The sequence below is a fragment of the Sorex araneus genome, chromosome 2 (assembly GCF_027595985.1).
Source record: "Sorex araneus isolate mSorAra2 chromosome 2, mSorAra2.pri, whole genome shotgun sequence".
Lineage (NCBI taxonomy): Eukaryota > Metazoa > Chordata > Mammalia > Eulipotyphla > Soricidae > Sorex > Sorex araneus.
Genome location: NC_073303.1, coordinates 284540329 through 284680809, shown reverse-complemented (window position 1 = coordinate 284680809; position 140481 = coordinate 284540329). Strand labels below are relative to the sequence as shown.

Genomic DNA, 140481 nt, shown 5'->3' with positions numbered 1-140481 from the left:
AGCAACATCTACATGGTGCAGTGCCTTAGGTTCATTCTCTACAGCACATGGCACCCTGAGCACCTGTCAGTACTCCACCACCGCCTCCCCAAAATAAAAGAAAAATAATTGATAATAGAAAGGATAATCTACATAATAGCACTGTCCCACTGTCATCCCGTTGTTCATTGATTTGCTCAAGCGGGCACCAGTAACATCTCCATTGTGAGACTTGTTACTGTTTTGGGCATGTCGAGTATGCCACGGGTAGCTTGCCAGGCTCTGCAGTGCGGGCAGGATATTCTTGGTAACTTGCCAGGCTCTCCGAGAGGGGCAGAGGAATCTAACCCGGTTGGGCCATGTGTTTGCCAAACGCCCTATCCGCTATGCTATTGCTCCAGCCCCAATCTACATAATAATAAATGGAAATAAGAATTCTGTGGGTAACTGTCTTGCATACAGATGTTGATTTTAACAGCTAAGGAGGAACCAAGAGATAGTACAAAGGCTAAAGTGTTTGTCTTACACGCGACTGACCAGGGTTCAAATCCCTGACACCATATACGGTGCCACAACCACTGCCAGAGTATTCCCCAGGGGTCACTGCTGAGCACCAGAAATAGTAGAACACCATGCACAAGAGAAAAATGAGAATGAATTAAAGACCTTGACATCAGACAAAAATTATAAATTACACTGAGGAAAGAATACTTCATGACATTGAATCTAGAGGCATCTTCAATGAATCAATGTCTCTGACCAAGCAAATGGAAACAAAGACAAACATGGAACTATATCAAACTAAGAAGCTCCTGCACTGCAGAAGTGATGATCATAGTAAAAAGAAACCCCACAGCTGTGAGAAACTATTTACCCACAACTCCACTGATAAAGGATTAACATCCAAGATATATAAAGCACTTGTAGAACTTTTTGAGAGGGGAAAAAAATGCCATCAAAATTGGAAGAGATGAACAGAAACTACCTCAAAGAGGAAATACAAATGTCCAAAAGGTATATGAGAATAATGTTCTAGCATCACTCATCAGCAAGGAAATGCAAATCAAAACAACAGTGAAGTATCATCTCACACAAGTGAGATTGTCACACAATACAGAGATTATAAGCAATCAGCATTGGTGGGAATGGTGGGGATGTTTGGCAAAAGGAACCCTCACCAACTGCGGGCAGGAATGTCTACTAGTTCAACCTTTGTGGAAACCAATAAGAACACTTCCCAAAGAAACTACAAATTGATCTTCCATATGACCCAGCAAGGACCCCAAATACTTTATTCTGAAAAGCCACCTGCTCTCCTATGCTCATTGCTGCACTATGCACAGTAGCCCAAATCTGGGTACAATCCAAGTGTCCAAGAACAGATGACTGGATAGAGAAACTGTGGTGCTTGTAAAACCCAATGGAATACAACTCAACTCTATGGAAAAAGAAATCATGCAATTTGCTGCTATGTGGATGAACCCGGAGAGTATCATGCTGAGAGAAGTTTGTCAAAAGGAGATGGGAAAATACAAAATGATCTCCCTCTCATGTGGGATATAAAGAAATATAGTAAGGAAAAAAATAAATACCCGAAGGCAGTAGAAACTGAAAACTGGTCTTTAATAGGAAGCATATCACTGTCGGGGAAAGCGGGAACTCTGACACAGCAGTGGAGGGAAACTGAGACTGGGCAAGAGTCCTATTGGAGTGTGTATAAAACCCTGGTGGGACCATTATTGTAAATCACAGAGCCTAAAATAGTTTTTTTTTAATTCTAGACAATAATTTTGCATCTTTAAATAAAAACTTGATGTCAAAGACATATGTGCAGATGACAGTAAAGATAAGTAAAGGAGGGGCCGGAGCGATAGCACAGCGGGTAGGGCGTTTGCCTTGCACGCGGCCAACCCGGGTTCGATCCCCGGCATCCCATATGGTCCCCCAAGCACCGCCAGGAGTAATTCCTGAGTGCAAAGCCAGGAGTAATCCCTGAACATCGCTGGGTGTGACCCAAAAAAAAGATAAGTAAAGGAAATGCATTAATATTTCAATATTTTAAAAAACCAATATTTCTTGCACTGCAAAAATAAAATTTTAAACAACTTACAAGGCAGGAAAAAGGCAAAAGTATCACTGAAAATAAAATCTGTAGCATGGAATACTAACTTGATATCTCTTCTTAAATTTTTGGAGAAAAAGATGAAAGTACAAAGAACAATAAAATATAAGTAATATACATGAAGGAAGGTGATAGAGATGTGATTTTAAAACTGTAGTTTTAAAATTGTATTTTAAATCACACATGTGGCAGAGCTAGATACTACATGCATATAAACACACACACACACACACACACACACACACTCAGTGAAAGATCCTAAAAGTCAAAATGTTTACAAGGGTCTATGTAGTAAACTTAGCAACTGTGACCCTATGCTGCTTTCTTACCTGCCACAAAATAAGGTTATCATTTTCATACCTACAATTTATTCTAACCAATGGAGAATTAGATGGAATTGTTTACTAATCAATTGATTTTATCATATGAATACTGTCCTGGATAATCTGGATGCAACCATAAGTGTCTCCAAATGTGGAAAAGAGAGACATTAGACCATTAGACATAGCACCAGAGTGATGTGATCTTAGAAGGATTCTACCCTTCATTATTGCTTTGGAACACAAAGTGAGCCACAAGCTAGGGAATGTAGGTTGCTTCTACAAGTTGGGAGTGGCTACATTTATCTAAAAGTTATATACATTGACTGGAGCGGGTAGGGCATTTGCCTTTCATGCGACCGACCTGGGTTCGATTCCTCCATCCCTCTTGAAGTGCCTGGCAAGCTACTGAGAGTATCCCACCTGCAAGGCAGAGCCTGGCAAGCTACCTGCAGCGTATTCGATATGCCAAAAACAGTAACAACAAGTCTCACAGTGGAGATTGAGCAAATTGATCAACAACGGGATTGGACGACAGTGCTACAGTGCAGTGCTACTAATACACTGACATGGCTTTTTCTCCCAGACGGGAGCAACACGATGCCCGCCATAGCCATGCCACCGGACTCCTCACCAGGCTGCTTCACTTGGGGCACCCCAGAAGGGGGCGGGTGAGAGCCCTCCCTGTCCCAAGGGACCCAGCCCCAAGCAGAAACCCTCAAGAAACCAACCGCTGCCCCACTCAAGGCTGCTCTCACATGTTCTGGCTGAGCCTCACATATGAGTGAACATATTCCTGGACAACATTTGCGGCATTGGTGGACTCACGACACATCATAAGACGCTCCCTACCCATTCTCCATAAGTACCACACCATATTTGATGGCGTTCAAATAGTAGGCAACAAATCTGTCACTGTAGCGCTGTCCTCCCATTGTTCATCGATTTGCTTGAGCGGGCACCAGTAACGTCTCCATTGTGAGACTTGTTACTGTTTTGGGCATATCGAATACGCCACAGGTCCGATTGCCAGGCTCTGCCTGCAGGTGGAATACTCTCATAGTTTGGCGGGCTCTCCAAAAGGTACGGAGGAATCGAACCTGGGTTGGCCGCGTGCAAGGCAAACACCCTACCCGATGTGCTATCGCTCCAGCCCACACTGCAAACTGATTAAATTAAATAAAAGCAAACTGATTAAATTAAAAACAGTAGCTTAAGAATTGTCCTATTAGGTCCTTCACTTCCTCTTATTACTTAGGGTATGAAAGCTTTCAAAAGCCTGAACTTATTTATTTTAATGAATCTATATAATTATTATATGGTCAATAACAGTATGTTAAGGTAAAATTAGCTAGTATTTCTCCTTTTCCTCCTAAGAAATAAAAAGCAACTTCGTTGACTTCTGAAAAAGATAATTTCTAATAACAAATAAGAATATTTTACAAGAGGTAAAATCAGATGAGTAATTGAATTCCTCAGTTATTAGTATATGTACTTAAAATTAGGATTTAATAAATTAAATTCAAAATAACATTTAATCTATTTGAATAACATGAGTAAACAATGTGTTTTCTTAAATTAGAATGTAAAAAATTTAACTTACAGCCAAATTTCAGGATTTAGATTCATTATTCAGGATTTAGATGTACATTATTAAGAATGAGGCTCAACAGTTCTTATACTCATGCTAATAATAAAATGATGTAATTTAGTAAAATGCCTATTATCATATTCTGAAAATGAGACTTTTCCTAAACATCAGTTGGTATTATTTACTGTGGTCAGTCATCCAAATAGTGGGGTCTCTCACCTCAGGGACCCAGGGTATAAATTAGAATGGCAACAAATCATAGAGGGAAATATATATATATATATATATGCATATATACATAGTTTCAGGTATATATACACAAGCTCACATCACTCAACCTTAAACATGTTAGTGATATTCTAAAGAATGTCTTAATGACCCTGCCAAAATAGAACAATCATTACGCTGTCTCCTCTATGGATACTTTTTGGTAGCATTTTTAGCAGTTTTCTATAACAGACAATACAAAATATATTATTTAGGTTGTGCTTTGGGGCATGAACTGGGGCTTGGGATGGAAACATCCCAAATTTGGTGGTGGGAGGGTGTAATAGTGGTGTAATAATTCGTGTTTGAATATTAGCTGTAATCAAATATTCAAACCACCTTATAAAATTTAAAAAATTAAAAATTTTATGTACATTATGATGTAATATATGTAATGTATAAATATATTATATACGTTTTCCTTTCCTAGAGTCCAGAGTAAAGAAGTTGCTTTATGGAGACTTTCCCACATGAGATTCATTTCTTACTTCTGGCTTCTAAAACAGAAGAGAATGAATTTGTTCTGTTTGATGCCATTACATTTGGGATCGTTTATTACAGCGGCAATAGACGTCTATGACAGCTGCAATGAATTCTACACAGCACCCAAGACTATTTGCCTTTTATGCTCATCTGCTCCTCCCTCTGACTCAGACTGCCTTCTGACAGATGCATTTTATTTTCCTTCTTGTATTTTTCACAAGAAACATATGAGACATTTAAAATTTTTATAATAAAAACACATATAAAAAGCAAATAGAAAAGTATAATGAATCTCAAGTGCCTAGTATCCAGCTTCCACAATTGTCAGCATTGTGTCACTTTTGTTTCTTCCTATTTCCACCCACTCCAACCTTCCCTTCAACGCAATTATTTTTATAGATTTATGGGAAATGTGCATACATACATCTGGAATTTTTTTTTGCTTTTGGGGGTCACACCTGGCGATGCACAGGGGTTACTCCTGGCTCATGCACTCAGGAATTACTCCTGGCGGTGCTCAGGGAACCACATGGGATGCTGGGAATTGAACCCGGATAGGCCGCGTGTAAGGCAAATGCCCTACCCGCTGTGCTATCACTCCAATCCACATCTGGAATTTTAAGCGCACAACTTTTGCCGTGCATTTTGGCAAATGGATCTATCCATATAACCCGGATTTCCTAATATGACATTATTATTTCCATCTTCTTAAGAAGTTCCCCAATATTCTATCCCCTCTCGCAACACCCAGATTCTCGGTTCTGGAATACCACAGTGGGTTGAAATCATATAGAACAGTCTCTTCTGAGTTCAGATGTCTGTTAGACTCATTCGTGCTGATTCATTTCTGTTTGCTGCTGCGTCCTGTTTTCTTAGGGAAATTTGCTTATCTCTTTCCTTGTTAATGCACACTTGGTTTGGTTCCAGTGTTTGGCTCTTGTGAACAAAGTCTGTCAATATTTTGTATAGTCTTTTGGCACACATATGTGTTTGTTTCTCTTAAATAAATCTTGTGAGTAGAATTGTTGAACCAAATGGCCAGGTGTGTAAGAAGTTGCCCAATATTTTCCAGACGTCGTTGTAACACTTTACACTCCCCTAAGGAGTGTCTGAGAATTTGAGGCAACCATTTCCTGTAGTACTTGAATATTCGAAGCCTGCACCAATCTATTGAGCAATCTCTCTGACCCTCTTTCTCTCTGACGGGGGCGGGGGGTACACTCAGAAGTGCTCAGGGGTTACAAGGTTCAACCCTTAACAACATATTAGTAATCACTTATAGGAAGGGCTTAATGGCCCCTGGGTGAAATACAACAGTCTTTACACACTCTCCTCTAAGTAAAGTTTTTTTGAGCATTTTCAGTGGTTTGTTCGTAACAAAGAATACAAAATAAGTTATTTTGGTTTTGCTTTGGGACAGGGGTTGGGGTTAGGGATGGAAACATCCAAAATATAGTGGTGAGAAGGTATAATGATGGTAGAAATGGTGTTCGAATATTAAATGTAATCAAATATTGTGAACTATTTAATAAAAATAAAACAAAATTTAAAATTGAAGCTAAAAAAAAAGGTGCTCAGGGGTTACTATTCCTGGTACTGCACTCAGGCATTACCCCTGCAAGGGCACATGAGACCCCAGTGGATGCCAGAGATTGATCCAGGTTGGCCGAATACAATACCAACACTTATCCACAGTGCTATTGCTCTGGCCCTACCCTCTTTTCATTAAAAACCTGAGTTTTCTCTTAATCTCTTCAGACACTTATTTTTTTAATATTTTAAGCAATGATAGAGCTGAATATTCAAAACACAGAGTCAGCTACACTGAAATCATAAGACCCAAACTTTAAAAGCCAAACTTTAAAAGGTACCTGTCAAGGTGGCGGGCTGGGGAGGAAGTTGCTGAGGGAACCTGGGAACACTAGTGGGGGGAAGCTGACACTGGCGGTGGGATCCCTGATGGGCCCTTGGATGTCTAAACCCAGCTATGAATAACTTTGTAAGTCGAAGTGAGCTGATAAAATTAATTTTGGGAAATAATATTATAAACTGGTTCTCTTTTATTTTTTCAATTTTCATACATTCTATTTTCATAAAGGGCTAGAGCGATAGCAGGTAGGGAGTTTGCCTTGCACACAGCTGACCCAGGTTCGATTCCTCCGTCACTCTCAGAGAGCCCAACAAGCTACTGAGAGTATCCCACCGGCACAGCAGATCCTGGCAAACTACCCGTGGCATATTCAATATACCAAAAACCGTAACAAGTCTCACAATGGAGATGTTACCGGTGCCCGCTCAAGCAAATTGATGAGCAACAGGATGACAGTGATACAGTGATACAGTGATTTTCATAAAGTAGTTCACAGTAGTTCATCACAGATAATATTCAAACACCCATCCAACCAGCGAGCATTTTCCCACTACAATGAGAGGGAAGTGTGTGAAGGTTGTTGTATTTCATTCTGGGACCATTTAAGCCCATATATAAGAGAGTACAAGCAAGTCTGTTAAAACCAAACATGCCACTTTAGGTACATCAGTGGGCTAGAGTATAAGAGGTTCAGGAAATACTGCGGTCGCTCCGGAAGCTTTATTTTATAGTCTCTGGATCTTGGCTGTTGATGGGATTACATGGCCCTGGGGGCAGTTTGTGAGTGTGACTGTCAGTCTACTGGAAAACTGGGGAGCTGGGTGGAGGCCCAGTCCTGACTCGAGCAGGACAAACTGGTGCTCTTATATGATCACACTTCCACTTTCCCCCTCCTTCTTCTTGCTTTATTGGTGTTTTTCCACTTGGAAAGTATGGGAGGCACTGGGGGTGGAAATAAGTCACCTTCCACACTGAGCCAGGCCTGAGTCCTTTTCTCAGAGCTTTACAGACACTTGGAAATCTAAGATGAAGGTGCCAACATGGACAGGTTCTAGTTGACGAGAGCCTGCTTCCTGGTTCTCTCCCGGGAACCCCACATGGTGGGCTGGGTAGGGAGCATCAGTGCTGTTTCTTTTACAGCACTGATCTCATTCACGAGGAGGCCTCCCGCATTCATGACAAAAGCATCTCCCAAAGGCCATGCTTTTAAATATCATAACCTCCCAAGGCCACACTTCCTCATATCATAACCTTCAGTATTGCATGGGAAGAGCAGCTCTTTAACGGGGACGAAGGTTCACAGTCACTCAAAACACAGGGTGATGGATGATGGATGAGTTTATCACTGAGTTACGAGTTTCTTAAATATCCCGAATGTGAATCCTTTGTCAGTGACATATTCTAAAAGGCATTTCTCCCTTTGTGTTTTGTCAATAACTGATGTTATTTGATGAACAGAAGTATTTTAGTCTAATGATGTACAACATAACAAATGTTAAAATTTTTATAGCAGTATTTACATGACCTAAGAAAACTTAACCTACTGCTAGACAGGAGAGTGAAGATGAGTGAGAGAGAGAGAGAGAGAAAGAGAGAGAGAGAGAGAAAGAGAGAGAGAGAGATCCAGCTGCCATTCCCACCAATACTCAGTCAACAGTAAACTGGCAACTCAGTGCCAGTTCTCAGTGCTCATGCCCGAGGATGCGATGCAGTTGAGGCCCTGTGTGGCAGGAGGGCACCCAGGTCAATCCAACATGCTTCTTCCTGGTAGCCTCCAGGATTACACTTTCTGGGCTGCACCCAAAATGCTGGGAGGCTGTGTGGGTGCTGTGTATTGAACCTGGACCATCACGTGCCTTCTTTGACCCTTCTTCTATTCATTTTTAGTGATCTTTAGAATTTTACATTTAAGGATATGTCTTAGCATATGCAATTTTTGTTACTGTGTACTAATATTTATATATTATATGCATATTGTATATATATATATCTATATACTAAGTTTCATACACAGTGTGTGTGTTGTGTATCTTCTTCATCTGTACATCCAATCCTACTAGCACCCGTCTTTATAAAGACTTCATTCTCTCCTGGGTTTATTTGGTGCTTTGTCAAAACGCAATTGACTGCTCAAATGGAGATTTAACTCTGAAAGCACTATGCTGGCATATCGATCTATTTGTCCTTTTTCAGTGCTACAGTGTCTAACTATTATGGTTCACTGTCTTGAATATAATATTGTTTTAAGATCAAAAAGAATAAATTGTTCTGCTTTGCTCTTTTTTGTTGGCAGTGAAGCCTCCTCGAATTTATGAATACACTTTCAAATATTAATTTCTGTAATAAATTCCTACTAAGATTATGTTGAGAATGGCTTGGATATCTCCATAGAAAAACTTTAAAAAACTTCATAATCTTGACATTATTTAGTCTTCCCATCTGTGAACACAGTATTAAGTTTGCCTCAATGTCTCTAAATAATGTTTCATAGATTTCACAAGTAGATCCAATAAACATTTACATATACATATGCATGCATATAGACATATTTAAGTGTCTGTGTATTTTATGTATGTATAGTGGAATATGAAGATTGATTCACTCACAATTATGGAGGTTAGATGCTCAGTACGCTGAAGCTAAAGTGGAAGTGCAAACCAGGATGTGCTCCCTATGGAGACCCAGGTTGGAATTTGTGGTACTTCAATCTTGGAGCTGTGGCCAGAGCTCCTTAACTGCTTCGCTCAAGCGGGCACCAGTAACATCTCCATTGTGAGACTTGTTGCTACTATTTTTGGCATATTGAATACACCACAGGTAGCTTGCCAGGATCTGCCGTGCGGGTGTGATACTCTCGGTAGCTTGCTGGGCTCTCTGAGAGGGATGGAGGAATCGAACCCGGGTCAGCCACGTGCAAAGCAGATGCCCTCCTGCTGTGCTATCACTCAAGCCCAGACAGAAACAGAGAAACAGAGAGAGGGGAAATATCCCTTTTATAATTTATAGATAATTAACACATGGGATAATTATCTACATAATCTAGAAAGTTTATTCTAGGTAATCTAGAATCATCTCTTCATCTCAAGATCCTTAACTTAATGAACCCTGAAAACATACTATTTTCAAATAAAATACTATTTATGAATTTCCACTGTACTTTAATTCAGACTTCTTACACTTCACCTTTTCAGCAGGCTTTCATCTGATTTTCCTAACCTTAGTCTCTTTGCTTACAAATTCATCCTTTTCCAGTTTACCAGAATTCTTTTTTTAGTCCTTTTATGTATTTTGTTTTGACCATACCCAGCTGGGCTCAGAGCTTACCTCTGCCTCTGAACTCAGAGGGTCAGTCCTGGTGGACTTAAGGGACCATGTGGGGTGCTCGGGTTGGCATGTAGGGCAAGCATTATCTCTCCAGCTTCTCTTTAGCCCTTTTAATGATGTTGTAGTTCTGCACTATAGTGAAATTACTGCTCCTTACATGGCCCAAAATTTGTATTCCCTCACATTCTCAATGTTCTTACACTGTGTTTCTCATCTGAACTGGACCATGGTCCTTTAGAATAGAAACTGGGGTTCTCTCTCTCTCTCTCTCTCTCTCTCTCTCTCTCTCTCTCTCTCTCTCTCTCTCTCTCTCTCTCTCCCTCTCTCTCTTTCTCTACACACAAGACACACACACACACATACACACACACCAATCTTCCTCTGCAGTTTTCTGGAAAGAAAAATTAGCTAAGTCACATATATCTCCAGACCAGAATGCCCAGGAAATGATATATATGTTTGTATAGAAGCATGACATGCTTTTCTGAGAGGCGAAGCAAATTTGAGAATGGATATTTCACCTAGCTAGTTCTATTTCCCAGGAAACCAAAGGGGAGATGGTGATATCAGGAACACTGGCATATCCTATCTCTTAGATGAACCTTTGCAAGAAAAAAAAAATTTAATTTAAATACAAACTTTAGAAAACAAATGCAAATGTTACCATTTCTGAGATCACCTCTCATTTTCTTTCTTTCTGGAAATTCTGGATTAATTAAAGGCTCTGAAAAGTGTCTCTTTTTACAGATAGATAAGGGAGGTGGATTCCATAATACCCAGCTGAATCTAAGGATTCAGTTTAAAATTGTTTTACATTGTTCTTGGAGCTGGAGTGATAGTACAGTGAGTGCGGTGCTCGTCTTACATGTGGCCAACTCAGGTTCAATCCCTGTTATCCCATATGATCCCTGAGCACTGCCGGGAGTGATCCTTAAAGGCAGAGCCAGGAGTAAGCTGTGTGTGGCACAAAAAAAAATGCCAAACTTGGGGACTAGAGAGACAGTAAAAAAAAAATAAAAAAGAAAAATGCCTTTCACAGAAACAATTCTACCTCAATCCCTGGCACCATATACAGTCCCTCAAGCACCATCGGGAGTGATCCCCGAGCACAGAGCCAAGAACAGGTCCTGAGAACCACAGGGGACGGTCGCCAAATAGCAGATAGATAGACAGATAGATTATGATTGCAAAACTGGGTCTGGGAAGTAGCCTGGGAACCTCTCCACAAGCATATGGTTCATACGTTTAAATCCCATGTCCCGTACTGGCAGCTCTGCAGTTAGAATCTGGTGGTCGTGCTGTCTGTTCCCCAAAGAAGGAAGGGAGGTGGTCATGCTGTCTGTTCCCCAAAGAAGGAAGGGATTCCCAGCTGCACCACAGCAAGCTGTGTACGAGCACCACAGAGTCGGGTGCACCCCCCCCCCCAGCAAGGGCTGAAACTGGAAAGATCACTGACTGGCTAGGGAAGTCTGCTGGGCCTTAGAGAACTGTCTCGCTCCAGGTCTGAGGCCCTGGGTTCAATCTTGAGCATCAGCCAAACCAAACAAACCCAAAGGATGTATCAGTCTGGAAGTTTCCAGAAGTTGTGTGGGAAGCTCTGATGAGCCTGTGCGAGCACCACAGTGAGCCCCGAGGAGCCCCAAACCCATAATATATGTGCCTCAACTAAGAGTACGAGCTGCAGCGAGCACACGCGCATGCAGCAGAACTGCAAGAGTGCAAGCCTTGGTGAGCACCAGGGCCACGTATAAGAACCACGACAGGATGTTCGACCCTGGAGACTTTGGACCCCAGCTAGCACTGTGCCGTGTGCCACAGCCAGGCATGTGCGCGACCCCAGGTCATCCCAGGAACAGCAGCAACGACAAAAACAAGTAAGTAAAGGGACACTGGCAAGAAAATTAAGTCAATAAAGAAACCAATGAGCCATAAATAAATAAATAAATAGATAGATAAATAAATAAATAAATAAATAAAAAGTGACAGTACAATAGGTAAGGTGCTTGTCTTGCACGTAGTCAACCCAGGTTCAACCCCCAGCATCCCATATGGTCACTTGAGCACAGTGAGGAGTGATTCCTGAGTGCAGAGCCAGGAGAAACTCCTGAGCATTGCTGGGTGTGGGCCCCCAAACCCAAAAATAGAAATAAAATTAAATCACAGAAACTTCTCATGACCTTATAAACGTAAAAACTTTTAAAGCATCTATTTCTCTATGTCAATACATGTTTACAAACTGAGAATATGAAAGGGTTTACAATAGTAAACCAAATGGTTTGCCTGTCACCTGTCACCAAAACAGGCCATTCCTCAAATGTGTGTCTTTGAATGCAGATTATTTTTGAGCTGAAGATTGGTAGATCCTGCAGACTCAGGAAAGTTTTTTTTTACATATTTTCCTCTCCTCTAATTGCGCAAAGTAATCAAAAGAAAAGGCTTGTGGCAGGAAGTGAACTATCACCATAGTTCATCATCATCATCATCCCATTGATTGTCGAATTACTCGAGCGGTCTCAGTAACCTCTCCATTCATCCTATCCCTGAGATTTTAGAAGCCTCTCTCTACTCAGCCTTCCCATGGATGCTGCATTGGAGGCTTTTTCAGGATCAGGGGAGTGAGACCCAGCTTGTTACTGGCTTTAGCATATGACTACATCATGGGAAGCTTACGAGGCTCTCCCATGTGGGCAGGAAACTCTCAGTAGCTTGCCAGTTTCTCCCAGACGGAGAAGTAGGTTATAAGATATCATGCGGCCACAAAGCGGCCACCCACTTCTGGAAGCTTGCTCTTAAGTCTCTGGATGTTGGCCGTTGATGGGATTACACACACCTGGGTTCCTCTGCCGGTACCTTCATGCATGAGGCTTGTCCGAATGTGTGAAGAGGGGCCTTGAGAATGGCTGTGGCTAGGTTCCGGAAGTCTTCGGCCGCCGGGAGCTCTCGTGTAGTATCACCATAGTTAAAGACCAAAATATAAGCAAAATGTGTGCACTGGGCAGTGGGGGGGGGTGGTGTGAGAAATTATTAGCAAGGCTGTCAGTTCAAATCCTTCTTCATGTCCCTTCCTCACAGCACAGAATGGCTTGGAAAATCTTTGTTTAATCAAACAATTGCTTTTCCCATCTTTCGGTAAGTTGCTTCTTTCCCTTTGAAGTCTGCTGAGCCCTACCACTTCCTCCCCACCCCAAGACAGCATCTGTGCAAATTCTAAGCGCTTGGCTATCAAGAAATGATGGCTTTTGAGAAATTCCTGTTGACAAATTAAAGTTATGTCATTTTAAGTGTGAGATAAGTCAAAGAACCTAGCGGGGTAGAAGAAAAAATTCTCCCAACATTATAAAATCTCTTTCACTTACGACCCATCAGGCCTCACTCCCTTCCTCTAAGGGAAAAATCACTTCTCTTGTGTTTCACGCACACTACTCTGAACCCTCTATTCCATGATTCAAAGAACCTAGAGGGGTAGAAGAAAAAATTCTCCCAACACTATAAAATCTCTTTCACTTATGACCCATCAGGCCTCACTCCCTTCCTCTAAGGGAAAATCACTTCTCTTGTGTTTCACGCACACTACTCTGAACCCTCTATTCCATTTGTGATACTTTCAATGAAAAATAAAATGTGTTGGGTGGGAGGTCTCTCACACTAAGCAACTCTGAAGACACCAGCTGGGAGTCCAGTGAATTCAATTCTGAAGCCATCTCCATGGAGATGACATCAGACATCACAGGTTAATGGGTCAGTGTCATAAGAATGAAACCTCTCTCCGCTTCTGATGAGTTCAGCTTCCTCCCTCCGCTCAACTGGTTCTGAAATTGGAATTTTCCCTAGGCCCTTCTTTAGCTTTGATTAATTCACTCCAGTGGCTCACAGAACTCAAGAAAAGAATTTACTTAATAGATGACCCGTTTATTACAAGAGTATTAAAGGAGACTACGAATGAACACTGGGAATCGAACCTGCTCAGCCGTGGGCAAGGAAAATGCCCTACCTGCTACTGTACCATCTCTCTAGCCCCATTACGTTCTTTGTTTTTAAAAAGAAAGAAAAAGCAAAAAATGTTCTTTGTTGTTGTTCTGGAAAGACCTGACCTTCTCCGCCTTTCCTGTTCTTAATTTGATATAAGTAGTGGCTGTCTTTCCTCCTGATTTTACTAAGAAAAATTAAAATTAGTTTTCATAAGAAACAGCTTTTGGCGTGCGCTTCATTCTTTGGCAGACTTCAGGAAAGAATGTGAAGTGCTGGGCTCCTCGCTCCACTTGAGTTTTGAAAATAATAATGTTTTCATGTTGGCAATACTTTTGATTTTATTTCAAGAGATACCAGAACTTCTTTTTCACTTAATGTCGAAGTACTCCTATTTATTCAGCCATTGATTAAGCTGATTGAATTGGGCATGAACTCCACGACACCAGAATTTCTTAATGTATAATTGTTTGGTTTTTAGATGTTGCTTTCCATGACCTCATATTAGTATTAAAATATTGAGTATGGGCATAGGAGTTAGGACAGCAGTTAGGCTACAGCTGGGTTTGCCCCTGGGCACCACATGGTCCTAGAGCTTCACCAGGTGCAGTCCTGGTGGTCCCTGGGCACTGTCAAGGTGCAGGTGACTGGATAGGGCCTGAGCAGCACCACTTCCTTGCACTGAACCTCAGACTGGTTGTTCATGAATCACTGGTGGTGCCTCCAGGCCTCCTGAGCATTCTTTGGGAGTCCCATACCCAAAATAAATTTTAAAAAACCTGGGTAGATCAACATAAGTCAGTGATACAAGTCTGTGTGAACTTGGACATTCGTGGCAGTTCAGTTGCACAACATTTTCTTCACTCCTTTTTATTCTAATATGAATATTCTGTTTATTTTATATATTGGGGATTGTACTGAAACAAATCTACAAGGCTTTCGTGGCTAGCTTTTATAATGCAGCTCTCATCAGTGGAGATTTAGCTTCATTATAATTGAAATTACATAATTCCAATACCTTGTACCCAACTAAACAAACAAAAACCTAAATTGAAAAATATCACAAGATTAAGAAATCAAAACCAAAAAAAAACAAACCCCCCCCCAAAAAAATAAAATAAATCAACTAATTTGTCTAAAAAAAAAAAAGAAATCAAAACCCTGGGGCTAGGGAGGTAGTTCAGAGGTAGGGCATTTGCTGGGGACCAACCCTGGGTTTGATCCCCAGCATCCTATATGGTCCCTTGAATACACCAAAAGTCATTCCTGAATGCAGAGCCAGGAGTAAACCCTGACCACTGCTGGATGTAGCCAACGCCCCCAGCCCCCAAAAAGAAAGGAAGTATAGAAGAAAGTATGGAAGGAAAAAGGGAGGGAGAAGGGATGGAGGGGGGAGGGAGAGAGGAAGGAAGGGAGGAAGGGAGGAAGAGAGGAAGGATACATCAAGCATACATTTTTGCACACAAGGAGTGATTTTGCACACAAGAAGAATAACTAGAATTTCAAAACAAGGGCATTATAAATTGCAAAATAATGCATATCTAAGAGGGTCACTATAATTGCTCTTCATCACAATGAGGAATTAACAGTAACAAAAACATGTACAACTCTTTACTCCTGGAAGGAACTATAGTTTGCACAGCTATGGTGAGAGCTAGTTCCATCTGGAGCTGCCATTAAAAACGTTTCATGGACAGAGATAGTGCCCATGTCTGCCCTTCCAGTGGTACTGGATTTGGCGTGGACCCTAGTCTTCCCTAGCACAGAAGGGTTTAACTCAATAATATGATTCCTACCAAAAGGAAAAATATAGTTACAGAAGGACAGAACTTGAGGTGTGCCACCAGATCAAGGATGGGAGGGACCCCAGTGGGTTGAGGGATGCAGGCACTTTGATAATGCACAGTGTGAAAACTTGTGAAAATGGTGTAAAAAAACCCTCATGAAACATGCATAACAGTATAAAACAACATCAACTCAATGATAATAATTATAAAGAAAAAAGTCACCTCAATGGATTCAATAAATTCTTAGTGTTCTGCATTTGGGGCATTCACTCCCACTGACTTGTCTATTTGGGATAAAACAAACAGAAGTTGACTTATGATTCCTGTGACTAAAGAGAAAGCTGACTTATGATTCCTGTGACTAAGGAGAAAATGACTAAGCAGAGAGTCTCTTGCCCACATGCCTGGCTGTCTTCCCTGGGGCCCCTCAGAAGGGATGAGCTCCAGCTTCCCTTCCCACCCTGAGCAGAGCTCCCGGCGGCCAAAGACCAGCAGAACCTAGCTACAGCCATGCTTGAGGCCCCTCTCCACACGTTCGGACAGGCCTCATGCATGTAGGTACCAGCAGAGGAACCCAGGTGTGTGTAATCCCATGAATGCCAACATCCAGAGACTTAAAAGCAAGCTCCCAGAAGCACGAAGCCACTTGTAACCTACTTCTCCCTCTGGGAGTAACTGGCAAGCTTCTGAGAGTTCCCTGCCCACATGGGACAGCCTTGCAAGCTTCCCATGGTGTATTCATATGCTAAAGCCAGTAACCAGCTGGATCTCATTCCCCTGACCCTGAAAGAGCCTCCAGTGCGGCATCGTTGGGAAGGCCGAGTCGAGAGAGACTTCTAAGATCTCAGAGAAAGGACGAATGGAGAGGTTCCTGAGCCGGCTCGAGAAATCGACGATCAATGGGATTTTGTGATTGTGATCGTGAAGAAGAAAGATTTCTCTCTGCTTTGCCTGTGGGAGGGGCATGCCTATGAAACACAGAGAGGGCAGAGGGAGCTTGTGATTTTGCTCCTGGATATGCCACTAATGGACTTCACTAGCTTCACAGGCCACTTCCCTTTAACGAGGCCCAGTGACAGAGACCTGATGGAACCTTGGTATGGGCACTTCAACAAAACTGATAAGATTTACAGTCTGATCAACGTCATCAGGGAACAAAAATAATAGCTGGTGCCTTTATAAACTACAGGAGCTTATTCCATAACCAGCCTCACTGACCTGTCTCCTTTCAGGTCTGGTTCTAAGACACCCTCCCAGACTCCCGCCTAAGACTGCCCTTCGGTCACCCTGTTCTGCGTAAACACAGAGCCAGAAACAAGAGTGGGGCAAAAGGGCAACTCTCTTTCATTATTTTATTAGTCATCACTTCATACTGCCTCTGCACAGTCCTTAAATACTGAAATTTTATTTTATTATTATTTTATATATTTTTATTGGATGGGAAGGAATGAGTAGGGGTGGCGGGAGGGATACTGGGATCATTGGTGGTGGAGAATGGGCACTGGTGGAGGGAATGGGTGTTCAACCATTGTAAGACTGAAACATAATCACAAAAGTTTGTAAATCTATAACTGTAACTCACATTCCTCCCTCTCTCTCCTTTGGGTGTTATGGTTTGCAATACAGGTACTAAGTGGCCATCATGTTTGGTCCATAGTCTACTTTCAGCACGCACCTCCCATCCTGAGTGAGCCCTCCAACCATCATTTACTTAGTGGTCCCTTCTCTATCCCAGCTGCCCTTTCCCCCAGCATGTGAGACCGGCTTCCAAGTCGTGGAGTGATCCTCCTGGCCCTTATTTCTATTATTCTTCGGTAGTAGTCTCGCCCCCATGCCTGGCTGTCTTCACCGGGGCCCCTGGGGGCGTGGGGTGGATTGAGTTTCCCTCCCCGCCCCATGCAGAGCCCTCGCAGCCAAAGACCTCCAGAACCCAGCCACAACCATGCTCAAGGCCCCTCTCCACATGTTCGGACGAGCCTCATGCATGAAGGAACTGGCAGAGGAACCCAGATGTGTGGGACCCGGGGCTGAGATCTCCAAGCCTGCTCAGATTAGGAGTTGGCCTCTTCTGCTCAGATCTTCCATTTTCCAGTAGCAAGGCGGTGACACCCAGAAACTGCCCCCAGCACCACGTAATTGTCACTCAGAGACAATAAAACCAAGCTCCCGGAAGCAACATCTTATAGACTAGTTCTCCCTCTCAGAGAACCTGGCAAGCTACTGAGAGTTTCCTGCCTGCTCCCCGTGGCGTATTCATATGCCAAAACCAGTAACAATGGTGGGTCTCATTCCCCTGACCCTAAAAGAGCCTCCAATGTGGCACCATTGGGAAGGACAGTAAAGAGAGGCTTCTAAAATCTCAGGGCTAGGATGAATGGTATTCGATATGTCAAAAATAGTAACGATATGTCAAAAATAGTAACATCTCACAATGGAGATGTTTCTGGTGCCCACTCCAGCAAATCAATGAGCAATGGGATGACAGTGACATGACAGGAAGAATGGAGATGTTACTGAGACCACTTGAGAAAATCCACGATCAACAGGATGATGATGATGATGATGATGATGATGATGATGATTTTTATTGGATCTCTGAGATAGACCCTTACAAAGCAGTTGATGATCAGGTTTCAGTCATACCGTTTTCCAACACCAATGTCTTCATCAGTATACCTGGCTGTGCTCAGGGCTTACTCCTTGGCTCTGCACCTAGGGATCACCTGTGGCTGGCTCGGGGAACCATACATGGTACCAGGGCCCAAAACCGGGTTGGCCACATGCAAGGTCACTAGCATGCCCTACCCTTCTGCGCTATCTCCCAGGCAGGCCCCTGAAATTTCCTTGAATCAGGCAGCCACCTTAGGAGAATTTATCAATCTGGATTTATCAATCAGGGCGTGAGGAAACTTCCCCCACCACTTCCCAGAAGCGCGCAGCCCCAATAAGAAAAGCGCCAAGGTGCTGCGGAAGCAAAGAATCCGGACACCAGCGGGCAGGCGTGAGAAGATGCCATAGCCCCACTAGCACCCGTCGGCGCATGCGCCGGCGCCGCCCGGAACCTTTGTGCCACCCGCCTAGGAGGGGCGGGGCGGCCGTGCGCCTGCCGGACCATCTACGGGTGCCCGGCGGGCTCTCGCGGAAGTCCCGGCGCCATTGGGAGGGCCGCGGCGGCTGCTCGGTGCCCTTGTTGCCGAGGGCCTCTTCCTAGGTCATTCGCGGCTCTGGCGCCTGGCTGGGGCTGACTTCGGGGCTCGGGCGTGGGCCTCTGGGCGCCGGGGTGGCCTCCTCGCCGGCGGGATGTGGCGATTTCGCCGGGCCGCCGTGGCCTGGTAAGTGCGCGCCGTGACCCGGCCCCGTTAGCCGGGGGCCCGCGGAGAAACGGGCTGGTGGGCACCGGGACGCCCAGGGCGCGCAGGTCCCGCTCTCGGCCAGGTGCCGGGCTGCCGGACACCCCCCGCCCCCGCCCCGAGCGCGCTCACCCCACGTGCCGGCCCCGGTTCTGGCCCCGGTCCCGGTTCTTGTGTCACTCGACGGTCGCTGGGCCTGCCCCTATTGTCCTTTCGTCCCTGCCCCTGTCACCCTTCTGCCCTCGCCGCTTCCCCTCCCGGGCTGCCCCGGGTTCCTGCTTTCTCCTTCCCCCCCGCCCCAGACGGGCCTCGCGGACCCCCGCCCCCAGGCCGCGGTCCTGTCCCCGCCGCCGCCTGGCCCCGTGTGCATTGCCCCCGCCCTGTGCCCGTCGCGCGCGCTCCTGCTCCCGGGCCCGAGGGCTTGGCCCTTTCTGCCTGTCCTCGGGGCGGACGTGATTGGCAGCCGGAATTCTGCACGTCACTCGGGGTGCCTGCCCGCTGCCAGCCTTCCCCCCCCCCCACCCCACCCAGGGCGGAGGGAAGAAGCCTTGCTGGTTTGGGTGGGGGGTGAGAAGTGGTCAGTGGGGCCCCCCACCTGCGCGGGCTGCACCTCTCCTGTTGCCCTGGGCTTCCTCCTGCGTCTTCAGCCTGTCACTAGTTCCTGTGTGCACTTGGGGGAGCTTAAGGAGCGCTCTAACCCCTGCAGGCAGTTACCTGCCACTTTCCTTAGGTGCTTTCCCACGTTAAGGAGTTGGTTGCAGGCGTTCGGTTAAAAAAAAAATTAAAAAAGTAAAAAAGTAAAGTGAATTTCCAGCAAAGTTGGGCAAATCTGGTTTTCCTGGATAGCTAACTTAAGCACTAAATAATACCTGTCTGAGTTTTTCTCCAAAGATATGGTCTAGGATGGGGGTGATTTGTGGTCACGCTAAAGAATGGAATTCATGTGTTGCATGAAGGTTAATTAAGGTCCATCCTTCAGCTCAGAAGTGAATGACATACAATGGTGACCGCTTTTTTGCAATGAGAATAATTGAATTATAGCAGGCTTTGTGAAATTTTGCTCTCTGGGTAAATCCACAGTTCGTGGGATGGAAGTTAAGTCATTTGTGACCTTTTAGTTTATACACTGAAGCTTTTACTAGGAGGCTTAATTTTTTTGTAAAGCAAGATTTTTATTAGAATGATATAAGGAAAATTTTAAAATTATGTTTAAAGGTAAACACTAGTAACTGGTGCTTGTTTAGGCAGTTAAATACCATTGGACTAAATTATTTTTTAAGTTACTGTGGAGAGAGTAGAGACTTCATAGTGGCTTGATAGCGTAGGGTGGCCACCTGCAATATTGCAAATATGGAAATGGCAGAAGCTCCGGGCTCTAGAATTAAACCTTTGCTGTAATTCCTCCATGTGTTATGAAAGAATACATTTAACTCTAATGCACAGAAACGCAAACATTTGGGTCATGCCTATTTTAAGTCCATACAGACAATGACCAACATACAAACAATGACCACCACATACAGTGACCAACATTAGAGTGCAGCAAATGTTTGTGTAAATTGTTAAGAAACGAATTATGTAATAGGACGCCACTAAAAGATGTGAGGTGACAGAATAGCGGATTTGTGGGAGAACTTTTTTTAACATAACATTTGATTTTCAGTTCAGAAGAATATAGAATCTATACTAATGATCCTCTTTCTCCTGAATATAAGGACATTGATACATTTTTATTCCAGCATCTTTTACAATACAAACTCTTAGTACATCCTGATTTTGCGTAATTACGTAGAATTTCTAATCTCCCCTGTATTCTCGGAAAGTTTTAGGATCTTTGCCTGATGTTATATTTTTCAAGGTTTGACTTTATATTTTGTCCAGGTATGGCTTGGCGCTGGGTCAACCTTTCTGCTAAAAATGATTCTTCAACACTGAGGAACTTTTGTCTATTTCTTGTGTCGTTCCTTTCACTTTTCCTCTTTTTGTCCTTTTACATGCCCGTTAATTGAGTTTTGATCATTCTAGATTGATTCATCATGTTCATGATTTCAGAAATATCTGTATCATCTTTTTAAAAAATATATATATTGTATACTTGTGTATATAAATTTAAATTATGTACATATATGCGTACAAATCTATAAATCTTACAAATCTATAATCACTGTCACTGTCATCCCGTTGCTCATTGATTTGTTCGAGCGGGCACCAATAACGTCTCTCATTGAGAGACTTATTGTTACTGTTTTTGGCATATCCAATACGCCACGGGTAGCTTGCCAGGCTGCCGCGCAAGCTCAATACTCTCGGTAGCTTGCCAGGCTCTCCGAGAGGGGTGGAGGAATCGAACTCGGGTTGGCCGCATAAAAGGCGAAAGCCCAACCACTGTGCTATCGCACCAGCCCATCTCTATAATAGATGGAATTATTTATATTGCAAATCTAGAAATATCAGTTCTTCCTGAATCCCAGAGGAACATTTTTGTACATCCCATGGGGCTGCATTTCACAAATACTCCCATTTTGGATACCACGTCTGTGAGTTAGTTTTCTCTCATGGTTTGTACTTTTTTTGGGGTCTAAGTTCTGGAGAATTTCTTCAGTTTTCTGTTATTGCTGTTTATTTTTGTTTCACTGGCCATTACATCTTTCTTTCCATAAACGACTTCCTAATGTTTGTTAAGGCTCATAGGGCGTTCACTTCTCTAAACTCTGAGAGATTGTTGAAGGTTCTAGCAGGAAGGAGCACAGCTACCCATATACCCTCACAGACGAAACGCCCGTCATTGTTGGGGAAGGCTACCCTCTTCAACTTGGTGTGCAGCTTTGGGAAGGATGCACGTGGAGGCGAACAGACCGACAACCCTGGCAGACAGTGGGGTGACGACTTCAAAGCCAGCTGGGGCTCACATTCACATTCTAGACTTTTTTCTTTTCTTTACTTTTCTTTTTTTGTTTTGGAGCGACACCAGCAGTACTCAGGGTTTATTCCTGGCTCTGCACTCAGAGATCAGTCCTGGCAGGGCTCAGGGAACCGTATGGGATGCTGGAGACGGAACCTGGTTCAGCTGTGTGTGAGGCAAGCTCCCTACCTGCGGTGCTATCTCCCCAGCTCCCTTGTTTTGTTTTTAAGTCACACTCTGGTGCTCAGGGGGCTTCTCCTGGCACCATGTTTGGGTGTCACTCCTGGCAGTGATCAGCAGGCCATGCAGCGCTGGGGATTGCACTCTGTGTATTGAGCTATCTCCCTCGGGTCCCCAGAGTCTATGAATTTTGTATTGCTCTTTAATAGCTATTTTCCTATTCCCTCTTTTGCTCTTTCTCTCCCCCCCCACTCCCAATTTAGTTTAGGAAACATGGTTATAATAGAGTTAGCCTTCATGGTTAGCGTTTATGGTCTTGCTGTATAAAGTTCACCTTCACCATCACCAAAGTGCCCACGGTCTTTACCAGTGTCTTTATGTTGCTTCTAGTCCCCTTAAGCTCCACACCTCACCCTGTCCTCTCATGGTCACTTTGGCTAATCCTTTGTAATACAAGGCCAAGTGCTTCTCATCAGTAGGTACGTCTGTCCCCTTGATGTCTGACAGTAGACCACAAGTGAGATCATTCCGCGTTTGTCCTCCCTCTGATTTATTTCACTTAACGTGATACCTTCTGTTCAGTTCCATCCAAGTTGCAGCAAATTGCAAGATTTCATCTTTTCTTATAGCTGCACAGAATTCCCACAGTTTCATTGTCCGTCTATCTTTGGATATTTTTATATCTTGAGTATTGTACTCAGCGCACATTAAACAAAGTTGTGCATATGTATTTTTCTCATTACAGCTTTTGTACTTTGGGGGTAGCCTTGGGGAATTACTGGATCATATGAGAGTTCAATTGCTCTTTGAAGAATCTGTTTTTAATTTATAATTGCAGTATCTTTAGGAATCCTCGTGAGAATACTAATTTGAATTTATTATTATCTGCTTTTTCCAGTATTAATAATGTTCATCTTGACTCTCTTTTTTTTTTTTTTTTGCTTTTTGGGTCACACCTGGCAATGCACAGGGGTTACTCCTGGCTCTGCACTCAGGAATCACCCCTGGCGGTGCTCAGAGGACCATATGGGATGCTGGGAATCGAACCCGGGTTGGCCGCCTGCAAGGCAAACGTCCTACCTGCTGTGCTATTACTCCAGCCCCTTGACCCTCATCTTAAGAGTTGCTGGTGTTCTGCAAGAAGCTGGCTCTCTAATCATATTGACTTAAGAGCCTGGTAACATAGATGCCTCATGTGGGCTACCTGTGAGAGAAGTTTAGTCTAGGTGTTTTGGTATAGGATGCATAGAAGTTTTCAAACTTATTTGACCTACCACCCCCTCTTTAGGGAAAAATATATTATTTGCTTCCCCCCCTGCAAATTTAGTTTCTTTAAGCAAGCAAACTGTCCCCCCTTGGAACATTCCCGTGACCCCACAGAAAATTTTGGGCTCAGTCTCGTGACAACCAGCTAGCCTGTTTTGGGAAACACTGATCTGACGATTTGCATCTTGGGACTTTTAGACACTGCCAGTCTAACTGGTCTCCGGGGAACTGCCTGTATTCCTCCATGCACTTGTGCACACAAACTTGAACACACACAGGACCCTTCTCTCTCCCCTGCCTGATTGCTCAGCCCTGGCCCTGGGTCCCTGTGAGTGCTCAGCTACATCGGAGCAGGGCAGAGGGGCACCCACACAGCTTCTCTCCAGATGGTGTGTCCCTTTGCATGCTCACGGCTGCCATCTCAAGGGTCTTCTCTCTTAACTTGCCTACTCAAATAATGTCACCTTTGGGCCCCTCTGATCTCCTTGTACCTAGCACGGCGTCTTCAGCAGATCAGAGCCCAGCAGACCTTTGTGTCTGGAGCCTGAGGGGCCCCAGCTGAAGGCGCTAGGGGAGCTGGCGCCCGCAAGGGCCTACTTGTGACTTTTCCCTGGGGGCCTTCTCGCCGTCCTCACGTGGCAGACGGGATTTTCTCTGCTTTGGTGCTATGTAGGGGCTCATGACTGTACAGGCCTCGTGACTCCCGAGAGCCGCACCCCCAGACTAGTACAGTGGAGACTGGGCTGCGACGGAGCAACCTGAGGGGAGAGACGTTCATAAGCTTGTCGTCTATGCAGTTCCCGTTTATGTTTTCTTTAACTGCCATGTTCTGCTCAGGAGCTCTCGGTGGCTTTCTGTTGTCATCAAAATAAGAGTCCCAGTGTGACATTTAGTTAGTGGCGCTGGAGTTTGTTGTGGGAAATTGGCCATCTCTTCAGTTCCACCTCCTGCAGTAAACCTTTGCAGGCCCACCGAGTATCTTGCCCTTCCGCTGTCCCCCTGTTCTACCATTCTCTCTAGGTGGAATTTATACACACACACACACATACACACACACTTCCCTGCCCCCCGCCCCTATTTATTTATTTATTTATTTATTTTTAGCCCACACCTGGCACTGCTCAGGCTTACTCCTGGCTCTGCATTCAGGGATCGATCACTCCTGGCAGGCCCAGAGGACCAGATGAGGTGCCAGGGTTTAAGTCTGGGTTGGCGCATCAAGGCAAGCACCCTGCCCTCTGCACTGTCACTCCAGCCCCTCTCCTCAGTTTTTATCTTGTTCTATTTCTACTTAAGGTTTACTTTTTCTGGGACGTTTTCACTGACCAGCTCTTATCAACTACTATCTCTATCACTTTTTTAACACGGCTATTATTAGTGTTCTTGGGTATATGATTACGGGGATTACATCTCTTCTAAAGCTTCTAAAGACAAAGACTTGGCTTTATTTAACCTGTTGGAGATGAGAGAAATTAGTTATTGGTTAATGAAGGGAAAAACTTACTTTTTTACATGATTAGGCAAGTTATGGTAGATCTCAGAGGCAGAACTGTAAAAAGAATGAGTAGAACATTTGCCACCTTCTAAAAGGAAAAATAAATGATTTTGTGACTAGAAGTAACCTTTACATGTAGGGTCTCAAATGATCAGTGTCTACACTTGAGATGTATGTTTTCTTCAACATGCAAATCCCTGTTCCCTCAGGTTTCCTAAGTCCGGGAGGTTCCCACACATAATGTTGATTCACCAAGATCCCTTTTCATTCCAGGGGTTCCCTGACAGGTGGCAGGTGCTATAAAATGTCTAAGACCACCCTGGTCTATGCATCCATTGCTTCCCATCCTCTTACATACTAGTATCTCTTGTAGAAAAAAAATTTGAACTTTTTGAAAAGTCAAACTCAGATTAACATGTTTCAACTCCTCTTCCACCCTTTAACATTATTATTGTTGCTATTAATAGCATTTGGGCTGGATCCATAGCACAGCGGGTAGGGTGTTTACCTTGTATGCAGTCGACCTGGGTTCAATTCCTTCTTCCCTCTCGGAGAGCCCGTCAAACTACCGAGAGTATCCCGCCCACATGGCAGAGCCTGGCAAGCTCCCCGTGGCATATTCAATATGCCAAAAACAGTAACAAGTCTCACAATGGCGACATTACTGGTGTCCACTTGAGCAAATCGATAAACAGTGCTATTAATAGCATTTGTGAAAGCACCCAGGTTAGTGATAGCCACGTAAGCACCCCTTCTCCGCTTTTTCTTGCACCACCATTTCTGTGCTCCTTGAATCCATACTGTGTTACTAAATGAGTTAATGTTTTCAAACTGAACCACGCGTGGTCCTTGGTAAGCCCTGTGAGAGTGTCTTATAGGAGATACTTCATCCGTTTTGGTGTTGGATGATCTCTGTCAGGAAGGACAAAAAGGAAAAGGCCAAAGAGTGGTGTGTACATGTGGGTTCTCTTCCTTTTCATGTTTGTTTATTTACTCCTTTTTTTCCCTTTTGGATACTGCCCTCATTGCTGTTTTTCATTTTACTGGGAGCTTGATGCTTCAAGTATTAATAATTTTTCCTTAATTTCCGCCCTTGGGCTAGCGCAGGGTCATGAGAGAGTAAAGAAGCACTCTTATGAGCTGCTGAAATCCGTGTGCTTGGAATCACAAGTTTGCTTATGTTTTGTTTCTATCTTTAACTGTCAGTGAAGAGCAGAAAATAGGAGCCATTCCTGTGGTTTTCTTTGTGGTTTCAGTTCCTTGAGTGAGGATTGTTACCCACGTGTGGTAAATAAGAGGATAGGGTCTGCCCCTCGCTGCTGGCTTTGGACCCCACCTTTGCTCCTTTTACTGATAAGACCTTAGGCCGGCTGTCTATTCACTTATTTATTTTGGGGTCTCAGCTCATGGTGCTCAGGGCTTGCTCTTGGTTCTGCACTCAGGACTCACTCCTGGTGGGCTTTGGGAACATACAGGGTGCCAGGGATTGAACCTGGGTCAGCCGCATGCAAGGCAGACGTCTTCCCTGCATACTGTCTCCAGCCTCCTGTTCCTATTCTGTCAACTGAGGATTGTCTTCAGAGTTTCATTTCGGGAAATTTAATACCAGTTCCTTTGCATTGATGACCTCTCTGACCTTTCTCCCATACCTGATTTTCTTTCAGTGAGGTCTGCCAGTCCCTAGTGAAACTCAGCTCCGAAGTGAAAGGAAGCTTGCCACTACAAAAACTGCACCTGGGTTCCCGGAGTAATTACCATTCTTGTCATCCTACCTTAAAGCTGCAAAGGCCCCAATTAAGGACATCGTTTCAGCAGTTCTCCTCTCTGACTAACCCTCCTTTACGTAAATTGAAACTTTCTCCAAAGAAATATGGCTACCAGCCCCGCCGAAATTTTTGGCCTGCAAGATTAGCAGCAAGACTCTTAAGACTTCGCTATCTCATCCTGGGATCTGCTGTCGGGGGCGGCTATACAGCCAAAAAGGTGCGTTCATTATTCCCACTGCTTTTCCGATTATTCCAGCATAGTAACTTTAAGATTTGATAGTAGAAACGTTTTTTTCTTTAGTGTGGTAACTGTAACTGGGTGTTTAGACGTTTAATATGGATCGCTACGGTGTGCTCAATTGTTTTAATGGTTCTAGTAGTAAGCTGCCCTTGAACCTTGGTTATAGTGAAAGATGTAAAGGGCCAAGTGGAGAGAACAAGGGCCTTGAGAAAACCGAGGTTTGATTCTCAGCTTTGCCACTTATAGACTAGACGGGAAAGTTCCGTGGTATGTGCACGTGACCACTTCCGGGCAGTGCAGTGTACCCTAACTGGATTTTTCTTCCTTCTCTCCCAGTGCCAGTTAGAACCAAATTAGGCTAGAATTCTGAATTTTTGTGTTTTTCACATTTAGTAAAGGAATATTTATGTATTTTATGTGCTTGCCCATTTGTTTTTAGAAGAGTTGAGTCCACTTTTGTTTCTGAACATCTTGAACATAGCATATTGCCCTTAGTAGCCTAAGAGCTTTCGTTAAGGTGGTTTTTCTTTATATTTTCTTATGATATCCAGAGCATTTGACTGGCATACTTTTTATCTTTTAGACTTTTGACCAGTGGAAAGATATGGTACCTGACCTTAGTGACTATAAATGGATTGTGCCCGACATTGTGTGGGAGATTGATGAATATATCGATTTAGGTTGGTATCTCTTTGTATGCTTTTCACGGTTATATCTCTAGAAAAGAGAAATGATAGTATTGACATTCTAATGTGGGGAGTTTGATTTGAATGACCAAAGTAATGGAATATTAAGCCAGACTGTGGTGAGAGGAGGAAGATCCATTGTTCCACGTGGGACATTGTCCTTTCCTTGCTCCCGGGGGCGGAGGAGTGGCCCACACATGCCGAGCTGCCTCTCCAGCCCGGGTGCTTCATCTTCTCTTCACCGCACCTGTTCTGTAGGTGGGGTTAGTGTTTTAATTTCTTTAAAAAATGGCGTAAGAACCAGGGATGTGGTTCCAGTGGGAAGCACACGTGGCCGTGGGTTTGATCCCTGACGCCTCCCACCCTCCTCACCTCAGCGTGACTGAGTGTTGCCTGGTGGACTTGGGCCCCTGAGTCGTGGCCCTGCCCCCACTCGGCACTGTGGAATAAAGTCGGAATAACTGTCACTGTCACTGTCATCCCGTTGCTCATCGATTTGTTCGAGCGAGCACCAGTAACGTCTCTCATTGAGAGACTTATTGTTACTGTTTTTGGCATATCCAATACGCACGGGTAGCTTGCCAGGCTCTGCCGTGCGGGCTCAATACTCTCAGTAGCTTGCCGGGCTCTCCGAGAGGGGCGGAGGAATCGAACTCGGGTTGGCCGGGTGAAAGGCGAAAGCCCAACCGCTGAATAACTAAAGAAAAAATCGAATGAACTAATGAAATTATGGAGTCCTAATGAACTTACACTTTGGTATCTTATCTTTGGCAGACTCACTTTGTTAACATTTTCCATAGAGCCCACAGTCTTCCCAAAATAATTTCCAGCGTTGTTCATTATTACCCAGGACAGAGGCACCATGACCCACCTAGTTAGCTCTTTGTGATGGAATACTTTAATTCCCTCTATTTTATGTAACAGATTTTGTTAAATGTCTACTACAGTCTGGAGTAATTTCTTTTCATGGTCAGCTGTTGTTCTTCTTTCTAGTAATAATTAGGTGTGTTGTGGGGAGGGGGGAGGTATATTTGATAGCTATGATTGCCAATTTGCCTTGTGCGCGACCAACCCAGGTTCGATCCCTGGCATCCCATGTGGTCCCCCAAGCAGTGCCAGGGGTAGTTCCCGAGTGCAGAGCCAGGAGTAACCCCTGAGTATTCCCAGGTATGACCCAAAACAAGGAAAAACAATTATTCTCTCTAGGCTTTGTCTCGTCCTTTTTGCTTAGGTATATGGGGATAGAATTACTCTCTAAATGCTTATGTTCACAGCACTTTAAAAAGAAAAAGGACCACAGCCAGCAGTGCTCAAGGCTCTGTGCTCGGAAATCCCTTCTGGTGGTGTTCAGGGTGCTGAGCATCGAGCCAGGGTCAAGCTGTGCAAAGCAAGCCCCTCCCCATTGTACTATTTCTCTGTGCCCTCACATCACTTTCTTAAAGATAAAGCTGTGCTGCATTAACAAAAATATTTGCAAGGCAAGCTCTATTTAGAGTGCTTTTCTAATATGAGGAAAGCTTTTGTTTATTTATTCATATAGGGGCCGCACCCAGCAGTGCTTGGGACTTACTCCTGGCTCTGTGCTCAGGTGTCAGTCTTGATGGGCTCAGGGTGCCTGGGACCAGACCCAGGTTGGCTGTGTGCAAGGCAAGCACCTTACTTGCTGTTATTGCTCTGGTGCGGAGGAGAGCCTTAAGCCTTGATGCATTTGCCAGCATTTGCTCTAAGTGGCTGAGAGCTTAGTTCGCAGAGAGGCACCTGGGCTTGCATCTGCCTCTCTGCTTGTTTGCTGTGGCCTCAGGCCTTGCCACCTCTGGGCTCCAGTTTCTCTTAGAAAAAGGGGGTTCATAATAGCAGTCCGATGCAGCTACTATGGTAGTGTTTAGAGTAACATCTGACACTGAAATTTTCATGTCATAGGGTCTTCATGGGAGAAAAATGGGAAATCCTTTATAACTGAAACAACCTGTGAAAGTTGTACCAGACTTAGACAAAAATCATTTTGTTAAACAAGCACTTTGACCCTTCTATGAAGCTAGCAAAAATAAAATAAGAAATTACCTTGTGATATCAATTATTTTCAATTGGTATAAATCATAGTGACTATGAAAAGAGAGAGAAATGTTATAAATTGTGTTTTTGAACTGATACTGGGATTTGGTCCCTTTTTCTTTATTTCTGCTGAAAGAGATGCTTTTCTCTTTGACTCTTTGCTGAGACTTCCTCACAAAAAGTAATTTAATTCCAGTCCATTGTGAACATTGTTAATACAGTGCTTCTGTCTTAAAGCATTTTGTTTATAAATTAAACATGACTAAGCTTTGCATTTGTTCTTTTAAAAAAAAATATTTATGGGGGCTGGAGAGATAGTACAATCAGGTAGAGTGCTTGCCTGGCATGCTGCCAACCTGGGTGCAGTTTCCAGGATCCTACATTGGTCCCCCAAGGAGTGAGGCTTGAGCACAGAGTCAGGTGATATTAATGACTTAAATTTAATGAATGCGTGCGCTGTCAAATTTAATAATACAAATATGTCTTTTTCTTCAGAGAAAATTAGAAAAGCTCTTCCTGACTCAGAAGACCTTGCAAAGCTGGCCCCTGACCTTGACAAGATCGCGGAAAGTCTCAGCTTACTGAAGAGCTTTTTCACCACAGGTCAGGAAAGACCTTTGACCTCAGTTTAAACATTGGCAGCTCCTGGGAATAATGCAGGGGCCTTGGTGGAGGGTCCTAGGCATTGTGGTGGTGGAAAGGCTAGGTAACGCTCTGCACCAAAACCAAAGATGTCAGTTCTGATGCAAACATATCCTAAACTAATGTCACTCAATTTTTAGAAGTTTGTTTAAAAATAAGCTTTGGGGGGGTGAGAGAGGGTACAGCGGTTGAGGCACTTGCACACAACTAGCCCTGCTTCGATCCCCAGCACCACATATGGTCTCCTGAGCACCACCAGGAGTCAGCCCCGAGCACCACTCGGTGTGGCTCAACCTACCAATGAATGCTTTATATTTATTATCAGCAGTAAATAAGTAATTAGAACAGCTGAAACTAAAGAAAACTACAGATTCTTGACTTAAGATGTATTGAAGTAATCTGGTATAAAAGTGAGTGAAACGCTTTCAGGAGAAACAGAACTTCTAAGTTTGATCTTTTCTAGGCCGGCAGCATGTGGTATGACACTTCTCTCGTCATGCTGGACAGTGGTGTGAGCCACCCCATCATGAGGGTAACCAAATAGGAATGCTGGGGGCCGGAGCGATAGCACAGCGGGTAGGGCGTTTGCCTTGCACGCGGCCGACCTGGGTTCGATCCCCGGCATCCCATATGGTCCCCCAAGCACTGCCAGGAGTAATTCCTAAGTGCAAAGCCAGGAGTAACCCCTGAGCATCGCTGGGTGTGACCCAAAAAGCAAAAAAAAAAAAAAAATAGTAATGCTGGACGATGGTGTGAGCCACTCCCTCGTGAGGGTAACCAAATAGTACTCTGCAGTATACTGCGTTGCCGCTGTTTTTGACTTAAGATCTTTCAGCTTGTGATGGGTCGCCCATTTATAACCCCATTTTAAGACAAGGAGGATTGTACTTAGCCAGAGTCAATTATATATTCCCATCTTCTCAATGGAAATATTTAGTACAAATGAAAGCAGGTTTTTGAAAAGAGAGAAATGTAAAGCTATACACAGCATTTCAAATTTTTGTTTAGCTCACCAAAATAAAAATTTGTGAGAAATTCAACAGACTTGGCTGTAGTTGGGAAGAACAATAAATTATTCTCGACAAATAGATGAGACTTCCTATGCATTTGCTTTTCATGATTTGGAGAGAGCTGATCTGTTGATTGTAAAACAAGTTTAAACCTGGTAGACCATCGTGAAAGTACAATTTACAAAAGTTAATCCTGCCATATCTGCCCAGTTACTGCCCTAACCTAACGTGATAGAAACCAGAGATCTCAGACATCTTTGTTTGCACATTCCTGTTAAATTTTACATTTCTATTTCCCTTTTTGCTGGTTTTTCACAGGTCACAAATTGGTTAGTGAAGTCATAGGAGCTTCTGACCTACTTCTCTTATTAGGTGTGTAAACAGACATTTTTGCTGACCTTAACATGCCTCTTAAATGCTTCTAATAAACTAGCTGCAAATAAAATTGTGAACCAAATTTATAATGCTGCTTTTGCTGAGTCTTAAAATCCCCAAACTATATTGGGCAGATTCATTATCCTCCAGATAGAAATGATGAAATAATTACTTTGTGGTAAGACTGGAGTTTTAAAGTATCTGTCAGTATGAAAAGATTAAAATTGTTAAAAAGGAAGTCTGCTTGACGCAAATATTTTCTTGAAGTTGACCTGACCGTGTTTGGTAACTCAAATGAAAAGTAATTGTAGTTTGTCTCATCTGTCCTGTCATGGTGACACATTAAATTCTTTATTCTACTGTATATGGCCTTTCATGACTGAGGTAGTTAGTTGAACTGTAAGTATTCTTAAAGAATCTTTATCAAATATTATTTTTATTGTAATTTTCAGTGGTATTTTAAAATAGATTAAATTTGCTGTAATATATTTTTAGTTTTCACTGTAATTTTTTTTTTATATTTTAAGATTTTCTTTAAAAAAAATTCCCCCCACACTTTATTTAAACACTGTGGTTTACAGGGTTGTTCCTGATGGTTTGTTACAGCACTCAGTATTCCAGCACCATTCCCACCACCACTGCACCGTCCCTCCACCATGGCTCCGTTTTCCCAACCACCCCTCAAGCCTGCCCCCTGTGTCAGGCCCACAGTAATTTACTTCATATTGCTTGTTACCCATAAATGGCTAACAGAATGATCAAAAAATATTTTCTTAGAAGAAATTTAGTGAAAATTATTGTATCTCGCCATGCAGATATTAAGTCCTGTCTGAGAGATTACTAAACTGTTACAAGTTAAGCTTCTGTATTCATGTTTTTGTTACCTGAGATTTGTTGGCTTCCACTCTACATCTCGTCCAGTCTGATGTGCCTCCACTGGCTCGGCGACTACGAATGCTCCAGAAAATCCAGAGTTTTTAACTGGTCAGCCTAGCTGGAGTTGAATTTTTTATTGCTGAGCTAACATGGTGGCAGAGGTGGCTTGTGGGTATGATTGCCAGGGCTTCCAGAAGTACAGGGAAGTGGGGGCAGTAGCCCATCCCAGTTCTGAGCAGGCCCAGAGCATTCAGCCTGAGGTTTCAGCTGGGTTAGGCTGACTGAGGTTCAGTTCCTGAGGCTGTGGCGTCCTGCTGGAGGCACAGGCAACTGTGGGCTGGGGCTCCGTGTGGGTGGACGCTGGCCTTCCCTGGTGTCTCGGCCAGTTATGGGTGTCCGGGAAGTTTTTGTGGCTAGTTGATCTCTTTCAAGATTTATTTATGAGTCCTTGGGACAAGGCAAGTAAAGATGAGCTTACATGGTTTGTGGGCGTGACTGCCAGGGCTTCTGGAAGTACAGGGAAGTAGGAAACGTAGCCTGTCCTAACTCCCGGATTCCGAGAAGGCCCACAGCTGTCAGCCACTGGGCCCCTGCACTGGAAGTTTCTGCAGGGTTGAGTTCACTGTGAAGCTCAGTGGTCCTGAGGTGGTGGGGTCTGGCTGGACACGTGGCGGCAGGAAAGTTGAGCTAACATGGTGGCGGAGGTGGTTCTTGGGTACAGCTGCCGGGGGCTTCCCTCCCTGTAATTTTTAGTGGTATTTTAAAAAATGGATTACACTTCCTCTTATAGTTTTTTCCTTTTTTCTGTGTAATTTAACAGTAAGATCTTTAAAAACAATGTTTTTCTGGAAAGTAATTTTCCTCTTTTACGTTTTAATTGAATTGACATAATTTATAATTTAATTACATGTAATTTAAAATTTAGTTGACATCATTGGAATATTTACAGGACTGTGTATTTTGTCTTTAAGGTTCACCCGGAGAAACAGCATTTAGAGCAACAGATCATGGATCTGAAAGTGACAAGCTATATAGAAAGGTAAGTATAGGGGAGAATTTTTCTCATAGCTAATCTTGAAAGATTTTAAGTAGTTTTTACCTACCTGGGAGATTTGAAAATGGTTCTATGTGAGGAGCAAATGTGAAAGTAGTTAAGACAGGTATTGTTTCTAATCTTGGTACAAAAAAACAAGGTACTTGGTGATAGCTCAAGAAATGCGAAATGTCATTTCTTAAAATTCGTTTTTGTGAAGTACTTTTTAGAGGTTGTTTTCAGCAGAGGGTTTTGTTTAATACGTGTGGGGAAGGCTAGGGTAAATAAATAAGCAGTGTTTTTTTTCTTTCCCCATAATTTCTAAGACCTGAACATACTCATGTGTGTTGTGAATCTCCAAGAGATGTCATTGTACATAGGGTTGTACAGATTTACTTCGCAATAGAATCCCTTTTCTGTGAAATGTAGTCTAGTGGCTATTTCATGCCATATACCTGGGATAAATATGTTTAAATATGTTTAGGCATGTGCTTAGGTAGTGGGTCAGACAGACAAATTGATTTGGTTCCATCATCAGTAGTCAACAAAATTATATTATGTTAGTTAGGATATATTTGTTCTTTACGTGTGTTGACAAAATTCCTATGAAAGATTTAGAAGAGTTGCCTTGATAGAATAATCTATACATTACTCTTCATATTCATATGTTTACCAAGCATTTTCTTAGTCTCCATTTTTTTCCCTTTTTTGGAGTTGATAAGAAAACTGATTCCTTGAAAATGAAAAAAATATATCTGTAAAATATATTTAATGGCTTGAAGAGATAACTCTAAAGGCCTGAGCTTTGCCTGGGTTCATTTGGATCCTTGGTACTGGGTGTTCTCCTGAGCACTAAGCCAGGAGTAGCATTGGAGCACTGATCCCTGGATCTCTATCCTATATGCCCCAATTCTCCTCTTCCTCCCAAAAGTCTGGGTAGATTTCAGGAAAATATTTTATAAACAATTTAAGATTAAATGCAGATTATTTAGCTTTAATACTGAAGGTTTCATATATTGAAGGGAATAATTCATGGCTATTTGAGGAGGGGATTAGGAAGAAAATATTAACTAACATGAAGATGTATCTTCTTCCTATCCTTCATCTTCGGCATTTTTACTTGGTAGTTAATGTTTCAATTATATTCCAATGTATTTTTTTTCTTTTGCCCTTTAACTTGGTTTTTAGAGAAAAGATATTTTTTAATGTATCTTTATACACATGTGTACATGTCAGTTTTCCTTTAACTTGGTCATTTTTTGATACCTATTCCATTAGCATTATTTTAACCAAGAAACAGTCTTAGCTATTTGTGTTCTAGAGAGCATAATTTGAGAAGTTAGCCTGTTATGCACAGCTTATTTTGAACCAAGGTATTGATCTTAATGCAAGTAGACTTTATGAGAAGAAGGGAAAAAATGATTATTATTGGGGAGGTGGAACTTCCATTACAGGTATGTTAGTATGATGTGAGTGGCAGGACTTCTTGGTGTCTAAACTGGATGGGGGTTTCTTAAGCATTTTCCGCTTAAGACCCCTTTTCACCTGAGAAATACAAGTTTCTGAGCCTTGCAAGAAGACCTTGTATTCATCACATGTTTGATTTTGAATTAATTTTTATCGTTGCATATTTAGAAAACTTTCACTGTTTACAGATTTTTTTGTAACTAGTCCCCAAAGCACCCTCCCCCCGCGCGCGCGCAAACACACTCACACACACACACACACACATACACACAACCCACCTATGGGGCCATGACCTGCAGTTTAGGAAGCTAGGACCCCATATGTTAGGGGAGCTCTGATCTCTACTCTTCCCTGACATGGCCAAGACTACACTGGTGGAGGACAAGCCTGTTTCAGAGACTGAGTCAGATGGGTTCCCCTCAAGGCTCTGCTAAGATAATGACACTCGGGAACTCTGCAGTACAGAAGCAGCAAAAGAATGAATCTCTGAGAATTTCATTATATTTACAGATTTCACTTTAGACACTAGACAAGAAAATTCCTTGCTTTATTTTCCAAACTTACATCTTTGCTTAGGATACATGTGCTAATAAACTGTTCTCTTTTAATTTTTTTTTTTTTTTGGCTTTTTTGGGTCACACCTGGCAATGCACAGGGACCACTCCTGGCTCTGCACTCAGGAACTACCCCTGACGGTGCTCAGGGGACCATATGGGATGCTGGGAATCGAACCCGGGGCGGCCGCGTGCAAGGCAAACGCCCTACCCGCTGTGCTATCTCTCCAGCCCCTCTTTTAATTTTTTCTAAATGCGATTATTAACCCATTTAAAATGCACCAATTGGGTTGGAGAGACAGACCGGGGTTAAGGTGCGCACTTCTCACATGACTGACCCTGGTTTATTCCCTGGCATAAAATTTACTATATAGGGACCAGAGTGATAGTATAGTGGGCAGCGTGCTTGCCTTGCACACAGCATACCGGATTTGTTCCTTGATACCATATATGGTTCCTGAGCCTTGCCAGGAGTAATCGATCCTTAAGCATTGCCAGGTATGGCCTCCTTTGGGGGGAATGAAGGAACATTTACTACAAAGACACCGTATTTTCAGCCTTGACTAGTGCTTTGAAATTCTATTAGTATTTTGTTAAGGCTTGACTATTATCTTTTATATTTGAGATTAATGAACCTCTCAGACAAAATAGTGATAAACTGATTTAAAGAGACATTTCTACAAATCGATTATTGATTGGAAGGAAGGAGAGTGATCTTAGCAGAAAGGTCTTTCTTTATTAAACTACTCGAGAGCATTGGGTGAATAATCAGAGGTGGTAGGTGTGACATCCAGAGTTTAACAGATCCTTTTGATTCATTCAGGCAGCTGTTTGAAAGCCCAAGCTTTCAACTGGTATTTGGGTTGGAAGCAATCATTCCCCACCCTACCGATTATCTGGGTTGTACTAGATTTTGGCTAGACTCTAGAAATATTAAGCTCGATGTGAATCATATTTTTTAAAGTAGTCTAAAACTAGAACTAAAATTAGATTTCTCCTTTGACTAAGAGTGCATATGTGGAGAAGTGCGGGGTGTAAAGGAACAGTTCTGGCCTTTAAAGTCACTGGAGCGAGAGACTAGAGGGAGCACAGGGCTCGCTCCTGTTTGATGAAGTCAGACAAATGAACAGTAAACAGATGAATCGATTGCCTGTGGTTCTGTCTGGCACCAATAGAAACTTGGGACATCCTCAGTAAGTCTACATACAACAGATATTTCCACATGGTATGCTCGTGCCAAAAGGGACTAATCAAGTTTCTCTGGGTTTTTTTTCGTGCACTTATATAGCAGCACAGTGTGTGCACATTGGTTATTGTTCTTATGTTATATTTTTATATATCTTTGATAAATTTAAGAAAAGCAGAAAAGACACTTTTAATAAATTCTTTCATTAAGAAAAAGTTTTAAATCTTGTAGTCACTAAAGGAAAAATACTAGAAAGAGCCCTTTATGTGAACTAAATAATATTCTGTTATTTGGAGATCTTCAAAATTCCTTTAAGACATGCTGGGAACTAGAGTGATGAGCCTGATTCAGTGAACTAATTTATTCATCTGATTTGTAAATCATCAGACTTCTGAAGATAGATTATATTATAAAGAGATGACAAGACTTTTTACTTACATCTCTTGGGGGGTATGTTAGGAATAATGTAGCATTCTAATTGTGTTCATTTTAATTTGCTAAATGGGCTAGTTAATGATTTCTGCCTTTATCCTGTCATCTTTGTGGTTGGTCATGAACTTCTCACAGAGTAAGGAATGTGTTCATTCTGAAGGTTACAATCATGTTTATAATTTACAGTAAGTGTTGAAGGACCTTTTGAAAATCCAAATCATTTAAACTGGCATTAGTATTTTAAGTATGATTCTTGAAAGTACACAGATGTTCTTCCTTTCCACTTGATCTTGTAATTCATATTTGTAAGGCTGTACTTATATTATATATATATATATATATCTCAAAGCTGAAATCCCTCTTTCGTTTCCTCTGCCTAATTTCTGCTCATCCTTAAAGCTCAGTTGTCACTTTCATAAAGCCTTCAACTGCTATTTTACTTCTTTAATTAAGCTGTTAACGTTTAAAATACTTGTATTTGAAACACCATTTACTTTGGCTTGCTTTCTTTCTTATTAATGGGTTGCTTGCTTTGTGACAGAATCTTAGGTCAGTGCTAAGCTTCTAAGCTGGATTAGTTGATTGGTTTAACTCAGTGAAAAAGGCTAATTTAAAATAAATAATTTTGATTGATACCAACAAGAGTGGCCCAAAAACTTCATGTAATAGATCTTTTTGCTCTCATTTACTTATACATATCTCTTGGCCTTCAATATTTGACAACTGTTAATGGAAAACAGGAATGAAAAGGTTACACCTTTCAAGATAATGTGAATTATTATAAAGCAGTGGGGTTTTTTGTTTCATTTATTTTAAATTTTCATTTCTGGGTGCCAGGGATTAAACCTAAGGCTTCTTATATCGTATAGGTAAGGCATTTGCTCTATTGATGAGATCCCTAGCCTCTAGAAATACTGCTTGTTTTTTCCCAATTTTTGTTGCGACACCCTGATTTACAGTTCCGTTAATGATTCAGTGTTCCAACACCACACCAACCATCAGAGTGCCCACTTTGTAGGAAGTGTGGCACACAACCAGCACTGTCAGTAGTCATAAGTTGAGAACATTTGAGTTCCCTGGAACAGTGCTGGGTCGTTGTAAGCCAGGAAGCTGTGCTATTTTTGTGGTGGAGTGAAGTCAGAAGGGAGGCGTGGGGTAGCAGTAGAGTAATGGGTGGGGGACAGAAAGCAGTGGGGCATTTGACTCTTGTTCCCAAATCATAAGCATCCCACTAGTAAGTCATTAGTAAAAACACTCTACTTCTTGTGTGTCAGTTTTAGGTAATGAAATGAAAGGTTTTAGTAGAAATTATAATACTCCTAACTTCATAAAAGACTTATTTGTTCATCTCTTTGAAATTATCTGTTGGGCCGGAGAGAGAGCATGGTTGGTAGGGCACTTGCCTTGCATGCAGCTGACTAGGTTCCATCCTTGGCATTGCGCGTGCCTCTCTGAGCACCACCAGTAGCATAAAGCCAGGAGGAAGCCTATGCCCCCCCCGCCCCGGCCCCGACAGAACAGACAGTCACAGTGTAAGAGCCCCTTCCTCCCCCCCCCCCATTTTTTGTATAAATTGTTCAAATAAAAAGATGGGATACGGTATGTCTGAAGTAATATAAGTTAAATACATCCAAGTTGCAGGACATTTTCTTCTAATAACCAATAATAAATGTTCTTAGGTTAACTGTGAATACTTTGAGCAGAGTAATGTGTGAGTGGGAGGGGAAAATAGGATAAAGCTTCTTTCTAGCTAATCAGATAGCAGAATTTTAAAAGGTTTGTAGTACCTCAGAATAATTTTAAATGGAGACCTCTTGACCTGAATAGAGTTCTTTTCTGAACCCAAGTTACTTTTAAACTTTACCTTTATGCAGGAGTCAGTGAACTTCTTTTCTCTTAGGGCCATGTCGGTTTGTAGGCTGGAGGCAGCCAACCAGCTCCCTCTCTAAAGGGTAATTTTATTATGCCTTCCAATGTATTGTAGTATAGCCAGTTTCCTTCTTGAAGTACAGGTTGAATCCGATGGGTCACAGATACTTTGAAGTTGGTGGGAGCTGAATTCTAATTGGATGAGACAGGTGGTTGGGACTTTGGAGTGCCATTGTCTGCACTCAGGCCCCATACTTCCTGCTTTCTGAACGGGTGGCCTTGGACTTGATGTTGACTGACTCGGGATTGTCTGTTTCCTCTTCTGTAAAGGAATGTAATCCAGCTGTGAAGGTTATATACTGTCCGTCTGTCCTGTAGCACAAACCTCGCACATAAAACTAAATTATTTAGGATGATAAAGATGATAATTATTGCCATACACTTTGAATTGTTGTTTGAGTTAACAGCATATCAACATTACTTAATTTCTTTCTGTGCAGTTTGTTTGGGAATTATGAAAAATGTGGAAATGGATTGGAAGGTTTGAGTGTAGCTCCTTCAATAGAAAAGGCATTTTTTAGGAAATCCAACTTGGATTTTGTGCTAGAAACCATAAGTGTACATTATTGGGTGAAAGTAGGTTGTAATTAGATTTATTTAAGACCCAAACCTGCCATCGGCCCTGCTGTGGGTGCTGTCTGTCACATATCTTATGTGCCAGCCCATGCTTGAGTTACGGGTTATCAAACAAGTAGATTATATACTAAGCACAGTATATGAATCTTTTCTTCTGTGCTTAAGATGCTATTGAAAAGATGGTGTCTGAGGGCTGGAGAAATAGCAGAGTAGGCTAGATCAGAAGATTTATTTCTCTGCAGGAGTTCTGGATTTGATCCAGGGCAACTTTTAGGAATCTCATACACCCATTCAGAAGTAGACCCTGAACTTTGCTGGGTGTGGCCCCCAAACCAAGATAAAGCTATTTTCAAATGTCCTCACGTAGGATAACATACTGCCATAATTATTTAAAATGCTTTTTACCTGATATTATTAGGTTATCACAAAATTTGGGTTTTTGGAATTACCACTAATTTTCTTTCCTAACCGACAAAAACAAAACAAAACAGAACACTGTTCATGACATATGAAAACCTCAAGTTGACAATGGCCAGATATTTTATCTATATTTGTTCATAAAAATGTATTGTTTATAGCAGTTATGTTTTATATAATATATAATTTTTAAATAATTATTGCTATTCAGAGAAATAGTTCCTGATATTAAGATATTACAACCTAGGAGAAAAACTTGGGGTTTTTTTTTCCCATTTAAAAAATATGTTTTTCTCAATTGGCACACATATTTGTTCCCCTTCCTTATTCCCCAAAGCCTGAAAAGCCACCTAAATACTTGGTTATTAGAGTAAGATATGATATCTAAATTAGAAAAGGGAATCTTTTAATTGTATAGTGTAGCAAAAATAGTTTTTTTCTGTGTCTAATTCTTGTTTTCTTCCTACTTTTTTCAGGAGGTAACAGTTAATTTCAACTATCTTCACATAGCAGTGCGTCAGTAACAGACTTGGAAGGAAAGTGAGGTGTCACTAGAAAGAGGGTGTTTTCTTCTAATGTAATGAATATCAGAGCATCTGCGACACAATTTGAATTAAATAGGTTTAAGCAATAATTCAGGGAGCAGTGTTTAAGCCAATGATAAGAGAATTCTGTGTCCGATAGACCAGCACAGTTAAGAAACATGGGATACTCTCTCACTGCTTTGACAGTATATTTTCTAACTGTATTTATTAACTTTTCTCATTATATTTACTTCGGAAGATCTTCCAGTTGTAAAAATAAAATGCTTGTAGCAGTTATTTTTAATAGATCTGATGCTGTTTGAAACTACTCTCATTCAGATTATTTTAGTATTAGTGTTCTTAGCTTTTTAAGTTTATAAATATACATTAGAACATTGAAGGTATGCTAATTGGAGCAGCTAAACTACTGTATAAAACAAAATGTGAAGACTCCGGGATGGAAACTGTTTTGCAAAATAAAATCACATGGATGGGTTGAAGGAGTGGTTATAATGAATGTCTAAATGAATACAAATATGCTACCTTTTCTTTTTGCTCGGACTGGAGCGATAGCACAGTGGGAAGGGTGTTTGCCTTGCACGCGGCCGACCTGGGTTTAATTCCTCCGTTCCTCTCAGAGAGCCCGGCACCCATGGCAAAGCCTGGCAAATTCCCTGTGTTGTATTTGTTATGCCAAAAACAGTAACAACAAGTCTCACAATGGAGACGTTACTGATGCCCACTCAAGCAAATCGATGAACAATGGGATGACAGTGCTACAGTGCAGTGCTACCTTTTCTTTTTGTTTCGTAAAAGCAGTAACAAAGAATTATAAATCACATAAGCTATAGGAATAATGAGGAGAGTGAGTGTGGATAGGCTGTCTCGATAGAATTTGTTTAGTGACCATAAAATTATGTCCACAAAATATTTATCTCTAGAGATAGCTACAGTTTTTTATAAATGTATTTTATACTGTTGCATATTATACAAGTGTTAGGTTTGAAAAAACACTGAAATTTCAGTTACATTCCTTGCCACTATGATGTTCTTGTTACACAGAAATAACTGATATCTTGATTTATAAGGGATTAGCCAGATCTGTTATTGTTGGCTATGATCATAGTCTAATGTATTAAAACTGAGAATCAAACAAAATTCTTCAAATTATGTGCTAATATTTGAGGCGATGCTTTACTATAATGGTAGCTTTTCTGTTTTTCTGGAAAATCTTTATGTCTTTGGGTTGCTTAAATTTAACTAAGAAATTAAGCCTTTGAGTAAATCTACTAAATATATAAATGTGATGTTAAAAGGTATTATCTTAAGGGGTTATTTCTGCCGTGTTTACTGGGGTGGGGGAGCTGCCCTCCCTGCGGTGCTCCGGGCTGTGCTTAGGGGTCAGTCCTGGCCGTGCCAGGGGCCTCTGTGTGTGCACGAGCCTTACCTGCTGTGTTACCTCTCCAGCCCCAGCTGGAAGAGATTTTTTTCATTGTATTTATAAAATCTAATTGTAAAAATAACATAGTTATTTTCAAAAGCTCTGAAACTGAAGCTTTCTCATTAATATCTTTAAACTGTTTCTAACTTCTTAAATGTTTATGACTTTGTAAAATTGTATTGTTCTTTAGAACTGTTCTAGTACAAATGCATCACTAACCCATTCCATGAAACTTTACCTTTTTCAAGTTTCTCTGTAAGAAAATATTAGGTTTGTGACATTGTCGAGTACTATTTTTTTTCTTCCACATTCCTCAATGTCAGTAATCTACACTAGTAATCAAAAATACTATACAGAAAATAAAGTCATTTGGATAGATTGGAGAAGTGTTTATAATGAATGTCTTTATTCATTTAGATGAATAAAAATTTGTTAGACCACACCTTTTTGCTTAGTAAAAGCAGTAGCAGAATTGTAAATGGCAAAAGTTAAGGGAATAATGAGGGGAGTGAGTTGGTATTTTGGTATCTTGATACATGAATGCATTGTGATGAGTATTATATCAAATTCATATTTTATGATTATTAAATGGAATGGATTTTAAATGTAGGTTGTTTTGTATATAGATCCAAACTGGGTTTTGTTTCCTTTTAATTTTTATAATCACATTACCTTTATATCTAATTACCTTCTATATTGTGCTTTGGATTTAATGCTATATGTTATATTCTTAAGGACTATTTTTGTTTAATGTCAGAACCACTCATGAAAAGTGAAAATTCAAAGTACCTACCTGTGGTATATAATTAAAATTACTGAAAAATTACTGAAAAAATTGTTTTTTAGGCTAAACAAATGAACCCTAAATTTTGGTCCAATATGCTTGTGCTCATAGAAATAGATGTTAAAGCTTTGATTAGTGTGAGCTCAAAACTCAATAGCATTTGGGGTGATTGATTTTTTAATTGAAGATGTTGATTTTCAAGGGAAAATACTAGTAATAATTAGCTGTTATGTAGCCTCCGGTCTGTTGTCTGTTCACTGTGGTGGAGAATTCAAACATGTAGACCTGGAGTCCAGGAGAGAGTGTGGCAGGCCTGGCTTCTATGGCAGATTCTGTCCCCGGGGCCTCCCCCGAATCTTGGGGTATGGCCTGGCAGCCCCGTAGGGCCCAAGCAGCTCTGAGTCCTTCGACTTTAGCATTGAACTGCTGGCCCAGTTGGCTGAGGAACAGTATTGCTTTTAAAAAGCAGTTTAATTTTCCTCCATCTGTATCATCAGAAGCATCATTTGTATTGTAACGCTTATATTGGCAGTAGTTTATGTAGTTTATATTGGAAATTTCAAATAAAACTTAAAGGATTTTGTTGTCCCCCTCTCCCACTTGCATGGAGTTAACCACCTGCTTTGAATATTACTGTTGGGTCTAGATTTTACTGTTTATTGGTATTTTTTATCTGGTATGTTTTATTCAGGCATTTTTTGCGTTTTTCTTTTCACTTTAGGATCCATGCTATTTTATGTCTTTGAGGCCCCTAATTTCACAGAGGGGGAAAATGGAAATAAGTTACTGACCCCAGTTAAATCATGGCTTTAAAAGTGCATGAATGAGTTTCCATTTTTTGTCATAAGCTATCCATCCCTCCCTAACTTATATCTGTTCCTTTCTTGTGCCCTGTGGTTTAACATTATTCTCCTCCCCAATTTTCCTCTTCTCCTCATTGTAAATTCATGGCAGGGTCTGCTTGGTGAGCTCATTCTCTTACAACAGCAAATTCAAGAGCATGAAGAGGAAGCCCGCAGAGCCGCTGGCCAGTATAGCACGAGCTATGCCCAACAGAAGCGCAAGGTGATGGCTGGTTTAAGGGGGCTAATGATGTGTGCATACTAATCAACCGTTCCCACCAAGAGCGTACCGTCTTAATCCACTCACGGACTCCCGTATGTGAAATCATTCTAGGCAAAGTGAAAATACAGGCATGTAACTCCTGGAGTGCACAAACAAATCTTAAAATACTAAACCTAGCTAGTTAAAAAAAAATTAAGATGGTCAAAGATTTGTATTTAGAAAAGAATTATGAACTGCTGTTTACTTGGTTCAGTTATTGAGTCAGTCTATGTTTGTAAACTATTTTTTCCCACTTAGTTTTACAGATTTGGGGGGACCCTACCTGGCAGCGCTCGGGGATTACTCCTGACTCTGCACGTAGGAATTAATTCTGGCAGGCACAGGGACAGTACAGGGTACCAGGGTCGAACCCAGGTTGGCCACCACTTAAGACATGCCCTACTTGCTCTAGCCTCTGCATATGTTCATTTCTAAAATGAAAATGATTACGGTGGCTGACTGCAGAATGAAAATTACTTGTTTTAGCTAAAATGGATCAGTGGGAACCATTCTTATTTCTTACAGAAGAAAACTATTTAACTTTTGGACATAATTATTCTTAGATGTTTTGATAAACTCATTTCCTGAAGATTTTTCACATTAGCAAAGTCAGTGAAATGAATTTTAGCCTTGAACCACTGAAGGATTGAACATTTGGAGTTTGGTATGATTCTGTTTCCTTAAGAACAGTCTAAGAAAAGTCATCATAAACATATAAGTCTTAAGACTGCTTTTGACTGTTGGATGGTCCTGCAGTATAGATCCCAAAGTTTGTATTCTAAAGAGACTTTTGAGTCACAACATGAGTATGATTTCAAAGTTAGGCACTGAGAACTTGAAATCAGCTAGTTCAACTATATATAGTGAGAACAGTTTTTAAGTTGTGTTCAAACCTTAACTTGGAAAAAAAGATACAGCCATACATTACTTTAGGCTCTGATACGGAAATTGATCAGTATTACAGGCAATTGCTGCAATGATTTCTGCTGACTAACCTGATCTCACTTGGTGATGGCTAACACTTGAGCATATCTATGATTCCATTTTTTTTCACTATCACTTTTGACTTTTCTCAATTCCATGGCTGTGTATAAAACAGTATACAACTCATGTATACTGTTTAGCTTTCAGCGAATAACATGTTGAAAATAGAAAATGAGTTCTTTTCCTACCTAGCTTAAGTCAGCGCAAAGAAGTGCTTATTTTAAACCTCTGTATGCTATTGAGCATATAAATATTAGACCAGATTAGATACTTTTGCCCAACCTTCCTTATTTAGAGAAAGGAGGGAGGAAGCTACTGTGTTAGAATTATTATATAGCTGTAGTAACAATTATTAGTATTTTTTTCTTAATGGTAAAATGAGTTTAAAAGAGTCCCATTGACCTATTGTTTTAATATTGTAAGAAATGGTTTAAGATTTTGACATGCTTTTAAATCTGATGGTTTAAGGATATTAGTATTAAATACTATTCATCTGCTATATTGCCAAAAGTGAATGTTTATTTTAGGCCTTATTTTTTTTAGTCTATTTTAGACTTTGAGATAACTTTCCTATTTCTAATATTTATTAAAACATTCACTGAATCACTTAACAATAAGATACCCCCTTTTTCCATTTGGACTGTACCTCCACCATTTCTGTTTGTTAAGGAATATGTAATGGAACACCAAAGCTTGTTCTTGCTTGCTTTGGAGTTACCTTGTGTGAAATTAAATGTAACTGTCAAAACAATACCCTCTGTTACAGTGATAGCACCCTTCCTGTCTTGAAAGACATTTTCCCTAATGTACTCTCCTTTTCCCCCTTAATTAATACAGAGATTTTTTTCATCCCTTCCCTGCCATAATGATCAAAATCCCAATTGATGAGGCCTTTTATCATTCCAGGCATTTGAGATGTAGTTGAGGTATAAAAACACAGGAGTTCTTTGTTGCTTTATAATCATTCTTTCATACCTACATAAAAAATAAGTAGGTATTGGTTATATTATTTACAGCAGCTAGTAATGTTTTCCTGGTTTTTTTTTGTGGAGCAAAGGAGCTCATACAGAAGCAGTTTAAAACTGCCATTGATCATTTTGCCTGCTGTAATTATGTATATGTACATAAAATTTGGGGGCTCAAAGAGACAACTCAAGCCATAGGACACCGTGTGAGGTCTGGAATTTGGTCCCTGGCACCGCACGGTGGGCACTGAGCCGTTGGCTCCATTTCAGCTAGTTGACATTGCGTGGAGTGGCCCCAGGACCCAAGCCTCACTGAATAGCCCCTCTAAAAAATTTTTAAAAGCTCTTTATGACTCTTGTTTTGGCATCTGAGTGGCTGCAGTGGCTTAGTAGCAAGTTTGGTTTTGTGAGGAGCCAGTAAAGGTGTTTCTCTTTCAGCTTTAGCTTGTTTCTGCGGAGGATTCCGCTCTTTCTCCATCAGTTGCACAGCCCTGGAATTGTAGAAAAGCTCTGGTTTCAGCACCATTGATTCCCATTTTTGTCAGGGTGAGTTAAAAATTATTTTCATAACACAAACTGAATTACTCAAACAGGACAAGAACTCATTCTTGTTATAACTGAAATTTCCAGTGAAGTGGTACAAAATAAATACACTCCTACTGTTAGTTAAGACTTTGAGTAAGTGATGGACTGAGAAGAGTGTGTGTGCTGTTCTCTTAAGATATTCGCAGAAGTCTCCTTCTTAATGTCTGATACTTATTTCATAAAATTGAAGATTTTTATCATTCTCCTAGGAAATATTTGGTATAGTTCTTAAGTCCACCTGCTGTCTTTTCATATGACATTCAGATTAACTTTGATGTTGCACTAATCTACAGAGATAGACAATGTATTGGTAAAACTGTGCATGAATTCTTCCTAACAAAAATGCCATAAAGCAGAGGGCAAATCAAAATATTTCTAAAAATCAGAATATAAAAATTGTAACAGTCATGATCACTAAGTACTAATGCTAGCATAAAGATTGTACTTAGAATATTTTAACTGCCTAACATCATTTTAGCTTTTTATATACCCTTTTTGTTTTACCAGGTCACATTATCTATCCCTTGACATATAGTGAACATATTGACTTTTTTGTATACTTGTTTTAGTGTTTTAATAATTGGCCCAGATGTAATGTTTTGTTGTAATTTAGGACATATTACATTAAATCATTAAATATTCATGTTCAAAATTAAAATAGTTTGTACTAATGTGATTTAAATAATCACTAATTTAGTTACAGTGGATGAATATTTAATGGAACAAAATTAATTAAAGTAACTTTCAAAATGAATTGGGAGGTTAATCTACCTAACAGAATTTGATGACTGTATTATTACAGTTAAGAGCATGCTGTCTGATCAAAGTATGGAATTAATACTTCATTGATCTTCAAGATTTTGTTCTTTGGGTTGTGGGCTCCTCAGTTTGCTTGTTCTCTTACTTTTTAGGAGAGTATTAATAATTCTTGTCCATTCGCACAAATACTTGATCAGAAAAAAGTTTCTAAGTCTTGTTTGCTATACAGGAATGAGAAAACAGTAATTCAAAATTTGTTTTATATTTCCTGTTATGTAGTTACTGAATCAGATTTAGAGATTTTTTTAATTGCAGGCTCTAAGGGGAAAAATGTACTTACTATTTCTAGCAAGCATTAGCATTTATATTTAAAAGAACCTTTGGGGAAATTTTTGAGAAATTATTTAGAAATAGAAATTTAAAATTTTTCGGGGCCGGAGCGATAGCACAGCGGGTAGGGCATTTGCCTTGCACGCGGCCGACCCGGGTTCGATCCCCGGCATCCCATATGGTCCCCCAAGCACTGCCAGGAGCAATTCCTGAGTGCAAAGCCAGGAGTAACCCCTGAGCATCGCTGGGTGTGACCCAAAAAGCAAAATTAAATAAAAATAAAATTTTAAATAGTTCTTGGTTGCATGGATAAGATTTATTAATGTCTATCTCAATGAGCAAATCATTCACAATTTTTTCACATACATTTGCTACCATGGTGTCTTAATTGCTTAAATGGCCAGTGAATGAAGGTGAATAAGGATTCACATGAATTTGCCTTGATTTTTGTCTCCTATAAAATGAATTTGTTTATAAATTTTGATTATCTTAAAGTAGGTATCTTGACAGACTGCTGATAAGAACTGCACTTTTCCAAAGAATCAAGCACAGTTATGTTGATTTGTCATTACTGGCATCATTTTAGTTATAATTGATCATTGTATTTTATATTCAGAATTGTATTGTGACTACTTTAAAGCTTGTTATACTTATGAATTGAATAAAATTCTTAATTGTTTTTGGATATTTTATCTTTCAGTTATTAGTATTAATACTATTTGAAGTAGTTTCCACAATACCTGTGGATTTTATTCTACATTTGATTTTATGTTCATATCAATTTTGTTTGCCTTATATTTCTTCATTGCTACTGATACATTCACTATATTATGGGTTAGCAGATCTTGCAGTGGAATAGAATTTAAAAACAAACATCTGACTCCACTTAAAACTCTGAAAATACAAGATGTGTTTTGCACTTAATAATACTTCCCTACTCACAGAATAGAACTGGTTAGTATTTTATGGATACATTATGATAAATGGACTCAGTAGTTATAAGTGATAATATATATCTGATTTCCCAAAACATGTTTCTGTAGGGATATCAGTACCTTTTATCTGTGATCATCAGTTTCTGTACTTGAATACAATACAGTTTGTGTAGATAATAGTAACCTTAGGTGCTTAACCCTTATTTCTCTGACAAGCCCCTTATATGAAATGACTAGCATGGCAACAGGAAAGTGGTTGCTTTTTAATACTATTAATATGAAATTATCATGGGTAAATCATAATGGGTAAATTCTCATTGGTAAATTATATGTATATTTTACTTTTTAAATTATCACTTGATTTAAAAATTTGACTTAATATGTTAATAAATCCATTCATTTTTATTCAATTACAATTTTCAGAAATTTAGCTTGATATACTGTCTAAGCTTAATTCTACTCAAGATACTTTTTAAATATTTAGGTGTCAGATAAAGAGAAAATTGATCAACTTCAAGAAGAACTTCTGCATACCCAGGTATAAAAATGAACCAGAGCTTTTTTTATATATATACTCTAAGTTTCTTGGGTTTATTTTATTAGCGTGCATGTGTGTGTGTGAAACAAAAGAAATTCGCTTAGAGAAGTTTGAGGCAGGGGTGGGTGTGGGGGGGAGAGAGTGAGATGTTCAGGAGAGAACATGGGCTTCTCCAGAGGGGAAAAGACTGATTTTATTTTTGAACCAAGCAAGATTTAGAAGAATGGTTTAATGATAGAACCTTGCCAGTATGTGCAAATAAGTGAAAGACTAATTGTAACATAAGGGGTAGAGGAGGAACTGCAAGTATGATTAACTTGTTTCATTATATCAACTATTTTTGAATGAAGCACAAGATTTTTGGAGGATTTGGGCCAACCCAGATGTGCTTATAGCTTTCTCTTGGCTGTAGCTTACTTCTGGCTATGGTAAAGCCACTCCTGGCTTTATGCTCAGGAATCACTCCTGGCAGAGCTCAGGGAACCATATGTGGTGCAGGGGAACGAATGAGTCTGATTCACTCATCAGAAGCCTCTAATGTTTTAAAAAAATAATTTAAAAAATAATTTCAGCTCCTTAATAATAATTATACTCCTTAATAATAAGCTCTTTAATTATAATTTTTTTTAGCTCTTTGTAACCTTGGATAGACTGCCAAGTGTCCCTAACATCAGGCTCCTAATCTGGTGACCTCTGTCTCATGGGAAAGCTTAAGAACATAAATGCATGTGAAACAGTAAAGGACCTGTCACATAATGCATACTCAGGTTAAAATGCATCACTGTATCACTGTATCACTGTCACTGTCATCACCAGTAACCTCTCCATTGTGAGACTTGGTGTTACTGTTTTTGGCATAGCAAATGTGCCACAGGTAGCTTGCCAGGCTCTGCCGTACAGGTGAGATACTCTCGGTAGCCTGCCATGCTCTCCGAGAAGGGCAGAGAAATCGAACCTGGATTGGCCTCGTGCAAGGCAAACACCCTACCCACTGTGCTATCAATTAAAACATTATATGGGAAATAAAAGAATTTAGATTTTTGTCAAATGTCCCTGTAAGTGAAAACTTAAAATTTGTATGTGATGGCCTGGAGCGATAGCACAGTGGTTGGGCGTTCACTTTTCACGCGGCTGACCCAAGTTCGGTTCCTCCACCCCTCTCTGAGAGCTCGGCAAGCTACTGAGAGTATCGAGCCCTCGAGGCAGAGCCTGGCAAGCTACCCGTGGCGTATTGGATATGCCAAAAACAGTAACAATAAGCCTCTCAATGAGAGACGTTACTGGTGCCCGCTCAAACAAATGGATGAGCAACAGGATGACAGTGACAGTGGGAAAATATTGCTTCATAGTTAAGAACTTTAAATTCTTAGAGTTTGCAATAATTTAAAGAATTTAATAATTTTGAAGGTGTTTTAAAATAATATTTCAAATGTAAGTAGCAAAGAATTTTCCAAGTAAAATACCAAATTATAATAATAAAACTATAATGAATATCACTGTAAAATAATAGCCATAATTATTTTCTCAGCATTTTCATCAAAGCCCTTTTAATAAAATCTCAAATAAGAAGATACAGTTTTAAGGTTTTGAAAGATTTGTATTTAGACTTAATATTATTTATTAACTCATTTTCCCCGTGATACAGTTTTGTGTGTGATTTTTTTTTTTAGTTGAAGTACCAGAGAATCTTGGAACGATTAGAAAAGGAGAACAAAGAATTGAGAAAAATAGTATTGCAGAAAGATGACAAAGGGATCCACCATAGGAAGCTGAAGGTATTGTTGGTTGATTATGACTTTTGAGTTCTTAGAACTTGGCCAACATGATACTTGCATTCATTCATCAATGCCAGGTTTTAAGGAAATCTGTGAAGCGTTCAGTCATCCTTTTCTTGCTAACCTCTCATATCCTTGGGTGAAGGGAAACCGCTTCCTGTATTAAGATATTTCGAAAATGGTTATCTCCACAGTGATCATTTCATATTAACCCTATAAAGTCTTTGTATTCTCTCTTTTTTTTTAATTTTTTGCCATAACTGACAGTGGACTGGGCCCAGGTCTGTGCTCAATGTCATTCCCGTGGAGGAAAAAAGTCTTCACAATCTTAAGTTATTCCTTGTGAATCGGTTTATTTTTCTTAAGTGCCTAGTTTGTGTCTAGGTTTATTTCATTTCTGTGGCTTTAATCAATTGTGAGTTGATAGACATGTAAATATATCAGATATCATTGCCTTAATTACATTTCCATTGAAAAATTAGACTTTTTTTTATTTTAAAAGAACTATTTTAAATTTTGAGGAATTTTAAATAAGCATGTACTCGGCTATCATCAGCATATTGATAATTTCCATTGCCAGTAAATTGTCATAAACATTTTTCACTAAGTCATACACGCTAAATTAATTTTTTAACTTATATCTCTTATTAATAAATATTAGTTAAGTTTTAAAACTTCAATAAACTGTAGCCAAGGCTCAAAATATTTAGTTCCAAGTTAAAAAAACATGTTCTGACTTTCAGTCAAGGCACGATAGAGTAGACAATACCTTGGCCTTGCTTCTAAGTCACTCATATCAGTTGAAAGAAAAATCAGGCCCCAAGCACTAATATGTTTTGGGAGCACATTCCAAAAGCATATTTCTCTCATAAGTAAAATATTATTACTTAAAGGTAATCAAAGTTTGACGAATCTTTTTAAATTTCCAGGTGGATGGGTATTTTATGTTTAAGTAATATCTAAATGTTTCTCTGATCAGTTGGCTGAGTGTACTTAGGTACTGCGGCATTTGTCCTCTGTTCACTTCCCCCTCGGCCTCTGTGTCTGCATCTCTGGCTTCCCTCCTCCCCAGCTCACACTCCCAACTGCTAGAGAGTGAATGTCTCATTAGTTAGTCACCCGACCTCTTTGGTGTTTAACGATCTTCTTTTGTTGAATATTTAATACATTGCCTTTACCCTTAAACAGTAACTCCCTTGCCGCTTAATCTAAAGGCTAGGCAATTTCTAATGTACCTTACTAAATCATTGTATCACTTAATTAAATTAGATAAGAAGAAATGAAATTTTATTCTGTACTATTCCACTTTTACTATGGATATATATTACATAGAGAAGTACAGTGTTTATGGGAAAACATTCTGTATTTCATCAGCGTGTTATCTTTTACTACATCTATGGCGTTGTTTATTTATTTTAATTTTATAGAAATCCTTGATTGACATGTATTCTGAAGTTCTTGATGTTCTCTCTGATTATGATGCCAGTTATAATACACAAGATCATCTGCCAAGGGTAAGTAAAAATTTAATGGTAAGTTTGCCGGTACCAACAAAGCAGAAAGACCAAGATGCATACATCTTTTAACCTATATAAAATGATTTAGCTATACTTTACGATGTCTTCATTATGGAATATTTTTTGATAATACTCATCCATTGATTTATATTAACATACATAATGAAGGATAGCTGTCAGATATTTGACTTGATGGATTCATAATAACCATTACTCTAAAATGCCTGAAGAGGGAATTAAATTAGGTATGGGAGTGAAAAATTTTTTGGAGGGGTATTAGGGAAGGGTTTGGCAATGCTCCTGGCTCTATGGACCATATGTGATGCCAGGCATTCGAACTTAGGGGCATACCTCCTGTAATAGTTCTCTGGCCACAGGAGAGAAATTCAACCATAAGAATCAAAAATGTTTTTAAGAGTAAATTAGCCATGGAAAATATTTTCATAACATTGTTAATCAGGTGTTAGAAATAGTTTAGCACAAGTTTTTATGCAAGTTTGGCCATTAACAATCCAATTACTGTTTGGGGGATTTTTTTGTTTAGTTTTGGACCACATTCAATGATGCTCAGGGACTATTCCTGGCTCTGCACTCAAGAATTACTCCTGGCAATGCTCAGGGGACCATATATATGAGATGCCAGGGATCAAACTCGGGTCCGATGTGTGCAAGGCAAATACCCTACTCACTGTACTATCTCTCCAGCCCCTCAATTATTGTTTTGCTATTTACATTTTTAATATGTATGATGTGTCAAGTCATTCTTGCATGGATGATTAGTCTAAAAATTATTTGACTGATAAATTTTAAGTTTGTATTATTTTTACAACATGTAAAGTGATAATCTAATGAAAATGCTCATAACAGATTATAAGTTAAGATCAGAAATACCATGCAGAATAAAATTAAGCAAAAAAAAAAAGCCTAAAAGTGATCTAGCTGGATTATTTATAGTAGGTTAGTGTGGCTCGTAAACTGACAAAATGGAGTGTAGAGCAAGATATGATAGAAGTGTCAGATCTAATGGTTCTTAAACATTATAAAGGAATTTCTTTTTTAATCGAAAGCCCACTTTTATGGTATAATAAGTTCATATTACCTTAGTACTCTTGCAGAGTAACTGTGAACTCTGTAAAACAAACAAAAACCATGAACTGCAACTAGTTGAAGTCATTAGTGTATCTAGAAATTCTGGCAAACTTTGGAAAGAATTGTGTCAAACCTGAGAAGAAATGGTGGTACAGAGTGAACTTTCCTTTGTTCAGTTTCTGGCCGGAGGCCAGGTCATGTTCAGCACCTATATGGCTAATATTCCAACTGAAAGCTGAGTATCTTTCTCAGAACAGAGTTTGAGACAAGGGCTCCTGAAAATTTAAGGTAGTAAGTAAACTCAGCAGAGTTAGGAAGAAAAGGTGATGAGAGCATTATAACAAATTTCTTATTTAACCTCTGTCTAAATGTCTGGCTCCTGAGTTAAACATCAGAGGATATTATCCCCGGGAAGGTTAAGTAGAAATTTGAACTCTACTCAAGAGGCAGACTTGGTAACCGTGAGTCTGAGTTAAGAACTGAAAATAAAGCAATAAAGCACCATTTTTTTCAGGGAAATAAAAGAGAACCTGAAGACTCAGAATAGCGTATATAAAAAGTATCTCTGACACAATCTAAAATCATTCAAGAATAGTATCGGGACAACATGGTTTATTTTTAAAAAGAGGAGAAAATTGGGGTAGGGGTTAGTAGAGCAGATCCGTCACTTACGGTTCCTCAAGCCCCACCAGGAGTGATTCCTGAGCGCAGAGCCAGAGTAAGTCCTCAGCACTTCTGGGTGGGGCCCCAAAACCACCAAAAAATAAATTTTAAAAAGAGCAGAAAATCAGTATAGGCTAACTTTGATTTGAATAAACAAAATGCTACCAAAGCCTATTATTGTTATTATTACACTACAGATGGAATGAAAATATGCTAATAACATGTTATTTCAACAGAAAATAAGACCTGCCAAGAAACAAATATAAATGAAAAATAGGGTATCTGAAATTAAAATTTTTCTAAGTTTAATGGGCTGGAAATAAGAGTAAATTTGAAAATAGTGACCATTATTCTTCTTACACAATTTATAACTTTTAGGTTATAAAACTTATTACTTACTAATGGATTTTTTTTTCCTTTTATAAAAATCCTTTTAAGTATTTCTTGGAGAACTGTTTTGGTGACAACAGTTTCTTTAAATGTTGTTCATGTGGTAAAGGTGTTTTTATTCCTCCTTTAAATCTGAGTCATCGATGACCTCTCCAGGTTGAGGTTTTGAGGTTTTTCCATTCAACTCTTTGTATGTAGCATGCCATTCTTTTTTAATTTAATTGTAGGTAAATTTTAAAGGCTAAACAAAATCTCAGTGATACTTGATTATTTTATTCACATTTAAGTTGGTATAAAAGGTTGCATAAACCTTATTTATGTTTTGGTAAGGTGGTTGTGGTTGGAGATCAGAGTGCTGGGAAGACCAGCGTGTTGGAGATGATCGCTCAGGCACGAATATTCCCTCGAGGCTCGGGCGAGATGATGACTCGTTCTCCAGTTAAGGTAAGACAGTGTCCGGCATCCCCTAGAGTCCCATGAGTGTGCCAGGAGTGATCCCTGAGTCTAGAGCCAGGAGGAAGCCCTGAGCACTGCTGGGGTGGCCCAAAACCTAAAAAGGAAAGAAAAACCATCCAGAGGAAGGGGTGATCAAAGAAAACCAAATAAACCAGTAAAGATGAAGATTGAGGATTGATTATTGAATTTACCCATGGATACAAGTACAGTAGGTGGAAGTTTCCTTCAGATAGTTTCTGTTTCCTGGGTGAAATGAGAGGGGAAAAACATTGGTGAATGGGGCAAAGGAAGGAGAATCGGAGGCCTTCTAGGCGACTCCAGCAGTGTCACGAAGACTGGGAAGCCCTCGGATTGCAGAATTGCACTGAGATCCCCACTAAGGTCTGTGGGCTTCAGTGTTAAGGACATCACTATGGTTGCATTTTCGGGTTTGTTCTTTCATTTTAATGTTCAGCTGGCCTTGTGAGAATACAAATTAAAATAATCAAGAATCAGGCCACAGTGGTGATAGAAATGAGACAATGTTGCGAGCTCCGAAAGCACTGTCTGAATGGAGCGAGAGGAGTGTGAGGCAACTTGACGGAGTCCCCCGAGTGCACTGTCCGAGTCAGCTGGGAGCGCAGTCCTGTTGTATGGGCCTAGCCGCTTTCTCTCTGCTCTGTATTTTGTGATTGTCCCACACTTAACAGATCTGGTTTACTTACTGATTCTGAGACATTTCTAATTTGGGTGGGAACGTGAGCTGACCACACCCCCATATTACGCCCTAAAAACGGTTATGAAGACATTGTGAACTCTATTATTTTGTTCTCGGTTAACTTTGTTCTCACAGGAAGGCAGAGCATGGACCAAACACAAAGACTGCTTCATTTTTCTTGTCACTTCATTGCCTTTTTAAAAAACTATTATTACTTTTAATGATGGTTGCTGGGGAAATCTGAATGCCGGTTTTGTTTCCATTAGCTGTAAGAATCAATGCTGCAGGTTTTAAACTTTTCTTTGCCTTAATCAGCAGTGTCCTGAGGGAATAGAGCTGCAGAATTCATTGCACACACCCACCCCTGTTCCACCTGGCTTGTGGTCAGTTTAGAAGTTCTCATTAAACCCCTCATAGTTGATATATGAATTATTATTATTTCTTGCTTGACTGTCATTCCCACATTTGTACGTTTCTTACAGATCACTCTAGGTTTTGCCATACTGACCCCTTACCTTCATGTCAGTTTGTCCCAGAATATAGGATAGTCTAAAACCAAGTGTTATAAATTGTGGGTCATGACCTGATGACATTCAGGTCTTTGGAACAGCAGCATTTTATGTCATGGAAGATGATAAAGTAGCCAGCGGTCCTTTAAGAAATGACCAGCATGCACTGCAAAGGACAGACAGACACAGAAGTCTGTGATCTCCGTGTCGCTATGTTGACAGAACCTGGGGTGCTCCTAATTTATAATACCAAAAGGAGTTATGTTTTTAAAATAAAATTGGGTAATTATAGAGAAACTTGCAAAGTCATTAATGTCATTAATTGGTAATTACCACTAATCGTAATTAATGTGATTAATTACCATTTACTGGTAATCGCAGTAAGTTAATGTGATTAATAACTGCGATTAATGTAATTTACAGTGTGAAGGGTCATCCAGATTTGTGCATTTAGATGGCCCTGTCTAAACCATGTGCATGAACACAAATTGCAAATGTGTCCTGATATCTCGACTTTGTGTTCCTCTCAGGTGACTCTGAGTGAAGGCCCTCACCACGTGGCCCTATTCAAAGATAGCTCTCGGGAGTTTGATCTTACCAAGGAAGAAGATGTAAGTAGAACTCATGCAGGATTCATGTGCATAACCTCACAATCTGTGTAAGCTTTTAAGAAATAAACAGTTTATTTGTTGTTTTCCTTATAATAGCTCGCAGCACTAAGGCATGAAATAGAACTCCGAATGAGGAAAAACGTGAAAGAAGGCTGTACAGTGAGCCCTGAGGTAAGTCTTGTAATTCATTTTAGCAGTGTTTTATGGAAACCCAGTATTTGTGGCTGAAAGTAAGTCATAATATCATAATACTGCAGCAGTGTTGAGATTGTAGTACCTGTTTCAAGAGATAAAGATTGTTTGTATTTGTTTTGTCTTGGGACGCACCTGGTGAAGTTCAGGGCTTTCTCCTGGCTCTGCTCCGGAATCCCTCCTGGTGATACTACGGGGCGATAGGTGACAGGGGATGCTGGGGTGAAGCCCAGGACAGCTGTGTGCATGTGAGGCAAACACCTTATCCACTGTACTCTTGGCCCCAGATCGATTTTTTTTTAATATTCCAAATAATATTTTTAGAGTAATTGCTTTATTATTTATTGTTGTTGCTTGGAGGACACATCCAGTGATGCTCAGGGGTTACTCCTGACTCTGCTCAGGAATTACTCCTTATTGTGCTTACGGGACCATGTGGGATGTCAGGGATCGACCTTGGATTGGCCACTTGCAAGGCAAGCGTTCTACCTGTTATATTATGTCTCTGGTCCCATTATTTTTAGGATAATTTTTTTTTATTATTATTTTTTTTTTTTTTTGCTTTTTGGGTCACACCCAGCGATGCTCAGGGGTTATTCCTGGCTTTGCACTCAGGAATTGCTCCTGGCAGTGCTTGGGGGACCATATGGGATGCCGGGGATCGAACCCGGGTCGGCCGCGTGCAAGGCAAATGCCCTACCTGCTGTGCTATCGCTCCGGCCCCTAGGATAATGTTTTTAGAATCAGAAAAATCATAGCTTCTTTCTCTGAGCACTATACCCAAATAGATGAGATACAGAATTTTCCGAATATGTATTAGCAAAAAGGTTTCTAACTCCTCTCCAAAATTGTTTCTTTTTCTTTCTTTTTTAAATATTTTTTTGAGCAGACAATATCCTTAAACGTCAAAGGCCCTGGACTGCAGCGGATGGTACTTGTTGACTTACCAGGTGTGATTAATGTAAGTATGTATACGGAATAGGTCTTTTCTCTCAATCCTGTTGGAGAAAACATTTGTAACGGTTTTATTTAAACCTTTTTTTCCCCAGACTGTGACCGCAGGCATGGCTCCTGACACAAAAGAAACCATTTTCAGTATTAGCAAAGCTTATATGCAGAATCCGAATGCAATCATACTCTGTATTCAAGGTAAATCTTACCAAAATGATAAGTTTTTTTTTTTTCTTTTGTTGTTGGGCCACACCCAACAGTGATTAGGGCTTACTCCTGTCTCTGCACGTAGGGATTAGTTCTGGCAGGCTCAGGGGATCATGTATGGGTTGGGGCCCTAACCAGGGTCAGCTGGGCGAGGCAAATGCCCTGCCTGCCATACTTTACCTCTGGTCTGGCAAAAAGAAAAGATTTTTAATTACACTTCCTTCTCTTAACGATTCAAATTTTCCCTAGGTGTCACGTTCCATAAATGTATTTTTTTGCCCTCTCATTCATTATATTAGTAGATAGAATTAAGGCTGAAACTTCATAAATTTCACTTTAGACATCATAGAAATTTTAATGGATAGAGTTTTTCTTTATTATGGAGATAAGTATGCTAGGAATTATTTTCTTCCAGTGAGATAAACACGAAGGGTATCTTCTGTGGAAGTTTTTAGAATCCCCTTCACAATTACCCTGGTGTCATTTCTGAATCTCTTGCAGATGGATCTGTGGATGCCGAACGCAGTATTGTCACAGACTTGGTCAGTCAGATGGATCCTCATGGAAGAAGGACGATATTTGTTTTGACCAAAGTAGACCTAGCGGAGAAAAATGTGGCTAGTCCAAGCAGGGTGAGGACGCGTTCTCCCTTGGGAGAGAAGAGATTCTGTATAGAAACCCCAGGAGCGGCAGTGACTTCTTTATAAAGCACATTCCTTGTGAAATGCAAGTCTCGACTTAAGGGAGTGTTTTTTACTTAATTGTGAAGGAAAATTATTTGGCTTGAAATCTTGTTCAAGCATTTATTTGGTAACCCTGCAACTTAGGGAAAATGATTTAAACTTTCTAGTGCTTTAGGCTCCCTGGATATGACGATATTAGTGGTATAACCTCAAGAAGTTGGGGATGTTTAATAAGTTAAGTATTTATTGAAATAGTGCTTGCATAAAAGTATAATAAGCATGATGGCTGTTGTGTGTATTATCATGACTCTATTCCTCATACAACAACTTTTTTTTAAAATTTTTTTTTTATTGAATCACCGTGTGGAAAGTTACAAAGCTTTCAGGTTCAAGTCTCAGTTATACAATGCTCAAACACCCATTCCTTCACCAGTGCACATATTCCACCACCAAGAATTACAGTATACCTCCCCCACCACCGCCCCAGCCCTCTACCCCTCCTGTGTAACTGATAAATTTCGCTTTATTTTCACTTTATTTTGATTACATTCAATATTTAAAAAAAAAACTCACTATTATTGTGTGGAGTTTCTCCCCCCAAAGTCGGACCTGCTGAAAAGGAAGCATTCCCATACAACAACTTTAGACTGTTAAGTATCTACACCTTCTGCCACTGCTTAAAATTGCTCTTGTCCTTCCTCAAACCTTTCTGAGACTGTAAATGTCCTGTGTCATAGGGAGGGTTTCACGACAGATTGCCCCTAACTAGGGTTAGTGATTCTCTGGAATGCTCACAGGACTCTGCAAACTCATCCTTGCACCTAAGGTTACCTACAATGATAGTATACTAAGGCAGTTACAACGGGAAAGGTGCTAAGAAGTCTGGGGTAACCAGGTTTATATTACCTAGAACCTTCTCCTCAGAGAGTCTCTAAGACACATGTAATCAGGCCTGAGTGATAGCACACGAGGGAGGAGGGCGTTTGCCTTGCAAGTGGCTAAACTGGGCTCGATCCCTGGCATCTGATGGGGTTCCCTGAACACCGCTTGGATCGATTCCTGAGAGCAGACCCAGGAATAAGTCCTGAGCATTGCCAGGTGTGGTCCAAAAGCCAAAAACGAAGACACTTGTAATCCCTCGGGCACCAAGTTGCTCATTAAGAATTCCTAAGAGTGTTTTAGTTTGTTTTTTTAAACTTACTTGAGGCACTATGATATTTTTAATCAGTATTGTTAATGCTGGAGTTCCACGCATGCACCGTCCACCAGGACACTCTGTGTCCCCACCCGCTTCTACCCACCCTGCACCGGCTAAGCGCAGCTTCTCTTGCCTTTGGGCATGTGCTGTTCTCTTGACTATGTTTCTTTATATATTGCATATGAGAGGGATTATTCTGTATTCATCTCTTTCCTCAACATGATTAACATGGACACTTAAAAAACTAAAATAAGCTTTCATATAACCCAGCAAATCTCCATCTGGCATCTACCCCAAGAGCTCAAAGATACCCTCTAGTTCTATCCACAAGGCGGTACATTGCAGGATTTCATCTTTTTACTTTTTAGCTGAGTAGTACTCCATTGTGTATGTAAATCACTTCTTTATCCAGTCTATTCTTGCATACTTGGGTTTTTTTTATAGACTTTGGCTATTGGGAAGGATATTTAAAGCACTTATAAAACTAAAAACAGAAACATCAGCCCCAATCAAAAATTGGGAAGACGAGATGAGCATACACTTCCTTAAAAACAACATACTGGTGGCCCGTGTGTGTATGAAAAATGCTCTGTATCACTTATCAGTAAATGCAGATTAAAACAACAATGTGATGCCACTTTAAACAAGTGAGATTGGCACACTTCAAAAAACAACCAGTGTTGGTGTGGATTTGGGGAAAAGGTACCTTTATTTACTCTTGGCACAATGGTTGATTGTTCCAACAACTTTGGAAAATAATAAGGACACATAAAAAACTAAGATAAGCTTCTGTATGGCCCAGCATGTCTCCTTCTGGCATCTACCCCAAGAGCTCAAAGGTACTGTTTCAAAAAGACACTTGTGCTCCTGTGTTCATGGCAGCACTAGCCAAGATCTGGAAACAGCCTAAGTTTTGTAATGAATTATATAGGCTTCCTCAGGTACCAAAATTTCAGATGCTCAAAGAGAAGATGTTCGTCATAAGCTACATTGTTTACACAGTGAACGTTTGTTTCAGGGTTTTATGTCATGTGGAGAACTGTGTAGCATTTATGTTCCCAGATGCCGCCAGAGAGCAGGCAGTCATGTCTGGCTGGGGCAGTAGCCCGGTCTGATTGGCTCTTTTCTGCTCGACCTTTGTGATCTTCACTGAGCCAAATCCTGCTGGGGCTGGGTTGACCCTGGTGTAGGGAAAGGGGAGAGGAGGGAGGGCGGCAAATTCTGTGATTTCCTGTCTCTCCTTTCTTTCATTTCCTTCTCTTCTCTAATGTGCTGTATCCCTTGCAGTTTTTAGTTGAAGCCTATTACATTTTTTTTTCATGCCGAAGAATTAGTATTAGCTTAGAGCTGTGTATTGTCCTAGAGTAGGGTTCCTTTTATTGTTTGTTTTATTTGGGGGACACACCTGGTGGTGCTCAGGGTTTGCTCTGACTCTGCTCCGGGGTGATTCCTGGAGGTGCCCAAGGGACTGCTTATGGAGCTGCATGCCAGGCAAATGGAAGTGTCTTAGCCCCGTACCATCTCTGTGGTGCCATGGGTTTCTTTACTTTATTACTTATTTTTGTGATTTACAGTATTGGTAATGTTAAGGCTTCATGTCTGCAGTATTTAAACACGCCATCCTTCTGCAGAGCATCACCTTCAGAGTATGCATTTTTCCTATCTGTATTAATCTGAGTGGTCTTCTAGGAAGAGGAATTCTTACATGTATGTTTTTGTGATCCATATTTATATATTAATGCAAATTTTTCTCGGGACAAAGAACAGTTTTTTCACAGTTTCTGTTATATTTGGGAAAGGAGTTTTGACCCTCAAGACAATTGAGAACTACTGGGTCCAAAAGTAAGAACGTAATTATAAACAGTACAGTTTGATAAGAATTTAGAAAAACCAAAGCACACAGGAAACCAGTAGTAGCTTTTGATAGCCTAACTGCTCAGCTCTGTTAGCACTACAGCCTCTTACAGAAGCAAGCCAGACCTTTGCTTATTTCTTTGAAGTTAGGTAACTCACCTGAACCCTTACAGCTAGTAAATAGCAGAACTGAACTTTAAACTGAAGTTCAGTTCTGCTGAACTTTTAAACTGAAGCCGAACTCGGAAATGCTGCAGGTCATTCCAAGTTTCAATTTAAAACTTTCTCTGGGATCTGCACCCGGCAGTGCTTGGTGCTGCTGCCGCCTCGGCTCTTGGGTGGGAGCATCCACAGTGCCGTGGGGACTGTGGGGTGCCGGATGCAACAAAGGGTTCCTGCGCCCAGCACAACCCAGCCCTTGCGCCGTCTCCTTGTCGTTCGGTTTCAGACTATTTTGATAAGACATTTTCAGTATAGCAAAATCTATTTTTAATAGAATTTGAAATATATTTTAATGCTTTTGTGCAGATCCATATATTTCCAAGTAAACATGAGCATTTAAGCATTCATAAACTAAGCGTGCATTTATAAACTAAGCGTGCATCTATAATATTTTTATTTCTGAATTGTATATTACACTTTTAAAGAATTACATAAGGCTCTATCTCACATTTATTTTTCTCCTTCTAAAAATAGATCCAGCAGATAATTGAAGGAAAGCTCTTCCCAATGAAAGCTCTAGGTTATTTTGCTGTTGTTACAGGAAAAGGTATGAATGCATGGGTACTGTTGATTATTATAATTGATTTTTAGTTTTTCCCCAAATAATAATGATGAAAATTTGCAATCACCTCTCCCTAGGAAGCAGCTCTGAAAGCATTGAAGCTATAAGAGAGTATGAAGAAGAATTTTTTCAGAATTCAAAGCTCCTCAAGTAAGTGTCTTCTTTGAATATTGAGGGATTTTACAGTGAGAGTTTCCATCAAACTGTTTGCATCTAGACATTTGTTGTATTGTTTTGCTATTAGTTTAATAATTGAATTTCCAACATTTGGATTTTTTGTTTTGGTTTTTGACCACACCCAGCGGTGCTCGGGGCTTACTCCTGGCTCTGCACTCAGGTATCACTCCTGGTGGGACACAGGGGACCGTTCGTGATGCTGGAAATGAAACCCAGGTTGGTTGCATGCAAGGGTAGTGCCCACCCACTGTACTATCAGTACAGCCTTCATTTATTCCAACACAAGTTCTTAAGCTACTCTGTCAGAATTAGGAGCAAATCATCACATGTGACAGTGAATACAATGATTAAACTGCTGCTTGGGATGTGTGCATCAAACATAATAAAAATGCATATTAAGTTTTTTATTAAAATGATTTTTAAAGTCATCAGTTTTGAATATTGTATACATATTTCTCTTAAGAATATTAAGGGGTAGGGGGCCGGAGCGATAGCACAGCGGGTAAGGCGTTTGCCTTGCACTCGGCCAACCCGTATTCGATCCCCGGCAACCCATATGGTCCCCTGAGCACCACCAAGAGTAATTCCTGAGTGCAAAGCCAGGAGTAACCCCTGAGCATCGCTGGGTGCGATCCAAAAAGCAAAAAAAAAAAAAAAAAGAATATTAAGGTGTAGGACTATGAAGAATCACTAAAAAGTTATTTATAGAAATAGAAGGTAAAATATTGAGAGAAAAGGGGAAAAAAGCTAAAGGATAATTGGATCATATTAAAAATTTATATGTAGAGGGTTTCTTGAAATAGAAAAGTATGTTTGCTTCTAGATTAATCAAATAAAATCAGGATGGTTCTTAGAAAGAATATTGATTTGTTGGGGCTGGAGCAATAGCATATCGAGTAGGGTGTTTGCCTTTCACACAGCCAACCCCAGGTTTGATTCCCAGCATCCCATATGGTCCCCTGAGCATCGCCAGTAGTAATTCCTGAGTGCATGAGCCAGGAGTAATCCCTGTGCATCTCTGTGTGTGACCCAAAAAGGAAAACAAAATATATACATATTGATTTGTCCATTGTAAGGGGAGCTGATAAGTATGTAAAACTATACTATTTAGTGTGGTAGTGTAGTCACTAGCTTTGTGCATTGGTCAAATATAAATTAGTTAACATTGAGTAAGATTAAATTCATTCCTCAGTGATTTAGTCACATATTACATACAAAGTTAAGTAACCCTGTGTGACTGATAATTACCATATTGGATAACCCAGACACTGAATGAATTTTTCATCACAGAAAGTTTTATTGGATGGTGCTGGTATGTATGTGTGTGATGTTCTTGTTCTGACAAATCATCCTCAAATCTTCCAACACGGTAGTAGTAGCATTCTCCCTTTTTTTTCAATTTTGCTTTCTGTAGGACAAGCATGCTGAAAGCACACCAAGTGACTACAAGAAATTTAAGTCTTGCTGTTTCAGACTGTTTCTGGAAAATGGTACGAGAGTCAGTTGAACAACAGGCTGATAGTTTCAAAGGTAAGTTGGATTTTTAAACTAAGCAAATTCAAATATTTTGTTAGTGTCAGTTGGACCCTGTACTCCTCTTACTGAATCATTCTGTTAGTTCATTTACTACTAGATAATTCATAGAAAATGGGATCAATACAGTTCTGCACTTAAGCAAATGTGAGTGTAGGATTTTCCAGTTCAGATAGAATCATTCCTAGGAGCCACCTCTGAAGTTTGGACACACGGGTAGTTTGCAGGAGCATTTGGGACAAAGGTCCCATTATACTACCGAGGATTCGTCACCCCCATCTGAGGGGAGAGGGCAGCTGTGCGGTGCCAAGCCTCCGCACCCACGGCATCTACTCCTAAGTGCTGCTCTTCCTCATCTATGAATTTCCTTCCATGGTGTTATTTGATGGATGCGCGCCTTTTTTTTTTTTTTACGATTGGACATCTTGCCTAGTTATACTAGATATTTCTGCCTCTGCTCTCTGAGTGTAATTGACAGTTACAAAAAGGAAATGATGCAGCAAGCGAACTTAGCCAATGGCACACCCAGTTCCCTACAGCAACAGATAAAAACCCAGAATTTGGCCATGTTTGCGTGATGCTAGCATGTATGCATGCTCCTGGCTGCTGAATTCTGCTGCTTCCGTTGTGTGTTTGGGGGATTGGACGTGGAGCAGCTAGAGTCAAAGAGTTTAGAGAGCTCTGACCAAGAGACGGAATTCTGAAGATTGAAAGCCCGGAGTACGAGAGGAACACCCAGAAGTTTAGCCAGTAATAGCACTTAACCACTGCTTCAGGAAAGAACAGGAACCTTTAAACTGGACTGTCCTTCTTTCTTCCCCAGCAACGCGTTTTAACCTGGAGACAGAGTGGAAGAATAATTACCCTCGCCTCCGAGAACTCGACCGGGTAATGTTTGTGGACTTCATGTGTTTTGCTTATATTTCATATTTAACCCAACAAATCTAAGTTTATGAGAGAAATTTGGTGACCAAAATTGTTTTGTTTTAACCATAAATAATTTAGACCCATGAGATATATTTCTCAGAGCAGTGTTCTGTTCTATAATTAAAATCTTTATTGTGTATTATTTAAAAATAATTTGGGAACACAGGATGGTAAGACAAGTATTTAGAAACGATTTCTTCAAAAGTCGTACTAAATTAAACTGTCAGCTTTTTGCCTTTTCAACATGTGCTATAATGGAACTGAACGTTGGTTTTTCTGACTTGAGTATCATTTGAAGTGTGTTACTTTAATACAGCGTTGCTATATGAAAATCTTATCTGAAAAGAAAATGTTTTGGGGCTGAAGCAATAGCACAGTGGGTAGGGTGTTTGCCTTGCACGCAGCCAACCCGGGTTCGATTCCCAGCATCCCATATGGTCCCCTGAGCACAGCCAGGGGTAATTCCTGAGTGCAGAGCCAGGAGTGACCCCTGTGCATTGCCTAGTGTGACCCAAAAAGCAAAAAAAAAAAAAAAATTGAAAATGTTTTGTAAAAAACTGCATTTGGAATTGAGGGAATAATAGGCAGTTTCTCAGTTTATTGTCCTCTGAATATTGGCACATTCTTAAGATAGAAACCATGGTCATACTTGCTTCAAACTTAATCTTCATCTGCTAGTCTTCTAGAGGTCTTTAGTTAACTCTAAAAATTATACTAACCTCTATCTTTATTGCCTAGAATGAACTATTCGAAAAAGCTAAAAATGAAATCCTTGATGAGGTGATCAGTCTGAGCCAGGTTACACCAAAACATTGGTGAGTATTTGATTTTTTTCTTAAAGACTTTACTATGAGAATTATAATGAAATAGTATAGATTGATAAAGCCATGATTTATTGTAGCCTTGGCTCATCCCCTACCCCCTAACACTTAGTAAATAGGAAAGAACATAGAAGTATGTCTTTTGACAAAATTTAAACTTCTGTTGTTTAACCAACTACATTTTTTAGTACAGTAAATTATTTTTTAAATATCTTGAGAAGAGCTAGTGTAAGAGATAGTTTTCTACATGCTCTTTTTAGTCTTCCCTCATCTTTGCCTTTTATTATGTTTTACCTAATGCCTAAATTGTATTTCTATAGAATAATATAGGCCTTGTTTCATCTTCATCAAGGCATGATTTACGTATATATCAAAGTGTTGGCCCTAGTTGCCTTTACTGAAGTCTTCAGAAAAAGCATATTCTCTAGAAAGAAACGATTTGTCTATTTTCAAGTTCTCTTTTTGGAGTAATGACAGTTGAAACTTTTGCAGTATGTGTCTAATACATTGTGTAAAAATCACATTTCAAATGAACTCATACTATTTTTTTAAGAATCATACTTGAGAATAGTTTTAATAGCCTCAAATGCATCATTTTTAAAAACAGTCGAGCAAATCTCTTTCAGAGCAGACATTGCCTTCAGTTGGTGTTTTGTTTCTGTTCTTGGGCCACGCCCGGCAGCGCTCAGGGGCAGCTTCTGGAATCAAAGTCAGGGCTCCTGCGTGCAGAGCATGCACTCGTGCCTGGGGAGCTTCCTTCCTGGACCCTTCCGTTTATCTCTCCTGTCAATTTTGCCATGACTTTGTAACCTAAGGCCTTGTACACTTTAACTTGCACTTCATGCAAGTTATACAAAAATTAACCTTGACCTGTTTGCAGTTGTATCTTAATTTGACCATCTCCTTGTGCGTGGATTACCTTCCTAATGAAATCGGTGATATTTTTAAGAATTTCTTATTATTGATGAGAACTATTCTGACCTTTTTGTTTGTTTGTTTGTTTGGGGGCCACACCCAGCAGTGCTTACTTCTGGCTCTGTGCTCAGAGGTCTCCCCTGGCAGGCTGGAGGGACCATGTGAGTGCTGGGGATCGAGTCTGGGTCTGCCATGTGCAAGGCAAGCATCCTACCCACAGTACTATCACTCTGGCCCCGACTGCCATTAATTTTATATTTTTTCTGTATTTCTTGTGTTTGTTCATACTTGGAAATTGTCAGAATTTTATCCGTGCTGTAGTATATCATTCTTAAGCTTGAACTCAGAGTCTGGCTTTCCCCATCTGAGCACTTGTTTTTCTCTCCTCAATCAGAAGTTTTAATCTCTCTATTCAAAAGAGACTTTTTGCTTTGTATATATGTTCATTGACTAATCTGGTGTGTATATAAAGTATAATTTGTTACCTTTTTAAAAAATTGTTTCTGTTTTAAGCCAGTTCTATGGCTGTCAACCAGTTCACTTTTGAAACTGCAAAAGATATGTGTGTATGTGTCAACACAGAATGAATATGCTAGGTTATTAGAAGTAAAGTAACTGGAAAAGTAATCTGTAAGCTAGACTAACTAATGCTGTTTACGGGAGAAAAATATGGTACCTCTGAACTTTTCTGGCATCATTAAGTGAGATGGTCAGTTTTGGGAGAGAGTAGGTCTAAGATTAAAGTATGTCTACACAAAGCAAGCCTTGAAGATCAGTTAGCACACTAGTAGTCTCTGAAGGGAGCTATGAAGAGGCAGAGAAACCTCCATTGTCAGGCCGCCTTTTGCGAAGGTGAAGGATAGAACTGTTAATTCTATCAACTTTTGGACCGGATGATTCTGTCTGTTTTTTCAATCAACTTTCTTTTTAAGACCCTATAACTTCATCTGAAGAGAGAGCACAATAGCAGTTCCTAATCTTAACTCCTCGTGCCATAATGAATCCAGCCACATTATATCTAAAGCGTTTATTTTTTTAATGATATAGATATAGGTGATGCCTTAGTTAATAACTTTTTCTCATGTAATTTATGGTGTTTCAGATAGATACCTAAGATGATTGTAATCAGTTTTTGGTGGAATCAGGACTGGTGGAACTCTGTTTGGCGATTTTGAATCAGTGTTTTAAGCATTTAATGTTCTATCATGATCATTTGTTACTAAATTGTAGACATTCTACTGTACTTTAATTATAATCAAAGAAAATTATTGGGACTTAAGATTTGACATATGTTACATTATGGTTAGAAGTAAGCCTCAGCATTTTCACACAATACACCTGTCTTCAGAAATAACTGGTTGACCTTAAGCAGGAGATTTGGTATATCATTAACAAATGCGGTCATCAGCATAGCATTTCTTTGTTGTATGTCATTGGGAATAAGGACTGGCTAAGTTTATAGAAATACATGCTGGAAATGATCTAATGTGTTTGTGATTTTCGATCAAAAGTTTTCTCTTTGTTCTGTTGGGTTACAAAAATAAAAAGAGTAGGCCTTGGAGATAAGTTGGGGGGATGGAGCATGTGCCTTGATGCAGGAGCCCCAGGCTCCGTGGACCACGTGGTCCACTGAGCCAGAAGTAACTCCAGAGCACCTCTGGATGTGGCCCGGAAAACAAGCTGAAGAGTCAAAGGAGAGGATTAATGTACAGTTGAGTCTCCTAACTCAGATCAGAGGAATCAAGAAAGAATTTGATACTACGAAGTGAGGTTTCTGTTCTTTTCTTTTTGGGGTTTTTTGGAACTCCAGCCGACAGTACTCAGGGCCTACTCCGGGCTCTGTGCTCAAGGGTCATTCCCAGAACTACCCAGGGACCAGGCAGCTAGAGATCAAACCCAGCTTTCCCACATGCAGAGCAGGTGCCCCAGCCCTTTGAGCAAGCTCTGCTACCCCATAGTCAAGTATTTAAAGGATAAACAGGTAATAAAGTTTGAGACAGGAGTATTGCAGAGACCAAAAGATAAGAAGGTGTCACAGGTTGCCTGTGGCTTGAGCAAAGAAGGAAGTAAAAGCCAGAAGTTTGTAGATGCAAGTCAGATATAGATTATTAAGGACCTTTCCAACCATTTTCAGAAGTTTGGAGTCGGGGAAAGATTTCCTTTTGAACAGTTGGGCTCAGGGGTTCCAAGGGCCCTCCCAGAAATTCTCAGCCAACCAGCCCCGCGTTTCACTGTGAGGACCCGAGGATGTGGTGCTGCTAAGATCCACTGGCACAGAGGATTGCCCCGACTGCCCTGGTGTGGCTCGGGGGTCTCCAGGGTCACACCCAGGGAAGCTTGGTGTTCACTCCAAGACTACAGTGGAGATGCTCAAGTACCATGTGGTGCCAGGGATCAAACCAGGGTCAGCTGCATGCAGGCTCCCAGATTTATATTGTGAAAGATCTTTGTATTATAAAAAATCAACTACAGATGGAGGAAGCGCTAAGCAAAGGAGACAGCTGTCTGTTGAAATAATTGAGACAAGAATCATGGGGGCTCAGATTTGAATAGTGGTTGTGCAGGTGAAGAAGAAATATATTCGAGAGACATTTCTGAGATATTTGAGAGGCTAACTAGAAAATAAAAGTGACAGGATTTATCTTGGAGATTTAGGTAATAGAGAAGAATAAATTACATAAAGAGGACAGTTAAACCTTGCCATTACATTGCAACGAATTTATGAACATAAAGGTATCAGTTGACAAAGTTGAACTCATTAGAATCTTTACTGTTATTTTGCTTAAAGGTATAAAAAATTAAGTTTATTTTTGCAATTTGGAATTATATACTATATGATTTTGACATGCAAAAATATATTTTTTAAGTTTAGAAGCAGCATTTATAAGATGGTGTGCATAATGTCTGTCTAAATATGTAATTGTATATATTTTTTGAAAAAAAAATTTTACTATTGAGTCACCAATAGAAACAGTTACAAAGCTTTCATGTTTGAGTTTCAGCCATACAGTGATCGAATACCCATCCCTCCACCAGTGCACATTTTCCACCACCAATGTCTCCAGTATCCAACCTCCCCTTCCCAACCCTCTCCCGGCCTCAATGGCACACAACTTCCCCTATACTATCTCTCTACTTTTGGGCATTATGGTTTGTAGTATAGATACTGAGAGGCCATCACGTTTGGTCCTTTATGTACTTTCAGCACACATCTCCCATCCTGAAGGATTCCTCCAACCATCATTGACTTAATGATCCCTTCTCTATTCTAACTGCCTTTTTCCCCCATCTCAAGAGTCAGGCTACCAACTATGGAGCAATATTCCTGGCCCCTGTGTCTACTGTCCTTGGGTGTCAGTCTCATATTATGTATATAACCATTTTTTAATGATTAATTGAGCTGATAATTAATTAAACAGCAGGGCCTGGCAAGCTACCCATGGCATATTCTATACGCCAAAATCAGTAACGATAGGCCTCATTCCCCTGACCCTGAAAGAGCCTCCAATCGTTGGGAAAGACAAGTAAAGGAGGCTGCTAAAATCTCAGAGCTGAGTGTAATAGAGCCATTACTAGTGCCCGCTCGAGTAAATCTATGAACAACAGGATGACAGTGACAGTGATACAGTGAATTGAGCTATGAATAATGGTAGTTGTTGAGTGTTTTTGTATAATGTACTTAATTACCATAAAAACAGTTAGAGAAGTTCCTTTTTTTTTTTTTTGGCTTTTTGGGTCACACCAGGCGATGCTCAGGGATTACTCCTGGCTCAGGAATTATTCCTGAGGGTGCTCAGGGAACCCTATGGGATGCTGGGAATCGAACCCGGGTCGGCCCCCGTCATTTTCGTTTTTTGATTGAAGTCGTTTTCTTTTTCTTATTTAAAGGCGTATTATTGTCTTAGAAAAATTTTTAAAGCTTAAAGGAGTGTATTTAGTTTGATTACACATGTTTTATATCTTTACATTAATCGTGAGGTTTTGATCAATTTTACCTACTGGTATTTTGTTATACCTGTGCTTTGTTCTGTGATCACTGTATCACTGTTGTCCCGTTGCTCATCAATTTGCTCGAGCGGGCACCAGTAACATCTCCATTTGTCCCTGTCACGTCCAGAGTCAGGTGAATGAGGCCCATTATTGTTACTGTTTCTGGCATATCAAATACGCCATGGGTAGCTTGCCAGGCTCTGCCGTGCGAGATTCTGTTCTGTGATAAATTGTTAAAATTATACCAAGAATTTTCAGCTTGGGACTCTGTTTCACAGTTAGCACATACAGAGTGTATGTTCTACAAGACAAATAAGCACATGAAAATACACTTACTGTAATTAACCCTTAACACTAGTCAGTGTAAATTAAAACCACTCTGCAACACCTCTACAAACCAGTGAGTAAAATTAAAGTTACTTGCCAGCTGCTAGCAGGATGTGGCTAAACTAGAACTCTCCTACTTGCTGGCGTATCAGTGCTTCAGACCTTTAGATAACAGTTCAACAGGGTCTTTACAAGTTAACTCTGCAATTGCCCTGTAATCCAGCCATCCCACTCCTAAATATTTGGACAAGAGGAATAAATCTTGCACATGAATGCCGTAACAGCTTTACTTGTAACACCCCAGCAGTTGGAAATAACTCAGATGCCATGCAGGGGAATCCTGTAAGCAAAAATGAGAGAGAGAGACACAGAGAGAGAAGGAACATGCAGTATAACTACATGTGTGTAAAATTCCACAAAATTTAAACAAATTGGCAGTGACAGGAAGCAGAAGATCAGGCAGTTACAGCCATGAGGAATAATGGAAGTGGCATCCTGCTGTTTGGGGTCCTGCATAGGCCGTACCGTATGTTGAAACCCTAAGTTACATGCAATTTGCTCTAAGTTTATAATACTCAATAAAGCTGTCCTTTAAAACAATATTACATTTTAACTTAGGGTTTTTGAAACTTTCTTTTTTTCTTTTCAGGGAGGAAATCCTTCAGCAATCTTTGTGGGAAAGAGTGTCGAGTCATGTGATTGAAAACATCTATCTCCCAGCTGCACAGACCATGAATTCTGGGACTTTTAATACTACAGTGGACATCAAGCTAAAACAGTGGACTGATAAGCAGCTTCCAAATAAAGCAGTAGAGGTTAGGATATAATTTAGTTCAATGGGTAAGAAGCATTATCTGCAGGGAGCAGGAGCTGTGAATTTTAGGTTTTATTCCCACCGCTGCCACTATCCTTCGTTTTGGTCCTCAGGCACCATTGAGTCTTTACTCCCCATCTCTGTGTTGACATTAACTCTTCCTGCTGCTACTCTCATTAACTGTTGATATAAGAACTGACTGCTTAGTCAATGTGATGTTGTTCTGAGGGTGCTGGTTCTTCTTCCAAAGAGAGCACTTAACAAAACATGCAGACTCTGCTTGGATGTGAAATATCTTTAACTTCTTCTCTGGATAGCCATTCCATAAAGACCGTTTAAATGGGTGCGATGTTTGATAAGTTGATTTTCTGCAGGACTCGCTTACACTGGAATAGTTCCCTGGTGCCCATCTGACAGGAGTTCAGGCTAGTGGTTATGAGCGAGCATATTTCTGTCTCTCAGGTGTCTTGTCTCTGCCACTTAGTAGCAGTGTGACCCTCGAGGTAGTTGCTTACCCTATCTGTTTCCTCATCTTTGCAACACATTTAGTGCTGCCATGTAGGTTGTTCTAAGGAATAATATCTCTAAAAGTTAAATATCTGAAGGTCATCTCTCTAAAGTGCTTTTGTAATACCTGGTCTCTGGGAGCTGCCCGGTCAGTGCCAGCTGCTGGCTTCATGGCCACCCACGTGAACATTGGTTGAGCAGCCCGTCGTGCTGATGCTTCTTTGAGAAAGACTGCTCCGGCTGGGAGTGCACGCGAGGGTGTTGTCACATGCAAACAAAAGTGGCAACTAGTTTTGTTTTTTATTCCTTGGAACAAGACGTCAGTTTTACCCGATTCCCGTGTCTTCCACCCCACTGTCTCCACTTGCCTGTAGCCGCTAATCTTACAGCCCCCCCGCTCCTGGCATGAGCTACTGTTGCTGACCCCTGGTCAGTTCCAGTCTCACTTGTCCCTGGACAGAGAGCTGCGAAGCCCTAGTTCCTAGTCGGAGAGCAGCTCCCTGCAGTTTACCAGCTGTCCGAAGAGTCTCCGAGGCCCTGTCCTGGGAGGGGAGAGTTTCCTTCTCAGGCTCAGCTGCAGACGTGGCAATGACAGGGCCAGTGCATGTGTCTCCTGCCCCTCCCCGCTTCGAACCTGAATGTGGAAGCAAGATTTGGAGGGCCATAAAGATCTATTTTAATCCTTGGTTATGTATTCTTGTAGTATAGTTGCCTTTATTTTAGTCAAATAATGAAGAGGATTAAGTAAGGGGGGAAAAGCATTAAATAGCACGCTTAATCACAGGTAAATTTAATTCATAGTTACTTTGGGCTTTGTTCTCTTTCACGTTGAGATCATTAGCGGTTAGCGATCGAGTTTAATAATGCGAGGCTAAAGTCATGCTTGAACCTATTGATGCATTGCTTCATATCTGCTGCAAGGCACAGATATGGAGATGTGAATCATTAAGAAATTTTTAATTTTCTACAAAGTGGAATTTTTTTTAGTGTAAATGCTGTGCATATCTAGTAGAATGCGTTAGGAGGCCAACCAAATCCATCCCTCTGGCCACAGGGTGAGGTTCGGCCAGAGTTTCTATCAGCTGCCTGTTTTTCATGGATATTTTCTGATAAACTGGTTAGTCACATCACGTTGGCTTGAATTTGTGTATTTTTTATGCTATATATTAGGTAAGAATAGATAGGGTCAATAATAGACTTTTCCCCCTTTATATTCAAGGTTGCTTGGGAGACCCTCCAAGAAGAATTTTCCCGCTTCATGACAGAACCAAAAGGAAAAGAACATGATGACATATTTGATAAGCTTAAAGAGGCTGTGAAAGAAGAAAGTATTAAACGCCATAAGTGGAATGATTTTGCAGAGGACAGTTTGGTATGCCATTTTTATATTAGAATGCTTTGTTTTTATTCAGTTTTTCAAACTGATTCTTGATTGTAGTGGACTATTTTTATGAGTTTAAATTGGATTCTGAATTCAAAATGATGAAGAAAAAAATAGATGTATGATTTATAATAGACTCTTTGACATTTTTCTGGCCTTCTAAAATCACCCTTCACTATTTCTTTCTTGGCTGTCATTCCAGGAAAAAAGGTCAAACTTTGTAATAAACAGACTTCTATAAAGATCCACTTCTTATCATCTATTAGCCATTCCATTGTACCCTAAGCCACAGATAACTGCTTCTCATTTTTCATTCCCCCTGGTAATGAGAGGAATTCGGTGCATCCACTATCAGTGGATTTGACTCATAAAGTATTAGACTCATAAAATCATGACTAATAATTACCATATGTTGAATGCTTACCAGATGCCAGAAATTATGCTAGGTATTTGGGGAACGTTATTTTACTTACTTATTAAGCAGTCCTATTGATTTTCATCTCCTCTTTTGAAAATGTTAACACATAGGCCAGATGGCCAAAAGGCAAGGAAGAGATAATTTCTGACTCTAGAGTTTGAGTGTTGAATTTCATGTTGTTCGATGTGTAATATGCCTCTCTCGCTCCCCAAGTATGTTGGAAACGGTCAGTTCATTCATAGGGCCTTGGAGGAAATATCCACCGTGGATCTTTCCGACGAATCAGCAGGCAGGCAGCAGGTCCCCTGCCTCTGTCAGGGAGGGGCGACCTCTTGTGTGGTTTCAAGTGCAGCTCTTACTCTGCATATCTGCCAAGTTGCATAAAATTGCCGAGATAATAAGACATCATAAACTCTCAGTTGTTCTTTCCTCATCCTTCAGAGGGTTATTCAGCACAATGCCCTAGAAGATCGGTCCATATCTGATAAGCAGCAGTGGGATGCAGCCATTTATTTCATGGAGGAGGCTCTGCAGGCTCGCCTCAAGGACAGTAAGTAGGGGCCGAAGGGATTGGAGTTTTGCACATTCACATTTTCAAGGTGAAGGGGCCATCTAACTTCTAAAAACAAAATATTTTCAAGCATTTGTCACGAATACTAGAGTTGTATGTTATTTGAGATTGTTTCAGTCAAATGCTTAGTAATCTTAGACACATTTGTACGTTGTAATAGTCTACAGCACTATAAGTTAGACTGTTTTTGTGTTTGTTATACTTACAGGAACTTTTGAGAACTTTTTGCAGTGGGGTGGGGAGCTCCCAGTAGAGCCCTGGGGTGGCCTCTCCCAGTGATACTTGGCCGAGGGTAGAGAATGGGGGTCACCAGGAGCACCCCCGGAGCTGGGGCCACCATGGCCAATAGCTGATGATGGTCAGGGGCCATGCCTTCATGCTCAGGATCTGCTCAGGGCCTGTGCTTCAATCTTTAAGCTCTCTCTGTTCCCTACTAATGGGAACTTTCTAGATGGTTCCACATTTTATACAATGTAAACATATAACTTAATTCTTTTTATTTATTTTTGTTTGGGGGGCCAGTGGCCAGCAGTACTCAAGGCATACACCTGCTTCTGCACCACCATGCTCAGGGGACCACATGTGGTGCTGGGGATTAAACCCAGGTCAGCTACCTACAAGGCAAGCGCCCTACCTGCTGTTCTATCACTCTGGCCCCATAATTCAATTCTTTTTTATATACCATATCAATCCTACCTAATTTTCTTTATCTCAACTATGTTGATAAAGTTTTTCAAAGTGAATAAGAAAGGAAGACTATTTCTAGTTGTAGCATATATACTTGGTAAGTTATAATATTACCATTATATTCATATTATTTAAAAATAATTTTTTTCTAGCTGAAGATGCAATTGAAGATATGATAGGTCCTGATTGGAAAAAGAGATGGTTGTACTGGAAAAATCGAACCCAAGAACAGGTAAAAATAAATAAATAGCCCAAAGTACCCCTGAACACTGCTGACCTGGACCCCCAAACCAGGACTAAAGAATTTCATATTCTATGTCAGTCATTCTAAAATGCAGTAGCTTTTTAAAATACAAACTATACTACGAAAATAGATGTATTTTTCAAGTAGAGTATTTTATTAAAAGGAAGAGGCAAGTAAACACTTCCCTTATTTCATATTCCTATTTGAGATAACAGTGGTGATTGAGGTTAACTACAGAAGGGAAAATGATAAGCTTCTCAGAGGATGTGGAAAGAATGTATTAGAATAAATGATACTAAAGGCTTATTCTATTCTTCCTCGTTCTGCTATCTCTGGATTTTTCCATTCATTCAAATTACTCATTGTGGGGGTTAGAGAGATAAAACAGGGGTTCCGGGGCTTACCTTGCATAGAGCCTGCCTTCCTCTTGTCCCCTGACACAGAGCCAGGAGTAAGCCCTGAACACCACCAAGTGCGCCCAGAAAACAAATTCTTCGTTTATTTGGGCTTTGCTCCAGTATATACAAAGTATAAAAAATCATACAGGAAGTAGAATTATCATATCCACCCATTTACTAATCACTTTTAACAAAATGATAACAAGCAGAACAAAATGATAGACAAGTTAAATAACTTTATAAATGAGATTATAGAGGGGATATCCATAAAACCTGGAACACCCCCCCCTTTTACCCCTTATTATTCCTTATTCATGCTTTTTTTCTAATTTGCATTCAGACATTCCTGTTTCTCATGGTTTTATTCCTTCAATTTACAATTTTAAGTAGAATTTAGAATCAAATTCATAAAGTAATTTCCTTTCATTTGTTTCTTCAATTTATAAAATTTGGCAAAGGAGACTGAAATATGGATGTACTGTGAGAAGAAAAATTTTTAAATTACCAAATGATACGCAATTTTTTTTTGTGATTGTTTTAGTTCTAGACGTAGTTAAATTGTATAGCAAGCTTTCTGCTTTCTAGTTTCATGCATTTCTTGTTTCATAATTTGTCTGTCAGATGTGAATCTCTTGTTTGTAGCATCGGGGTAGTCTTCCTCACCTGTATCTGTTGTGATTTCTGTGGAAAAACTGATGGGGAGTCTGAGGAGAAGCTGAGGAAGTGCAGACTTAGTTGGTGGGTCAGGCCTGTCTTCAGGGAACGTCAGCTATCTTGGCTTTAAGCATGGCGTTGGGAAGGATGCCTGTCAGCAAAGAATTTCCAACACACCCATCAGAGGGTTCTGAGTTAAACACAAGAAGTATCAGCGTTTGGGAAGAATGGTTGTAAAGCAGATAAACTCCAGAGAAAAATAGTATCTGACCTTCAAGACAGTGAAATTCGGCATAGTTGTGTCTCCCCAATCAGTGATGCAGAACGGCCTCAGCAGCTAGTGGAAGTATGCTTTGATCGAATAATTTCTCTGAGAATTGGTTTTATTTTATTGGGGTGGGGGGCGGTGGTCACACCCAGTGGTGCTCAGGGCTTACCCTGGCTCTGCTCTCAGGGATCACTCCTGGCAGGCTCGGGACTAGTGGGTGCTGGAGGTGGGTCCTTCCTCGGCATGCACCTTACCCACTGTGCCGTCTCTCCAGCTCCTATTTATTATTGAAGTTGTTGGAAGTTATTTTTCATGACCTTGACTCCCAGGACATTGCTTCAGGAAGCAGAGATTAGTTTGTCACTGCCAGGCTCGCTAGCCTAGAAGGAGTCCAGAAAGTCTTCAGAGAAGAGCCTTCCTCTCAGGGCCTCAGGGAAGGACCAGGCTTACAGCAGAACAGAACCCACACTGGGGTCGAGAGGGGAGGGCATCAGCATCGCGGGTATTTTCATAGGTACTTCGGTTATTTTTTTATTGAGGTATCATGGTTTCTAATACTTTTGAGGTTGTTTAATAGTCATAGGTCACTGCACCAAGTCCGCCACCAGTGTTTCAAGGTCTCTGCACCATTATCCCAGCAGCCTTTCCCCTGCCCTCGCCCTCTGCCCCCTCAGTTCCCTGTTCTGTTGATTCTCTTTCAGAATTTGCTTGCATTGAGGATTATCTAGTCCCTTTCTTTAGTTTTTTTTTTTGTATTCGGCAGATGAGCACAGTCATCTGGTGTTTATCTTAAACTTTCTGACTCACTACTTCACTTAGCATAACACCCCATAATTCTATCCAACTTGCAGAACACTGCTACATTTCATCTTTTTCCCATAACTAATAGTATTCATGTGTGTGTGTGTGTGTGTGTGTGTGTGTGTGTGTGTGTGTGTGCACCACATCTGTATACCATAATTCCCTTACCCACTCATCTGCTGTTGGGCTCTTGGGTGGTTTCCAGATCTCGACTATTGAAGTGGTGCCTCGGTGCACGCAGGTATACGAGTCTTCAGATGAAGTGTTTCTGTGTTCGTAGACAGATGCCTAAGAGAAGAATCACTGGCAGTTCTGTTCATTGTGTTCTGAGGATTCTTCAAACCTATCTCCAAAGTGGCTGCACCCCACAGCAGTCCCACCGGCCGTGAATGAGATTGACATTGTCCTCCCACCCCCGCCAGCACTTACTGCCTCTGCTCCTTTTCATATGGACCATTCTCGCTCACAGGAGATGATTTCTCACTGTCCTCCTGATGTGTGTTGCTAATAGTCAAGTGCTTTTTCATCTGCCTGTTAGCTGTCTCTGAGACTTCATTGTGGAAATGTCTCTTCTCCTCTCCCCATTTTTCTGTTTTTGTTTGTTGAGCTTTGAAGATCAAACCCCAGGGCCTCACATGCCCAAGGCCAGTTCTACACACTGAGTCATATCCCGGGCCTAGATAGGTTTTGTTTCCTCATGAAAAATAAAGCTTATTTTTAACAAGCCAGAGAGAGAGAACAGCCGCTAAGTCGCTTCCCTTGTCTGTGACGAGCCTAGGTTCAACCTGCAGCACCACAGAGAATTCGCCGAGCCCCACCCCCCAGAAAATAAATAAAAATATAGCTTCCTTTGCCAGGCACTGCCCAGGAGGCTCCCAAACGCTGCTCGGGGGTCTTCGGTGGTCCGCTGCATGGGGCCTGAGTAGCACCACACCCTTGGGCCTTAGCACTGAGCTGCTAGTTCTGTGGACTGAGTATTGTGAGTATTGTTGGGAGTGGCCCCCTGAGCACCTCTTGGGAAACCCAAAAAGAATAAATTCAAAATTTTAAAGTGTTCAAGTCAGGTCTGCTTAATAAAGCTCTCCTCAGACCTCCTGTCCTCAAACAACATGATTTTGTTTGTATTATTCTAATATACTCAGATTCCATAACTTGATACAGCTGGGTACAAAATGCTGTATGTACACCCCACAATTTGGTACAAAATGTGAGTGAATTTGAAACTTGGTTGTGTGTGGTTTTTTTTTATAATCTCCAAAACCATGCAAGTTTGAAAAGAGGATTGAAAACTAAAAATATGGACTTGAAACCATGTAAAAATCTTTCTCAAACTACTAGTGAGTATGTTTTCCTTCTTTGATGAAGAGATAATAAGCAACTATAGAGATGAGACAAGAAATGATTTTAAGAATCACATTTGTCACAGAATTCACCTCAAGCAGGATAAAAATGTTTTAATGATGAGGCCAGAGCGATAGGACAGGGGGCGAGGAGCTTGCCTGGTGCACGGCCAACATAGGTTCAGCCCCAGGCAGCACATACTTCCCTGAGGATCGCCAGGAGTGATCCTTGAGCAGAGTCAGTAAGCCCTGAGCAGCTCCCTCCCCCTAATGCTTTTTGAAAGGCACTTTTTTTTTTTTTTATTTATTTTTTATTTTTTTTGCTTTTTGGGTCACACCCGGCGATGCACAGAGGTTTACTCCTGGCTCTGCACTCAGGAATCACCCCTGGCGGTGCTCAGGGGACCATATGGGATGCTGGGAATCGAACCCGGGTCGGCCGCATGCAAGGCAAACGCCCTACCCGCTGTGCTATTGCTCCAGCCCCCAGAAAGACACTTTTTAAAATGAAAAGACTTGAAGAAAATCAAACTGAATTTTACTAATTTATCAGAAAAGAAACATCAATAGCTTCGAGTTCTAACGGCAATCTAGTGCTTAGATGGGAGGCATTCGTCGGACATTGTCTCTTCCCTGTTACACACCACAGTCCTTAAATTCAGATCATATACTGCAGTCAAGAGCAATGCATCAAGACAGTGAGACATTTCAAATATATACACAGGATGAGTTTGTTTAGATGTCTGTGTGTTTGCCTTTGGCCCCTCCTGGCTGGCTGATTCTGCGCTCATAAGCCAGTGCCCGGTACTCACAGCTAGGATGCTGTACTTTTCCTTCTGTTTAGGTGTAGAGCTTAAGTGCATTAGAAACGTGTTTGTGTAAATTGGGACTATTTCTACAATCGAACCAAGTCCCGAACTATCTAAACACAATTTTTTTTTAAATATGCTAAAGAGTGTTCACAATGAAACCAAGAATGAATTGGAGAAGATGCTGAAATGTAACGAAGAGCACCCGGCTTACCTCGCGAGTGACGAGATCACTACGGTCCGAAAGAACCTGGAGTCCCGAGGAGTCGACGTGGATCCGAGCTTGGTAATGTCTTCGGCTCAGAAGCCTGGGCTGCCTTTCTTAATCTTTGTTTCACACAGTATATAATACTTCTAGCTGATTACTTATTTAAGTGCTTAATTTTGCTTTGATCATGTGTACTGTTTACTGACAGTAAAAACTCAGTTTGATTATGAATATAATTGAAATCTTGTTCTCAGAGTGCTTTTTTAATTTAATGCTTCAATTTGTAAGTGGGAAAATTGAGACTTAGAAGTACTTAAGCTAATAGTGTTGACAAATGGGGGTGAAACCCACCAAGACCTCTGCCACATACTACTGTTTCAGATTGTAAAAAGAATTTCTGCTAACTATTGCTTGATACATTGTATGTGCTGTGTGTATACATCTACATACGTATACACACAGAGAGATACACATTTTAAGTTGAATATGCCTTAATATTCAACTTAATGAATGAGGTATAAGTGTAAGGTTTAGAAAAACTATGAACATTGCATTTTATTAAATTGGATAAGGCTTTTGTATTGTAGGTCATTTTCCTCATAATAAATTAGGATAAAAATAGTTACAGTTGGTTGGTTTGTTGGGGGCGCCCCCAGCAATGCTCAGGACTTATCTCCTGGCTGTGTCTCAGGGATCACTTCTGGCAGGGCTGAGGGTCAAATTCGGGCCTGTCACGTACAAGACAAACACCCTGCATGCTGTACTATCACTCTGGCCCCAGAACAATTACAGTTAGAAAGCTTATATGAGGGGGAAAGCTTTTAAACTGCTTCTGAACTGTGACCCCATTTGCCCAGTTCAGGTGTACAACAGCAGAAATTTGTTTTCATCTCAGTTTGTACTATCTTGAATGAAATACAGTGAGGAGTAGTTCTACAGGGAGTGGGGGAAACCCGTCCTGAGAGTTCTCAGAGACATATGTGAGTTCTTTTAAAGATTCTGCATCTGTGTTTTTGCGGTAGAGTATACTTAGAGTAGGCTTGTTTTAAATTCCACAGTGATCAGAAAAGGAAAAGAAAACTGGTAAAACTTAAAGCAGTTTAAGCTGTTATATGTCTGGCATATTAGCTGAAAATGAAATTGCTGCTAATGATTGCGTGAAATTATGAGTTGAGTGTCCATTTAGCTTGTCGTTGGTTCTAGCTCTCAGCATATGGCTGTAAGTGTTGACACTGGTTACAGTGTTAAAAAGGATTTTATTTTATCTGTATTTTAGGTTCTGGATTGGCTGTATATCTTAATTACTTTGTGTGAGCAAGAATATCAGGTTTTTCAAAGAAAACTTTGGTTTAGTATATTTTATAGAAATGATTGGACTGGAGCAATAGCACAGCGGGTAGGGTGTTTGCTTTGCACACGGCCAACCTGAGTTCAATTTCTCCATCCCTCTTGGAGAGCCCGGCAAGCTACCAAGAGTATACCACCTGCACTGCAGAGCCTGGCAAGCTCCCTGTGGTGTATTTGATATGCCAAAATCAGTAATAACAAGTCTCATAACGGAGACGTTACTGGTGCCTGCTCAAGCAAATCAATGAACAACGGGGACGACAGTGCTATTAAATAGGTGACAGAGTACCATAATGGGTATAGGAATGGTCAGTATGATGTCAAGAGATGTGAAGGCCCTTCACATTCCACTAGCTAGTTTTCTGATCTGTCAAATGGTGTTAATGGTACTTTTTTACATATTTTACATTATTGTTATGCTCTAAATGAAGACAATAGTCTGACAGAGCTTTGAGCAATCTAGTGATAAGATGATCTGATTATATTGCTCCAAATATAATAATCAAAGGAAACATAATTGGATTGATGGAATTTATATGAAACCAAATTCCTCATTCCAGCAGTGTTCTCAGGTAAAGTTTTAAATAAAAAACACTCTTTGCCTTGGTATCCTTTCCTTTATTGAGGGGGAGATAGTCCCTATCTACTCTGAATGATCATTATTTTGATATATTTACAAATTTTTAAATTTAAAATTTTTTTTGGAAAGGGAGAAGAGTTGTAATAAACCCTATCTATGCTTAAAAGGTTGGTTGAATAAATGCCACTGTTTTTTAACTTTTTAATAAGTAAATTTCATGTATAACTTTTCAGAATGTTTGATGAACCTGAAAAATGTACACTGTTTGTCTTTTCAATTTAGATTAAGGACACTTGGCACCAAGTTTATAGAAGACATTTCTTAAAAACAGCTCTAAACCATTGTAACCTTTGTCGCAGAGGTTTTTATTATTACCAAAGGCATTTTGTAGATTCTGAGGTAAGCATTGCAAAAACTAGGAGAAATGTTTTATAATAATACATGTTTATATGGTTAAAAATAAACTTCAAGTTTAACATTAACTTGAAATCATTTGATTTTCTGGAAAAAAAAATTCTTTACAAAGATACTTACACTTTGGTGATAACTACCCTGCCTGTGGGTGAGGTTGTATGTAAAAGTAATAAGCGCTGAGCCACTTTCATTTTTTTTTAAGAATTAGATTTTTTTATTTTAGAAAAAGTGCATTTCACTGTGGATAGTAACTTCAATAAATAAAAAAATAAATACAAGAAAAGCAAAATAATTCTAATTCCCTCACTTAGAGGTAACTTCTTTCCTTTAAACTCTTTCTAGACTTGCTTGTATATGAGTGTTTCTGTAAAAGTCTTCCACTTGCATTGTGAAAATCATTCTTAAGCCAATTTTATTATGTTCTTCTAATGTATTATGCTGTAATTCTTTATGTCACTAGAATCTTACTGTAGCTAATTCTTTAAAGAACTTAAAGGCACATTTGATAAAGTAACCTCTAGGTGGCAGCAAACCAATGTACTTCAAGCATTTTATTCTGAGCAAAAACGTTTTTTTTAAATGTCTAGAAGAAATGCTATTAATCAGTTATCTTATTTGAGATTTAGTCAGCTCTCATCTTAATGAAACTAAACAGTTATTGATATCTCTAAAATGCTTTTTAAAAATTTAGGCAGTTTAAGTGATACTTGTATTTATATGCATTTATGTAAATAGTGGCTAGATTTTTGCTTAGCTTTGGTTGTTGGGAAGACCTTTACACAATAAACTTCTTTAAGAATGTTAGTTTTCACATTGTAAATTTCTAAAATGACTTGAATGAGCACTCAAAGAAATGAAGTTAACCTAAAGACACATTAAAAATAAAAGGGTGGGGAGCTGGAGCTATAGCACAGCAGGTAGGGCATTTGCCTTGCACGAGGCCGACCCAGGTTCGATTCCCAGCATCCCATATGGTCCCCTGAGCACTGCCAGGAGTAATTCCTGAGTGCAGAGCCAGGACTAACCCCTGTGCATCATCAGGTGTGGCCCAAAAAGAAAAAGAAAAAGAAATAAAAGGGTGGAAACTAAATTCACATTATCTGTGCTGTGAACTTCTACCAGATATAATGTAAAAAATTCTGTATTTCCAAAGTATAGTATTTTCTTTGTCACTGGGATCAGAACAAACCTTTTTTGTTTAAAGGGTGATTTATTGCATACTGCCCAGAGAAGATTGCATTCTTCCTCTGGACTAGAAATGCATGTATTAGTAAACCTGATTGGCTTTTATATTATTATAAGAGCTTCAGACTTAGTACTGTCTTTAGCTGTTTATGTTACATCTGTGATGATTTTTGTTTTTAAATTTGCACCTGATAAAATTAATTACTAAATATTTCAGTTGGAATGCAACGATGTGGTTCTGTTTTGGCGAATACAGCGCATGCTTTCTATCACTGCAAATACTTTGAGGCAGCAACTCACAAACACTGAAGGTAAGCTGCAGAAAGACTGCTTTCTGCATCAAAATCAATAGTAGCAGAACCCATGTTTGATAGAATTTTAGGATACTTCTTTAAACACAGATTTGTTAATTAAACCAGAATTTATCATCTTCCCTTGAAATAGTAGGGATGAGTCACAATTGAAAAGCTGGGAGATAAAACATACCAAAGGTTTATTATACAAAAGCTCCTAGAAATTGAGTTCTAAACATCACGTAGTTTTACTTTTTGGGGGGAGGCTAATCTTGGTTCTATTGAAGCATTAGGGCTTGAGAGTATAACTTTCTCCGAGCATCATCATCAGTTTCCTACAATAAAAGCATTGAGTAGCATGCAGGAGCCCCCTCTGCCTGGGAGACACACACAGGCGCTTCATAGTAGATCTAGCAATGAGGAAAGTGCTATTACTGTGAATCCTTCTCTGCATTCATAAAAGTGTAGCACTTCAGTGTTTGAATGTTTTTCATTTATTTTGAACAGTCAGGCGATTAGAGAAAAATGTTAAAGAGGTTTTGGAAGATTTTGCTGAAGATGGTGACAAGAAAGTTAAATTGCTCACTGGTAAACGTGTTCAACTAGCTGAAGACCTCAGTAAGTAGTCTCTGTGCCCGCTCCTGCTGCCTCTGGCCTCCTTTCTCACTCATTTCATCCTTTTTCAGTCACTAATGTACAGGAAAGTTACAAGGGTGCGCAGAAAGCACTCTGACACCCACCTCTTGAGAGGAGATACCCAACTAAGGTACTTCTAGAAGAGATGTAATTTTATTTTAAGAAACGAGTTGTTCCTGCAGTCATCAAAATTAGGTTATTGACGTGGCATTTTTGCAGCTAATACTCAGACCCCATTCATGTTTCACTTGTCCTAAGGACGGAGTATTCCAAGCTTATTCTTTCATAAATTCAGTTCCTTTCCTCACTTTGGCTTCCCTCTTGCTTTTTTCCTTTTTTTTTTCTTTTTTTGCTTTCTCTTTCCTTTTTTTTAATCTCACTCTTTTTTTTTTCTTTCAAGAATAGTATTTGGAAATCAAGATCTGGGAGCTAGACGTGCTCATTTTACTATTGTATCACTGATCCCAGGTCCTTTCTGTGGAAAGAGGTGGAGAACAAATATTGTGTGTGTGTGTATATATTCATATACACACATTCATACCTGCCTAATCATGTTTATATGCTGTTGGAAGCATGAGTTGATAATCCCTTTTGAATTCTGTGTTACTGAGTTCCAGCATTCTCTCACATAGTTGTAACTACCTTTCAGCCAATGAAAAGTGTAAGTCTGGGGTCATAAAGATAGTAATGCAGGTAGGGCGCTTGCCCTGCACGAGGCTGACTCGGATCCCCAGCGCCACATATGGCCCCCCAAGCCACACCAGGAGTGATTTCTGAGAGCAGAGTCAGGAGTAAGCCCTGAACACTGCCAGGTGTGGCCCCGAAAGAAAAAGAAAAGAAATGTCTAACTCTGTATCCTAAGTATCCTTAATATTTTAACTTATTTGATCAGTCTTCCCGTACATCACCAGATTCTCACAGAGAAAAGGCCCTTTCACCCTGCTGGCACTGCCACCCGCCTCGGCCAGCTCCCCAGTCTCTTGCCCTTTGTACTCTAGTTTCCGAGAGCCGGAGCCGGCATGCCCTCCTTCATGCAGTTCCTCAGACTGAGCTAATACCCAACTCTTTGCCAGCCAATCCCTCCTTTCTGCCCTCACAAACATCCCTCATCTGCCCCGGGCTTGTGTGGAGATTCACTTCCCCTTGCCAGGCCTCTAACCCCCTGCTCTGGACCACCCTCAGAGATGGACCCTCCTCCCTGCTGAGCCAGGCCACCAACACCCCCATCTGAACAAACCTCCCCCCAACACACCTTTGCCCTCGGTACCAGGCTGAGTGGCTCATCCTTTTCCATCCCCCTCCCCACCTCCAGCCTTCCTTGGCCTTGGGAGTTTGGGAAGGGGAGAGAGGTGATTTGGTTCCTTCTTGACTCCTGTGAGTTTCTAACCTTAATTAATCCTTGGATTGCAGAGCTTTGTGTTGATCCTTGAGAAGCCAAGGAAATTAGTGACATATTAATCTCACAAAGTATTTTCTGTTTGAGCATACCTTCCAAGTTTACCTTAATCAGTCCCATGAAATAAAATGTTTTTCCTTTCGTTGTATGCTTAACTAGCCTGTCTTACAAGTTTTCTGATCTCTAAATGAAAGCGGGTATTGAATAAAATTCTTCCAATTTGAGATGTTTTTCAGCTGAATTTCTGTCTTGCAGTATGCTCACTAGACTGTGTCAGAAACCAGCTTTTCTGATTTCTGCACTGCTCGAGCAGCTGGCCTTCCTCCGCGCCTCCTATCATCTCTTTCTGCTAGTTACCTGAACTCTTTATTGTTTTTCTTTTTCCCTTTTCCTTTCTTTCTATAATATTTTTCTGAAGTTTTATTTTAACTTTTATTTCCATTTTTTTTGCTTTCCTGTTTATTTCTTAATGATGCTTTGGCAATACAGTTAAATTTGTGCTAACTGACATGCGATCTGTGTGTCTGTCTGAACAGCCACTTACTGTGTTATCTTAAACAGAGCGTCTTCCAAGGCCTTCGAGCCTTTGGTTGTAAAATGACTAATGTCTTAGTTGCTTCCCAGGAGAATTCGTTCAAACACATTTGGAAAGCCTCAGTTTCTGACTTCATGCTAAATTTGTTCTGTTGTAGGAAGAGATACTGTAGTGTCACATGGCTACAAATATATTTCTTCTGTATCCCTCAAGATATAGTTATCAAATACTTCAGTGTATGTAAACTTGTCATGGGTCGAGAACAATGTCCTTTTCCTTGTTTTATAGTCAGGCTTTATGTAACCCCATCATGTTCCTCTCTTATTTTGATTCAGTTTGTGCTTCATTAAGCCACATGTTGTATTCCAATGTTTTCCTGACAAAGTGCACATACAATTATCTTGAAATAATTTATTTACTACTTTTGTGAATAGGCCATTATAGTGATGTTAATATACCAGGTGATGTCATTTGGAAGCAGGTTTTTTGTCAGTGACTTGGCTACCTCAGTCACATTAACGGCTATGAGCTAAGACTTCATCCAGCTGTTGAAAAGGAATTTTAAGAGCACCTTTCCCTTATGAATTATTTTAGAAACGTAGCGGTCATGGATACTTTTAGCAAATGTGTAAAGAAAGTTTCACACATTTAATGGTTACTACTGTCTTATACATATCAAAATTGTTTTGGTAGCTGGAATTTGGAGGAAGGAAGACAGTCTAGAGATTTTGCTGTGATTTCAGAATAGTTGAACACAGGATTTGCAAAGATTGGTAAAGCTGTCTCCTGACAGTCTCGAACATGTCTTATCTTTAAGTCATTTCGTCACTTTGGAGGTTCAATTCATTATTCTTTGAGATGAGTAAATAAGGTACAAGACTAACCCAAGTTAAAGCACAGACTACAAAGTAACTGACTCTAAAAATATCAAGATCCAGAGAAAGGAAGAGCAAAGGAAACTGTTCCACATTGAAGGATAGTCACGAGTAGGAAATTCAGTGTGTTATCCTGAACTGGAATTGTGGTGAAACTTTGAGTGAGTTTTTAGGGCTGAATAAGGCTAATATATTTTGGTGCTTAAATTGGTATTATTTAAGAAAAGAACCTTATTTGTAGCTAATAGAGTATTTAGAAGTGATAGGACAGAAGGTTAGTAAATGGCTAAAGAAAAATACATTCTTCATAGTGACCTTCCAACTTTTCTATAAGTCTAAGATTGTTATTACATAAAAAGGTTAATAAAAGGTTTAATTTTTTTTAACTGATAATGTATCAGGTTCATGTGTAATTAAGTTAGGAAAAAAAGAACTTGAAAACAGATTTCTGAGGTTGTTGACAGTCTAAGTGACCTCATAAACAATTCAATAAGCTGTAGCTCCTCCTTACCATCATTTTTCTAATCATGTTGAGACCTGTCTCATGTTTTAAAATTCCCTAGTGACCTTGATGAAATTAATTTGATTTTGTAGCAAATTTTACTTCAAAGGATTTGTCTAGAAATTTAAAGTGTTAATTTAGATAAAATCTAGTTGAATTATGAGCACAATTTTTGTAATGAATCTAATTTGTTTATTGAACTAGTTTGAATTCTTAAAATGCTTTCTTTGGAAAGGGAAAGATTGCTGCAAGACTCAGTTCCAAGTTGATCTTTCTATAGATCTGTCTTGGTATTTATAAATTTACTTTATGGTTGTCTTCATATAAGACAAAAGAACAATGCTAACATCTCACCAGCTTTTTTTTTTTTTTTTTTTTTTTTTTTTTTTTTTTTTGCTTTTTGGGTCACACCTGGCGATGCACAGGGGTTACTCCTGGCTCTGCACTCAGGAATTACCCCTGGCCGTGCTCAGGGGACCATATGGGATGCTGGGATTTGAACCCGGGTCGGCCGCGTGTAAGGCAAACGCCCTACCCGCTGTGCTATCTCTCCAGCCCCTCTCACCAGCTTTTGTTGGGTTTTGTTCGCTGTGCCACCTCTAAAACTGGGCTCTGGTAACTATTCGGCAATGTTCCAACAAGTACAGCATGGATTGGTTTTCACTTTTTGCCTTATGAATGGCATATCATTTACTAACTAGGTTATTGTGAATTTAGGGGCCACAGTTTGGGATTTAGAGTTTAGATTTCTCTTTACATTTTTGTTCACTAAAATCTGAGTTGTACTTTTTATTCTTCTTGTGCATAATTAGTGATTTACTATACCCAGCTACTGAGAAGATACTTGTCAGTTACTTATTATACCAGGTCTGTAGTCTTTCATCCTTACTTTGCAATAAATTTTTCATTTTGTATCAGAATTTGCTTCTATCAGTAACAGCTAACATTGAAGCTCTGCAGGTAGTAGGCTAAGTACTTTAATCTCAGTTATTTTTCTCATTTGATGGATAAACAACTGGAGATTCAAAAACACACTGATAATAAGTGGTAAAGTAAATGGTAAATTTTCGAGTGAAGATTGGAGACCAGACTTTGAAGTGCTGCGCCAAATTAATTTGGGGGGAGAAAATCTTCGTCATTGGAAAATGGCATTGCATGAAGTGGTTGTTTCTGTTCGAAAGATTCCATAATTTGGTCAAGAGGACATTCATATTTCTCATGACCATCCTATGTACTGCCTATAAAAAGCTTTGGGATTTAAACTTTTAGTAAAAATTTTCGTAAAATTAGAACAGCTGGGTAAAGGTGCACCACATTGTGTACGAAGTCACTGAACAGAAAGAACTTGGTTTTCTTCATTACATGATTTGCAACCATGTCTCTAAGTTTATTTTTTTCAGATGCCACCATAGTTAAGTAATAAATATCTAAGTTTCCCCAAGCTTGAAGATGTCTCAGCGCGGGTGTGTTGGTGCTTAGGGTCTAAAGGGCTGGCGAATCTAATCGCATTCCTTGAGTGGAATGCTTGCTACTGTAATTCGAAGTGTTGTGTTGAGCTAGACCTTAGTGCTGAAATGTTTTTCAGTCTGCTTCCATGATTTTCTCTCTTGTTTTTGCATGAGTATCTTATAAAAGGTGCAGTTCTGTCACAACTAAATACTTCCAATCACCATCTCATTTACCAGTGAAACAAAACAGTGGTGACTCCTTTGCTTGGGCTTAGTTGTAAGGGTTTATGAGTATCTTAGAAAAGGTGCAGTTTGGTCACAACTGAATACTTCATTAACGTGAAGTATTCATCTCCTTTACCAGTGAAATCAAACAATCCTTTGCTTGGGCTGCAATTGTACAGGTTTAGTTCACTGACAGTGGTTTGATGTCCGCATTGCTGAAAACAGTGTTGCTTAAAGAGATTGGCAAATGAGAATTTTCCAATATCCGCCGCTCCCCCCGCAACCCCCGGCTCCTTTGCTCTGCTGGCTCTCTACACGAGGTGGCAACAGCTGGCCTTTTTACCGGAGCTTGGCAGGGATTAGCGAGCAGGAATGTAGCAGCGTGCTCGGCCTCTTGCCTCTGTTGACTGTTCTTTATTGTTTGATGCCAGAGCATCTCCCAGACAGCAAGCGATTGTTCTTAAAACTTAGAGTTTGTTTCTCTCGGGGCTGTACAATGCCATTAGGGCTTGTCTTTGTGTCTTTTTGCTCTCCTAGTCTCCTCATATCCCCTCTAGCCTATGCTTTCTCTTGATAATTAGAATGGAACAAAGGAAAAAGCTTTGTACCATAGTGTGCAGGAGATTCCGTTTTGACTCTCAAACTTACAAAGATAGACTGCATATGGACATTTCTGGTTTTTCCCTGAGCCATTAGATAATTCAGTATCAAATCATTTCTATAATGGGAACTTTGTTCTTTATAATGAATGCGATCCATTTTTGAAGTTAGAGTGATTTTTTTTAAAAAAAAGGTGATCTAGTATTGTCAGATTTTAACGTTGAAAGTGGAAGAGAAATGCACTATAGATACTTAAGTCTAAAAAGAGCCTTTCATTATCTCTAAAACAATTCTGTAAGGACAATGTTACAGGAATATTTTCATGCTCTTTGAATCAAAAAGTAAACAATATATCTAGACAGAAATCTCAAGACTGATTTTGCTCATTATTTTTTTAAAAAAGAAGAAAAATAGCAAGATCCTTTTGAATTTAATTTGAATTAGTTGCATCTCTAACCTGCCATAGCTGCCGCATCCTTAGAGGGACATAGTTGAAAATAATAATGAAGTAGTAAGGCTGGATTATACTTCGAACCTACCATTTAAAATTATTCAAAGGGAGGCCTTTGTTTGAACTTTCTGCCAGAGGTCGGACCCTAACATGCATGGATTCCTGTGATGTGTCAGCGCCACCACCCGCCCCAGGCATCCGAACCTGTTCTTTCCCTTCTCAGCAGTAGAATTTGCTATTTTGTAAATAGGAATAAAACTTTTAAACTATGTGCTGTTGAAGTGGATTCCTTTAACTCTAGTGGTATGTTTGTTGTGTTTCTGGAGATGTAACCAAAGGAAATGGAATCTGAAAGGGTCTGGGTTGTCGCATTGACTGTAGGGCTCTGAGTTCCCGGGCCGAGAGGGCGTATGTTTTCAAAGCCTGGTCACAGTGACAAGAGTATGAAATATTGGGCCAAAGGCATCTGCTGTTAAGAACTGTACCCTGTAGCATCATTTCAGTCGAAACACTATTATTGTGGGGTTTTTTTGGTGTTGGGTAACATTGGGTTGTCCTTGCTCCTCCCGAAAGGAGCTTAGGTTTATTGAGCTACTCCCACAACAGTGCCCCTGAGGCACACCCAATTCCATCAAGCACTAATAATCCTATATTGCTTTTCTCTTTCCTTTATGTCAGAAACAGTGTCTTTTCTGTACAGACACAGGAAGGCAGTTCATGCTATGCTTTGTAACATGGGAGTTAACTAGCTCCAAAATAATATTTATTCCTGGGCATCCATATTTATTTGACTTGAGCCTCAGTTGCCCTTAGTTCCTAGCACTCCAAAGGCAGGGTCCCAACGAAGGGACCGGATGGACCCAGGGTCTTAAGCTGTAAGCTACCCTGGCATCGAAAGGGGTCAAGCTAAGCTCCATAAGTATAAGTTAAGAGCATAGTCATGGCTCCAGCCAATAATCAGTAAAGTCTCGGTCACTCCTCTCAGCTTGAACTCATTATTTATTTCTGGTCTGGGGACCACACCTGGTGCTCAAGGCTTACTCCTGGCTCTATAATCAGGGGGTCACTCTTGGTGGGACTCAAGGAACCATATGTGGTCCCAGGGATCGAACCTGGATCGGCCGAGTGCAAGGCAAGCCCCCTTCCCGTTGTGCTGTCGCTCCCACCCCAGCTTCTCACCCATTTCTGTGTAGTCTCTTCCTTTTGACTCTCATTCGTATGTCTCTCCCCGTACCTTGCTGATCAGTGTTGCACTAAAAGGGCTGTGCCCATCTCTTGTGCTGGAAAGATCCAGGAAGGAGGGTGGTTGTAACCTCTGGAGAAGTTGTGGGTGCAGAGGGGAAGCGTGGGGGGCTGGGGTTGCTTGCTTTTTGCTTTGTTTTCTTGAAGAGAAGTTTCCAGGGGAGCGTTGAGTGATTTCATTTTGCTAAAAAGGGCTACTCGGCCAAATATATGTGGAATTTCTGTTGTAGATTATTACCACTCGGTCCTCTGCCATTATTTTTCTTCCCTTTCCTCATTTACCTTCCTTTGGTGATTAAAATCCTTCCTCAGGCACTGCCAATGTTGTTTATTTGGACAGAAGAGTCTCCCCTAGAGGAGATTACAGGCCTGTAGATCAACCAAAATAACCAGGTGAGGAAAACAGAATTGTCCGTTATTATGACGTGTTCTGCCAGATGAATTCACCATATCCTTTTTCTTACATATTATTTGTGTCCAGTGCCCATTTAGTTTCTTTTAGTACTGTAGCTCCTTCTCTTAACAGAAATGAGAGGGAGAAGAAGCTAACTTTCTTGTTCTAAATGAATCTTTCTTCCATTTTTTCACCTCAGAAAGCAGCCATCGTATTTCTCCTAGCGAACAGCTTGCATTTGCTGCTTGTACCATCTCACACTCCCTTGCTTCATCGTGCAGTCTGGCCTTCAGCCCAAGTAACACCACTGCTTTCTAGACCAGCACTGATTGCATAACTGACCAGTCGCCAAAGCACTTTGATAGTCTTTTATATTATTGGAAATTTTTAAGTTGACTAGAATATTTTCAATTTTTTGACATTCACATAGTACTGTAGTCCCATTGTTCATCGATTTGCTCAAACGGGCATATATATGTTTATATGTATATTCTTACATATAAAAGTGTCAGTACACACATTTGTATCTTGGAGTTAGGCCCCAGTTACTACTATAGCTTAGCTTTTCCATTTTTCTTTTCTCTTCATTTTGGAGATTTAAAAAAAATGAAACCTGATCATTGAAAAATCTATTGCAAAACATTATTAAATAATAATGCATATGTAAAATGTTATGCAACATTATGTGAAAGAGAAAGAATTTGGAAAATTGACAAACAGTGTATACTAACTGGCAATCTCCATGAAGTAGGGTTTTGAGGGTGAATGGTGAGGATAATTAATGGCAAAGGAAATTTTAGTGTTTTACTATTTCGAAACTGTTTTTTTCCAAATTAGAATAATTTAGAATTTCCCTTAAAGTGTTCTATTTATAATTACCATATTCATTGAAATGACAGTGAATGCATGATATGGTCAGTCTTTTTAGTGATGGGATATTTTTCCATGCAACATGTTGGTGATTTGATACCAAGAGACAGTTGATAGGACTTGTAGCAATTCCTTATCATAGTCTTATTGGGATTCATTCTGAATTATCTCATATTCTGTCATGATATATCATGAACCCATCATCTGTGAATGAGTTGAAATGTTTTCCTATGCAACCCATTTAAGACAATAGGTTTTCTCTGTTTCACTGTTAACATAGTGTGTTGGAAAAGTCTGTTTTAATTTATTTTAGAACAGCTGCCTCATGTATTCCCTGGTTTGAGCATTTTGAGTTGTAGGAAGATGTTTGCCATTTCTTCTTTCCTTTAGTCAGTAAGCCAGGTGTGACCCCAAAACAAACCAAAAAACTAATCTAGAGCAATGAATTTGTCTTTGTAAAGTGCACAAAATGAGGCTGGGAGATTGTATAGCAGGGAAGGCATTTGCCTTGCTGTAGCCAAACAGGCTTAGTCCCCAGGACCCCATTTAATCCCCGAGCCCCACCAGAAGTGATCCCTGAGTACTCCTGGCTGTGACCCGGAAATCAAAAAATAACACAAAACAAGAAGACTCAAAAAACTCCCCAGAAATTCATAAAATGATTTCTTTCTTCAAAATAACCCAGATTTTAAAATCCTTGTATTTTCATTACTACTTCAGTTTTCTGATTTTCCTTTAAAGGTGCTTTTCTAAGTTAATGAATATGTAAAATTAATTATGAATGGTTGTTATTTCTTTGAACAATATCAATACTATACTACTTCCTTTTGAAGTTCTTGTGAGAAATAAAATATACCAAAATCAGCCTAACAAAGTGTCAGCATTAGACTGACAAAACTGAAGGTTTTCCTTGTGATAAATATAATTATACTTTATCCCATAATGTCACATTTGAAAAATATACCTTGGGTTTTTTTGCCTCAATTCATTGCATTGATGCCTGCCATTTAAAATTCCATACTTTATATAAACTTGTAAATCAGTTCATAAATCAGAATTGCATTGTCTGTTTTTGTATTATTCTCCTTTTCCTTTAAAAATTACATTAATGAGCTGACTGTTTAAGAATCATTCTCATGATTCATTTGTCTGTTCCTCCTCCTTTATAAAACACAGCTCTGAAGGTCTTTTGACAAACCAATATTTATAACAGTTTGACAGCAGGATGAGGAACAGCGTTTGTCTTTGTAACAGCTTGGAGAAAGACCCTTTCCAGGACCCAGTCATGCAGTTACAATCTTGACCTCTTTCTTATTCTGGGAACATACATACAGCAGCACCTCCCATGTGTTTTCTTGTCCCATTGACTGTCCATTCTCTTCCCATCTGTTTTGCAGTCTTAAAGGAACAGAAGGGGCCCTCTTCTTATAAATCTGTCTTTGCAGGTGATGTATGATGTCCTGCCCCTTTAACGGCTGCCTGGGTGGTTTTTCTTTTCTCAAACTGGTTCGACTTTCCTAACAAAAATGAGAACAAAATATGCTTTTAAAAATAAGGAGGAGTAGAAAAAATTTAAAAAATAATAATAGATTACTTAAAAAATATGTTTAATGATTGAGATAGAATTTTATTGATCATGCTAAAGCACTTTCAGCATTTCCATTTAAAAATTGCTTTGATATTTTTCATCTGTGATGACAAAAGGAGTATATTCATTTTGAATTAATGTATTTATTATGGTAGAATATATCTCACATTTAAGAAGATAATCATGAATCCATTTTTTTTCTGTTTGTGAAAAAGTATAGCTATTTATGTCATTGGTATGCCCAGCTATTGGCCAGAAATGATAATTTGGTTTTCTCCTGTGCAGAAATTATTCATAAAATAAAGGTGATAAATATTGGCCCCTTCAATATGTTAATTGTCTTATTTTAGTTTTTAAAGAATTTTGATTTTGGGGCGGCCTTCCCAGGCATTGCTCAGGGGCCCAGGAGCCAACCCTGGCAGTGCTCGGCCATCTCGGCTGCAGTTCCATGCCATGGCCTGAGAACTGTCCGGCCCCGCAGTGCCCGGGCCTCCAGGTCCCCACCCATGTGCTCCAGAGGCCGGGCAGTGCTGGGATCCAGCCCTGGTCGGGCATGTTCCTGAGCACTTTTACTTCCCCACCTCCAGAATGTTCTCAAACTACCGTATTTCAAAGCTTTACTGTCTAGGGTCAGAGAAATAATACAGCCGGTATTAACAGGCATTTGTCTTGCACGCAGCTGGCCCAGGTTTTGATCCCCAGCATTATATAGGGTATCCCAAACCCTGCCAGGAGTGATCCCTGAGTGCAGAACCGGGAGTACTGCGGGGTTGGCCCCTGAACCAAACATGTTTCCATTTTAAAGAGATCACTTATTACATATTACATATTACAGGTGAATCCATTTCCTAGTTAGATGTCTTTTGCAGCCTGCCTTGGTTCTTAATTACCTGCCTTATTCCCAAAAAAGGTTCAAGCTGCTGATAAAGATAGATCCTATGCAAAAGGTGAAAATGCTTTAAGTGAAAATCTGGGTGCAAGGAAAGAGGAAATTCAGCCAAGGTCGGGGGGAAGGTAGAAGTTAGGATAAGATTGGTATTCCCTCAAAATACAGGTGAGGGCTTCTGGGAGGTAGTTCACGTAAGAGAGCACAAGGCTAAGATTAAGCCCCAGAACTACATCATTCCCCTACTGAGCCCCTCCCGCCCCCACCCCCCACTCTGGGCTAACTTGGCGACACCCCCCTCCCTGCCAAGCAATCTAGGTCTGAGCATTGAACTCTCAAGTCTACACTGCCTGTGGCATTATCCAGTGTGACCCCCCTTCCAACACACACTGCTGGTGATAGTCCCTATTAAATAAAAATTAAAAAAACAAAATATAGCATGCTCAGGATTCTCTCCTCTTTGCTGTAAGGAAACTGCAGATTTAGTGCCAAGCTTCCCAGTGATGGATGCATACCAAGAAGCAAAGCTGAATCCGTGGCTTATGAAGGCTGAGTTACATGGCAAACAGTCTTACACGTATATAGATCTTCCTTGCACATGCACAAGAGAACTTTCCTCTTGAACACTATGGCATAGGGAATCAGATGCATGCATATAATCTCAAATTTTATGGGGAACTTTAATAATTTTTTCAGTGTAGACTGATATCATATGCATTTCTGGGGAGGGGGGGGACCACTGTGATTCAGTCCAGATGCATAGCTATTGGACTTGGGTTTTGTCTAATGAAATACACGTATTGTATCTAAAGACACATGGGTTACTTATTCCCATGTATTCTTCTGTAAATAGAGCTGCTTGTAGCTGATCTTTAGAAAGTTTAAGGTTTTACATGTGTTAGAAGTCTACCTGGGATGGTGTCTGTCTTTATTAGATCATGGAGGCGCTGTAGGAGTGAGTAGCTTGCTGAGCTGAAATAGGGATGCCTCCACTTACAGAAGTTGAAGGGCATAACCGATATGAGTGCCCGAATGTAAGGCTGTATTGCGATCAGAACACTGAAGTCCTTTGGAAAAGAGGTTTCAGAATATCAAAATGTATTATCTATCTGCATAGATGTATATTTCAAGAGGTTTTTCTATTGTTGTGTTTTTGTTTGGTTTGATTTGTTTCTTTGGGGGGGAGTGAAGGGACACACCCAGCGATGCTCAGGGGTTACTCCTGACTCTTCACTGAGGAATTACTCCTGATGGTGCTCAGGTCATGGGATACTGGAGATAGAACCTGGGTCTGTGTGTGCAAGGCAAACACTCTACCCGTTGTGCTATCATTCTGGCCCCATGCAGAGGTTTTAATTGTCATAGTCAAAGGAGTGTGATAGAAATGGCCATAGTAAAAAGGGTTTTTTAAAAAGAAAGCTAAATTTATCTGCAATTTGAGCTATACATGTATTCATGTAGGCATAAGTTATTCATGCAGGCATAAGTTATCATTTGTCTTACCGACTTTTTTGTGGTAGCTTTCTACATCAGATTGTTTGAGGATCTGAAAATAGCAAATTATTTTAATGACCATCTTGAATGTTTGAATAAAATATTGATTTAGTTGGATCACTCAACAGTGAATGAATGAACAGTGAATGAATTATTCATGGCATCTATTACATGGGTTGTACTAGCATGAATGATTTTAAATGACAGACTTTTAAAAAGTAGACAGTTCATAGAAACAATCCCACATTGGTTCTTGGGAAACCATATAAAACTGATTTTTCTGAAGTGAATTATGTGAACCTGTGAGAATGGTAGGGCATTTGCCTTGCACGAGGCTGACTCGGGTTTGATTCTTCCGTCTCTCTCTGAGAGCCCGGCAAGCTACTGAGAATATCCCGCCTGCACGGCAGAGCCTGGCAAGCTACCTGTGGCGTATTCGATATGCCAAAAACAGTAACAACAAGCCTCACAATGGAGATGTTACTGGTGCCCGCTCAAGCAAATCGATAAGCAATGGGATGACAGTGACAGTGAGAATGGTATTGTAATTTATCATTACACTTTTATTATGATCTTGCTATCATATAAAAGGACGAAGAAATAAAGGACAACTGACAAATTTTAAAAGGTGTAGTTAGAACATATTCTCAGAATAGTACATTTCAGCCTATTTTGTTTTAAAGTAATACGGGCTTTGAATTCTTAACAGTTTTCCTATCTTTTTTATATAAGGAAATTAGTAGTTATTTTTCTACAGTTTTAAAGTTAAAGGCAAGGCTGGGACTGGAAAGTTAGTTCTAATCAAATACATTATCCTGTATACCTTTTAATATATTACATTCTTGTCTTTATAGAAATGATTTGAAATAACCATCCATGGGGCTAGGGATAGTATAGCTGGTAGGGCATTTGCTTTGTATGCTGCTGACCCAGGTTCAATCCTCGGCATCCAATATGGTCCCCTGGGCACTGCCAGGAGTAACTCCTGCATACAGAGTCAGGAGTAACCCCTGAGCAGTGCTGGATGTGACCTCCCGCCTCCAAAAAAAATAACCATCCATTTGTTATTAGAGGTATTAGTGTAGGAATTCCAGACATTAATTTTTGTTAAACCTTTTATTGTTGTTGGTTTATTCCTATGAAGTCCATCATTTTAGAAAAAATATAATAATATTTTATTTACAATTTGCATCCTAATTACCTCAATGAATGTTAACAGAACAGATAACATTCTGAGCCAGAGATTTCCATTTGAACTTCTGAAGCAGAGGAAATAGTGCAGAGAACCCTATTTACCACTCTGTGGCCCTCCGGAGTCTAGAACCAGCTTTAAATTACCTCATGGTGCTATCTGCCTATCCCATCACCCCAACTCAGATTTTGACTTACTGAGATGTCAGGAACTTGCAGTCAGTGACAGAATCTGAAAATACTGTCTCAGAAGAACAAGATATTTTGAAAGAGATCACATCCGCATCACTAGCTTGGTACATTATTATAATTGCTGCATTTTATTATTATTGTTGTACATCTCTTACTGTACCTATCATATATTAAACTTTATCATAGATTAGATGCTGTGATGGGAAAGAACATTACAGAATAATCCAACCCGGGTTCAATATATGTCACCATATGCGGTCCCCAGAGCCCTGTCATGAGTGATCCCTGAGTGCAGAGCCAGGAGTAAACCCTGAGCACCACTTGGTGTGGCCCCCAAACCAAAAAAAAAAAAAAAAAATTACTTTTAAGGGAACTACTATACCAATCTCAGCAGCTTTCCAGAAAATTGAAAATGATGCCCGTCTTCTGTAAAAAGCAGTAGGATTCTGTTTGTCCACATTGATGGATCTGTTTAAACGTCCTGCCATGTGTAAGGAAATGAGGCAGTCCAGCACTCAGGAGGTAATGTTATGTTTGGTTCCACACCTCTCATTGCGGATCTCTTTGCTTCTTCTTTCATTGGGTATAAAAGGTGCACTTTTTTTTTCCTTGTACTGCTTTTAAGATTTTGAATGTAGTTTGAGAATCTTGAATTTGGTTTCTTATTTACTTTTTTTTCTTCTTTCATTATTCCTCTGTAGTATAAGGCCTGTATCATAGAAGATTGTTTTAAAACAAACTACTAAAATGTACTTAAAGTGTAATTGTCTAATAAAGAGCAAGCACTTTAAGGAACAACATATATTACTAAAGAAACCCTCCTTTAATTTTCAGTTTTTTAGTGGAGACCTTTTGCAGCAGAAGGTCACCTACAAGGGGACCTCTAGCTGGGTACAAAGTGTGTATGGAGCATGTCATAAAGCAGTTGTGTTAGGTACAGTAGATCTTAAGATATGTTTTCTAAGATACAGTGAATGAGTTTGCAGATTGTTTCTTCTTGCTTTCTTTAAAAAGATCAAAAGTTGTAGAGGGTTTATTTCAGTGCATGTGGTAGTATTTTGTGTTTGGTTCTTTGTTCCTGTTCTAAGCTGTTATTAACCACTGACGTGAACCTTTTCCCAGGTTTGGCCTTTTGGTGTTCACAGTGTATTCAAAACCTAATTACAGATTAGTCTATATTTGAGACTTTTAGAGCGAGTATCAGAAGACTCAAAAAGAAAATGAGAGTAGTAGTATCATTTCATGTGGAGATAAAGAGACCAAAACATGAATGGGTGTCAAGTCATCTAAAGAAAAGGAAAAAGAGAAAGAACTTTATTCACAGAGCTGACGGTTTATGAGTTAGGGATTATGGGTATATTCATGCCTCAATCAAGGAGCACAATGAATTGATGTTTGAAATAGTTTATCTTTTAAGTAAACATTGGATAAATGGAAAGTAGATTCAGCATTCACTACATGCAGAATTGGCTAGTTCAGGGTAACAGAAATAACAGTTTGTTAATCCTCTCCTGGGTTGTCAAGTAAATCATAAAATTGTATGAGAATTCTCTAACCATTAGTACTTACTGCAAATAATGGGGGGAACTTGTAATACAGTAGTTAGACTAATCAGGATGAGGATGTTGCTTCTAATAGTGAAGTGGTTCCATAGAGTGAGATACTGAAAACAGTGTAATAATTAAAAACAGTGTAATACTGAGACATTGACTCGGAAGGGTCAGAGAGTAGAAAGCTGTACTGTGCCAGCATTCAATCTCATTTCAGGGATAGCTTTATTTCCTGTGCAGCCTAATAGTATACAGGACAGTGCTGTAAGTGTATCAACTTTAGAATAAAGAGATTCAAGTATGATTTAAACGTGGGAAATAATGTTGCTTTTTGAGTGAGATATGACTATCTAGCAAAGCATGAAATCAGTTGAGTATCTACAGCTGTGTATATGTGCATGTGCGCATGTGTGGGTGTGTGGTCAGCCCACTTTAGCCTTCCTAATTAGGTGCAATAATTAAGTTGGAGTTTCTTTTTCACTGGCATTGTGTTGTGAAACCTGCGTGTTCTCTGTCCCATGGCTCAAATGACCCCTCAGCTTCCCACGACCTTCTCTGTCAGTATGTACCCTGCCTGCGTGCTCTTCGGCTTACTCCGGCCTTTGTGATCCTAGCTTCAGCCCCTCTGGCCCACCGGTAACATCTGGGAAGCCTGTCAAGGGTCTTTTTCTTCTCGGTAACTCACAGGCCTTATTTTCTGTGCAATATGTTTGGGGAACTTCACTTCTCATCAGTTTATTTTGATTGACCTCGGACAATGAGCCAAGACATTGTTATACACTGAGGTGATGGACTTTCTTTGTCTAGTTTTAGACTCATATTATTCTCCAAGGATTTCTCAGATGTGAATAGATCTAGTCTTCCCAAGATGTACATTTGTGCTGTTATTTCTTAGTGTGCTCTTGCTTGGTTGGTTGGTTTGTTTAAAATTTATTAGCACAGCGGGTAGGATGTTTGCCTTGCAAGCGGCCGACCCGGGTTCAATTCCTCCACCCCTCTCGGAGAGCCCGGCAAGCTACTGAGAGTACCTTGCCCGCACGGCAGAGCCTGGCAAGCTACCCGTGGCATATTCAACATGCTAAAAACAGTAACAAAGTCTCACAATGGAGACGTTACTGGTGCCCGCTCGAGCAAGTCGATGAGCAACGGGATGACAGTGATAGTGATAGTTTAGCTAACATGGTTATGGTATAGTGTTAACATTTAAGGTGTTCAGTGTAAAGTTACTGCACCCCCCACCACCACCAAAGCGCCATGCGCCCTCTCCCAATAGCTGTTGATTTTTTACCAGAATACACCGTGTTTCCTCTAGAAGATTAAACATAACAGATGTTCTTGAAAAAGTTGCCTTAAAAAAAAATCAGAGTCATACAGCAGCAGATCGAGTATGTACTTCTTTTTTTTTTTCTTTTTTTGGGTCACACCCGGCGATGCACAGGGGTTACTCCTGGTTCTACACTCAGGAGTTACTCGTGGCAGTGCTCAGGGGACCCTATGGGATGCTGGGATTCGAACCCGGGTCGGCCGCGTGTAAGGCAAACGCCCTACCCGCTGTGCTATCACTCCAGCCCCAGATCGAGTATGTATTTCTGAATCAGAGGGACGCAGACATGGCTGACTCTGCAGCGTCTATCGCCTTATCAATAGCGAAGCCTAGTGAGCAGTAAGAGACTCAAATGGAATATAAGGTTTGAATTATCCGGAGCACAGTAGGTGCTTCTCCCAAAGGCATGATGTCATCTGTGGCCCTTTTTCACTCCCCTAAGTGCATTTTAAAAGTGTAGGGATAGGGGCTGGAGAGATAGCACAGCGGGTAGGGCGTTTGCCTTGCACGCGGCCGACCCAGGTTCAAATCCCAGCATCCCATATGGTCCCCTGAACACGGCCAGGGGTAATTCCTGAGTGCAGAGCCAGGAGTAACCCCTGTGCATCGCCAGGTGTGACCCAAAAAGCAAAAAAAAAAAAAAGTGTAGGGATAAAGAGGAGCTAAAGTTTTTTATTTCATCTTTAAAATCACACTACCAGGCTTGGAGTGGAAGCACAGTGGGTAGTGCATACACTGCTGGGAATAATTCCTGAGTGCAGAGCCAGGAGTAACCCCTGAGTATCACCAGATGTGACCCCCCCACCAAAAAAAAAAAGGTAAAAAATAAATAAAAATTTAAAACTCACAATATCATTATTCATTTGTAACATTTACCTTCTGTTTTAAATCCTTTTTTTGTCCTTCTTGGCGTCGGGGGCTTGGTGGCACAGTGTCCACTTACTGTAAGTATTGGTAAAAACATAGCTCTTTTTAAAAAGGAATATTTGTCCCATTTTATGGTCATTCTTATAGTGAGTTCAGAAGTCCTTTTTACTTTCACTTAAAATGTACTTATCCCTGATCTTGAAAAATTGGGTTTTGATTCCAGTCCACACACTTGCACGCAGTGGCTCTCGGCGTCTTTCCACGCAAATGGGTTTTGCTGTGAAGTTTCTCCTCTGGCTGGCGCTACTGTCCTGCAGTGAGGGGGGTCACTGACAGGGCGAAAGGATAGAGAGCTCCAGGCTCTGCGTATCAGCAGCTGCCTGATCGGCCCCTATCACGGAGCAGAGAGAATCGGATTTCCCTCCCGAGTCGCGGTACAGCTTTCCCAAGTAGAAAGGGCTCAGCTAAATGTCTCAGGAGCTCTCAGTCTCTGCACACCTGCTTTCGATTATCATGTGTTGTGCTGTTTAAATTAGATTATTTTTTAAGACCCATCCATTTCCAAAATTCTATGACATAAATTAGGGCATTCTTTCTTCCTCCTCTCCTCCCCCTTTTTAAAAAAATTCTTCAGCTAATGAACTGCAATTATGTGAAACTCCATCTTCGTTGAAAAACATAGGTGAAGTTGTTTCTAAGGAATTAGATAAATTAATGTTAAAAATTAGAATGCCATTTTTGACAAAGGAAATATAGTATGTTTAGTGCTTTTTTTTTACTTCTGGCTAAAAATTAGTACTGATGACCAGAAAGTATGAACTAAACTTCCAAGAGATAGGTTAGGGTTACTTTTCCTACATTCTCTGGTTTTATATGTAAGATGCAATGTTGCATTTGTGATAACTTCTATATTTTCTAGGTATGTAGTTTGATTATGGACTGGAGAGATAGCACAGCGGGTAGGGCATTTGCCTTGCACATGACTGACCTGGGTTCGATTCCTCCGTCCCTCTTGGAGAGCCTGGCAAGCTACCCGTGCGTATTCGATATGCCACAAACAGTAACAAGTCTCACAAATGGAGACATTACTGGTGCCCGCTCAAGCAAATCAATGAACAATGGGACGAGAGTGCTACAGTGCTATAGTGAAGTAGTTTGATTAAAACAATAAGTTTTCACTCTCTAGATCTTGTATTCATCTCAGTCTAGTACCTACCATTAGAAATGTGGAGTTGTGGGGCTGGAGCAATAGTACAGCGGGTAGGGCTTTGCCTTGCATGCAGCTGACCCGGGTTCGATTCTCAGCATCCCATATGGTCCTCTGAGCACTGCCAGGGGTGATTCCTGAGTGCAGAGCCAGGAGTAACCCCTGTACATTGCCAGGTGTGACCCAAAAAGGAAAAAAAAGAAATGTGGAGTTGTTGGTGAAGTACCATAAAGACATTATATTCTTTATACACAACCGTGCCAGGCTTTGTTTAGTGCCCGCAGTGCTAATAAGAACTCATAAAAATGACAATCTTCCCTTTCTTGGAAACGCATCACTAATGCTAACTGGCAAAATCAAAAGGGTAGTAGGCATACTTTAAGCTTCAGTTACATAATATTATTTCTTTTCAGTTGTAAAAGGTATAGATGTTAAATTTTGAATGAAATCTTACATGATTTTTCAGTGACTCAGAGTAGAATGCTATGCGGTTTCCCTCTAGCTTTAAACCACATCTTTTTAAATCTTAATAGGTTGACATGTATTGTTTATAATTTGCATTTATGAAAGATTTTATATTTCAGAGGAAATTATCAATATTATTGGAAGTTTGTAAACATCTAGCACACTTTTCTTATTGTCAACTAGAAAAGTATGTTTTTAATAGTAGCTGTACTTTGCTGGAGAGAGAATATAGTATATAAGGTGATTTCCTTGCATGGAGCTGACCTAGATTCAGTCCTCAACATCATATTTGGTCCCCAGGCCTTCCCACGAGTGAGCCCTGAGCACAGGATGCTAAAGCCTAAAAACAAATTAGAAAGTACTTGCGTTTTTAAAATATTGTTGCACTTTTTATGTTCACTACAAATATTTTCATTTTCTCTTAATTTTAGTACACTTTGGTGTATAAAGTATCAGTAGAATGTTGCTCACGTTGATCTTTCCTTTGTTAGATCTTTGCATTGCCTTATGTCTCAAAAGTCACTTCTAATCTGAAATAAATACTTGCCTGGATTCTCAATTTTTAAAAATTGTTTTTTTCCAAATATTGCTAGCATCATTCCAAATGTTGCTAACTGTAAGCATTTGGTTGAACTTCAAAGAATATGAGACCTCCTTAAAACTCTGTGTATGATTATATCTTTGTTTGTTTTTCTGTTTAAGATTGCATGTCTTTTATTATATTTTCAAAAAAAATATTCAGAAATACCCCTATCCTACCCTTTTTAAAAACCTATTAAGACCCAACAATCTATTTGAACTTTATTTGTGGGAGGAAAATAAAACATGGGGGTAGTGGGGTTGGTTGTCATGAAATTACCTTTCCATCTATCCTCCTTGATCTATGATGTTTTGAAAAGTTATATTTCTAACTAATGTATTCTCTTTTTATCCCCTTAGAAAAAGTTAGAGAAATTCAAGAAAAACTTGATGCTTTCATTGAAGCTCTTCATCAGGAGAAATAAATTGTAATTAAGTGAGTAAAATTCATACTGCTTTGGTATTAAATATAAACTTAGCGTTTTATATTTAATCTAGTAGTCTCTCATTCTCCCAAAGCCTTACTTACTCCTTACTACTAGGTATAATGTAATTAACTGATTTTAATGGCAGGAATCTCTGAAGCTAATTTCTGACTTTCACCCTATTATGTTCCGTTTGTTTTGACTAACCTAAAAATACTCTTCACAGTCTCGTTTTAAACGGAATAGAAGGGAATGAAGTTACAATATTTTATAGTATGCAGTTAGGTCAATTTTTTTGTATATAAGGAATTTAACTACAGCTCTTATATCGTCATTGGATCATATGTATATTTTAGCTTGCAAAGGCTTTTTCATTTGATGAAAAATTCAGTAATCATTCTTATTCTCTTACATTAAAAATATATATAATAATGCAGTTTCCTATTTAAAGTTACACATATTCCGCTAGCCATATAATTTGTGCTCTTCTAAATGTATGGACTCTCCTACCTAGCTTAACAGTCTGGCATTAGAAGCATGTTCCTAATAAAATTAAGGACTTCCTGATAGCAGAGTTGGTTGCTAATTATCACTGAACAGTCTTAAGAAGTAAGGTTTTAGCATTATTGAAGAAGTTGAAATGGGGGAAATGCTATAATCCAGGCATCAGCATTTATCTGAAATATTTAATTCATCACTTTCATGAGCTTTACCCTGTCAGCTGCCTGTGAGACAGAACTAAAAAGAGTAGAAATATGAGAGTTTCCCTCTCTGGCCACCATCAGTTCAGAAAAGCCCTTAAACCAAGCACCTGCTTTGCTCTTCTACAGAGAAGGTACTAGAAAGCAGCCCCGGTAGGAAATTGGGACTCAGCCCTATACCGCCCAGAACCTTGCGTCACTTAACAAGAGAGGAAGGGGGGGGGGGGCGCTTTCAAGTGATATTTTGTCTCTTTCTTAAGTTAAGACAGACATCTACAAAAATATACTCCTCATCTCTGACATGGGGCAAATGCAGTGTGTTTTCAGTGCATGAAAATTTTCATTTGAAACTGTGAAGCTGTATGAAATCTGTACTTGTTTGTCATTTTTATTATTAATACTAAAAATGAACATTTTGAGAACCTTTTGTATATGGAGACTCTCCTCTTTGGTACCAAAGTTCACTTAGTATTTTTTTGTTTACCAATAGAGGGTTGGTTTGGGGTTTTTGATTGTTTGTCTTTTGGATTGGGGGAGAGAAATTCATAAAAGTTAGATACCCCATTAAAAAGGTAAACTGCATTTCCGTCTTTTAATGAAATGAGAAAACCCAGCGCCAGCCAGCGCTGTGCATGATCGTGCCTGGCCCACTAGCTGTTCAGCGGCGTAGGAGCCAGGCTGTGGAAAAGCTCACGGGCAGAGAGAGGCTCTGGCAGGAACCCACCAGGCGTGGCTCATACTTCCTGCCCACAGCCATGAAGGCCTTCCCTAGCCCTTGGGACTTAAAACTCTGAACTGTCACAAGTATCTGCAAATTAGATATACTAGGTTGATTTATTTTACACATTGCAAATCTATTTAAAAGAATAAATGTGGGGAAAATGGTAGCCTTGATTCATCGTGACCATTTTATTAGAATGACTTCGCATCTTTGAATAATAGTTTCTTAGTGGTTGGTCAAACATGTTTGGATTTTCTCCCCCACCCCAAAAAGTTCCTCTTTTTCTTTGCGATCTTTTTCAGTGTTTTAAATCTGATTTTTGCTAAAGCATTTTTTACTCACACAACCATAGACAAATTTCCTCTATTGATCCACTGTAATATAGTGATCTTAACTGTTCTTCTATAAGAATGGATTCTAATATTTGTTAATCCCTACATCTTGTTAGATAAAATAATGGTAGGTGGTATTTTAAATAATTCTAATAAAACTGGCAAAATTAATGACACTTTAATATTATTATCATCATGTAGTATAAAAGTTTACTTAGAAATTTTTAACTTGATGGGTGGAGAGGTAGCACAGATGGTAAGGTGCTTACCTTGCACTTAGTCAACCCTAATTTGATGCCTAAGTGCAGTCAGAAGTGATCACTGAGCACAGAGCCAGGAGTAAGCCTTCTCCGTACCCCCCATGTAACCTTCCCAAAAGAAAATATGTATTTGTTGCCCCAGGCCTTAATTTCTCAAATGTGCTTATTTTGCAGAATCCTGCTCGTAATTGCCTCTGTCTACATCTGAAGAGAGAAAATTCCAAAGTCCTGACTTTTTTTTCCCTTTCTCCTGCTACTCTGCCTTCCTAAACACAAAATAAAGTCATGGGATAAAAATTATTTTATGCGTGATCAGAGGCATTTTAACCTAAGCTGCCAGATGAATGGAAGAACAGTGGACATGGCATTCACATCGATTTCATGTACTGAACTGACAGAACTGACAGATCAGACGCAATCAGTGGGTATGATCATTGAGTCCTTAAATAAGACACTTGCTCTCCTGCTGCTGTCTCCTTGATGGGGGCACTAATCCAACCGCTTCCTTTGGTGATGTCACTTATGGCCAGTGTTCTTCTAGAGAGAGGATCCCAGGTGTCTAGAAATTAAGTGTGCGCCAATTCAAAAGCTATCGATTGTATATAGCATGATGGTAAGCACTGAGTTGTTGTCTATTTTGTAATGGTCTATATTCAGAAACTCTTCAACCATGATCATTTGGTTTATATTCACCATGTGAAAGAAAAGCAGCTAAGAGAAACCCCTCTGTAAGTAAATTTGGGTCACAGCATCACCGTGTACATTAAGTGAAAGAGATGTCGGCCCTCAGATGACAGTTTAGACAGTTGCCTTAGAAGCTAATTCAGTAGCAGGCTTGCCTGTTTGATTCAGTTGATGTTTTTGTAATCTCTATCCATTTGAAATGAATTCACTTTGAATGTTGTATAGTTAGGCGAGGCTTTCTGTGACTAGTGGCTTTGGGTGTTTTTTTTGTTTTGTTTTGTTTTGTTTTTTAAATCTGTTGACAGAGCTATTGGATTATGACACAGGATAGAGAAAATTGAGAATGATCCATTGACTGATTTCGCTTAGGCTATTATCAAAGACTTCAGTTAAGCATCAAGACTGTGAGACTGTTTTAAATAGAAATAATTTCAACAATTAGAATAATATTGATTATCTCCCTCTTAGCAGAATAAAAAAAAATACTTAAAGAAAATACAAGGGTTAATTCATTGCAATTCAGTTACAGTAATGCCCTCACAGCATTTTCATTTGATTCATACAAATATTTTCTTACTGGCTGGCTAAAGGACCTCAAAGCAGAGAAATACGCCAGTCTTGACAAAATTTTTGTCTCATCTAACTGTTCTTTGCTGCCTTTTCATTAAGCCTTTATTGTAATAAAAATGGCCATTTTAAGTCATTTGCATTTTAGTTCACTTAATTTTACACTTTATTCCCTTACCACCCTGCATGTTTCGTTTTGCTTTTTAATTAATTTAGCATTCTTCACTGTGGCAGCTCTCAAGAGCTGACAGTGCTCAAGGCTGAAGGATGTCACAGAATATTTCAGAAATTGAAAAGGCAGCAAAGAGGTGTTCCAGGCTATTTGATAAGGAAAGTATATCCAATTTCAAGTAGCCAGTAATATAGCAAATTTCATAGTCCAGAACATTTCCTGGTTCTGCTAGCTGAAGGCTGGTGGTGGACATAGTGGGAAGGAGTCGAGTGCCCGGGGCTCCTTCCCGTCTGGTTGTGTCCACTCCAGTTAGTGCCCTCTCCCCACTTCTCACTGGCTGCTAAACCTGTCACTCAAACAGGCGTCGTTCAGTGACGGCTAGTGGGTTTGCAGCGGTACAACAATCAGTGTACAAAGTAAGTCTTGTATTGAAGAAGAAGAAATAGGACCATATTTATTTCTGCGAGCTTTGGATAGGATCCAGCACCCTCAACTGTGTTTCTTCAGATTTCTCCCAAGCAAAAGTCTCATCTCTTTGCAGAAATCTCGGAAAGGTGGTGGCAAGGAGTCTATTTATTTGAGATGGGTATTTGTAATTTAAATATATAAATAGATAGTAAAAATACTATTAAAAACCATACGAGTGCAAACATTCCTCTATCCCCCTTAGTAATTTGACTTCTTTTGTGGATTACTTAATTTTTCTCTTTTTAGCAGTTCTCATCCTAAGCATGCTATTTTTTTTTTCTTAAAAGCTAAGAATTTATTAAACACAGATGTTATTAACAGAAAAGAAATAAAATTCAGAGTCACAACAATAAACCCTGTGTTTTGTGTCTGTAGTTCAAAATTTGGGAGTGATTCCGACTTGCACATGTTCATAAATTCATTATCCAAAAGTAACTTCTAATTAGATCAGGAACAATTGTTTTTTAATATCAAAATTAGCAAAGAATGTCTACAGCTGATTGGTCAGTATATCAGTTTAAGGACTCTGTAAGCTATTGCTCCATCCGGAGTGATCATCGGAGCTGAAGCAGTCTGATCATCATTTCATCCTGTTCTCTACTCTTTGTATTATCCCCTTTTCCCGGGCTTTATCAGGATCTCCTTCCTGTGAAGAATGTAGCCTCCTAAGGCAAAACTAGTTCCTGAATGACTAAGGGACCCCGCTGAGAGCACAGCTTCCTTCCTTCCTCTCAGTGGAGAAGTTTTGCCTAAGATTCAGAAGAGGTTAAGTGTTGAATTTTGTACTTTAAAAATTCTAGATGTATTTCATTTTTAGATGTGTTCACCCACAAGGGAAAATGAAGTGCGGTGTCGCCGTCTTCTAGGAAGGGGCTAAAGCAATGCTTTGTGTGTCGATTCTGCACGCTGGCGTATGCTCCAGGCTCACAGCCGTCAGCTGCTTGGACGCGTGCTTACACTGATGCTGACCTTCTCCACCCATCATGACTGCACTGAAATATTTATGTTCTGTGAACTGTGAATGAACTTTGTATTTTTCAAAAACCACACTATATGTACATGTTGTTGCAATTTCTATTTTGCCTATGCTTGATCTGAGGTCATCATTTGTATAGACGCGTAATTAAAGATATTTCAATCACATTATCATGCTATTATTGGAGAGCATCATTTACATTTTCTCGGTTTTAATGAGGGAGAGAGAGAATGACCTGTGCACCTCGGGTCATAATTTGACCCCAGAATCAAATCGAATTCACAGTTTTACAAGCCTCTTAATGTGGCTCTTTTCCGGGTGCTTGATTTTCACAGGGCTCCCATTTCTCAGTTGTAATCCATGATCAGCCAATGCTTTCTTTCACGCCTTGAAACTTGTCACAGTATTTTATGACTTTATCTGGTAAAAATATGGATCTAAAAAAAAAAATAACATTTTGCTGCCATTCATTCATTTTTAAGTGCCGACCTGTTCAGTCATACGTGAGACTTACTAAAAAGTCATCACCAGGTCTTAGAACTCAAAAGAACCATAAAAGCAATTTCATTCCATCTACTACTGATCCCAAACTCCCATATCTCTTTTGTTTTATGCCTCCCAGAACTTTGTGTGTGGTGCATATTAAATATCTGCTGAGCATCATCGTTGTAAAATAAGCAGAGTGTAGGCCTGCGCTCTCCCAGATTCATACAGCTGGCTAAAGTCCAAACCAGGAAAAAGACTCAAAGACATAGTAGCTGGAATAAGATGGATTTCTGCTGAGTAGATGTTAAGAAATTATCCTTGAATTCCTTACAAGTTTTGCGGTGAAGGACATGTTTTAATCATAGCAGTGTTTATTTCCCTTAATCAGTACCAACATACCAATCTTAACCAAACAGTAATTTTTGTCTATTTGGGGGCCACACCTGGCGGTCCTTGATAGGGGCCACTGCTGACTCGGGTTTGGTTCCCGGTGGTGGCCAGGGGGACTGTGCAGTGCCAGAGGTCAAATGTGGGCCTCCAGCATGCAGGGCAGGTACTCAGCCCACTGGGCTGTCTGCTTGCCCGGGGAAATATTTCGCTGTTGTTTTGGGGGCTTTTCTGGTTTCTTTTTCAGGTCACCACACCCAGCAGTGCTCAGGGGTTACTCGGGAATCACTGCTTGCAGGTTTTGGGAACCATATGGAATGTCCAGGATAGAACCCAGGTCGGCCACATGCAAGGCGAGCCCCTACTACTGTAACCCCCAGCCCCCACAGAAATTGTCTTTTCAGTTAAGTTTGATCCTTATGAACTGCACATGTCAAAAAAGTTTGAGAATTTTTCTTCCTGAAGATGTAATCATTTGTGTACTTCTAACATTTCCAGTTGAAGAATTGATTTTTATCAAAGTACCAAATGCCATATGCTTGTAAATAAAACTAATGTGCTATGCAGTTATATTACAGAACGGGTTGTAAAATCGGCATCCTCAAAGGAGGACACACCATTGGTCTTGGATTACAAAGCTCAGGTTACCTGCCTGTTGGGAGGTAGGAGGCAAAAGGTGGACTAACGTAGCATAACCTTGGTGGAGGTTCTCAGGTGCATTGGGGATAGTGCAATGCAGTCACTGTATCAAAACCAAAATATTAACACTGTTGTAAACTTGTGACCTAAATTACGGTGGTAATAATAAAAGATGCAGTCTCAATTTGTTTTATCTAAGACGGTCTGATTTCCTGCTTGTATTAGACTGAGGTAATAGTTGGAGAAAACATAAGCACAACAAAAAATACCAAAGTAACACAGGATGAGATCAGGAAAGTTTATATGGAAGTCATTTATCCTAGAGAAGACAGTTGTAAAGGAAGATTTTTTTTTTAATGTACACTATATGATGTTGAGTTAAATCGTTGTCTTGAAATGACAGCTGGTACCAGCTTAAAAATTGAAGACTGGAAGGGGCTGGAGCGATAGCACAGCGGGTAGGGCATTTGCCTTGCACGCAGCTGACCTGGGTTCGATTCCTAGCATCCCATAGGGTCCCCTGAGCACCGCCAGGAGTAATTCCTGAGTTCAGTGCCAGGAATAACCCCTGTGCGTTGCCAGGTGTGACCAAAAAAGAAAAAAAAATTGAAGACTGGAGATAACAGTACAGGGATTAATAAACTTGCCTTGTGTCCACTGAGGCCATTTTGATCCCTGGCACATCATGTGGTCTCCTGAATGACCCCTGAGCAGAGAGCCAGGAGTAAGCCCTGAGCACCACCAAGTGTGGCCCCAAAACGAAAGGGGGGAAAGAAAAACAAAAACGAGCATTTCAGTCCCTTTGGAAGACTTGTGAGTTAGGGTCACATTCTGCAGGACCAGTAATAAGGTTTATTTGGGATCACCATCACTATAAGGTAACTAAAACTTTCACATGTTTTTAAATCAGTTGTTCTTTGCTTTTGGGGGTGCAGAATTTTTTTCCAAGCTCAGTAATCCAGTACTCCTAATTCCTATCCAGAGATTTTGGAGAAAATTCCAAAAAGTTGCTTCTGGAAAACACATGTCAGAGGGCACCCCACTGAAGCCCCAGATCAGATGGGGTTCTACCAACAGGCTCCCACAGACACTTTGGTCTTCAGCTGTGTGAAAAATATTAGTTGCAGCCCTGAGTATTCAAAGCTGGGGTGCCATCGGGTGTGGACTCGGATAATACAGTCCCAAGGCAACAACATGGAAATCAGAACTTAATTCAGCAGCAGGAGACAGCCGTGACTTAGGGGATCCAGCACTTGCCCAAAGCATGTGAGACCAAATGTCTGAGAAATGAAAGGATGTAGATTAGCTCCAGTGTCTTTGCTAGTTTATCAGGCCAAAGATTCTAAGTATATTCCACTGAGGAGCAAAGTTTTAAAAGTCCCATTACAACTTTTGTACTTTCTGAATTATTTCTCACAAAAATACTTGAGGGAAGTGGATTTTCTTGTGAACTTGGGAGTCCCTTAGACCAGCATTCTTCAAAAACTGGCCCATTTTTGGGGCTGGAGTGATAGCACAGCAGGTAGGGTGTTTGCCTTGCTGGCGGCCAACCCGGGTTCGATTCCCAGCACCCCATGTGGTCCCCTGAGCACCGCCAGGGGTAATTCCTGAGTGCAGAGCCAGGAGTAACCCCTGTGCATCGCTGGGTGTGACCCAAAAAAGCAAAAAAAAAAAAAAACTGGCCCATTTTTTAAAAACTGGGGTGAAAACTATCGAGTTGGACTGCCTCAGAAATATTTGGGGAATCTGCCTAGGTAAGATGGGCCGGTGAGCAGATCTGGCATCTTGAGCAGAAATTGCATTTTTGCCCGCCGATTGATGCCAGTCCCCAGTTGTAGAAAGGTACAACTGGGGGTTGGTGATAAGTGCTGGTCCTAGGAAGGACAGCCGGAGCCACCTGGCGACAGAAGTGGCGCGGGATGGTTTGTTTGCCTTGAGCATCACCAGAGTAGAAAGCGCAACAGAGATGAGTGAGACGGGGGACTCTAATCCCATTTGGATCACCCCCTTCCCAGACCTTAACTCACAGGAGTCAAAATGCAGTTTCTGCTCAACATGCTAGATCAGTGGTGCTCAGAATTTACCTGTGACTCTGCGCTCGGGGATCACTCCTGGTGGGCTTGAGGACCATGTGGGGTGCTGGGCATCGCACCCGGACTGGCCCCGTGCAAGGCAAATACCCCACCCTCAGGACTCTGACTCCAGACCCTCACTCCTATTTTTCTTTTACCTTTTTTTTTTTTTTTGCCATACCCAGCATGCTCGGGGGTTACTCCTGTCTCTGCACCTAGGCATTACTCCTGGCGTTGCTCCAGATGATATACCTGGATCGAACCCGGGTTGGCCCCGTGCAGGCAAGTACCCTATCTGCTGTCCTAAGACTCTCGCCCTTCATCCCCGTTTTAAATTGCTTGGTCGAGCCTGAGTTTGACAGTACCCTTTGGTACTGAGCAGCGCAACCACCCGATAGTGGAAAACTCTTAGCAGAAACCTTTACAGTTTTGACTAATTTTATTTTCCAGTACATGTATATAAATTCTTGATTCTCTTACCCTGAGAGTCTCTTACTTCCCTGTGTGTTGACCTTGCAGCATTCATGGGGGTGGGGGAGGGTCTCATTCATTGGCCATTCCTCCCCCTCCCTGGAATGTCTCACTCACTGTCCCAGCCCTTTCAGAGCCTCTCCGCCCTGAGTCCAAAGTCACTCCATTTTCATACATTCAGATTTTTGCTTTTGAATTCCCTGAGACATTTCTGTTCTTGCTCATTACCCTAATTGCTATGGCCAGCATCGGGAGCCGCGTTCCATTCATGTCAAAAGTCCCGTGTTTTGTCCTTCTGGGTGGATGAGGCATTTGGATCTCCTGCTCCCCCTCCCGCCCCCTCCCCTCCACCCCAGGGTGCCCCCGTGGGTGCATTTCACCAGCTGTGCACGCCACGATTGGCTGCGCTTTTGATGTGCAGATACTACAAGTTGGTCACAAACGTGTACAATGGGCCTGTTCTGGTTCATGTGAAAATCAACATCCTTTATTGTGTTCGCGGGTGACAGGATGCTACAATACTATTAGCATTTGCAAAGAGTGTGCTCGGTAAGGGCGTAGCCACAGATCGTGTGCTGCTCAGTTTGCGTTTCTCTATTATGTGAGAGACACAAAGAAGCTGAAGGCTGGCAAAGGCCTGTCAAATCTTGTAATGTAGCGCTCGACCCCCAAACTCCGCCTGGCCTCCGAGCATCTCTTGTTCACGTCCCACCCCTTCCTCTGAATGCGCTCTGAGGTAGGTAAATGAATTCAGGGGCCTGGTAGGCGGGGGCGTCCTTTCTGATGCATTCCTGTACGGTTTGTTTGCAGGCTTGTCGGGGGAGAGGAGGACATTTTGGACTCCTTTGTGTCCTGTAATTTTCTTGCAGGTTGGGGAGTTAATGGTAACTGTGTCTGAAGCCAGCGGAGCAGAAAGCCTCCAAGGTCGGGCGTGGCTTGCCCAACCTCCTCAAAACTCCAAGAGGAGAATGTGGAATTGGGGAACTTTCTAGAGCAGATGGATAGGCAGCGAGGCTGCCTGTTGGAACATCTGTTCCGGGGAAGTTGACATCATCAGTGGATGGAAGATTGAGTGGGTCTTCCTTTAAGAAATGTTCCAACTTTCTGAACTCTCGGGTCTCTTCTAGTCATGCCTCAAGTTCGAATCATTTTAATTTTTTTTTTTTTACTATTGCCACCAGTTCTGTATTTCAAAGCCTCTTCTCCCCCGGGCAAACCACCTAGAGCAGAGCGTGATTTCTGGAGTTCCTCCATGTTTTAGCTTTGAATTTACCTAGGAAGTGTCACTGTCACTGTCACTGTCATCCCGTTGCTCATCGATTTGTTCGAGCGGGCACCAGTAACGTCTCTCATTGAGAGACTTATTGTTACTGTTTTTGGCATATCCAATACACACGGGTAGCTTGCCAGGCTCTGCCGTGCGGGCTAGATACTCTCGGTAGCTTGCCGGGCTCTCTGAGGGGCAGAGGAATCGAACTCGGGTTGGCCACGTGAAAGGCGAAAGCCCAACCGTTGTGCTGCAGAAAATGAATTTAGGATGGTACTTGCTCTGGTTTTGCAAAAAAAAAAAAAAAAAACCACTCAGAAGCAGCAACTCGGCCCATTAGTGGCAGTTGGAGCCTCCTGACGCCTCGAAGGCGTTGCTGCTTCTGTTCCCTTTCAAGCCAGACTCTTCCCTAAGTCAGGACGCTGGGGGCCAGACCGGCACCTGTCAGGGCACGCTACACCCTCAGGGCCATTGAAAACCTCGGATTTCAACCCCCGCTTTCCCATTCTGGCTCCGCTGATTGGCATGACTCTGCCTAAGCCTTTGGTTAAAATAACATTATTTCTGGTCATTTTGAGGCCCACGAGTCTTCCTACTGGCCTTCATTTTCCTTTCTCCCCCACACTCCCCGCCAAGAATGAACTGTCCCACGTGCAAGTGGCATCACTTGGCTAAAATGTCTCCAAAGTGAGCAGTGGAGAAGGGACCGGTGCTGAAACAATGTATTCCTCAAGCCCAGTCATGGTGAAAGACTCTGCAACTCCAGGTGTGAGGTTTGCTCAGGACCCAGGCCCAGAATCACAGACCACCTGCCCCCAGCGTGGAAGACAGGACTCACGGCCCACCATGCTTCCTCACACCCCTCCCAACGGGTCACAGGCCAGACCAGGCGCACGGGTTCCACTCCTCACTCGTCTTTGTTCCCTTCTCCCCTTTTCCGGCCCAAGACAACTTAAGAGCCCCCTTAGTCTCTCCCAGGGCACGTCTCTGCCCCAGTCTCAGAGGTTCGTAGAGTTCCATCTGGGAGCGCACCCCAATAAACCTCTTCTCTTTCCTTCATTTTTACTTGTCTCTGTCAGCTGAGGTCAGCGATTGGCTCACAAGGTGATCAAATAAATTTTTAAAAAATTAAATAAAATCTCTCTCCAGAAAGATTTTGAGATAAAACTCAAACTCATCTGCAGTATAACTACCTCTTTGAGGTCTGGGGTCATTCCAGCCCACCCACCTCCCACTCTTACCCCCTTACCTTATCCGACTACCAGAGCTAGAGCCTCTTGTCATTCCACAACCTTGCCTGCTGTCAACCTCCGCTCCTGCACAGGTGTCCCATCTGGAATGTCCTCTCCTGGCTGTGGGAATTCTGATACGGGAGTCCAGCACCCCGTCTTAAGGAAAGCGTCCATGAGCCTTCCCTTCCTTTCTTGTTCCCGTCAGGATTAACTGCCTTTTCCGTGACACCCAGCCCAGCAGCAGGTCCTGGGAGTGTGGATTCACTTATATTTTCCTCACAAGACTGAAAGCTCTTCAAGGGCGGGAACTATCACGTATCCATACTCCTAATCGATCGCCCAGTGTCTGGGTATATAGAAAAATTACTGGGAAATTGGTTGACCCACTCACATTAATAAAGCATACAGTATACAGTCATGGAGTTACACAGTAATACTTATTGCTATCTAAAGTTTGCTAAAATGTATTGAGGGTGAGAATGATGACATTTTTCATTTGTTCTCTGGTATAATCAACTATTTCCTTTATTTGGCAGAAAACTGGATCCATATATAGGATTTGGTTTGATTGGATGCTCAATAAAGGTGCTTCTAATGCTGACGTTTTGTGACAGCTTTGATTCCATTTTTTATCCCAAGCTGCTCTTTTACAATGAAAATTACCCTGTGTGGCATATAGCTTCCTGAACTATGATCCCATTTAATTCTTGGACTGTAAGTCTAATGTGATGAAATGAATACAATTTATTTTATCTATCTTTGATCAAGGCAGAGAGTCTCTTACCCGCATGCCTGGCTGTCTTCCCCAGGGGGCCCTCAGAGGGGATGGGCTTCAGCTTCCCTCCTCACCCCGAGCAGAGCTCCCGGTGGCCAAAGACCACCGGAACCTAGCCATAGCCATGCTCAAGGCCCCTCTCCACACGTTCGGACAAGCCTCACGCATGAAGGTACCGGCAGAGGAACCCAGGTGTGTGTAATCCCATCAACGGCCAACATCCAGAGACTTAAAACCAAGCTTACAAAAGTAGGATATCTTATAACCTGCTTCTCCCTCTGGGAGAAACTAGCAAGCTACTGAGAGTTTCCTGCCCACACGGGACAGCCTAGCAAGCTTCCCATGGTGTATCCATATGCAAAAGCCAGGAACAGGTGGATCTCATTCCCCTGACCCTGAAAGAGATTCCAATTCGGTATTGGCATTGTTGGGAAGGCTGAGTGGAGAGAGGCTTCTAAAATCTCAGGGTTAGGACGAATGGAGAGGTTACTGAGCCCGCTTGAGAAATCAACGATCAATAGGATTTCGTGATCGTGATTCGTGATCTTTGATCAAATAGGTTGATTCTAGTATTCAATTTCTGAACGGCTGATTACTGAATCGTAGGATGCCTTGCTCCTTCAGCAGTCAGAGCTGTTTTCAGGATAGGAAACACTTTCAGAGGGAGAGTGTTGCCCTTCCTTTTATGGCATCTGGAGAGTCTCTGGGTGAGCAACTGCCTCCACGCATGTCTAGTCTTCCCTAGACCTGCAGTTGATGCCTGGTGGTTAGGGGCCCTGGGGCTCACTGAGTCCTTCACATTGGTCAGAGGCCCAACGTGACTTTTTCACTAAGCCTCGTTGTTTATTTGCCCCTTTCACAACACTGACCCTCACTGCTTGAGCAAAAGCAGACCACACTTTTATTTTGACTCGACCATGGACCAACCTGTATTAAAGAACATTGTCCCCTGAGCACCACCAGGAGTAATTCCTGAGTGCAGAGCCAGGAGTAACCCCTGTGCATAGCCGGGTGTGACCCAAAAAACAAAAACAAAAACAAAACAATAAACCATTAAAAAGAAAAAAAGAGAAAAAAAGTTCTACGCCACCTTCAGCGCCTAGAACTCACAATGCCATTTTCTTTAAAGAATGGCTTGAGGAAACTGAAAAATTACTCACTTGTTTGATTAATTTGTCATTAATTAATAAATATAATGAATAATTATATATAATTATTTATACAATTAATTGTATTGATTAATATATTAATGTTAATAAATAGCACCATTGTGGTTATATAATTATATTAATTAATAATATGTAATTTTTAGTATACATAATAAATAATATGGCAGATTAATTAATTTGTCATATTATTTACTTATTTTATTGACAGGTTTTATAGGCAATTAATTGTATCCAATTTGTGTGTGTGTGTGTGTGTGTGTGTGTGTGTGTGTGTAGAACACATGCAAAGCAAATGCTTTGCCATTAGGCTACATTCCTAGTTCTAAGTCTTAACTCTTAAGCACAGTCCTTTTCATAAAACACTCCAAAACTCCAAATATGATGGGCACCTGGATGAGGAGAACTTGTGCAATGATAACATTCTGTAACCTACACTGATTTCAAGGATCACCGTTTGGCTTAATGGAATGAGCAAGTATGAGAATTCAGTCAGGGCGGTCATGTGGAAGACATTTCCTTAGCACAAGCCACGTGAGTCTGTCATTTCCAGGAAGACACTCTTATCGCATTGTCATAATTAATGAAGTTAGTTGTCGTAAATAATGAAACTTACACGATGGATAATTTGAATTAGGAGAATGTATTAGAACGTGTCACAGTATTTTTCTGTTGAGAAAGGCGATGGTATTAATGCACGAGTTTTTGCTTATTTATTTGGGTCACACTGTGATGCTCAGGGCTTCCTCCTGGCTCTGTGCTCAGAGATCACTCTTGCAGCTGCTGGGTGGTGCTGGGATTAGCCCTGTGCAAGGCAAGCGCACTACACACTCTCTGGCCCCAGGTGTGAGATTTTCTTTTTGACACTGTAATTTGATAATTTTGAAATGTGGAGAGCTACAGAAACCCAAGGGGGGAAATTCAAATGGCTTATGTATGATAGAAGCAAATCAGACATGAAAAAATCCTTTAACACAGTATGGGCAGGTGATTGATACCATTTCAGGTTTAACCCTCAAACTAACCTGTGTCAAGTGCTGACATAGTATCAAAGATCCACAATGATCTGAAAAGTCCACTGACTTCTCCTCTTGTCTAATTATATTACTTTGTGAAGTATATATGTGTATATGTATACATATTCATATATATGAGTATATTTCATTCTTTGTGAAGTGTATGTATATTCATATACATGAATACATCATATATTTCAATGTAATATATTGCCATAGATTGAATGCAGACCAGATATGAGTGGTCTGCAATTTATCTTCAGCCAGACATTAAAGAGAATCCAAAAATTTTAAAATGCTACTCTTATTGCTACATTTTTTCATAAGAAATTTAACATATGCTATTGTTTATTTTTGTTCTGGGGCAACACCTGCAGTGTTCTGAGACTTCCCTCTGGGAGATGCTTAGGAACGGTCAGGAACAATCCTTGCCATCCCTAAACCTCGGGAATCTGGCAGGGATTAGAGCCAGGGTTGCTGTTTGCAAACCCAAACCCTGTACTCCAGTCCTTGAAGCCATCTCCTATCCCTAAAATTATCTTTGAAATAAGTTAATAAGGGATCAGAGCTATAATGCAGTGAATAAGTTGCTTGCCTTGCAGACTGCTCACCTGGGTTTGATTCGCAGAACACCCTCAGGCCCCCAGAGCACATCTAGAGAGACCGCTGAGAACAGAATCAGGAGTAAGCCATGAACACAGCCAAATGTGGCCCCTAAACCAAAAATAATAAGTAATTTGAAAACATGGCTGGCTTAACTTTTAGATAATCAGATAATCATTATCAATGATAACAAATATAAATATCAATAGACAGAAACCCATGTAAACAAACAAACAAAAAAACCTTTGAGAACTCAATTTATTTTTTTTCTTTTTGGGTCACACCCATGATGCTCAGGAGTTACTCCTGGGTCTTCAGTTAGGAATCACTCCTGGCGGTGCTTGGGGGACTATATGGGATGCCAGGAATCGAACCTAGGTTGGCCACGTGCAAGGCAAATGCCCTACCTGCTGTACTATCACTCCAGCCCTGAGAACTCAATTTTTAAGACATGAAACTTTGAAAACCGCTGCTCCTTGATAATGAGGCTTGGCTATAGGAGGAGACTCTGGTTAAAATACCCAATGCAGTGCACTCCCCACAAGAACTGCCTCTTCGTTTCTTAGCCTGAATTCAAGATTCATTAGAAATCAGTGGCCGGTGCTGGAAGGACATCCAGAAAACGGTGGTGTTGCTTGCTGTGCGAGATGCATGTTTCAGCCAGCCGTGCCTCTCTGCCAGGGCTCTTCTCCCCCACGGTCACCAGGCATTAGGCATTCTTGTCCTTAAAAGCTGTAGTCTTTGGCTATGTGTCAGTTGAGTCACTGCTGACCTCTGCACCTGTGTGTGGAATCCGTGCATCTCTCGGCCGGGGTCCCGGAACCGCATATGCTTCTGATTCCCCTCGCACCTTTCTTCATGTTTTCCGTCTCCTTTGCCAAGTCGTCCTCCCTCGTGCAACGATTACATGTGGGAAATCATCCTCACTCCACGCTGGTCCTTTTCCAATCCCTACTGTCTCCCTAAACGTCCAGGATGGATTTGTTCTTGACGTATTTATCCGGTTTTTATTGTGGCATCATGATTTATAGGATTTTAATGATAGTTTTAGGCATGCAGTGGTCCAACAGCACATCCTCCATCAGAGTACCAGAGTCCCACTACCAATGCCCCGATGCCCCCTCCCCTTGGTCAGTCCAGTTCTGTGGCCCAGCTCTCAGGTTCTGCTGTCACTGGGCATCTGTTATTCCCTTACTGCTTCTTTGTGTCCCACATATGAAAGTGATTATTCTGTATTTGTCTTTTTCCTGCTGACTGAATTCCTTCAGTGGGATAAGCCCCTAGTTCCATCCATGTAGTGGCAAATTGCATGATTTCTTTGCTTTTTTTTTTTCCTTGGTGGGGGTAGAGGGGCACATTCCTGAACCCAGTGATGCTCAGGAATCACTCCTGGCGGTGCCCAGAGGATCATATGTGGTGGGGGATTGAACCTGGTCAGCAGCGTGCAAGGCAAGTGCTTCATCTGTTATTCTCTCTCTCCAGCCCCGAATCGCCAGATTTCATATTTTCTTGGAGCCGAGTAGTATCCCACTGTGTATACACACTGTGGTTTCTCTGTCCAGTCATCTGTTTGGGGGTTCTGGGTTGTTTCCAGATTTTGGCAGTTATCACTAGAGCTGCAGTGAATGTAGGCAAATGTGCAAATGCCTTTCTAGCGTTTTGGGGGTTCTTGGGGTAGCTGCAGGATGTGGAATTGCTGGGTCGTACGAGAGCTCAATCCTTAGTCATTTCGGAAGGTTTCACAGTGTTCTACAGAGGCTGAGCCAGTCGGCATTCCTCACAGCAGTGTCCCACGGGACCGATCATTTCTGTTCTTTGTGATACATGCCAGTCTCACTGAGAAAGCCCCGTGCCCTGCTAGGTGTGACCCCCAACCCCCAACAAAATGAAGTAAAAGTGGGGTCTTGTGATGCCTCCAGCCTCAGTTTTCCCTCCTCTGGGGCCTGACACCAACTCCCTGGACATCAGGCTGTGGTCTCTAATGTTGTTGTTACTTTGTTGTTATTTCTCCGGAGTTTAGTCTGTAACTAACAGGGACTTGCAAAACGCCTCAGGGAACCCAAAAACCCAGCTCTACGGCCAGCGGATGCCGAGAGTGGACAAACCCAAGGAGGGACTCAGAGGCTTGGCGGGTAGGAAGAAGAGGCCAGTGCCCCCGCCCCCCTTTCGAATCAAAGGGCCCTTCTTTCCAGCGGATTATAAGAATATTCATGACCCTGGCGACCAGCAGGTGAGGCCCAGCCCTCCCCTCTCATCCTTTGGGCAAATAGTGAGAGAGCCAGGCTGCCCGGAGGAGAAAGGAACAGTGGGAGCTGGGGGCTTCCCTGCTCCCCTCGGGCCGCCAAGGCCTTTCTTTCCCGAGCAGGGCAGGACGGGGGCTCTTGTCCGAGGGGAAGCGAGGTCCGGGTCTTTCATTTCCAAAGCGCCGCCGGCCGCGCCGAGGCAGAAGTCCCGTGACAGGACTCGAGACACAAAATGGTATCTTAGCATCGAAGACTCCCTTTGACAAGCAGAAGAAAAGCCCTTTTCTTCCCCGCCCGGATTAGCCGCGGAGGGAATTCTCAGAACATGTGGGCATTGTTTCGTGGAAGGCGGCCAGGCGGGCCTGGGTCGGGCCTCCCAAAGTCAGCCCGAGGAAGCTTGTCCCCGTGTAATTAAAAGGGAAGGGGAACAGCGGGGAGTCTTGTTCTGCTGCTGCCCAGCAAAGTGGGGTCCTGGGGGATGGTGTGGCCCAGGAAATTGGCTAAAGTAATGAGTTTATTTTTTTTTCTCCTTTCTGTATGGGGGGCGGGGGGGGCAGGAGGGGGTGTGTTGGGGGGAGACAGAGAAAGGGCAGGACTGGGAGGGATCTCTCATCAAAAGGGAACCCTCAGAGAGCCGGGGACATCTGAGTTCCCGGCCAGCTGACAGGGGAGCAGGACTGCCCCGGGGGCAGGACCCTCGAAGCCAGGGGTCAGCCCCCCCTCATAGGGAGCCTGGCCCCAAGGCAGCCTTTCCAGGCCCCTGCTCGTGGGTCCAGCTGACCCGGGCTGGTGCTCTCTGCAGCTGACAGCGAGGAGGGGCCCAGGAGGTCACGGGTCACGGCCGAGGCACACATGGGAACATGCACCTCAGAGAGGAGGAGTCACTTCTGTTTGTCCGTGAAGGGTCTGCCTCCGAGACAGCAGGGAGTGGGGTCGCCTGCGGCTGGGCCTTCTTTGATGGGGTCGAGTCCAGTTATTTATGAAAAAAAGTCTCTTTTTTAAAAAAATTATTTTGGCTTTTTTTTGGGGGGGGATGATCACACCTGACAATACTCAGGGGTTACTCCTGGCTCTGTGCTCAGGAATCACTCCTGGCATTTGCTCGGGGGACCATATGGGATGCTGGGAATTGATCCCAGGTCGGCCGTGTGCAAGGAAAATGCCCTCCCCACTGTACTATCACTCCAGCCCCGAAAAAGGCCTCTTTTATTGATGCAGGTGGGACATGGTCAGCAATGCTCGGAGCTTGCTCCTGGCTCTGTGCTCAGGGGACCGTCTGTAGTTGACTGTGGTGCTGGGATGAAACTGGCTTTACTGTGTACGGCAATGCCTTAATCCTCATATGATCTCTGGCCCTGTTTCTTCTTCTTTTTCTTTTTTTCTTTTTTCTTTGGGGGGGTCATGGACAACACTCAACTGTGTTATTTATTCTTGCCTCTGCAGTCAGGGGTCACTCCTGGTGGGGCTCAGGGGCCCATATAAGGTGCCTGGGATGGCCCTGGGGGCGGCAAGGGGCCATGTTCAAGGCAAGCTCCCTACCCACTGTACTATCTCTCTGGACCTTCTTTCTTATGCACTTATAGCACTGTCGTCCCGTTGCTCATCGATTTGCTCGAGCGGGCACCAGTAACGTCTCCATCGTGAGACTTGTTGTTACTGTTTTTGGCATATCGAATACGCCATGGGTAGCTTGTCAGGCTCTGCCGTGTGGGCAGGACACTTTTGGTAGCTTGCCAGGCTCTCCGAGAGGTACGGAAGAATCGAACCCAGGTCGGCCACATGCAAGGTAAACCCCCACCCGCTGTGCTATGGCTCCAGTCCCTTTTCTTATGAGAAAAAAAAAATTACCTTTTTCTTTTTTGGAGGCCGGGGTGGGCTTGGGTGTTTGGGCCACACCTGGCTGTGCCGAGGGAATACTCCTCCCTCTGTGCTCAGGAGTCACTTCTGGCATAGCTTCTGTCAGGAATAGAACTTGGATCTACTGTGTACAAGGCAAATATGTGAAAAACATCTTATGAAAAAGAAAACCTTTTTACAGTGTTGTTTTATGGGTCCCATGTAGGGGTGCTCAGATTCTTGCTCTGTGCTCAAAGATCCCTCCGGGGGTCCCAGAGCAATAGCACAGAGGGGATGGCGTTTGCCTTGCACCTGGCCAAGCCAAGTTCAATCCCCAACATCCCATATGGTCCCCTGAGCACCACCAGGTGTAATTCCTGAGTGCAGAGCCAGGAGTGAGCCCTGAGCATCGCCACCTGTGACCCCAAAAGCGAAAAATTAATAATAAATCACTCCTGGGAGTGCTTGGGATTTGAACAGGGGTGGGCCACAGGCAAGGCAAGCGCCTAATACCTGCACCATGTCTCCTGCCCCGGGACACTTGCTGAAGAAAACGTTCTCATTGGTCTTTGCTGGAAACTCAAGTTAGAAGGCCAAAGTTTTTTTTTTCCCCCGCCACTGTGGGCTGGGCCTGCAGAGCACGCCGGCGTGGGCTGTTGGGCAGCCAGGAGACCCCCAAGCCCTCCCTGCAGCCAGGCCCCGGCAGAGGGGCAGGCTGGCAGGGTCAGCGGTTGGAAAGTCAGCGGACTGGTTTCCCAGGACCCCCCTTCTCCACAGCCTGAGGCCATGACCTTCTGGAAGCCCACGGCAGACGGGCAGACAGGCCTGGCTTGGAGAATGCATTTTTTTTTTCCTGGCAAGTGAGGAATTTAAGTCAATATTGCAAAACAGACGTGGGTCCCCTGGATCTGCAAATATTGAACCAAAGACTTGAGCGCAGTGAGGCTGTTGACAGTTAGGAGAAGGTGGCATTGTTGTCTTTGTCACCGTGAAGTGCCGCGTGGGGCAGCCCGGCCCCAGTCCCTGTATACACAGAGAAGCCCATGTACTCAGAGTCGGAGGCTCCCGTATTTGCTCTGCCAATACACACGGGCGCCAGCCCTCCACCGCCGCGCCCAGGCCTCAGCCGGGGCTGTCAGATACACCCCCGGGCCGGGCACTCCACTGAACACCGTGTCTAAACCACAGCTCGTCAGGGAATCACTCCCATATGCAGGACATAAAGACTATGGTAGAATAGCGAATACACGAAGACAATGGGAACAAAAACCAGGAGACCTGGTCTTCAGTAGGAAGCATGCTGCCAGGGGTGGTGGGGGGGGGGATTGGACAGGGAGGGGCGACATCTATGGTGGAAGGATGCGTTAAACAGGGAGGAGGAAGGAGGTGGTGCTGAAAGGTGGTGACGTGTTATGTATGAAACCCTATCTGCAATGACAATCAAACCACAGTGAAAAAACTGATATATATGTATATATATAAATATATATATATATATATATACATACACACCACTGTATCACTGTCATCCCATTGTTCATCAATCTGCTCAAGTGGGCACCAGTAATGTCTCCATTCATCATGTGCTAGTGTAGCCTGATGGCGTATTGGGGGCTCTTTCAGGATCAGAGGAATGTTACTGTTTTTGGCATATCAAGTACTCCACAGGTAGCTTGCCAGGCTCTGCCATGCACATATATATGTATACATGTGTATATATATATAAATATATAAATATATATATATATATATATATATTTAAGAAGAGCCTCTTGGGGACCCGGAGCAATAGCACAGCAGGGAGGGAGTTGGCTTTCCATGTGGTCAACCCGGTTTCAATCCCATATGGGGCCAAGCACCACCAGGAGTAATTCCCAAGTGCAAAGCCAGGAATAACACTGAGCATTGCCAGGTGTGACCCAAAAAGCAAAAAAAAAAAAAAAAAAAGAGCCTCTTGGGAGGAGAGAGAATGAAAGAAAGAGAGGGAGTGAGAGGGGGGGGAGGGAGGGAAAGAGAGAGAAAAAGAGAGGGGAAAGAGCACCTGCCACAGAGACAGGCGGGGGGTTGGGGTGGGGGTGATGGGAGGGAACCTGGGGACACTGGTGCTGGGAGATGTACATGAGTGGGGGGGTGGGTGTTGGGACACCATGTGGCTGAAACCTGATCATGAACAGCTTTGCAAGGGTCTATCTCATGTGATTCTATTAAAAAATGAAAACAAGAGCCTCTCGTGGAAGCAGACGGGTGGGAGGAAGGCAGACGGGGTTGTGGCGGGCAGTGGTGGGGAAGGTGGACGCTGGTGAAGGGGCTAGTGCTGAAACAACATGTGCCTGAACCCCAATCACGGCTAACTTGGAAATTTCACAGGGACTCAAAATAAATAAATAAATACATGTATGAGAAACAGCCCCCCAAAAGCCACCACCTCTCTCCACTCTCTTTCTGGGCCCCTTTTCTACAGTGAACCCCCAGACCATCCCAGGGCTCATCCTCCCGGGGGACTTACCCCTGCGGCCTCCCGGCTGAAGACCCTGGATGTCCCCCATGTCGCACGCGTGTCCACCCTCCTGGCCAGACAGCTCGAGGCGCAGGGTGGCGAGCACTGACTGGCGGGCTTCCCTCCCAGACTCACTTTGATGTTTCATGCTTCCTATTTCTGAAAACATTTCCTTTGGGATTTGCAGCCCGCGTCCCGCTCAGCCAGCTGGGGATGTTGTACACGGCTGGGCGCTGCCTGGCCGGGGCACTGCCACTCTGGCCGGGCAGCTCTGGCTCCTGGCATGGAGGGATAAGAGGACAGAGTTGGTTTGGTGTCTCTTGGGGCCTTTGCAGGGCCAGGCGTGGTCTCCGGCCCCCTGCACTGTAGGCGGCGGGGGATGCTAATGCCCAGTGGCTGATGCCGGGAACGGGACTGAAGGAGCTGGGTTGTAAACCCAATGGATCAATCCCCTGCTGTGAGGAGTGGGGAAACCTTGCCTTTGCCATAACACAGGTGGACTCGAGGGGGTCAGGCAAGCGAAAATAATAGGGGAAAGACGGACACCAGAAGGTCCGCCTGCTCCTCTGTGGCTTGTGGAGAAACAGAGCAGGGAAGAGACGGAGTCCAGTGACACAGCCCCGCCCTGTGACAATGGCAGACAGAGGCCCCGTGGGCTGGAGTGAGTGGGCAGCAGGGGAAATAGTGGCTCTCTGGTGAGGGGATACGACGTCCACTATATGACCCTTACAAACGTTTGCACACTGGTAGCTAAAGCACCTGCACGGAGCCCGAGGGGCAGGTGGGCCCAGGGGGACTGGCTACCACCCGTGTCACAGCGTGGGCAGCTGTGTGCCTGCCATGGCTCCAGCCATTCAGAGACAGGAAATACAAGCTCAGGGTAGCATCAGCACTGCTGGGACGTGTTCCGATGCCGAGTCGGCTGGGTAATCCCAGGTAGGAACGGTCTGGGCCACCTAGGAAAGCGTCCTGATCGGCACCAGACTCTCCTTGTATTCTCCAGCTGGTGTGTGTGTGTGTGTGTGTGTGTGAGAGAGAGAGAGAGAGAGAGAGAGAGAGAGAGAGAGAGAGGGAGAGAGGGAGGGAGGGTGAGAGGGAGAGAGAGAGGGAGAGGGAGAGGGAGAGAGAGAGGGAGAAGGAGAAGAAAGCATCCTGATCAGCACCAGACTCTCCTTGTATTCCCCAGTTCCCCAGCTGGGGTGTGTGTGTGTGTGTGTGTGTGTGTGTGTGTGTGTGTGTGAGAGAGAGAGAGAGAGAGAGAGAGAGAGAGAGAGAGGTTGAGAGAGAGGGAGGAGAGAGAGGTTGTAAAATAGCCTGGGGGGGAAAGCACACCCAACCTGGGTGTTCAACTTCCTCACGAGAGGGGAAACTGAGGCCCCCAAAGATAGGGAGTTTCTCTGTTGTTATTCTTTGGGGAAGGGGGGTTGCTGTGCCACACCCAGTGATACTCCGGCCTTACTGCTGGCTCTGTACTCAGGAATCACCCCTGGTGGGCTTGGGGGACCTGATGGGCTGCATCGATCAAACCCAGATTGGCTGATGCAAGACAAGCACCACACCGGCTACACTATCCTCCGGCCCCTGCGGGGAGGAAGTTCCTTGACTCCAGGTGGAGGGTGAGTTCTGGCTTGGTCCAGCCCTAAAGGCCTTTAAAGGAATTGACTGCTTAACGTTAAGGTCTCATCTCTGACATGCCAAACCTCAGAGACACACACACGTGGGGCCAACGCAATGGGACAGCGGGGAGGGTGTTTGCTTGCACGTGGCTGACCTCAGACTGATCCTCGGCATCCCATATGGTCCCCCGAGCACCTCCAGGAGTCATTGCTGAGTGCAGAACCAGGGAAACCCCTAAGCATTGCCGGAAATGCATTGCCCCCCCCCAAAAAAAAAGACATACACATTTCCCATTTCACTCCAATTTCACATCAAACTCTATACCTCCCCTTCTCAGAGCTTTCTGGAATATGCTTCCACAGTCACCACATGCCAGCCGGGGCCTGGTGACAGTCGTGACCTCTCCTAGCACCCTGCCCACTAGCGCATCCTTGAGCAAGGCGGGGATGCCAAAATTGGGGCGGGGGTGTTTCCTCCGCCTGCGGCTGCCAGCCGACTCACAGGCCAGCCTCGGGTGTCCACCCTCTCTCCAGAGCTGGATCCCCATTGGTCAAGCCACGAGGCAGAGACCTCCAGGCTGGCCCCGGGCGTGGGGGTCCCAGTCACTCTACAGTCTGCAATTTGGGGAACTTGGTAATGTTTCTCACCCGGGCTTTTAAAGCTAAAGGTTTTTGCTAACCCCCTGCCAGCCTCATCACAAACGCAAGGAGGAGGGGCACTGAGTCTGCGCACGGGCGGGCATTTCCGCACTGCACTAGGCAAGTTCGGGTGTTGCTCCTTTGGGTGTGCACGGCGTGGGGGCGAGGGTCCTGCCTTTGGCTTCCGGCATCTAAGCTGCACTGGACTCTGAGAGAGGGAACAGAGGGAGTCCTAAAAGGCGTTGCCTGTGCTCTAGGGCCCACTGAGGCTGGGAGGGATTCACCTTGAGGAAGAGAGGAATAATAGTCCCCCGAGAAGGCAGGACTGGGAGCCTCCGGGAAGAGGCTGCAGCGATGCACCGATTGGTCCTCCCCAAAACCAGTGCTCACAGGTCACCGTTGCATAAGCATCTTTCACTTGATCTGGTAATGGAGAGGGAGTTGACAGTGAACCTTTCCCACCTTCGTCTGAATAAAAGAAATATGTTTTATGATGTAACTTGATCTCCTTTGTGGGCATATCAGCTATACATTTCCTTTTTTAAAAAATGCTAACCTTGAGTTTCTTTGATATCCTTAACTAAGAAGATATTATCTTCAGGTAATAGCACAGCAGGTAGGGCATTTGCCTTGCATACGGCAGACCTGGGTTCAATCCCCGGCATTGCTTATGGTCCCCAGCACAGCCAGGAGTAACTCTTGAGTATCGCCGGGTGTGACCCAAAAAGTCCCCCCCAAAAGAAGATATTATCTTCATATAAAGTATCAGAATCTTACAAAGTCCACTTCTATCTTATACTCTCTCAATTACTGTGCTATTGTCATCATACATCATCGTACTTTGATAAAAGGTATGGAATTTTCATAAATTCCATTACTACATTTTTAAATTTAAATGGTCCATTATTTAGGGCCAGAGACTAGTACTTGGCTTTGCACACAGCTGACCCAAGGTTTGATCCCTAGCACCACGTATGGTCCCCTGAGCCCCACCAGAAGTGATTCCTGAGCACTGAGCCAGTTGTAAATCCTGAGCACCACTGAGTGTGGCCCCCAAACCACGTAAATAAATAAGATAAATAGTAAATAAAATAAACAAGAAACCAGTGTCTTTTTAACGGTAATCTTTGAAAATGACTTGAGTAATAAGGACAGTTCTATACGCTTACTGGCAGAGTGATCAGCCTGGGGTTTTTTCATTCCTTCCTAAAGACCTGTGTTTCCATCTGGTCTTATTTTTTGTGGATTTCACTGACTATTCCTTGCAACAGAACTGCTGCTGAGTTATTTTAGTTTTTCTGCCTCTGGAGAAATCTTTTTTCCTCCTTCATTTCTCAAAGCTTTTTTCTCTGGGTATGGAACTCTGAGTTGTTTTTACTTTTTGGAACATTGCAGACATTGATCCACTATCTTCTGCATTGCATTGTTTTCTGTGCAGAGTCAATGTGAATATATTCTACTCTTTGTTCTATTGTGCATGCTGTCTTTTTTTTTTCCTAATCACTACTTTTTGGGGCAGAAGTCTATCATTGGTGTTATAATTGGATTGAAAGATGCCTTGAAGTTTTCTTTATATTTCTTGTGCTTGGGAGTTTGTTGACTTACTTGGATCTGTGAGTATGTCATTTCTTCTTCTTGTTGTTGTTGTTTTTAAATAAGATTTTTAAATAAGATTTAAAAACACTTTAATCATTATTCAGTATTTTTTTTGCGCACTCCTTCTTCTTCTTCCATGACCCCAATTATACATATATTAGCATATGTGGAACTGTTCTACAGCTTCCTACAGTTCTGTTTATTTTTTCTATTCTCTTATTTATCTCTTTGGTTCTCTCTCTCGCTGCCTCCCTCTCTCTCTCTCTCTCTCTCTCTCTCTCTCTCTCTCTCTCTCTCTCTCTCTCTCTCTCCTTGCTTTTCTTTTGTGTTTCTGTGGCTATGTCATCCAATTCATCTCTCTTCTCTTCTGAAGTCCAAATCCATTGTCACTCCCCCACACTGCACTTTCCATTTTGGCTGTGAGATTCTGAGCACACTTGGGATGGGGATGGAGAGTCTCCACTGCAGCCTGGGGAAGTGAGAGAAGGTTTCACAGAGTGACGGCATCTAAGATGAGCCTCCAGTGATGGGGCATGGCTCCGGTTCAAGAGGAAATCCATGCAAATGAGGAAAAGGAGCCCAGGACACTGGCAGGGGCAAGGAGCAAGCAGAAGGCAGGGAAAGGGCCCTTCTGGTGAGGACACTGGGTGATGCATGGAGTTTGGGACAAGGACAGGGAGTTGGCTAGAACTCGGTTCAAGAAAGCGTCAAATGTCAGCCTTTTGAACATCTGGAAAAAAAAAATACATTCCACTGGAGTGTAATCTCAACCCTGTTATTAAACTCAAAAGCAAACCAAATCAAAATCATAATTCCTAAGAGAAGTATAAGCAACTTTGATGTAAAGAAAGAACAATTCTTTACATCAAAGTTGCTTTCTCTCCTTGCTTATTAACCCTTTCATCTGGAAAAAAAGAAGTTAAACTTTATGGATCCATATTTGGCATACGTGGCTGGCAGGAATCTTTTTCTCTAAAAATGCATGATTACATGAGTCAACTTAATTTTAGTAGCACTGAGTTCTCTCCTGCCTCACCTGCCAAAAAAAGACTTAACACTAGAGTGATCTGGTCAGTGTGGTACTGGCTTTTGGACAAATGGATCAATTATATAAAAGACAGCAGAGATTTAAATAGCACACACATTTGATTTTTGACAAATGTGGAAAGACAATTCAATAAGTAGAAAAATGATAGCCATTCTCAACAAAATATGCTAAAACAATTGTATATGCAAACAAATCCCTTCAATGCACTGTGTGTTATCATGAACTGGATCATACACCTAATTGTAAAACTACAAGACTTCCAGAAGAAAACATAGGGGAAAACCTATTGCAACCTTCAGTTCTACGAACACTTTCTTATATAACATACCTAGAGCATCTACAGAAGAAAAAAATTGATAAATTGGATTTAATCAAATTTTAAAACTGGTCTTCAAAAGACACTGTTAAGATAGAGAAGGGACCACCAAGCAAAGGGTGCTAGGTCGGCCCGCTAGAGAATGGAGATGTGGGCTGAAAATAGACTATAGACTGAATATGGTCACAGTCACTGTCACTGTCATCCCGTTGCTCATCGATTTGTTCAGGCGGGCACCAATAACGTCTCTCATTGAGAGACTTATTGTTACTGTTTTTGGCATATCCAATACGCACGGGTAGCTTGCCAGGCTCTGCTGCTCGGGCTCCATACTCTCTGTAGCTTGCTGGGCTCTCCGAGAGGGGCGGAGGAATCAAATACGGGTCGGCCACGTGAAAGGCAAAAGCCCAACCGCTGTGCTATCGCTCCAGCCCGGTGATTCACTAATAAAAAAATTTTTTTTAAAAAGACACTGTAAGGACAAGCCATACTGGGGCTGGAGTGATAGCACAGTGGGTAGGTGTTTGCCTTGCATGTGGCCAACCCGAGTTCAATTCCCAGCATCCCATATGGTCCCCTGAGCACCTCTGGAAGTAATTCCTGAGTACAGAGCTAGGAGTGACCCCTGTCCATCCCCAGGCACAGGGAAGGTTTACTCACAACACTCAAAATTTTGACATCACCCCAAAAATCAACACCAGGGAAACAGCTGCTCTGGTGTAACCAGGCAATGGGACACCACTCAGAAATCAAAATGAACACACAGTGATATAGATAACAACATGGGCGAGTCTCCAAATAATATTTCCAAAAACAAAACTATTTCAAAAGGAAGCTATTTTCTTTCTTCTTTATTTTTTTTAAGTGTAAATAATGCATGATTCCAGAAAATGAATATGCTAGGAGTGTCAGGCAAGGTAGAGAGATCAATGGATCAATAGACATCAGTTTGATGGCTACTTAAGGACAGGGAAAAGGTACTTCAGGGTGACACAAGGGGACTTTGGGGCTGAGGAATATGCTGGCAGTCTTGCTGGCAGTAATGGTTTCACATGCTACGAAACTTATCTGTTGTATGCTTTAACTATATATATATTTATATATATGTTTATATATATATATATATTCTTTTTAGGTCACACCCAGCAATGCACAGGGGTCACTCCTGGCTCTGCACTGAGGAATTACCCCTGGGGGTGCTCGGGGGAGCATATGGGATGCTGGGAATCGAGAGAACAGCAGGTAGAGTGTTTGCTTTGCATGCAGACCGACCTGGATTCGATTCCTCCATCCCTCTCAGAGAACCCAGCAAGCTACTGAGAGTATCTTGCCAGCACGGCAGAGCCTGGCAAGGCATATTCCCCATGGCATATTCGATAGTCACTGCCAAAAACAGGAACAACTAGTCAATAAATAAAAGAGTGAATAATGGGTTTTTTTGGGTTTTTTTGCTACATTACTCTGGAAGACGTCTTATCAAGAAGCTAAACTGACATGTCCAAAGAATCAATGGACCCATAAAACTGCAGGCTACACATCTGTGGGCATGACTCCTGGACACCTCCCCAGTACGCACCTCTGCAATTTTAAGACCTAATAAAGTTTTTTGTTTTCCTTTGTTTTGTTTCCTTTGTGTGTGGGGGAGGGGTGGGGGGTGGTAACTCCCGGTGATACTCAGGGATTACTCCTGGCTCTGTATTCAGGAATTACTCCTGGTCGTGCCCAGGAGACCATCCAGGATGTGAAGGCCGGCTGCACGCAAGGCAGCTCCCTATTTCCTAAGCAGAGCTGAGGTTTCAGGCGGGGGTGGGAGGAAGCACATCCAGGCTCTTAAGTTTATTTGAGGATCAGTAGCAAACTTCGGGCTGGAGCGATAGCACAGCGGTTGGGCCTTCGCCTTTCACGCGGCTGACCCGTGTTCAATTCCTCCTCCGCCCTTCTCGGAGAGCCCGGCAAGCTACCGAGAATATCTCGCCCGCGCGGCAGAGCCTGGCAAGCTACCCGTGCGTATTGGACATGCCAAAAACAGTAACAGTAAATCACAATGAGAGACGTTACTGGTGCCCGCTCGAATAAATCAAGGAGCAACGGGATGACAGTGACAGCAAACTTCGGGGCTCTCCCCTACAGGAGTCCGAGATGATTTTGAAGGCACACCCGCTCTGCCCTGCATCCCCACCGGCCCGGCGCCACGCCCCCAAACAGCCAAGCCCCGGCTCCCGCTCTCAGCCAAGCTCCTCCTTGCGCTGAACTCGCTTTGCAGCCACGTGGAGAGCAAGTGCAGGCCGCGCCGGCCCCGGCTGCATCGCTGACGGACATGCAGTGCTTCCAGGCCGGGCCGGCCCCTTCAGGCCTGGCAGAGGCTCCCCGGGGCTGGGAACACAACCGGCAAACGAGAGGAGTCGGTCTGGCCGGAAGGAGCAGCTGGGGGGAGACGGGCGGGCTGGCATGTGGAGAGGAGGGCCAGCCACTGGGCGCCCCGGGATGACGGTCCCCCGGGCCCCGCGAGGGCCCCCACAAAGCCCTGGAAGGGGCTATTGAGATTTGATTGTGCGACCCACGTGGCCGGCGGGAGGATCCCCGGGGCCTGCGCCCTCCTTTCTTCCCTTTCATTTCTCTTTTTCCCTTTCCCCCCTGACTGATGGGCTACAAAGAAGCGATGCGTCTGTCTGTCACAGCCCAGGGGGGGTGGGAGTGGGGTGGGGGGTGGGGTGGAGGGAGGACTTTCTTCGGGTTCTCTGTGTGCTGTGATTTGAAAAAAAGACAAAACCCCCCAAACAAAACACAGTTGTCGTGACACAAAAGTCCGACTCCACGGTTGAAATCTCCCTTTCCATTCCCAGAGACGGGTTTCCCCGATGAACCCCGGCTCCTCGGGGCAGACAATAGGGCCCCCAGGGAGCTGCACGTGATCAGACCAGGGAGTGGGGGGGTAGCCTGGCGGGTCAGGGGGACGGCTGACCTCCCCCAGCGCTGTGAACGGGGACAGATGAGTTTTCTATTTCCAGCGCCTGTCTCCAGCGTGGTCCCCGGTGCGGCACGAGGTCACGGCCCGGGCATGCCCACTCTCCGCCCGAGGTCCCCGGAGCTTTGCATGTCTCGTTTGCCCCTGCAGGGGGCCCAGGGACACATTTTGCCCAGGGCTTAGGGATACATTTCCTTCCACAGCTGTGCCCCCTGTGTCCAGACTTACATACGTATTTCCTCATGAAGTTAAAAACAGGGTGGGGGGGCAGGGAGGGATCAGGCCACCCTCTGCTCTGCTCTGCTCTGCTCTGCTCAGGGCTTACTCCTGGCTCTGGGCGCCACCAGCACTCCTGGAGCACCAGGGACCAGGCACAGAACCAGGGATTGACCCTGGGTCTGCCGCTTGCAAAGACAGCGTGTCTCCTGCTGTGCTGTCTTTCCAGCCCCTTTCCCGTGTGTTTTCAGGTTATAAAGGTACCTTTCAAACGAGGTGGGCAGGCGGGGGGGGGGGGCAGAGACAGAGACAGAGAGAGAGACAAAGAGATACAGAGAGACAGAGAGAGAGGAGAGAGAGAGGGGAGAGAGAGGAGAGAGAGAGGAGAGAGAGAGAGGAGAGAGAGAAAGAGAGAGAGAGAGGAGAGAGAGAGAGAGAGAGAGAGAGAGAGAGAGAGAGAGAGAGAGAGAGAGGACAGTGGGTAGGCTGCTTGTCTTACACGCAGCTGACTGAGGTTTGCTCCCAGCACTGCATATGGTCCCCTGAGCCCTACCAACAATTGATGCCAGAGCACAGAGCCAGGAGTAAGCCCTGAGCACAGCTGGGCGTGGCCTAAATTATATATATATATGTATATATATATATATATATATATATAAAAGACAAAGAGCAAAGAACATTCCTCTCCTTCTAGAATATGAGGGATGGGTAGCCCTAAAAGAAGGGCTTTGAAATGTAGAGGAATTAAGGGGGGCTCCAGACCCAGCTTTCCCCCCCCTTTTGGATCACACCCGGTGATGCACAGGGGTTATTCCTGGTTCATGCACTCAGGAATCACTCCTGGCAGTGCTCGGGGTACCATAGATGATGCTGGGAATCGAAACCAGGGTCGGCTGTGTGCAAGGCAAACACCCTAACCACTGTGCTATTGCTTCAGCCCCTCAGGCCCAGCTTTGAGTCAAAAGAAGATGGCAGAGGGGATTGGAGCGATACCACAGCGGGTAGGGCTGTGTTTGCCTTGCACACGGCTGACCTAGGTTCGATTCCCAGCATCCCACATGGTCCCCTGAGCACCGCCAGGAGTGATTCCTGAGAGCAGAGCCAGGAGTAACCTCTGTGCATCGCCAGGTGTGACCCACAAAGCAAAAATTTAAAAAAACACAAAAATACTCACCGAAAAGAAGATGGCAGAGATTATAGTCTCTGTTGGGGGGGGACCCAGCCCCCAAAATAAATTCTGTTTTTCATGAGTCCTCCCCCTCCACCCCAAAGTGGTCACATAGAAACAGAATATGTGTTTGTTTTGTTTTCCCACAGGCTGGGAGCCTGGAGCCAGCAGGGGCCTCTCCTCAAGGAGATCTTGCCTCTGTCACCAGTCTGCAAGTGACAGTGAGTGTGTGCGAGTGTGTGTGTGTGTGTGTGTGTGTGTGTGTGTGTGCGTGTGTGCGAGTGTGTGTGTGTGTATGTGTGTGTGTGACAGGAACCCAGAAGAGGAGACAGGGAAGCTCCTCTTGTCCCCAGTCCTAAGGAGTTTCTCTCAGAAGGGCGCGTGGACAGCGCCCGCCTTGCCCTAGCTCCCCCCCACCCCAGTACCAAGAGCCCCTAGACCTCGCCCACTGGTTCCCTGTGAGAGGCCTTGGCCTGCTGGACCCCTCGGCCTGAGGAGCTCAGACTTGCCCAGGGGCCCACCGCTTAGAAGCCCCTCCTCCTGCCCAGGCCTCCTGCTCACAGACCTCGTCCCCGCGCGGTCCCTGGCCCAGCCCAGGCAGAGGGCGCCACAGCCCCGGGTGGACACTCAGGCCCAGGGAGCCGGGACGCAGCCCCACTGCGCTCTTCCCTGCTGAGGCCGCGCAGGCTGGGATCTGACCTGCGCCCGCCCTGGCCTGTGTTGCTTAGACACGGCAGAGCCGGGCGAGGTTGCCCTGGCTGGCGGCTTGGCCTGGCCTCCCTGCCTTGCTCACATCCTGGCCCTTCCTCAAAGGAGGCTGTAGGGTTCTGGGAGCTCCAGGGCGGCCTCGGGGGAAGCGTTGCAGGTCCAGGCTGGCCTTCGGGCCCTCTGTCCTCCTCCATCCCGTGTGTGGCCTCTGTTAGGCTGTGGGCAGAGGGGCAGTAACAAGGCCCTTGGCTTTCTCAATATGCCAGACCCTCAACCTGCTTCCACAGAGCGTCTGTGGTTGCTGCCGCCAACTCTCAGGACCCTCCAGCCTCTGTTCTCTGGGTTCCTCCTTCCACCTTCTTTCTTCCAAAGTAAGGTCTCTCTTCCCTCCAGGCTTTGGAAGATAAGCCTATAAAGGGAAAAGCAAGACCAGCTCTGGAACACAGACGGGAGGGATTCGGGATGCTACCAGGGGCTGGAGAGGTTGGGGGCCTGTGAAGAAGCCCTGTTCTCCTTGCCTCAGTTTCCTCACCTGTAACATGGGCATCAGAGAGATTGATTATGGGGCTGTTTAAGCTGGAATCAAGTAATGGATAGGGGGGCTGGATAGGGTGTTTGCCTTGCACGCAACCAATCCGGGTTAGAATCCCAGCATCCCATATGGTCCCCTGAGCACCGCCAGGGGTGATTCCTGAGTGCAGAGCCAGGAGTGACCCCTGTGCATCGCCGGGTGTGACCCAAAAAGCGAAAAAAAAAGTGATGGCTAGGCTGGAGCTTTGCAGAGTTAGGGGGCGCAGGGGTGCAGCGGTTTCTCAGGCAGAGGACTGCAGAGAGATAAGCACCATCAGCTGACTGAGTGGCCGCCTCAGCCCTTTCCAAAGCTTCCAGGATCTGCAGGTACAGAGAGGAAATCTGATGTTCTTTATAGGGGTGAGGCGTGGCCCGTGCTGTGAGGCACTTGGTCAAGGTCCCAGGATAACAAGGGGTGCTCAGTGCAACCCTAGGCATGTCGGGAAAGTGGGAATAACTCTGAATAACATGGGATTGCCCCCAGGTACATGCTCTGCGTGAGGGATGCTAGACCAAACCTTGAGACTCGAAGGGACTGTTGAAATGACAGGTTAGAGAATTCCCACCGAGTCTGGATCAAGAAATTCATTTCTAAAATGACCTAAACCACTTGCAGAAGCTGGTGAATTTCTTCTGCTCAAACTCTGGAACAGACCCGATGAAGACAGTGGGGTGACTCAACAAGCAGGTGCCTTCCCACCCACATTCTCATCCTTTACCCACCGGCCTTCCCAGCTCACCGAGCAGCACCACCACCACCCACCCCCGCCCCTGTCCCCCTGGTCCTCGTAGAAGCAAGAGCGAAGGACCCTTCTCCATGAGTAATAATTGCTTCAGGGCTGAGCAGGCCACATGCTATTTTGAAACATTTATTTCGGGCACCATGATTTACGACAATGTTCATGGTAGGGTTTCATGCACACAATGTTCCAACACCACCCCCATCACCAGTGTCCACCTCCCTCGACCATGGTCTCAGGGTCCCCCCTGAAACACACCCCACTTTCCTTCCTGCTCAGTTCTGTAGACCAGCCTTCAGGTTCTGTTGCCTTTGGCCATTGGTTCCCTGCCTATGTTTCTCCGCATTTCACATATGCGAGAGATCCTTCTGTGTCCGTCAGCTTCATTCAGCACAGTGTCCTCCAGGCCCATCCAATTAGCAGCAAATTGCAGGATTCCATCTTTTCTTATAGCCAAGTAGTATTCTGCTGTGTAGCTAATACCACAGGTTGTTTCTCTTCACCCATCTGTCCTTAGACACTAGGGTTGTTTCCAGATGGTGGCTGTTGTGAAGGACGCAGCATTGAACACGGGAGCCCACACGTCTCCTCTGACTATTCAGACACATCTTGTCCTCCTTTGCCGTGGTGATATTTTGAGTGTCTTTCATCCTCTCGTGTCCGCAGAGAAAAAGATCATCCTTTCGTTCCCCACCCCACTGGGGCAGCCCTGGAGGGTTGCGAGATGCCCGCCAGTGGAAATGAATTTTGGCCACACCTCAGTCCTGGTGAGGAGTCGTACCTCGGGGAATGTGGGTGCGCTAACCAGCCACTAGCTGACAGCTTGGAGCCGTCACGGTGTCCCCAGCACCTTCTAAGAACTTACATGGACTCTCATGTTGCACTCAGGAGTCTTGGCATGGCACCGTGGTGATTCACCCAGCACATGGGGAGGACCGGAAGCATGCCCACAGACACAGGGTGGTCAGACCTGGGGGGCAGACCTGTAAAGTCTGGCTTCGAGCTCCACACGCTAACACCACCCGGCACAGAGCATGCCAGGCAAGCTCCCTTCCTCCTCCAGGGCTCATCAATGCCCCCACTTTGCCCAAGGCTTATTATACCCTTGGACCCCATTGACTGCCCCTTCCTTGGTCAGGCAGACAGGAAGACGAAGACGCGCATGAGTGCTGGAGGAATAATAGATGCTCGGGAGGAAGGAGTCGGTTGGGATGCTTTCTCTGGGATGCGGCTCACCTGACATCCAAGGCCCAGTCCCACAGGCCGCTCAGCCCTCTGAGCCCGGACAGACCCCAGGGGCTCCAATGGGGGGAGTCTTGACCTTGTCGTCCACCAGTGTGTGAACTCAGAATCTGGCCTCTGCTATGAAAAGAGGTGAAGGCTTGGGGGGACCCACTGGACTTCCCATGCCAGCTAACTGATCAGACACCCAAAGGTGCCGGAATCCTGTCCCACCCTTTTCTCCCCCCACACGGGCTCCTTTCTGGGCACACACCCGCTACCGCCCCAGTGGCAGGGTTCCTGCCCAGCAGGTTTCTTCCCGAAGACGTGAGATCCCGTTCAAAGGCAGGGAGAAGGGGTGACGCTCTCAATCCTAGACTCAAGTTTCGGGGCATCATAGTCCAACAAACCAATACTGAGCCCCTCTGTTGCACAATGACCTTGGCCAAATGTAGTTTGGGCTGATGCTTAAGAAGCTGCCTCCGCTTACACCAGTTTTCATGGATGGAGCAAGGGAGTCAGGCTCTGGGCTTAGGAGCAGAGAAAGTGCCTGGGCTAGACTGGACCAATCTTGATTTTTCCACCCACCGTGCAACACTGGACTGTTTGCCAAATGTTTCTGGGCTGCATTTCGCCTCACTTATGTTCTGGGGATAAGAACAGCATGTTGTTCAAGGGCCGGAGAGATAGGACAGTGGGGAGGGCGCTGGCCTTGCATGAGGATGACCTGAGCTTGAGCCCCGGCACTGCAATTGGGCCCCCTGAGCCTTACCGGTGATTCCTGAGCACAGAGCCAGGAGTAACCCCTGAGTATAGCCCAGTGTAACCCCCAAACAAGCAACAATAAAAGACTAGAGTGTTGTTCACAGACTACACGAGGTAAGACA

General features: G+C 42.2%; 1 protein-coding gene across 4 annotated transcripts; it reads left to right on the top strand.

The window, feature by feature from the left end:
* The first annotated feature begins 18840 nt into the window (after positions 1–18840).
* On the top strand, positions 18841–110279 carry OPA1 (OPA1 mitochondrial dynamin like GTPase). Of its 4 annotated transcripts, XM_004602988.2 has the most exons (31): positions 18841–19041; positions 26567–26885; positions 27493–27589; positions 30143–30250; positions 31618–31671; positions 33522–33589; positions 43848–43958; positions 49040–49093; positions 50764–50868; positions 52296–52382; positions 54858–54971; positions 56720–56800; positions 56897–56971; positions 57882–57953; positions 58042–58141; positions 58652–58782; positions 62582–62654; positions 62747–62819; positions 64261–64376; positions 65203–65267; positions 66045–66121; positions 72009–72174; positions 73900–74052; positions 74921–75029; positions 75890–75969; positions 80397–80537; positions 82669–82785; positions 84203–84296; positions 84786–84896; positions 105156–105231; positions 107409–110279. In XM_004602988.2, exons 1-30 carry the CDS (start codon positions 19010–19012, stop codon positions 105218–105220), a joined length of 3048 nt encoding a protein of 1015 aa, XP_004603045.2. In that variant the 5' UTR covers positions 18841–19009; the 3' UTR covers positions 105221–105231; positions 107409–110279. The 4 variants fall into 4 exon arrangements, with proteins under 4 accessions (XP_004603045.2, XP_004603046.2, XP_004603048.2 ...); XM_004602989.2 differs by lacking the exon at positions 31618–31671; XM_004602991.2 differs by lacking the exon at positions 43848–43958.
* Positions 110280–140481: the final 30202 nt, after the last annotated feature.

Bases quoted from the DNA above. Each gene is read 5' to 3' on its own strand.
- OPA1 (XM_004602988.2), top strand. From the start codon at position 19,010: ATGTGGCGATTTCGCCGGGCCGCCGTGGCCTG. The intron at 56,801-56,896 runs GTAAGTAGAACT...TCCTTATAATAG, and splicing joins ATCTTACCAAGGAAGAAGAT to CTCGCAGCACTAAGGCATGA. The intron at 64,377-65,202 runs GTAAGTTGGATT...TTTCTTCCCCAG, and splicing joins ACAGGCTGATAGTTTCAAAG to CAACGCGTTTTAACCTGGAG.